The sequence below is a fragment of the Castor canadensis genome, chromosome 16 (assembly GCF_047511655.1).
Source record: "Castor canadensis chromosome 16, mCasCan1.hap1v2, whole genome shotgun sequence".
Taxonomy (NCBI): Eukaryota; Metazoa; Chordata; class Mammalia; order Rodentia; family Castoridae; genus Castor; species Castor canadensis.
The window spans coordinates 74,011,711-74,150,950 of record NC_133401.1 but is presented as its reverse complement, the minus strand read 5'-3'; the positions used below and the strand labels follow the sequence as shown (position 1 = coordinate 74,150,950).

Genomic DNA, 139,240 nt, shown 5'->3' with positions numbered 1-139,240 from the left:
CACCTTTGTGACTGAACTAGGTCATCACAGACCTCGCTCTTACAGGCTCATCGGTTGACAGAACCACTGTGCAAAGCAGCAGCTCGTGGTCATAGTTCAGTATTTTCTACCTGTCTGTAGGGTAGCCTTACACCTCTCTTTTCTTAATGACTAAGGCTGGATAACTCTCTTATTTTTTGTTTAAAAAAATTGGGGGTGGGGGAACAGGGTCTTGCTTTGTAGTCCAGGCTGGCTTCCAATTCATGTCCTCCTCCCTCAGCCTTCCAGGTGCTGGGATTATAGCTGTGCACCACCATGCCCTGCCTGGCTAATTATTTTAATCTCCCTCTTCTTCAGTGCTGGAATCAGAAACCAGATTGTTTACAGATCTATCCTATAATTGGGGTTAGGAAATTTGCTTAGCTCTTACTTAGGAAAGTGCCTAATCGCAGATAAGCATGCCTAACTATGAATTCCTATCTACATGCTCATTTGTAGCTCATCAAAACGCTGACTATAGAGATCTACAGACTAAACAGAGCCATGCTCGTTGGCATCTGCCTTTCATCAAAGTGAACATTCTGTAAACTCCAACCCACAAGTACTTTTTAATAGGTCTCATTGCCTTATTTGTTCTATTGTAAGTTGGAGTTCTTGATATGTGTTGTAAGAATCACCTCCAGACTGGACAGAAATGTCAAGTGTGCTTAGAAAGCCACTTGAAGGGTTCTATGTTTTAGACATAACTGCTCTGGCCATTTGCAAATAAAACTAGTTTTACTAAGCAAATAGATTGAAAATAGGTTTGATCCCTATTTTCAAAGAGCCGAGTTATCAAATTTAGAAAGGCAAGAACACTGCTTCTCCATGTGTGTTAATTAGAACCCAAACCTGTAGATATTCTGATGCAATTTGGTAAATTTGGAAAATTCACACCACTCTCCACTTAGGAGAATGTCCGTGTCAATTACAATAATGTCTCCAAAGAAACAGGTTGAACTCCATGTTGGTGTTTCCCAAACCTATTCTGCAGGAGGACCTTTTTGTTGTTGTTTTAGCAGTGCCTGCTGACACCTCATAGAACACACCTAGAAAATGATAACACAGTTACAGCTGGTGGCTTTAGTTTTAAAATCATTGACTTCACACATGACTTTCTGCTTTGGTTACCTTAAATCCTTTATTGAAGGAAGGCAGTGACTGAATAAACTACTTTTTGAATGACATATCTAACAGTCTTAACAGATTAAAGAACTGAACCTGATTGTTGTAAGTTGCCACTGGCCATTAAAGTGTCTTCTTTAGTGGAAAACAATAGGTACGTAAGAATTCAAGAGGGCAAGTGTGCTTGCCTCACTGCCAACCCGCTGTTGGTAGGGTTATTGGTGAGTTGATTTCTCAACTTGTAGCTTGAAACGGATTTTGAAGTAAATTTCTGCAGATTCTATGAATTATTTGCAGTATCTTCAAGTGGTATAATTGTGATGTGCACCAAGTAATTCTGAATTTTTTTGTTCTGTGAGTTGAACAGATTCTGCTGAAACATCCTTTTTGAGCTTTCTGAATCTTTTTTTTAGAATTTAAGAGGAATCCCAAAGGCACCACAATAAAACCGTCTAAAAATAATTATAGAAGGAATTATCTTTTATCTAATTCTACTTGATGAAAACAACTTGCATCCTTTGGACATGTCCATTCTTCTTTCTCTCCATTGTGCTGAGTTTAACATACACAAAGTTCAGGAAACTTTTCACTAAGGAATGCTTGTAAGGAAAGGGGGAAAGAATAGGTCGGCTTGCTAGACCCTACTCTCTCTGGTTCTTTCTCTGAAAGTACTTCAGGGAAATGTCTTATTTCTAAAAACAATAACATGCATCGTACACATCTTCCTTTTCAAAGGAAACTTTCAAAAGCTAAGTTTTGTCTGTGTTCCCTGGAACAGTCTGCAGGGCTGATGGACCCCTAGGATGGAATTTTCTTTCTTTAAAACTGTGTGTTAATAGGCAAGGGAAAGGTGTAAGATGGCCACTGATCCTGGCCCAGGTAGGGTATACCCACCAGGACTGCAGGGCAAGGGGGTTCCTGGGCAAGTATCTCTCAGTGCCAAACTTAGGAAATTCCTGGGCAAACTGAGGAGGGATGTCACCCTGATGAATAAACACTGAACCATCCAGGGGGCTGCCTTATGCAATGGTGTTATCTAGATGTAGAGTTTTAAATAGTCATGCCTTACACTACAAGGTAGATTATGGCTAAATTTGTGACAGCTTGTTAGGGAGGCATGGGAAAAGGTACAAGGAAGTGAGGGGACTAGAGAACTGGAGATATGTGACTGTTAATCCCGGGGTGTTTTTATTAGACAGCTTCAAGTCTTGGAACACTAAAAACATGATCGAAGACATACCTTAGTGACATTTCACTTTGCAGCTCAGGGAGAGAGTGCATTTTAACACAGAGTCTTTGTTTTAAATATTAGCCTAGAGTCCTTAGCATCACACAAAGGTGGACTGCTTTGGAACAGATAATGTCCCTTCTCTATTTGTAGGTGTCTCTGAGACATCCCCCACCACAGTGTTTTCAGTGCTGCACTTCCAGACAGGGTCTCACTATGTAGCCCAGGCTGGCCTCGAACTTGTGATCCTCCTGCCTCAATCTCCTGAGTGCTGGGATTACAGGTGTGACCCACCATGCCTGGCTTCATCTTCGTTTAACAGGTGAAAATACTGAAGACTTAAAGAAGTAAAGTAACTAATCCAAGCCACCCAGCAAATGATGGAAGCATTGAGGACTGAACTCAAGTCTGTCTGGCTGTAAACATGGCACTTTCTATCATACCATGTTGCTCTGGCTGATGAACAAGACTGGAGTAAGACTTGCCCCAGTTGGATGAAATTACGCCTTCTTTTGTATTAGACATGGACATCCTAACCAGAGTCGGAGCTAGCTTAGGATGGAAGGAAACACAAAAGGCAGCTGTGATTTCAGGGGCATCAACACATCCCTAATTTCACTGCCAGAGCATAATGGAGGGCCTCCCAACACGTTCCCTCTACTGTGACAACCCCCATTCCAACACCTGTTCTTTTGGGGAATCCTCGGTAACCACAAAGTTCAAGTATGCTGATCACAACAGCACCCCTGACCTACTGACCAGTCCAAAGTGGGTGCACTGGCCAGGAGGCCAGTCAGAGCCTTCACAAGGATGAACTGGTGCTCACTGTGTAGTCCAGGATGGCCTAGAACTCACCATGCCCCTACCTCCTCCTGAGTGCTGGAATTACAGGCGTGTGCCACCATGCCTGGTTCCCAAGGATTTTTCTAATGGATGTGCTGGAGCAAGTTTGCTTTTCTCCTGGAAAATGATTCTAAAAAGAAAGGAGAAGGAGGAAGAGGAGGAGGAGAGGAAGAGGAGGGGAAGAGGAGAAGAAAGAGATGAAAGAAAATGATCAGCTTAGAGTACGTTCGAAGCACGGCCACGTCCCCTTTGGTTTGGGTAAAACCCATTTTTGGTAGGAGCAAATGATACCAACACAGAAGTAGAGACAGGAAGAGACGGAGAGAATTCTGATGTTGATTCTGTGATTCCATTTGTTAAGGGACTCAACTTTATACCTACACTGGTCCTTGAGCTAGTTAACTGATCTAAGGATTTCTGTTGTGGTGGTGGGATTTTATTTTATGTAAATTAGTGTGGGGAAATAGGGATATATAAAGGAGCCCCTTCCAGTGGAACAAGGAGTCAACCCAGTGGATGCTTTTCCCACTGAGCATCTTTCACCGTTAGTGAGGCTGAAGAGCACAGTGTTTAAAGCATAGTGTTTAAGGACTCCTGGATCCATCACCTCTGGAGCTGTGTGACATTTAGTAAGTAAACTAACTTCTCTGAATTTTAGTCTTTTCTGCACACTAAGAACAATTGTACTTACCCCACAGGATTGCTGTAGAGGGATAGTGGTTATCCAGTGTTGGGCACTTCATAGATACAAACATGTTCGCCAGTGTTACTGGCAAAGGTGTGACATGGTGCTTCACTCTTGTGATATCAGCAATCACGGGATCCCCTCCTGTTTGTTTTATGAAGCTTGGGGACACCCAGGTGGAATCCTCCAAGCTGCCTGAAGAAATGATTGTGAGGGAAATAAGCTTGTCTCACTTAGTCTGCATTTAGCTTCTCTCTGTCCTTGTGTGTTAAGGGACTAGCCACCACCACTCCCCTCACGTTTGTATAAAGCCCTTCAGAACATTTTGCTCTTTCTTTTGAGTTTCATGAAAAACACATGTGAAAGATGGAGAAACTGAGACCTAGGATAGAACAATGACCTTGCCCAGTATCTAACAACTCCTCCTGGGTGGAAGAGCAGACCCAGGTCTTCTGGAAAAACTTTATCTTTGTACAGCGACAAGGTGTGCGGACATCTTAAAATGCCTTAACACAAAGTCGAGATTTCTTTTTTCTTTTTTTACAAGTCCTGACACTTGAACTCAGGGCCTTACCTTTGCTAGGCAGGTGCTCTACCACTTAAGCCATGCCCAAGCCCTTTTTGTTTTGGTTATTTTTGACATAGGGTCTCCCGGTTATGCCCAGGTTAGCCTAGACCAGAATTGTACCAACCCACCAGCTTTTCAATGCAGTCTTGTGAACTTTCTGCCTGGGCTGGCCTCAAATTGCAATCCTCCCAATATCCACCTCCTGAGTAGCTAGTATTACAGGCATGAGCCACTGTGCCCAGTCCAAGATTTCTTTGATCTAAATTTCTCTTTATAATAAATTTTACTCTTTCCAATAAATTAGGACACACAGAAAAGCTCCAAATTCTGTTACTCAGAACCACTATACTTCCTTAACTTATTCAGAGAAAGTAGAATTGCACATTTATTTTTTTTCTGTTTGTAAATTGATTCATTGTTCTTTTCTACTCACAGGAGAAATAACCATTGTAAAAAAAATTTTAGACATATACACACAGCTACAAAATGGGATCATAATGGTACTTAAGATACAAGCTTCTGATAGATTCTCTTTATATGTTGCTAGATCACAGCATATTTTCCTCTATGACATGAGCCCAGTGTGCACCATGTCGGAATCCTCCAATCTCCTGGTTCTCAACAGTGACACTGTCCATGTCACTTTACATCTCATGTGTAAGGATTTCTTCAGAATCTGTTGCTAGAGAGTTATTGGACTCTTTCCTGGGCATTATATTACCTTGTTTTTTCATATTTCTTGTGCTCCTTCATTGGGATGTGTGCATCAGGTTGATCAGCAATCTCTACCACTTTTGTGGGGTGCCATACTTAGTAAGTGGCTTTCTCCTGAAGCTGTGTCTTGAGGTATCAGTTTGCTAAGCAATATTGGCCTTATTTCCAGCTGGTCATCATTGTCTAGTCTCCTTATGTCTTCTTTGGCTGTGATGAGTGACCTTGAGCACAGTGTGTACCATGTCAGAATCCTCTAATCTCCTGTTTCTCTAGGGTGGCACCCTGTATTCCTCTCCATGTCACACCACCCGTCACCTACAGTGTAGGCCATCCTGTGGGCTTAGGTCACAAGCACCCCATTCCAGTGCAGTGAAATGTCTGTGGAGCCCCAGAGATGGGACTGTACAGAGCTTTCTGACTAAAGAGCGGTCCAAACTCAGATGATAGCTCACTTCTCAGGATGACTCCTGGCTATAGCACTAAATGTTCACTAGGAAATGATGTGAGATCCTTTTCCAAAACAAGGTTACTGTGCAGATTTCAGATTACTTATTTAAGTGGGCTGAAAATCAGTAAGGATTGTGAAACTCCAATAACTACGGTTGCCAGCAATTGCACCAGTGAAGTTTGCTACGGCCCTTTCTTTCACCCTTACACTTGCAAAAGGGAAGGTTCCCCTCCTCCAGCTTTAGAACCATGGTGGCAGATGCTGGCTGCCAGGCCAACCACTATGCTGTTTTCCCAGGTCTCTGAATCTTACGAGGTTACAGTATCTCTTACTGATTTCCAGTGTTTTCTCACAGTCACTCAGATATACACTTGTTACTTTAGTTCTTCCTTTTGAAGGATGAGGTAGGGGCTTGACACCTGTATTCAGACATCTTAGATTCAGACATCTTAGATTACCAGGTGGATATTTGAAAAGCATGTGTATCCATAAATGATTGGTACTCTTAAAAAATATCCCATGAATTGCAATCATTCATTGACATAATAAAATATCCAATATTTATCTTTCCTGATTTTCTCATCAATGACTTTTTTAAAAAGCGTAACAGTTTGTTTGAATCATATGCAAGCAAGACCTACACATTTTATTTGTTTCGTTTGTCTCCTAAGTGGCCTTTTCTTTCATTCTTTTTTTTCTCACATTTTTTAATTGACGAAGAAAAAATTGTTTTGTAAAATATTTATATTCTGATTATTGCTGATTGCATCCTCTTAGTATCATTTAACATTCTGTTACCTTCTGTTACCTGAATTTGCTATAAATTGATAGTTAGGTGTAAAGGTTTTATCAGAATGTTTTCTAGGAAGACAGTTATACTTCCACTATGAATTGCTAATCTAGAATACAACTTTTAATTATATATTATTATGTTATATATCATAATTATATAATACAATATATTATTTCATCATATATGATATCATAATATCAATATCATATGCTATATATTATAAATATATGTCCTATAATATCTTTTAGCAATCCCTTACTACAGGTTGAACATTCCTAATACAGAAATATGAAATTCAAAATGCTCTAAAATCTGAAATGTCTGAGTGTCAACATGAGACCACAGGTAGAAAGTTTCACAACTGAACTCATAAGATGGGTTACAATCAAAAAAACAGGCACCCTAAAAATATATAAAGTTGCCTTTAGGTTATGTGTGTAAGGCACATATGAAACATAAATGAATTTCATATTTAGATTTGGGTCCTATCCCCAAGGCATTTCTTTATGTATATGGAAATATCCTAAAATCCAAAAACGTCTAAAATCTGAAACACTTCCGGTCCCCAAGCATTTTTGATGAAATGATACTCTATGTGTATTAGGATTTAAATTGTTCCTAACATTTATTCTGATCACAAACACTGAATAGTAAATTAAATTCAGAACTACAGCTAATGACAATGATAATGACCTTTCTCATGTTTATTTTTGTTCTTTTTTTTTTGAGGCAGCCCAGGCTGATCTTGAACTCATGATGCTCCTGCATCAGTGCTGAGATTACCAGCGTGTATCACCTTGCCTGGTATAACCTCTTAACAGAGTTAAACTTTAAGCAAGCCTGACTACCCAGGTTTGGGTGAGTGTGAGGAGAAATGAGACGATATCTTGCTCTGGTGAAGCTGCGCTTGCCTTGATTTCCTGTTGCCTAAGCCCGCCAGCAGTTCAAAGGCTGAACACAGAATCAGTCTTTGATGGCAGGTCCAGTCTCTGCCCATCCTGCTGCAGGCCCCCTTGCTTCTTGAAAAGGCTGCCAACAGCGTTGTAGTCCTCAAGGGTCTGCCAGGCCAGAGGAGCCCACCTGAGCTCACTCCATTGGACCATTTGTTGCGTTTATAAGACCTGGAGTCTGGGTTTGTAACTTCTTATGACATCACAGGTATTTCCCTTAGCTCCTTCTACAATGCATTTCTCTTGCCATTAAGCAGTCAAGCTGGCCTGAGTCTCCTATACAAGCTTTTGTCAGGATCTAAGACTCCTGAACCATTCTGGGACTCCTAAAAATCTCTTTAACAGAAGGCAAAGGTGCCCCTTATCCACTCTAGTTTGAAGGGGAAGGAAGGGAGTGTCTCCCACTCCTGGCTCTATCTTGGGAGTGAATGTTAAAGGTGCTAGGTAGTGATAGGCAGTGGTACGTCAAGTCAACTGCTGACTCTCTGTAGCCTGAGAATACAGTCCAGAGCCTTGCTGAATCCAGATTTCACTTCTAATTTGCAGACCATCTTTCAGAGAAGGACACAGGACCAAGCAGACAACTTAAGGAGCTGAGTAAAGGCAGTTTGAGCACCAGCACAGTGTTTTTGGTGCCCCAGTCTTGGGGCAGGACCAGTCCTTACAACAAATGGGCAGAGGGATGAGTAGACCCTGAAGTAAGTAAAGAGGCTAAATATAAACAAAGATGCTAGTAGAGGCTACTGATTCAGGACACTGTCCCCCTGAGAGGGATCCTGGACTCAGCCTTTGCCACAGTCCAGCCTTGTTTAACTTATGAAGCCTGGACAGAGCAAAAGCCCTCCATTAGTAACAAGTCTCAACAAGCCGGGCACTGTCCATCAGTCACCCAGGCATTTGGATGGTTCAGTTCTGGCCACCAGCCAAATGTAAATCAAGAACTCCAGGTCATCCATCATGTTTTAGCCACGCGTGAGGTTAATGCCCCATCTTTTTAAAGCACAAAGGGACTTTTGAGTGGAAAAGTCCCACCAAATTCTGCTGAAACACACAGGCCATATTTGGATTCTCTTTTTGAACAGTGTCTTGGTTTGGAAGGCACAGCTGTTGCTCAGATCCCTGAATACAGCCTGCTGTTCTCTGTGGAAGCTGTGGTAGATTAGCATAGTGAACCTGAGATGCAGACTGCCCCTTCCTCCAAATAGCCAAGCCGCTGAGAGCCAAATGCTGGGTTTTGAGAAAGAATCTGTTCTATTGCCGTGGGGCAAAGCTGAGTGTTGGTTGAACTTAACATACGACTTTAGAAATGACATCAGCTTTCTGTGGGCTTTGGTTCTATTGAGTCAAAGCAGAAGCGTCAAGTCCACTAGGGAGTGTGCACATAGCACTTCTGCTGTCTGGGAAGTGCAACCTTCTCTGAATCAACCCACAGAAGTGTGGCTTTTAGAGAATTCCATGAAACCTGAGACATGAACCAAGGACAAAGCCAAGATCAGGTTCATGCCTCCAACAGCTGTGGCTTTCAAATTGTTTCAGGTTGAAGAAGCTGAAACGACAGCTGCAGATTTATTTCTTGTTCTTGGGAAGGGAGGTGATGGCACTAATACAATTGAGACAGAACACCATGGCCATTTTCTTCCCTCAGTAAATCTGATGCTATGCCTTGGGTTCTGTGATCCAAGATAGAAATTTAGTGATCTAAGATAGAAATTTAGTGATCCAGTGCAACCTAGCCAAAAATGACTACAGGAGTCAGGTACCCCAAACCTCCATGACTTTCCAAACTTAGATTAATGCTTTTGCTTAAAGAATATCCCAGACCTATAGAAGTGTACATGAACTTACAGTTATCCAGTCTGCATAGAGGAACTGCATGGCTCTCCTGTATTATTTCTCATTCTTAGGTTCATGGCAGACATGACTAGTCTGTCACAGCATTCCCATCTTCTATCACACTTTTCTTCTCATCAAAGAGGTGACTCAGGTAGTCCCTAGAATGGTTTGGAATGGTCTCAAGGTAAATGTCACTGTCCCTGGCCAGGCCCAATGCACCTGCTTCACAGATGGAAAACTGAGGGCCTGAGATGGGAAGAAGTTGCCCAATGTCATATAGTAAATTCATGTATTTTTTTGGAAGCTAAATAGAGCCAGAATCCTTAGAACCAAGTTACTGCTTACTTACCACGTTGTGCTGTGTTTGTTTTATCTTTCTGTTCTCTCACTTGATTACACTGGTTTTCTTTTTTTCTTTCCTCCCCCTCCCTCCCTCCTTCTCTCCTTTCTTTCTTTCTCTTTCTTTCCTTCCTTCTTCCTTTCTTTTTCTCTCCTTCCTTCCTTCCTCCCTCCCTCCCTCTTTCCTTCCTTCCTTTCTCTCTTTTTCTTCTTTTCTTCTTTCTTTTAAGGAGAGGTCTCACTATGTAATTCAGACTGGCCTCAAACTCAAGATTCTCTCACTTCAGCTTCCCTGTTAACTGAGGTTAAAGTTGTATGCCACCATGCCCAGCTACTTTTTCCTTTTTGTTTTTTCTTATATAAAAGCAATAGTTTCTATAGAAATAAAAATAAATGAAACAAAGGCCCACTCCAAAACTCCACCCATACATAAAGCCATTGTTAAGCCATGGTCTGTAGATCTTTTCTGTGTGCGGGTATAGATATCTCTTTATCTGCATTTTCATATGGAAACAATTCAAGCTTCCTTCTTGGAGTTTCTGGTTACAATAAATTCTTAATAAAAACAATACTTCATGTCATATCCTCAAAATGAACCCAGACTGTACCTATTGTTTTTCAACCTGCTTTGTGTAAGTGTTCATCAGTTGTAATGTCCAAATATACATTGACTTCTCTGCAGACTGTTACTGAACTTTTGCTGCTCGAGTTAATAATATCCAGGCTAACTCTCGGATCACAAGCTTAATTGTTTTCTTAAGAAAATTTCTAGAGGGAATCTAGGTCAAAAGACATTTTAAAGACTCTTAATGGGTGGAGGAGGGGTGTAGCTCAGTGGTATGGCACATGCTTAGTATATGCAAGGCCGTGAGCTCAGTGCCCAGCACACACACACACACACACACACACACACACACACACAAATAGGCTTTTGACACAAATTGGCAAATTGCTTCCCAACTAAGCTGAAAGCAGGTGACTATCTGTGTATGAAAAATGAAAGTGCGTGCTTTTAGTTACTAAAAGAACTAGTTACTTCTCCAACACAGGGTATCATCATTTCTATTGTTCTCTTATTGCCTGTATGTGTGCTTTGTGTAGCAAATCATGTAAGACTCTCAAAGGCAAAAGTATATTTTTGCAGGCCCCAGAGCGGGAGGCATGATTGAACATAATTCATAATAATAATTCATAATCCATAATAGTGAGTTAACAGCAGAAAATGAAAAAGGACCAGTCACCAGACATGAGCTCAGGGGGTTTACGACAATCTATTTTGAAAAGGAAGCTCACAGGAGTTGAGCAACTTGCCTAAAGCCATACATGAGCCTGCTCAGTAACCCCTTTGGTATGCTGCCTGCCTATAGTTAGTGCAAATAAATATCTGTACATAGGTTCGCTCATTGATTACCTCCCTCTGGTAGAACAGACACAAGCAACTGAGAAAGAAGCAGCCTTAAAAATGGGCTAAAAATGCAGTTTTCAGTTCTCCCATCAGTCCTGACATGAGTAGTCCCAAAGAATTCCAGCAATGTTAAGCTGGTTTATGACCTGAGGTAGTATTTTTATTAAGGATTTCTTATGACTGGGAACTCTAAGAAGGAAGCTTGACTTATTCCATATAAAAACATAGCCATCTAAGATTATCAGTGGCATTTCCTTTTTATAGTGTTTGGCACTAATAATAGCCCTAAAGTCCTATCCCCAACTTTCCAGCTTTTTAAAAGAACAGGACAAAGGAGACTGAAGACTCTAGCCTCCTGTGACTGGCCTGGAAGAGAGGGTGAAGGACCTCAGGAGTCAATGGCCCTAGACAGTCTCTGTGCTAGAGGGCGAATTCCTAGGGGAATGAGGCAGGGGCTGGGAGGCAGAAGGAGAGCGGCCATGAGTGTTTCATGGAACCAAGCCACATGATCTGTCCTAGTCCCAAGCCCCCTCTGCACGTTGTCACCCTACACGTTGTCACCCTGCTCCGGCCTGTTCAGACCAATGCTCCATTTCCAGCAGAGAAGGGATTGCCAGCCTTTAAAGGCATGGGAGGTCTTAGCAATGCTAAGAGTGATTTTGTAAACTCATTGTCCTTCTGACGTCCATGTTTCTCCCACAGCATGTCTGCCCAGGCAGGCTTTCTCCCTGTCATGGCACCTGTGGAACAGTTCACCATTTTTCAAGGATCTTTTTCTAAAGTCACTGTTGAGGTATAATTTACATGTCTAAGATGCACCCATTTTTAAATGCACATACAATTTGATAAATTTTGATAAATGTGTGCACCCATGTAATTACAGCCACAATCAAGATTTAGAACATTTCTGTATCTCTTCAGCTGGTCCCCTCCCCCACCACAGCCCTAGAAACCACCAATTCATTCTTTGTGGCTACAGCTTTGTTTTGCCTTTTCTAGAAGCTCATATAACCAGGCAATACATCATATTTTGTGTCTGGCCTCCTCACCTCAACATGAAGGAGGGTGTCACCAATGTTACAAATATTAATAGATCTGAGTAACTGTACTCAGTGTGATTGTACTTCAGTCTGTCTAGCCATTTGAGTTACTGCTAGGTTTTGATTACTGTGAACTGCTGTGCACATTCATGCACTAATATTTTTTGTGGGGGGCACATATGTTCATTTCTTTTGGACAAATACTTTGGAGTTGAATTACTGGATCATAGGTAAGTGATGATAAACTGCAAAACTTTTTTTTGCAGTACTGGGATTTGAACTCAGAACCTTGTGCTTGCTAGGCAGGTGCTTTACCACTTGAGCCATGTCCCCATCCCTTTTTGCTTTTAAGTATTTTTGAATAGGGTCTTGCATTGATGCCTGGGCTAACTTGGATCATGATATTTCTGTTTATGCTTTCCTTATAGATGGAGTGACAGGCACACACCACCATGCCTACCATTTTATTGGTTGAGATGGGGGAGGTCTCACAAGCTTTTTGCCCAGGTTGGTCTTGAACCTTGATCCTCCCTTGAATTGTGATCCTCCTGAGCTCCACCTCCTGAGTAGTTAGGATTACAGGTGTGAGACGCCATGCCTGGCTCCAAAGTGAAATATTACCCTAAGAGATATAAAGTGGTATCTCACAGTGGTTTAACTTTACATTTTCCTGCTAATTAATCAGGTGGAACATCTTTGTGTATACTAGCTTGCCATTCATATATAATCTGTGTTGAGGGTTTGTTTGTGTTTTGACCATTGTTTTATTGAGTTGCCTTCTTTTCATTAAATTGTTGTTTTGGTTTGGTTTTGTGATACTGAAGATTGAATCCAGGACCTCTCCTTCGCTAGATTTGAGCTATGAATCCCAGCCCTTTTGTTTTCTGTTTTTGTAATAGGGTTTTCTTAACTTGCACTCATATCCTCCTGCTCCTGACTCCTGAGTAGCTGGGATTACAGGCATGGGCCACCATGTCCGGTTATAAATTCTAAGAGTTCTTTATATATTTGTGGTACAAATTCTTGAGATAAGACATTTTTTTTTCTGACTATGGCTTGCCTCTTCAGTTTCTTAATACAGCCAAAATACAGAACTTATCTTTATGTTGATGATGTCTAACATCAATTTTTCTCTTATGGTTTATGATTTTGTATCCTGTCCATGAAATCTTTACCTCCCTTAAGGTCGTGAATATTTTCTCCTATATGATTTCTCAGAATTATTTTTGCAGTGCTGGGGATCAAACCCAAGGTCTCACACATTCTTGCCTACTAGGCAAGCACTCAACCACTGTGCTACACTCCCAGCCCTCTCCTGTGTTTTCTTCTAGAAGTTTTGTACCTTTAGCTTTTACTATATCATTATTTATTTCAAGTTAATGTTTGTGTATGAGGTGAGATAAAAGTCAAGATCCCCTTTTCCATATGAATATCCAGTTGTTTCAGGGCCATTTATTGAAAGGTCATTCTTTTACCATTTACTTACCTTCTCATTTCTGTCAAATGCCAGCTCACCACTGTGTGCAGATTCATTTCTGGTCTGTTCCTTATAAGTTTCATCACCTTGGACAAGAACTTTTCATCTCTGATAAAATCTGTAAAATGGGCTAACAGCACCAAATTCTAGGGTACTTTTTTTTTCCTTCAAGCAAGAAATATTTATCAAAGTTTTGTCTCTGTGCTTGGCATGCTTGGTCCTCCATAGCTAGACTGTTACTATTCTCGCCTGAATACTAACGTCAATTATATTTACAGGGTGATTTTCCATTTATTTATTTATTTATATTGGGAGGCAGTACTGGGGTTTGTATTTACATATAATGCTTGCCAGGCAGGTGCTCTACCACTTAAGCTATGTCCCCAACCCTTTTTGCTTTCAGGTATTTTTTTCAAATAGGGTCTCACATTTACGCTCAGGTCAGCCTGGACTGTGATTCTCCTATTTATGCTTCCTGCGTAGCTGGGATGACAGGCGTGAGCCACCATCCAGCCATTGGTTGAGCTTGAGTCTCAAGAAACTTTTTTTGCCTGGAACTGCAGTGATTTTCCACCTATAAGGCACTTACAAAGGTGGGTTGAACTAGACTTTCTCTGATGGGTGGAGATAGTATTTTTATTCTTCTTTGCATTCTCTCCCAGTACCCAGATGGTATTGGGCTATACACTCTAAGTGCTTAGTGACAATGTGACTTCATCTAGTGGGTTGTGAATTTAATCTTAATTCCTGTTAACATTAGTTATGTCTCTGGTCTTTTCTCTCTTCTGTTTTTCCATCCTTAGAGGTCTCATTTGTCCTGAATGAGTCGCAGTGAGTGGCCGTCACTGACACTCTCTGCCCAGCTTGCTTCCATCTTCCCAAATTTCCAGCATGGCTAAAACCACATTCACCAGCAGGTCTACATCAAAGCCCTTTTGGCTACAGAAAGCAGAAACCTATTCAAACTAACTCAGATGAAAATCAGTGTTTATTAGGAAGCCTTGTGGAGACTTTCACAAATGAAGGGAAGGGCACAGCCGGGGTTGGTAGGAGAGCTTGCTTAGGACAAGTGACCAAGGAGAAGTTAATAGCACTTAAAATGAAGTTCAGCTGTATTCAAAAAGGTGAATATGGTACAAGAGGTGTTTTCCAGTAGATAGAACAGCTTGCTGAAAGATAAGAACATAGCAGTGTGCAAATCATTCTCAAATACCATTTGACAGTGGGGCTATTTGAGATTCCAGCTCATCTTCCCAACTGCATTCTGAATATGAAGCTGATCTTAGATTTCTTAAAATACATTAGAACAAAACAGTCATGAAATTCATCTATCATCATCATCACCACCACCACCATCACCACCATCACCGCCACCACCACCACCACCACCATCATAACTACAGTTCATGGAACACTTGTGATATGCCAACCACGCTGGTAAATTCTTCTCCATATCCTTTTCTAATCCTCAGAGTGCCTTTGAAATTTTACAGCTGAGGAAATTTGAGGCCCAGAGAGGTGTGTTCTGAAATTTGACCACAGCGATTACTCAAAAGGCACAGGAGGAAAAGATGAATCCATGTCTGCTTGGTCCCAATATTCCTTAATCTTGAACTGCAGGGCCTAATTAGAGCACAGTGTTATCTTTGTTGAATGGAAAAGGCTCCATGTGACTGGTATTAGAAATTTCCCCACAGTCACCTATAACTACTGAACAGTTAATAGCATCCTAAAGATCTTTAATGATGACTTCATCCATCACAGAGGTGACTGGCTCTTTGAAAAGGACAGAAAATCATTATTTCTTCTAACCCACTGTTCTTCAAATGGGATCTTAATCCTTTAACCTTCCAAGAATATTGACATTGGGAGGAAGTCATTGCTTAGCCTCAGCTAATTCTGCTAATCTTCAGGCAATATGTTCCTTTCTCCATTGTTTCCTTGGCTTAGTTTTTTACTTAGAGAACTTTGGTTACAGAGAACACATAGGAAGGACTTGGCAATTGATACTGATCAATAAGTTTTAAGAAGTGGGAAGGAAATGATGGAATTAAGTGGACATTGGAGACTCAGCCTGAGCCAAAAACACTTTCAAGATATCTAGCAGTGGCTATTATCGCTCTGTGTACCTGTGTGCCTTTTACAACTGCTAGTTTTAAACTCATGCCTCTATTCATACATTTGGTACACTCTTTGAGATGGAATTCCTTGGGTCCTCAAAGAAAATCATCTGATTTCTTGTCTCTGAGTCGTGGTCCATGTATGACACTGACATTACTCTCAGTCAGTGACAGAGGATGTAGGTTACAGAAGAAAGCCCTGGCTCCCAGGAAGTACCATGAATTGTTCAAATGTTCTATCTACATGGGGCACCACCCACTGTCACATTATTTTTTTTTTAATTTTTTCCTCTCTTTTTTATTACCATGTGCTAAAACATTATGCATATGTATTAATTGTACAAAAAGATTTCATTGTGATATTTCCATACATGCATACAATATACTTTGATCAAATTCACCCCTTTTTACTGTTTCTTATCTCATCTCTCCCCTTTTTAAAAGAAATTTAATGGGCTTCATTATTCTATTTGCATACATGCATATGAAATACTTCAATCACATTCACCCCTTTCACCCTCCCCACACCCCAGCTGGATTCTACCCCAAAATAGTCTGCCCATTTTACACTTGTGTAATTCTTTTCTTTTTTATTTTTAGTTCTAGATCCTGCATATGAGAAAGAACATACAATATTTGTCTTTTTCAGTCTGCCTTATTTCACTTAACATGATGATTTTCAGTTCCATCCATTTTCCTACAAAAAAAAAAAACCACATAACTTTACTCTTCCTGATGGCAGAATACCACTCCATTGTATATGTACACTACATATCTTTATTCATTCAACAGTTGATGGACACCTAGGCTGATTCCATAGTTTGGCTGTGATGGTTAATCTCAACTGTCGTTTTTCCTGGATTGAGAGGTGCAGGGATCAGACAGCACACCTCTAGATCTGTCTGTGAGGGTTTCCAGAGAAGATTAACTAAGGGGGGAGACCCACCCTGAATGGGGCAGTACCATCACATAAGCTGGGGCCCAGATGGAGGAAAGGAGAAAATCAAATAGCAGAGACATTCTCTCTCTCTCTCTCTCTCTCTCTCTCTCTCTCTCTCTCTCTCTGCACCACCCCCACAACTCAACTCTCCCCTCTCCTCTCTTCTCTTATCTCTCCTTGCTCTTCTCTGTGTCTCTTTCTTCTGTCTTCCCTGTCTCTCTCTATCTCTTCTAACTTCTCTCTTCTCTCTCCTCTCTTCTATCTCTCCTCCCACTGTCACATTAAATCCAGACTCTATCTCTCCTCTGGCCCCTCATCACTTCCCACTGCCTGTTCAACATACAGCCTCATAAATATGGGTGGGAGTTCATTGCTAATGGAAGTTGTTGGCATCTCTTTAACTGTTTGGAGTTTATAAGAATTGTTGAGTCATTTATTGATATCTACATCCATTCATCCAGGAAACATGCACTTATTATTAATACTACCATGGGCTCACTGTGAGACAAGCACTGTTCCAAACATCGGGGTCACCGTGATAGCAACTCATATGGTCATGGCCGCTGCCATGATAAAGTTGGTAGTCCATGGCAGTGGTCTGTGTTTTAATACAATTCAGTAAAATTCAGATGGATTGTAAAATCAAATGTATCTTTTATCTTTCATTCTTGTGCGTGTGTGTTGCTGGGAATGGAACCCAGGTCCTTCCACACTCTAGGTAAGTATCTACTGAGCTATGCCCCCAGCTAAAATGTATTTCTTACATTGGTTAAGTGGAGGCTACTGTGAAAGATCCTCAAATTCAGCCTCCTCATAGTCCCTGGAGAGTCATGGAGTCCAGTGCAGGAGACAAGAAATATTATTGTACATAATGGTACTAGTCAGAAACTGTAGCTTGCTGGGAAAACGTAGGTAATCACACACCAATCCTTGCCTTGATTCCTTTTGGGAGTCCCTGTTACCCTCTGAATGAAAGGTCAACTCCTTTGTCTGGCCCAGAAGCCACTTCTGGGTCTGATTTTGGGCTCTCTCTGGCTCCTCCTCCACAGCTCACACCACTCTCTCCTGCTTCCTCATATGCTCAAATGTCCCCTGCTGCCTGGAAACACCTGCTCACCTTTGAACACTCAACTTGATTACTACTTCCTCTGTGCCTCTGTACTACTCCTCCAGGCAAAATTGCTTATTGCTTGCTTTCTCACTGTCCCCTTCTCATCTCCCTTCTACTTCCGGTTGAGGCATCTTCCTTCTGTTGGGAAGATTGCCCTTGCCTCATCAGTCCCTCAGCACATGGTGCTCGTGACAGACAGGGCTCATGCACCTCAGAACCTTATATTCATGGCTTAGAACCTGATATTCTATTACATTTAATCCAAGGATGGCAAATTACTCATGGAAGGCCAATCATAAGCCAGTGATCACAAGCCTCTTCTCCCAGATGGTTTGAACTGGGTCTCCAACTTTATAGTCCCCTTATTTATATATGTGTCTCCTGTCACTCTGTAAATTCCTTCAAAGCAGAGATTGTTCTTTGATTTTACAAAAAAACATGTGTGTGAATCTCTGTGTATATAAAAGTAGTGTGTTTTCTTTTATTGGTAATTTCTCTGTTAAAAAGTAACTTTAAAACACACCAAAAAAAGTTCTTAAACACATACTCCTCCCTCTCCCCAAAGCATTTTAAACAATCTTTATACAATGCAGACATACACAATTCTCATATTTTACACAATTAGATTAGAACATAATGAGCATATAATTTTTTAACTAACTTTTTCTACTTAATAATAGTGTGACATTTTTCCTATATTGTTAGATAATTTCCACATGATTTGTATTGGCCATCTACTATTCTATCATGTGGATAAAATGTATCATGTTCTATTCATCAAAACTCTACTAGCAATTTAGGTAGCTTGTACTTTTCACTATTGTAAAAAATGCTATGATGCTGCAAAGATTGGTCTTTTCACTAAGTGATACTGCTCAATGAGAGTTCTATCTGGCAAGTGCATTAGTGATCCACTGTCATAAAAATATCACCACAAACTTGTCCCTTAACACAACACACACTGTCTTTTGACTTCTGTAGACAAGAGTTTAGGCATGCCTTAACTAAGCCTTTTGTTTTAGGGTCACACAAAGCTGTAATCCAGGTGGTGACAGGGTGGCGGTCTCATCTGAGGCTAACGAAGGATCTGCTTTCAAATTTCTTGCTGGCTGCCAAACGGAAGCCCTCAGGTTTTTGCTGGCTCTTGGCTGGGGGCTGCCCTGATGTGGCCGATCTTCATGGAGGAGCTCAAAACATGGCAGCTGGCTTCTTCAGAACCAACAAGAAAGACTCACTTCCCAATTGAGATGTTACAGTCTTTTGTAACATAATCATGTACACACAATCACCCACATTTTGACCCCTTTGCTGTTTCCTATTGGTTAGGACAAAGTCAGACGTCCCATCTGTACTCAAGAGGAGGGGAATCACAGAACAGAAACCCCAGGGTGGGAATCACAGATATGGCTCTAGAGTCTGTCTGCTTTAGCAAGTTTCCCAAACTTTCTCCACCTTTAATCTCTCAGGTTTTTTGGGGTTTTTTTTGTTTTGGCACCCCTAGGTCAAAAGGAATACCTAAACAATTCCATTTATTAAGTAATTAGATTTCAATCTTTATATACTAAAAACTTAGCAATTGCTTTTAAAAATGCACACAAATGGAAGTAAAAAGTATTTTGTCTTATTTTTAAACAACCAGCATTTCCCTGATAGATTTGTGCTCCTGTTGCAAACATCTCATTACCTGGAATCAGACTGAACGCCATCATCCTAACTCCTTATTTCACGTGGTATTTACTTTTTTATCATAGCAACTGCAAAAAACTCCACTGTGCAAAAATATGATGTTATTGAAGGAGGCAATGTAGTAGGATTTAATATCGAAACTGTGAGCTATTTCAAGCTATCCGTTTTTGTGGTGTCCAATAGATGTACTGCATTTCCCTTAAATGGTAAAATATCCCATGGCACCCTTGTAAGTTCACTGTGGCACCCAAGGGTAACCTGGTGTACAGAGTGGGAATCGCGGCCATATGGAACAAATGAGCTTACTCTGTCCCTCACACCATAAACAAAAATAAATTTCAGATTGATTTGAAATGCAAAATGAAAGCAGTAATTTTTTTGAAGAAAATATAGGAGGACATTTTTCTGATCCTGGAGTAAGAAGCAAATTCTTAAATGTGACTCAAAATGTACTAACCATAAAAAATGATAAATCCTTCTATCTTAAGAATGTTCTCATCAAAAGAAAGCAAAAATATACTCCAAAAGTAAGTTAGATATTTGCATACATGTCTGACCAAAGGCTCATATTAAAAGAACTCTCATAAACCAGTAAGAAATAGTCAGACTACACAATACAAAAATGAGAACCAGACTTGAACAGAGTCTTCAGAAAAGAATGGCCACATTTGAGATTTCCAACCTCATTAATCATCAGGAAAGTGAAAATTGAAACCACAATTAACACCAACACATACCCACCAAATGGGTACAATTTTTAAAAATGGAAAATGTCAAGTGTTAAGAACCACATGAAGAAGCCAGAACTGTTATAAACTCAGGGCGGGGGTGCTGTAAATTGTTAAGCAACATCTCCTAAAACTAATCCTATACCACACCAGCATACCAGGTCCCAGCAATGTCACTCCTAGGTGTGCGACACCACCCCATAGAGCTATGTATGTTAGCCAGAAGAATGCGCTCAACAGTACTGCTTATACTTCTCTGGAAACTGCTCAAATGTCTGTAAATAGTGGAAGAGATAAATAATTGTAGCATACTCTAATAATGGACCACTATACAGAATAAATAGTCTAGAACTACATACCAATCTAATCTCCCAAATTAAGCAAAAGAAACCAAGACCTCCCATAAACCCTCACAAATGCCCAGAGTAACACACTGTGTGATTCCATGTATAAAAAGTAAAAGGGATAAAGTTAGTCTATACTGTTAGAAGGCCAATAATTACCCTTGATTGGAGAAGGTGTGTAGTTAGAAGGGAAGGGGGGCTTCCGGCATGCAGGTGATGTTTTCTTTCCTGACCTTGGTACCAACAATATGGGTGTGTTCAGGTTGTGAAAATGATCTGTGTAGTGTGATAAGTGGAATTGTCAATACTTCAAAGTGGAAAACATAAGTAAGGATGTAAGGAGCATCCTTGGAGCTGTATCTTTGCAGACTCCATCTTTGTTATTTCTTCTGACTAAATTCCTACAAGTGGAATTGCTGAACCAAATTCTTCAAATGTTTTTATACTTGTAATACATTTTATCATCTTTTTAGGGACTGCTTTTTAAAATCTTGATCTCCTGTGCCTAGCACTGTGCTGCTTTAATAGGTGTTTGCTGGATGGATGAATAAATGAATAAATGAAGGCTTTTCCCAGTTCCTTGAGTGAATGAAGTCCTTTCAAGACTAAGAGCAGTTGCTGTTTTCTTTGCCTGAAACTCTCTCTCTCTCTCTCTCTCTCTCTCTTTTTTTCTTCCCCAATACTGGGGTTTGAACAGAGGGCCTCCTGCTTGCTAAGCAGGTGCTCTACCACTTGAGCCACAACCCTAACCCTTTTTGCTTCAGATAGGATATTTCACTTTTTGCAAGGACCTCTCTGGACCGCAATCCTATTTTCATCTCCTGCAAAGGTAGAATGATAGGCACACACCACCACACTCAGTTTATTGGTTGTGATGGGGTCTCACTAACATATTGCCCAGTTTGCCACAAACCACAATCTTCTAGTCCTCGGGTTCTCAAGTAGTCAAGATTACAGGTGCAAGCTTCCACACCCAGCCCCTTCTTTTCATCATACTACTGACCCTCAACTTAAAGAGAAGTAAAGAAAGAGTCTTCCCCACCGTGCTTCTAAGGTAGCCCTCTTATTCTCTTTTGGGCTCTTCTTGTTCACAGATTTCAATGTGTAATTATTACATTTTGCTCACTTATGTATTTACTTGCTTGCTTGTCTTTTGCCATCTTTCCCACTGGGTTCTAAGTGCCACACAGATCGGAATGACATGTGTCCTGTCAACTTTTGTAATCCCAGCACCTAACCCAGTATCTAGGGTGAAGGAAGTCTTTTTGTTAGTGATACACTTTCAGACACCAGTGACAGATCCTTGGCTCAAGCTAACTTAAGCTTGAGTTTACTTAAGCTTAACTTAAGCTTGGTTTACACAGCTGAGAAAGTTAAGGGATAAGCTGACTTCAGGCCTGATTATATACACAGGTTCAAATAATACTTTTGGGACCCCGTGTCTCTCTTTATCTGTTGCTACTATTTGACTTCAATTTCAGACAGGTTCTCTCCTGACAGAGTGACAGAAAGACTACTTCTTGCTGCAGAATTACCACCTTACATTGCTTATCAGAGAAGAAGGAAACACTCTTTGGTAGGGTTGTTAGGAACCATGGAGAGGATGTTCATCACTCAACTTAGGGTCACACACTCATCATTGAGCCAAGCACAGTCAGTAGAGGATGCAGCTGGGCACCCACCCCTTGCTTTCTGAACTATCTCTGAGCGGGTAGATGGGAGGGAGAGGAAGATCCACCCTGCCCAAACCACAGATGCAGATATAAACAGGTGCAGGGTCACCTGGGACTGACTCATTTCCTAACTCGCACCCTAACCTCCCACTCAACCCGCTGCAGGGACTCAGATCTGTCACTGGGTGTGTGCAGCCATTAACGTACAACCAGGCAGCAGACACCCTCAGGCAACTGAGCTATTTTTTAACTAAGTGGGGCCAGCTGAGATCAAGTGCGTCCTTGAATCTTGACGGCCATTTTTCATGCGCAGTAGTAAATCGGTGGGGCTTCCCTGAGTGCCTTTGCCCTTTGCAGTTTATTTGGAACCTAGGTGGATTTCTGCCCTGCCTAACAAACAGTGGTAGAGTTCATATATAACATTTCCTTCTTGCCAATTCTTATCCTAAAATAGGTCTGTTTATGTGGTTCTGTTGATCTGTTGAAGATCAACACCACCACACTTTTCCCATTTTATCCACATCCTTCTGCTTCAGCCAGATCAACCAAAGTTAATGGAACTAAGAGACAAATGAGAGTTCCCACATTGGTATGCAGAGGGGGTTCAGACACATGCTCACTGGCAGTGTCCACTGCCTAGTAGACTCATCACTTTAGACTTCTAACTTGGCTTCCTTTCAGGGTCTGTCCATGACCTTGAGGAAGTCAATTTCCTCTTTCTGGACCTTCATAGCCCTTGCTATAAAATGAAATAATTTTCTTGCTTGCAGAACAAGATAGTTGCTGTAATTCTCCTTAGATCCCTGTTCCTGGAATTACCTATTCCCTTCCTCAGCAAATCCAGGGATGATGAAAAAGTCACCTTCAAATGGAGATTGCAAACTTTGGTGTTCCTGCAAGACCAGGTACATGATATGTGGGTCTTAATACAAAATGAAAATACAGGACCCCTTGTCCAAAAAATTAATAAGAATTTCAAGATAGAAACAGCAGAACAATAAACAAAATGCAGGGCTCTTCTGAGAATGAGGCCCTGCCCAACTGATTCTGGGAGGCCACCCAGTTACCCTTCTGGGAGGCCAACCTGGGTAACTGAATTCATAGTACAGGATTCAGGAACATGAATTAACAAACTTTGCTCATGACCCTCCTCCAAATTTTACATTTTGTATCCATCATCTCATACAGGGATCGCAAAATAAGATGCCTACAAAAGAAACAAGGAATATGGACTGGGGTTAATAGTGACCCTCCTCCAAATTTTACATTTTGTATCCATCATCTCATACAGGGATCGCAAAATAAGATGCCTACAAAAGAAACAAGGAATATGGACTGGGGTTAATAGTGTCCATGTAAAATATTCCACCTAAAAGAAGCAGCCCGACACTGACTTCCAGCTAACTTCTATGGGAGAAGTCAGACTTAATGTTGCTGTGAAGTTAGAAGGAAGACTTAAAAAAAAATCTCATTTTTTTTAATGCTAGTAATTGTTAAGAAAAATTATGCAAAACTTGGCAATGAGGCGAAAGGATGACTACATCCAAGAGTTATGGTTCTCAAAGTGTGCTCCTCTTACCTGAGACTTTACAGCAGCATCTGCCCCATTTCCTACAGAATCGGAAATTCCAGGCTTGAAGACCAGCTCTGTGTTGCAAACAGCTCTCCACTTGATTCTAATTTAAGCTTCAGTTTGAGAATCACTGCTCTCAACCACTACCCTTTCTGTTCACAGCGCGTTTGACTCCTGTATATCTATGTTTACCATTTATTTTTGTTATGGTTTGGATATGAAAGACCCTCCAAGAGGCTCTGGTATCGAAGGCTTGGTTCCCAGATGGTGGATCCAGTCATTGAGGCAATTGGATCGTGAGGGTTCTGACTTAATCTTTGGATTAATCCACTGATGGATTCATAATCTGATGGCATTATTGGGCCCAGTTAGAGGATGTAGACCACTGCGGGGCATGCTTTAAAGGTGCACCTTGTCCCCAGCTCTTTCTTTTCCTCCACCTCCTCCTTTTCCTCTTCTTCTTCTTCCTCCCCTTCCTCCTTCCTCCTCCTCCTTCTGGGCCTTGTGGAATATGATACAAGTGCTGTACTGCAGAGCTGCATTCCCAGCTCTTGGTTTTTTGTAGCTCAGCCTGGCCTTGAATTCTTAATCCTCCTGCCTCAGCCTCCTGAGTGCTGGGATTACAGGCATGTACCAGCATGCCCAACTCCCAGCCCCTTTGATCTCTCCCCTTCCAGGCCGCCTTGAGGTGAGAGTTTTCCTTTGCCACACTCTTTCACCAGGATGCTTCAGCCTTGCTGTGGGCCCATAGCGATGGAGCCAGCTGACCATGGGCTGAAACTTCTGAAACCATGAGCCAAAATAAATCCTTCCTCTTTTTATGTGGTTTATTTTGTTACAGCAATGAAAGTTAATTAACACAATTACTAATTGGGAGCCAGCATGGCATTTTATAGCTTGTACAGTTTGATGTTAACTTGTAGAAAACCAAAAAAAAATTCCAGTGATTTCCTTTTTTTTTTTTTTTTTTTGATTAATAAAGCTACAGATCATTTCTGTCTGGTAGAGAAGATAATCATTAAGAAAATGATTAACTGGTTTTGTATCTAACATAATCTTAGAGTTTCTTTTTTCCTGCAGATTTTTTATATCTTCTTTTGAACCATCTTCGTCATCTTGCTAGTTCTCTTATTAATTGAATACCTAGAATTGCTCATTTGGTAAATGTCTCCTGGCAGTGTTTTCTGAGTGTTAACCTCCACACAATCCACAATCACCCTGTTTTGGGGGATCTTGTTAAAATGCAGCTCTGATTCAGGAGGTCTGGAGTAGGGACCGGGGATTCTGTGGGGTTTTTTGTCTGTTTTGTTCTTTTTCTTTTTGACGGCCCTGGGGTTTGAACTCAGGGCCTCACACTTGCTAAGTAGGTGCTCTCCCACCTGATCAACTCCACTTTGTGAGCTCTTTTTCTGTGACTTTTTTTTTTTTTTTTGAGATAGGGTGTTATGAATGATTTGCCTGGAGCTGGCTTCAAATCACAATCCTTCTGATCTCTGTCTCCTGAGTAGCTAGGATTATAGGTGTGAGCCACTGGTGCTTGGCTAGATTTTCATTTTTAATAGGCTCCTAAGTCCTCATTTATTTATTTATTTTGGTGATATTGGGATTTGAACTCATAGCCTCATGCTTACTAGGCAGGTGCTCTCCCACTGAAGCCACACCCCCTAGCCCAGTGGACCACATTTTTACTACAAAGTTCTGGGAGGCAATGGTTCTTCCCTAGACACCTTTATTCCAGTGCTTTGCATATAGATGAATAAAAAATAATCATAAACTTTGCTGAGCACTGGTGGCTCATGCCGGTTATCCTAGCTACTCTGGAGGACCATGGTTCCAGGCCAGCCTAGGCAAAAAAAGTTCTCAAGTCCCTAACTCAAAGGAAAAAACTTGAGCATGGTGGTGTGCACCTGCCATCCCAGCTACAGCAGGAGATATAAAATAGAAGAATCATGGTCCAGATCAGTCTGGGCAAAAGAAGACCCTATCGCCAAAATAACCAGAACAAAAAGGGCTAAAAGTATGGCTCAAGCAGCAGAGCACCTGTCTAGCAAGTGTGAAGCCCTGGTGTAAATCCCAGATTGCCCCAGTAAAATTTTTAAAACTTAATAGAGTTAGTATTCTCTTAGGTATGGCCATAAATGCAAAACTTTTGATGCTCTGAGAGCTGTCCTTCCACCTCACTCCTGTGGGATAAAACCCTTAGACTAGGGGTCTACCTTTTTTCTCTTTTTTTCCTCTTGAGATTATGTCTTGGCTGTGTGATCTTGGGGAAGTTGCTTACCTCCCTAAAGTGCCAATTTGTCCTTCTCTGAAATGGGACCACTAATACCCAGAGCACTTAGCTTTTCAAACAGATCAAATAAGATAATGCAATGCCCTGTCTCTGGAAAAGGTTGGTGTAATCTTTGAATCCCTTCGAGGTTTTATCAGGACAGGAAATAATGCCTGGGGAGGTGGACTGGTATCAGCAGAAGGAAACAGCTGCAGGAAGCTGGCTTCAATGATACATTTTGCATCATCATCTCTGTTAAAAATATTTGACTTCTGGCCTCCAGTCTGGTGTCTAAGGAGCTTAGGAGTCACCACTCCATCCTGATGACAAGTAAAAAGGTTAACAAGCTGAAAAATCAACTCTTCTTAGGTCAGTCGAAGATGTGAATTGTAAAATGCCCACAAGCAGAATCCCCCTAGGAACAAGTGCTGGGGTTGGAAAGCCTGAACTGTAATTGATGAATTGCTGGAGGCTCACTGTGACAGGTCTGAGAGTTGAAAACTCCATGGAGGCCTGGTTCATGGGGTGGGATCGCCACAATTTTGTACCTCTAGTAGCTTTGCTAGGTCCTCACAGTAAATGTCAGAGAGAAATCCCCTTCTACCTTGGGAGGAGGAGGGCAAAAGGAACCATTTTGAAATAGGCCAAAGCATTCTGTTATTGGTAAAACCTGCCCTCAAGAGAAACTAGTTTACTAGAGACTACCCTGCTGGGATGTTATCAGAGCCCAAAGGAAGGGAAATACCAACTATAGCTCACTCAAGCCTTCTGCACAGGGAAAGGAAATACACACTTCCAGCCCCCTCCACCCAAGTAGGGGGAGGAGAAAGGAGGCAGGGCAGGTGAAGTTCACAGTCTCTCCAAAAGACTGAGACCTACTCATAGGACTCTAGGATGCCTCTTCCCCACTTACATCTCTAAGGGTCTATATTCACTGCAGTTCCCTTTACCTAGTAAATCATGACCACCTTTCAATAAAAATTATAAGGCATGCTAAAAGACAAAACACACAGTCTGAGAGAAAAAAAAAAAAAAGTGCCAGAACCAGAATCAAATGTAGTAGGGATTTGGATTTTTCCTATGAGTAATTTAAAAAAAAATCTATTATTACTATGTTAACAGGTTTAAGAGAAAAAGTAAACAACATGAAGAACAGTGATTAATGTAAACAGAGAGAAAATCTGATAGAAATCTGAAGAAAAAATAAAAATGCTAGAGATTAAAAAAGCACAGATAATGAAGATGTCTTTGAGGAGTTCGTCAATAGAGTGGACAAACCTGGGGAAGGAATCTTTGAGCTTGAGAATGTGCCAATAGAAACTTCTACAACTGAAAAGCAAAGAGAAAAAAATGACTGGGCAAAAAAAATACAATGGAATACTCAAGAATCATGGGGCAGCTACAATAGGTATTCCAGAAGAAGAGAGAAACAGAAGAAATATTTCAAACAATAATGACTGAGAAATTCCCCCAAATTAAGGTAAGATATCAAACAACAGATCTAGGGAGTTGAGAGAACACCAGGCAGGACACAAGCAGAAAACACCAACAAAAATGACTACAAAACCACACCTATACTTTTAATATTCAAATTTCAGAAAAATCAAACAAAAAAATTCTTGAAAGACGCCAGAGAGGGGAAAACACCTTTCCTGGGGAAAAGCAAAGGATCGCTTTGCTTTTCATCAACTTCTCTTCAGAAACCAGGCAAAGGCAAAGTGAGAGAGTGAGTATAATGCTATGTATTATATGAAAAACTCATCAACTCAGACTTCTGTGCCCTGTGAGATTATCCTTTGAAAGCACAGGTGAAATAAACAGTTTCTCAGACAAACCAAAATTGAGAGAATTTGTTACCAGTAGACCTACCTTGCAAGACATGTTAAAAAAAAAAAAGAATTTTCAGAGAGAAGGAAAAGTATATAGATCAGAAATTCAGATTTATACAAAGAAAAAAAGGGGCATCAGGAGATGAGTAAGTGAAGGAAAATGAATAATTTTTCTTATTCTTAATTGATTTAAGTGATAACAGTTTGTTCAAAATAATAATAACAATAATGTATCCGATTATGTATGCTTGTATTTATATGCACATGTTTACAGTGATAAGAAAAATGAATGACAATGATCATACAGGAATGGGAGAAATTATGAATATTTTATTATATAAAGCATTTGTATTACTCACAAAGCAGTACACTGTTATCTAAAAGTGGATTTGCACTAATTGTAAATGTATTTTCCTAAGTCTAGAGCAGCAATACAAAGAGTTAAGAAAGAATTGTACATGCTTAGAAAGAAACAAAAATAGAATCACATAAATTGCACAAAACCACAAAAGGCAAAGAAAATGTCAATGATAAAATCAGGAGCAAAGAATAAAATTCTTTGATAAAATTAATCAATCATATCAATAATCTCTTTAAATGTTAAGGCTCTAGATATACCAATTAAAAGAAAGATTGTCAGAGAAGATCAAAAAAGAAGACCCAATCACGTGCTGTTTACAAGAAACCCAATTTAAATATAAAGATGAAGTAGATTAAAAGTAAAGAGATGGAGAAAAATATTCTGAGCTAACACACATTGAAAGTGGGAGTAGTCTGGTGGAGCAGACTTTAGAGCAAGAAAAGTTATCATGAATAGAAGGGGTACAATAATAAATGGATCAATCCAACTAGAAAAAACAACAATCTTTAATGTTTACACCTGACCCAGAGTATCAAAATACATGAGGCAAAAATGGATAGAATTGCAAGGAGAAATATACGAACCCACTATTATATTTGGAGACTATAATACCCTTCTCTCAAGAATGGACAGATTTGACAGGCAGAAAAATCATTAAGGGTGTAGTTGAACCCAACAGTAAGTACTCCATCCAACAACAGCGCATTCTTCTCAAGCTAACATGGAACATTCACCAAGATCGACCACACTCTGAGCAGTAAAACACGTTGTAACTTACTCACCTGACTAATAAGGGAAGCCCTGCCTTTGCCTGACCCAAGGAAATGTACAGATACCTCACACCATCACTTAGGCACACCATGCCCAGAGCTGTCAGCAAGTGCACCCCATCTAAGGGATTTCCATCTCAGCTAGAAGTGCAAATCCAACTGTTACAGCCTAAGCCACTGAGATGCTTACAGACATTGCCAGCACTGATTAGAGCTGATGAAACTACACAGACACTAAACTAAAGTGCCCATTTGCTACCAAAAGTAACTTAGCATATCCAACTGACACCTTGGATGCATCACCAGGAGAAGTCATCCTTTAAAACTGATAGAGACAACTGACCTACTTGATGTGCAAAAACCACTGAAACACAATAAGAAGCATGAAAAACAAGACAACGTGATGCTTCCAAAGGAACCCAGTAACTCTAGCAAAAGACCCAAAGAAAAGGACATCAATAAGTTGCCTGACAAATAATTCAAAAGAATGAATTGAAGGAAATAATGAGATACAAGAGAATGCAGACTGATAATTCAATGAAATTAGGGCAATAACTCATTACATGAATGAGAAATTCAGTAGAGATCTAATAAAGAGTCAATAAGAAATCATGGGCTTAAACTCGAAAAATAGCTGAAAACTTCACAGCAGAATTAACAGGCAAAAAACTGAATTTCTGAGCTTAAAGACAGGTCTTTTGAAATAACCCAGTAAAATGAAAAAGGAAAGAAAAAAATTTAAAGGACCAAAAAAAGCCGTTGAAGACCAATACAACACCAGTATGAGCTCAAGCTTTCATATTATGGGGGTTCCAGAAGACAAAGAAAAGGGAAAAGGTTTAGAAAAATTTATTCAATGAAATACTTACTGAAAACTTCACAAATCTTGAAGAGAGATGGACATCCAGGTTAGGGCATTTCAAAGACCTCCTAATCATTTTGACCAAAAAAGATTCTCTCTGAGAGTATTATAGTCAGTTTGTGAAAAATACAAGACAAACATAGTATTCTAAAACCAGCAAGAGAACAGTGTCAGGTCTTTTATAAGGAAACCCTTATTAGACTAACAACAGACTTGTCAGCAGAAATGTTATAGGCCAAGAGAAAAATGATACATCCAGAGTCCTTAAAGGAAAAAAAATTGCCAACCAAGCATGCTATTCAAAGTGAAACTATCCTTCAGAAACAAAGAAGAGTTCCGCGCTGGTGACTGATGCCTATAATCCTAAATATTTGGGATGTTGACATTGAGAAGATTTGGGTTGAAGGCCAGCCCAGGTGAGTAGTTCATGAGACCCCCCCATCTCTAAAGTAACCAGAGCAAAATGGGATAGAGGTATAGCTCAAGTGGTAGAGAACCTGCTTTGCAAGTATGAAGCTCTGAGTTCAAACTCCAGTCCCATCAGAAAAAGAAAGAAGGAAGGAAGGAAGGAGAAAAGAAAGAAAGAAAAGAAAAGAGAAAGACTTGCCAAGACAAACAAAAGTGAGCAAGTTCATCACCACCAGACTGGTGCTTCAAGAAATGTTTAAGGGATTCCTATGCTAAAAACAAACATGATAACTGTCATCATGGACACCCATAGGAGTACAAAATTCAACAGTGGAGCTGACACACAAAAGAAAAAGATAACACAACTATTGGTACATGAATTGTAATGTCACAGTGTACTGCATTGCTATAGTTTGGATCTGAACTATCCTACAAAGGCCCATGTGTTAAAAGGCTAAGTTCCCAGTCAGTAGTGCTATTGAGAAGTGGTGGAAACTTTAAGAAGTGGGGCCTGGTGGGAGAAAGTTAGGTCACTGGGGATGAACTCTTCAAGGGGATGGTGGGAACCTGATATCTTCCTTTCTCTCCTTTGTATCCTTGTCTGGAGGGGAACAGCTTTGCTCCACTTTGTGCTCCTGCCATGATGTGCCACCACAGGCTCAAAATGATGGGACTGTATTATGTAGCTTTCTGTGACTGGGACAAAATCCTTGAGAAAAACAGTTTAAGGAGGAAAGGTTTATTTTGGCTCACATTTTCAGAGGTTTCAGTTCATGGCCAGGTAGCTCTATTGCTTTGCACCTGAGGCAAGGCAGAACATCTTGATGGCAGAAGTGTGTGGTGGCCGGGAAGCAAAGAAAAAGAAACAGCCTGGGAACAGGCATACCCTTCAAAGGCACATCTCCAGTGACCCACTTCTTCAACAGGGCCCCATCTCCTAATATCCATTCAACTATGAACTCATCAATGGATTAATCCATCAATGGAAGTTAGCATACTCATGGTCATCACCTCTCAACAGTGCCACCAGGTGGGGACCAAGACTTCAACATATGAGCCTTTAGGACATCTCACACCTAAACCATAACAGGAGCCAATCAGTTAATGACCGAAACTGTGAACCCAAATAATCCTGATCTCTTTATAAGTTGATTATCTCAGATATTTGTTACAGTAATGGAAGGCCATCTAACATGCCCATAATTATGCTTTAATTGAAAATAAAACATATCTTTAAAAAGTAAATATTTGAACCAGGCACCAGTGGCTCATGCCTGGAATCCTAGCTACTCAGGAGCCAGAGATAAGGAGGATCTCGGTTTGAAGCCAGCCTGGGCAAATAGTTCAGGAAATCTATCTTGAAAAAGCCCTTCACAAAAAAGAGCTGGTGGAGTGGCTCAAGGTGAAGGCCCTGAGTTCAAGCCCCAGTACTGCAAAAAAAAAAAAAAAAAGTAAACGACATGGTTATGGGTAAAATTATCTAAACTAAAATCTCATCAAAGTAGACAGATACATGGAAAATGAGCATATGGAAAGATCTTCAATATCATATGTCATTAGAGAATCACAAATTAAAACAGCAATAAAACCGCTTTAAAATAAAGTTGATTAGTTTAAATTTTTTTCTTTTAGGGTCCTGTGGGAGCAGATAGGTTTTGATGTCTCTTTTCTGACTTTTTGGCCATCTGAGAGGACACTAACCAGGTCTAAGCTCTTCTGAGGACTGGCTGAATTCAGACTAACTTCTAGTTCAAGGAGGCAATGAAAGAAAAAGTGATTTGACTGGGTTTGAACCTGGAATGCCCTTGAACTTGGGGTGTGCAGGGCTCATGGCCACATATAGGAAACCAAAACTGTACTTCTTCACGTCCCAGTTTGCTCATCTGCGATAATGTCAGACTAGCATTGTGGTTGCGCACAGTGGCTTTTGATGTTCCTCAGATCTTGGCTTGAAACTGGGCTTTGACGCTGGTAAGAGCATTGTCTAGTTATCCTTTTCCTGCTGCCTGCAGCCTCAGTTGCCTCATTCCTAAAATGGGAATATCAGTAGTACCTACTACAGAGAGTTTCCCGAGGGAAAAATGAGATCATGTGCTGGTCTTACCCTAAGCCTTGCCTGAGCACTAGTAGCTAGTATTATTAGGTAGACCCTTATGACATTGTCAATGTTTGTTTGTAACTGTATAAGCTGTTTTTTGTAAATTACTACAATGAGATACTAGAAGCTATGTAACTGTAAACAAAAGAGAGCTATTCAAAGTTCCTAGTTCTGGAGGTTCCAGGCTTGTTTCCACCAGCATCACCATTAAAAATTGAGGAATGTGATGTGCTGTGATAGATAGTACAATGACTGTGACATCACTAAGTGACAGGAATTTTTCAGCTTTGTGATAATCTTACGGAACCACCATCATACATGTGACTTAGCACTGCCGTAAATGTTGCTATGAAGTGCACGAGTGCATTATCAGACTCCAGTACACAGCAACAAAAGGCAGGAGCCAAGCCTCATGAACACCTTCCCCCATGGTACTGCCTAGCAGGAAGTGTTTCCCGACTGCTCAGAGCAACTGTGTCAGTCGAGGGCTGTCATTACCATCCTCCTTGGTAGATGAGACAATAGAGTCACAGAAAAGCTGGCTTCTTTGCTCAAGATTGCACTGCTCATAAAGAACAGAGAAGGGATTTAACTCTTGGCAGGACTGCCATCTCCTAGTCATAATAATTATGTTATAACTAGCGAGAAACAGTGATAGAATCACATCCTTCCCAAATTTTGGAACTGATTGCTGTAAGTCTGGCTCAGTTTCCCCAACATCAGAGTGAGAAAATCAAACAAACATAGAGAGGTCAAGTATACAAAATTCTTTGCTTAAGGCAGATAAAACTTTTGTGTTTATATGTTTATCATTGCTAAAGTAGTAAGTATGGTAGAAGATAAGAGAGAGAGAGAGAGAGAGAAAGAGAAAACCAAACAAATTCATCCATTTTCTCACCATGCAGAGGTAACCAAGGCTACTGTTTCCTTCTAATCTTTTTTTTTAAATGTCTTTCATTTACATAGCTGAGATCATACTAAAATGTGATTTGGGATCCTGCTGTTTTTTTTTTTCACTTAACATCAGAATATAAACTCTCATCATTTTAAGTACTTTCAAAACAATCCATCCTTTAGATATAAATAATTTATGAACTGTTCTTTTACAGGTGGATATTTAGGTTGTTTCTAGTATTTTCACTTTTGTAAATAACTCACAATGAACATTCTAGTCCGTAAATCTATGTGTGCATTGCAGGTTGTTTTTTTAGGATCATTTCCCAGATATTTAATTACTAGACTAAATGTCAAGAATATTTTAAAAATTATGTAGAGATGTGGTATTCTTTATAAATAGCACATACATTCCTCACAACTAAATGGAAAGGCTTCCACGGCATCAGAGTTGTATACATGCTTGTTCCTGTGTATGATGGGGGTGGCTATGAAGAACTGAACCGGGAACTTCTGGATGCCTTGGCTATGGGTTAACCACTGGACTTTTTTCTCCTGTGAGCTACTTCCCAATTTTTAAGAGTATATGCTGATTAAATATGGGCCAGTCAAGTGTCAGCAAATAGCAGTAAATTTCATGCGTGAAATTTGTAGGTCTTTTTGTAAGATTTTATTACAAAATCAGCTAGGCATACCACTTCAGCCTGTTTTCTTTGGCACAGTGCTGTCACTGTCTTTATCGCAACAGCCCCTGGAAGCCTCTGAGTGAGAGGGATAAGAAGTGGCCATTCCTGTTCCCAGGTCACTCATCAGAAACTCAGGCCCTTGATGTGATTTACCCAAAGTCACAGAGCTGTTTAGAGAGAGCATTGAGACTAGAATTCTAGTCTCAGGGCTCTAGGACTGTAGCCTCTATTATGAACCAAATTTGTCCCCACCCCAAATTCCTAACACCAGAACTGTGAAATCCTAACACCAGATGTGATTTTATTTGGAGACAGAGCCTTTACAAGAGAGATGCAAGTTAAATGACATTGTTGAGCTGTATTCTGATAGAACAGGTGTTCTTATAAGAAGAGAGAGACACCAAAGCTTCTCTCTCTTTCTCTCTCTCTCCCGCCCTCCTTCCCTTCCTCTCTCTCTCTCCCTCCCTTCCTCCTTCCCTCCCCCACCCCAACCCCGCTCCTTGTGGGCCAGAGTTCTCATCAAAACCAGCCCTAATAGCACCTGAGAAAATAAATTTCTGTTGTTTAAATCAGCCAGTCTGTGCTATTTTGTTATGATCTTAGCACTGATAAGTGGAGTACTCTGGTAACAATGTGAAGTGACTTAGGAACCAGGTAATTGGTAGAGATTAGGTGTTCTTTGAGGTGCATGGTTACCTTGAAGGGGCTGTTGGTAGAAATGCAGACACTAAAATAATTGTGGCCAGGACTCAAAAAGAAAAGTGGAACCTGGTGGAGAAAGCTTCTAGAGTCTTAGAGATTACACATGTCATCACAAACATAACGGTGGTAGAAATATATGGGATGATGGGCATGTTATGCAAGCCCAGGAAAGGCAAGCCTCATTATAAAATGGAAAAGGGCTTGGCTGAATTGCGTTCTAGCATTTTGTGGAAAGTCAAAATTGCAAGCGGCAAACTTCAATCGTTTGTTAGTTGGTCTTTTGTTGCTGCAACAAAATACCTGAGATAAACAAGGAAGCAAGGAATTATTTTGGCTCACCTTTCAGGGGTTTCAGCCCATGATCTCTTGGCTGCATCTCATGGAGGCCTGCAGCAGGACAGAAACATCACCATCATGGCGTTGGTTGTACGCGGCAGCTGAAGGTGGTAACTCATGGCAGCCCAGAAGAAAGAGAGGGTGAGGGAAGGACCAGGGACCATATATTCCCATCAAAAGCACCTCCCCAGTGAGTAACATCTTCCAAGCAGGCCCCACCTCCTAATAACCCATTGATCGAGGAATTCATCAATGGATTAAACCATTGATCAAGTTAGCACTTGATCAGGATCCACTCACTTCTCAATAGCGCCACCAGCTGGGGACCAAGCTTTCAACACAGGAGCCTTTTGGAGCGATACACTATAGTCAAATCGTGTCAGATAAATGGTTAGCCTCATAGATTCCTAAGCAAGAACATTGAAGGCATGGCCTCATTTCTCCTTGCTGCTTACATAAAATGTGAGACGAAGGAGACAAACTGAAGAAATTCTTAAACAAAAAGGAATCAGAACTTGAAGATTTGGCAAATTTTCAGCCTATTCCTTACAAAAAAATGAGAAAGCACAGTGGAGAGAACACAAAGACCATGGCTGGACAATCGCTGTTAGAGATCGCCCCAGGGTCAATCAGCTATTTTAGAAGAAGTGAGGTATAGAAATGGGAGAAGAGAGTCAGGATGAAATAAAGGAAGACTTTCAGAGTTCTGAGATTCTACAGGACAGGGTAATAGAGCTTTTTGACTATGAGCCTGCTTTATCCTTCCAGAAAACGAAGAATGACCCTGAAGGCTGCCACCCTGACCACAGGTCCAAGGGGCAAGGTGGGCTCCCCTCCTCTTTCTTCGCAGCCTTGGGGGTTGGACTGTGGCTGAGAGCTCTGGGAGTGAAGCCACTGCTTAGGGTGTGTGTGGCACTACTGTCATCAGTGGGCCTGGAGAGTAGATCATCCAGCTAAGAAGTATCATTCTAAAGGTTTAGGACATAATGGCCTTTGCCTTGCTAGGTGTCGGACATTTTGGGACCTGTCATTCCGTTCTTCCAGATTTCTCCCTTTTGGAATAGTGGAATGTCCCACTATTAGCATTTGCAAGTATATAACATGTCATTTTCCACAGGTTGACAGCTGGAGAGGAAATATGTCTCAGAATGAATCATACCTCAATTGTCAACCATACCTGATTTGGGTGATATTTAGATGAGATTTTAGGTTGGAATGGATGCTGGAGTGAGTCAACTTTGGTGGCTGTTGTGATGGGGTGAATAATTGCATGTGAGAAGGACTTGAACTTTGGGGGTCAGAGGGTGGAACGTGTGGACTAAATTGTGCCACTCAAAACTCATGGTTGGAGCTCTAACCCCAGTGTATCTGTATTTGAGAGCGAGTCTGTGAGGAGGTAATGAAGGTTAAATGAGTTTATAAGGATGGGTTCCAACTCTCGTCCCACTAATGACCTTGTAAGAGGAGGAAGAGACACCAAAGAGTGCTTTCTGCACACACAGAGAGACCATGTGAGGACACAGTGAGAAGGCTGCCATCTTTGAGCTAGGAAGAAAGACTTCGCAGAACCTAACCTTGATGGCATCTGCATCTTGGACTTCCAGTCTCCAGAACTGTGAATGAATTTCTGCATTGTGCTAATCAGCTTGGATGACAAAGGCAACTTGGTACCCATACCGCTGTCTGTGGCATTTTGTTACAGCAGCCGGAGGAGACTAATACAGTCTCTTATCTACATCAGTGGCAGGAACCACAATTTTTATTTCCTCTGTGGGTGCCCAGAGGCAGATTCTCCCAGATTTACCACCCATCAATTGAAAATGAATTCCTTGCTCTGTCTGACATACAGCATTTTGTTGAGTTGTGCAAATCCAGGTTTGACCAAAGAGGCACAGTAAGTTCAGTTTCTAGCACCAAGCTTTCCCAAAACTTCCTAAGGGATCCAAAGCTGTGTGGCCTTGTGCAAGTGAATCAGCCTCTCAGGTTTGACTTTCCCATCTGTAAAACAAGGATGTTATTAATACCTACTCCAAAGGCTTAGTGGGCCAATTAAAAGAGAATGTAAGCAGAGTTGCCGGCACCTATAAAAGGCCAACAAAAGGTGGTCCTTGTCATTTTATCAAGTTAATAAGTGTAAAGAGCTAAGGACAGTGTCTGACACTAAGTCTTAGAATAAATTTCTTATTTTAGAGGTAATAAGTCCCCGGTAAATGATAGCCATTGTTATTTTGGGGTCTCATCTTCTATTTCCATCCCAAATCCTAAACCCTAACTATTCCCCATCCAGTCCCATCCAGCCCCATCCACCCCACAGGCACTCCTGCCTGGGTGCCTTGGTTGCTTCTGCCTAGTGTTCCATTTCTACTCCTCCGAGCTCAGCTGTCTTCTTCTCTGGGACCCCGATCTTTGCTCTTCCCCCAACCCCCTCTTCCCCACCGCCCAGCCAGAGGAATGGGGCAATGACTCCTGGATTGTGTCCTGATAAGAAATCAACTCTACATAGCGCTTAGTTCTTTGCTGGTGATTAACTCTTCCAGAGCCTACTTGCAAGCATGGCCTCCTGGGGAACGTGGGGGACTTGGGGGGTGGGATGAGGGGAGCGCTGGGTGAGTTGCCTCGGTCACCCAAGGCGACTAACACAGTGCAGGACCTAGTGAACTGGCCCCAGCGCAGCGAGGGACTGGGTTTAACCCTTGCAAGGCCGAGCCCCAAGTCTCGCCAAGGGCGCATGCACCGTGAACCCCTTCTTCTAGAGCTCGGACGATCGCCTCCCCACGGCGCCCTCCACCTGGGTCAGTCCGAATGGCTGGGGCTCGGCGGGCTCCTCCCCAGCGGGTCGCCGCGGGCCAGCACCGCCCCTCCTCCAGCCTCTGGCCCTGGGGCTGGGGCGGAGCGTCTCGGCGGTGGGCAGGGAGCGGGGCCGGGAGGCTATTAGGGCAGCGGCGGCTTCCACGCCAGCAGCCACCACCGCTGGGTCGGGGGCTGGCATGGCAGAGGACTTGTGATCGCCGAGAGCGAGGAGCCGCCGCCACCATGACCGGGGGCGCGGGCGCCGCCGGGCTCTGCTTGATGGCTCTCGCTCTGCAGCTACTCTCGCCGCTGGCGGCGCAGGAGCCGGGATGGAAAAGTAAGTGGCAGGACGCGGGGTGGGGAGGATGGAGGCGGGGGAGCTGGGTGTCTTGGGGACCTGGGAGTCGCCCTGCGGGCTTGGAGCGCCAGGACAGCGATCACTGCACCTCCTGCGACTCTCCGGGGCGTGCGCCCCCACCGCCCCAAGCCCTGGAGCCTGGGCTTTGTTTCCACGTTGTGCGCCCCGGGAGGTGGCGGAGATCGCGGAGATCGCGCAGACTTGGAGCGAGCAGAAAACAGCCGCTCCTCTCCCTGGCTTGCCTTCCCCTCGCCCTTTCTCCTTCCTCTGCTTTCCTGCTTGGGGCTTCTCTTTCCGCTGCTCTCCCGCTCTCGCCTCTGTTTTCTCACGGTCCCTCATCTCCGCTCCGCCTCTCGCTCATCCCCATCTGTCGCGCCCGCCGCTCGAGCCAGCTCCGAGCATCCCGAGCGCCCTGCCCACGCGGCCTTGAGGGGAGACGCTCCCTGGGGACCACGCCGCGTGCGGGGCGCACCCGGGTGGGGTCCGGGAGATGGTGGTTAGGGGGTGGCCCTCTGGGTATCTCCGGCTGTACACTTGGGACTTCTGAGCTGGGAGGGACCTTACTGGTTGAAATTCAAGTCCGACGCACCCATTGTACAGACGGTAAACTGAGGCTCACAAAGGGAAAGCATTTGTCCGCAGCCACGCCGCAGATTGAGGTCTGTGCTGACCCTGGTAACCAAAGCTCTCTTTCCTCCCCATCTGGCCTCTCCCAGCCTCAGTTTCCCCTTGTATGAAGCAAAGAGGTTGGACTCCATGTTTCCAGCTTGGATATTGTGTGATGTTTGTGTTTCTCACAACTAGTTTCCCAGACACCATTCCCGCTCCGATCCTATCCCTCAGGGGCTCCGCTAGGATTTCGCGGAAGGGACAGTCCCCAGGGTGGGGGTGGGGCGGCGCCCGGGTTCTGTCTTTATGACCCGGGAAAGCTGAGCTTTCTCTCTCCTCCGAGGCAGACCGGCTGGGTTGGCTCCAGACGCTGCTTGTGGGACCAACAGTCAGGCGCTTTCAAATCAAGCGAGCGGCCGGGTGGGGGCTGGGCAGGCTGCACCCCGGCGGCCGAGAGCCGGGAGGCTGTTGCTGGTGGGGCGGGGTGGAGCAATCAGGGGCGATCTCCCCAGACCCTCGGGAAACCAAGGTCCAGGGGCTTCACACCGGGAACCCGGGACTCCTGGAGGAAGAGGAAGTCAATTCATGTCTGATTTTCCAGAGTCTAGCTCGAGGCCCCGGTCCGTGCTCCTTGCAGCAGAAAAGCATGAAGGCAGGGTCCAAGCCCGGGTTCAGAGACCCGGAGACCACTCAGTGAGCCAGAGGAGAATACCTGGGAAGCCATGAAAGTACACAAGACACGAACTAGCCTGCAATCCTCCGAACCACAGTTGCTATCAAAAATTTAGGATCTTCCCTTCCAGTCTTCCAGCGTCGCTATAAATACATATTGATAAAATTGGAAACATGCCATCCATACAGCTTTGTGCCTTGCATTTTTGCATTATACGCATTTTTCAAATCATTACAGTCCCCCAAACCATGATTTTAATGAGTATAAAATTCCATCAAGAGATTACAGAAATACAATTTTTTAAAAAGCTAAACACCTGAATCTCATACAAACGCCACAAGGATTTACTCCACTCATGAGATCGTGAACAGTTTGGAAAAGCTGCTTAAAAGGAGTAGTAGCAAAACAGGGTGATGTGGGTGTTGGAGAAAAAGTTGAAATCTTATGGCTCCCACAAATACAGAAGTGGTGGGTGGCTCAAAACAATGGAGCCGATGATTATTTTTCTACTAGACCGAAATTGTCTTTGTCTATGGGAAATCTATAGCTCATATATAACTTTGGAGAGCATAGGCTTTTAATCAATAGTTAATACAGCCAATGTAACATTCCCCTGGATAAGTCAATTACAGGATGAGCCTGTTAAACAGTGCTCACATACCACAGCCTGCTTGCTTTTTTGCTTTATTTCCAACTTTTGAGCAATTTTTCTTAAGCTGTACTGTTTCTCTATTTTAAACCTTAGAATACATTCAGTATGTTTTTGTGATCATAAATATTGTTTAATTCTTTTAAATATTCCATTGAATATCATCTAACTCCTTTTTTGTTTGAAAGAGCCTGGATTTATTAGAGCCACTAGGTCAGGGACTGTGCCTGTCTTGTTCTCCCAGGAGTATTAAAGCCAAGTACTTGGCCCATGGTGAAAAACTTGGAAAATATTTGGTAAATCAGTGAGTGTATGGCATCTGAGTTTTGCCAGTGTGATGAAACTCATGTTATTGTTTAGCGTATGTTCTGACTGTAATACATCATGTCAGTAATCTGAAAGGAAAGTCAGTCAGTCATAGTCCTGTCATCTTCGTATCACTTGTGTGATTGATGTGGTTGGTATAGGAAGACCAGACTTCGGACTCCTCACCTTCATCCTTCAGTCCCTTTTGGACTTGGCCTATTCTTGTGGAAGCTGTTTGCTGAGTTCTTAAGAAATTCTCCTTTTATTGAGATGGGCTGCAATCCATGTTTGCGGTCTACACTGCCTTGGATAATTTTCAATTCCCTTTCTTGCAAACTAGAAATCCTAGCTTGCACGCTTGTTGTGAGGAAAAAGGAGAACAGGGTGGTGAGAATGATTTGGAAATTGGGAAGTGAGATACCAGTGCAGACTCAAAGTCAAGTCCATGGTATGATGCTTTGCGGGGTGGGAAGGAATTTCACACGGACTCTTTCCCACTGGGAGGCCAGCAGGTGAGTGTCATTGTGTTCAATGAGAAAGGCAAGGCTCAGTGGGAACAGCACCCATGGGCTTAACCTCAAGAATCCACCAGCAATCCCACCACTTCATTCCTTTCCACTGATGTCATGCTAGGCAGAGCCACTGTCATCCCTCACTAGGGCTTCTGGGAGTCTCCAGCCTGCCTTCCTGCTACTTTTCTCACTCTCTCCCCTCCGCCCTCCCCCATCCTCACCCTCACCCCCACCCCCACTCAGCAGGCAGAGTGAGTTTTTAAAAATCTAATACAGATCATATTACTCTGTGTTTGAAATACCATTGCCTTTGAAGTCTTTTTTTTTTTTTTTTGTGGTACTGGGGTTTGAACTCAGGGCTTACTCCTTGAGCCATTTGCCATTGAGGGCAACACAAAAAACAAACCAACCTTTTTTTTCTGTTGGGTTTTTTCGAGATAGGGTCTCGAGAACTATTTTCCTGTGCTGGCTTTGAACCACGATCCCCCTGATCTCTGCCTCCTGAGTAGCTAGGATTACAGGTGTGAGCCACTGGTGCCTGGCTCTTCCAAGCCTATTTCTAATAAAATCCAGACACTTTCCAGGGCCCCTGATGATCAGACCACAGCTGTCTTGCTGTCTACCTCACTTACAACTTCCTGTCTTACTTCTGGGGACTTTAGCTACCTCCACTTTCTGTTGTTTGGTAGCCAGACCAGGCCCACCTCTGCTCAGGCATACCACTTGCAGCTCCCTCTACCTGGGGCCCTTTCCTCTTAGATCTTTGCATGGCTTCCTTTTTCTGGTCCCTTGCCTCAATTAAATGCCATCTCTGCTGATCATTCTGTCTAAAATAGGCACCCCTGCCAGGCCCCATCTTATTTTCTTCAGGGCACTTAGCACCACCCAAGATCGTCGATTCATTTACTGTCTCCTGCCTCTAGAAGGTAAACTTGGTGAGTAAGGAGACTTTGTTTGTCATGTTACCACTCTATCTCCAACACCTGGAAGAGTTCATGGTCCACAGTGGAGCCCAGCAGGTCTTCTGCAGAGCTGTTGCCAGGGGCAGTGGTTGGCTGGGTATGGAGGACTGGGATTCCCATGGTGATGGGTCTTGTTGTACTGGCAGGAGGACGTGAGGAAGGCAGCTCCCACCTACAGCATGAACTCACAATACCTCAGTGGACGACTTCAGAAAACCCCGTGAGAGAAAAGGTAAGTCTTCCAAACTCTCCTTTTGGGGGACAGGAGCTGACAGCTTGCTCTGTGAGGCTCGGGACTGCCTACCCAGCTTCCCAGCTTTGACCAGAGTCCTAGTCCTCACCCCTGGTTCTGTTTCAGGCTCTGTCCTCTCTGGGTGTTGGTTTTGAACATCTTAGACGGGACTTTCCTTCAATGTATGACCAACTTATAGAACAATTTCCCAATGCTATTAATTGAGGAAGTGAAAATTCACAGTAATACTGACACAGACCAAGTGTAATTGAGATGGTGTCAAAAAAACCACTGTCAGCTGGAATTCATTAAATATTGTCATTGCTATTTTTGCTGTTTATACAATGCACATTGCATTTTATTGCTAGATAATGAACTGGGAGAAAAAGGGGATAATCTAAACTTTCTTTTCTTTCTTTTTTTTTTTGGTTGTTTTGGGGTTTGAACTCAGGGCCTTGCACTTGCTAGCCAGGTGCTCTCACATTTGATCCATACCACTAGTCCTTTCTTGCTTCAGGTAGGGACTTGAAGTTTTGCATGGGACTAGCTTCAGACTGTGATCCTCCATCCTAGCTGGGACCACAGAAGTATACCACCACTTGGTTGAGATGGGGTCTTGCTCACTGTTTATACAGGCTGGTCTTGAACTGCAATCCCCTCATTCTCTGCCACCCGAGTAGCTGAGGTTATAGGCTTAGAGTTAAAGGTCCAGCTAAACTTTTTGGGGGAGGAAGTTTTGGGGATTGAACTCAGGGCCTCATGCTTGCTAGGCAAGCATTCTACCATTTGAGCTGTACCCTAGCCATTTTTGCTTTCATTTATTGTTTTAGATAGGGTCTCGAGTCTTTACCCAGGGCCAACCTCAGACCAAGATCCTATTACCTACATCCTCCCAAGTAGCTAGGAGCACAGGAGCACACCACCATGCATGGCTTATTGATTGAGATAGGGTCTCACTAACTTTTTTGCCCGAGCTGGCCTTTGAACTATGACCCTCCCATTTCTGCCTCTCAAGTAGCTGGGATCATGTACCACCATGCCTGGCAACAAAAGTTGTTTTTTTTCCCCTCATGCTGGGGCTTGAACTCAAGGCCCCCATGCTTGCTAGGCAAGTGCTCTACCACAAATTGTTTTTAATAAGAAACATGGTAGGGACCTAGGATGGGGGGAAATGTATCTTAAAATCCTATAGTCTCCTTGGGTCAGAACATCAGCAAAGTGCACAGGCTTTGTTGAGGGGGTTGGGAGAAAGCAAAGACATGATTGTGCTTTTGAACAGAGGCCTGTATGTCAGGGTATTTTCTGTTTCTGATTGTGGTTTTTACTGATCAAAGGAGATGCAATTATTGTGTAGCAGAAATGTCTTCGGGACCTTCCACTTTCTATAGAACTTGAGTTTCCTCATTTATAAGATAGGTCTAAAGGGGGAATAAGGAGGAAGAGGTGGGGAGGATTGATTTCTTTCTCTTTTCTGTTCTTTTTTTGAGAGAGTCTTGCTATATAGTCCATGCTGGCCTAGAACTCAAGCTCTTCCTCATGCCTTTGCCTCCCAAGTTCAGGGATTATAGGCGTGGACCGATATACCCAATCTGCAGGGTTGGCTTTTAAGATTTTTTGTGTCCAAAGAGCCTGTGATTTATTGGGCGCTATATGAAGAGCAAGGTTCTAGCAGGAGAGAGATGTATCAGGAAAGACTTAAGGTACTGCTTTGGAGTAGAAAGATGAATGCAGAGGAGAAATGGTAATGGTGATATCAACATGTCACAAATGTTCCGACTTGGCTTTACAAGGGAATGTACAGGGAAAATTTCAAGACAAAGAAAAAGCGGAGAACATGTTTCCATAAAGGCAAGCAATGCATGAAATTTATTTCCTCAAAAAGTAGAAAAGGCTGAAAATAGTTTCAAGAAGAGTGTAGACAAATTAATGGATGGCCATCCTAGAGCAGCTTCTTTTTAAAAATTGAGTTTGTGGGTATTTCTGCTCACCATGAGTGCCTGAGGAATGGACCCGATACTTTTTATAGATGCAGGGATGCCTGGCATCCTCAGGAAGGGCCGGAGAAACAAAGTGGACAGTCAGATCCTGTCTTTGTTCCCAGCTATTGTCTGCCCAGAACATGGGCCGCTGTATTCTGTCTGTAGGGAAAGTCAGCACTGTGCCTGGCACCATATATATTTGTTGAATGAACAAGTGAATGAATGACAGAGAAATAGCTGGATGTCACTGGCATTTTTCATTTATATAATCCATTTCTTTATTAAACATTAATTGAACACTAACTGCATATTAAATGTTATGCTAGGTTTTAGGGAGGCGCAAACATATAGGATAGGTTTGCATTACCTTGTAACTGAATCTCTGTTTAATCTAGCCCTAAGGAGAAAGAACTTTGACCCTTTCTAGGGGACCTACGTACAGTAGGTCAGCTCCCTGTGCTTCTTAGGAGAGGTGATGTCTCTTCCTAGTTCAGTGTTACAGTTATAAGAGAAGAGCTGGTCAGTAGAGCTGGACTGGGAAACTTCATAGATATTTAAAATGCACTTTCACTGTTTTGCTTCCGTGTGCCCTGGAAACAAGGAACATGTGGTTTTAAATATCCATGTCTGAGCACTTTCCAGAACAGAAAGAATTATTTTTGGATTATCCACATAAAAATAAATATCAGCACTCACGCTGCTGCTGTGTCTTTTTGGAAGAAACGTGGTGGTTCCTGGATGGTGTCAGGATTCCTTTTTTTGTGTGGACTGTCACATGGTTGCTCACCTCTTGGATCAGGGGATTGTTACAGCTCTGTGGCTGTGTGTTCTGTCAGATGCCCACTTGGGGTCGTCACCTTGCGTGCTCAGTGGGACTGGGTAGGGTTCTGGCTTCAGAATTCTCCAGAGTAATGTGGCATGGCACCTGCATCAGAAACTGAGAAGTAAATCACTTAGTGAAAGTGACCAGGCAAACGTGTCTCTGCTTGCTGTTGCCATGGTTTGGAAACCACTTCTTAGTTAGGTTAGGTAATAGGGTTATTAGGCATTGGGCAGGGTTGCCCAAGAGTCCTTGAATGGAACGTTCAGATCTCTTCAGAGCCCTTGGTGGCCCAAATGTCTCGGGGATGCTCAGATCCTGATGGAGAAGGTGGTTTGCAATAAGCAAGAAAGGGAGTGTGCCTAGAAGAGGTGGCAGAGCAGGTGACCCAGACACCTCAGAACTAAGCTTTGATGTCCCCACTAAAAGCGGTAGTGGCAGCTGTACTCTAGCAAGGCTCTTTGTGGATTGAAGGGACTTTTAAGAATTTGTCAGTTCCAAAGAACATCATCTTAAATGAAGTTAACAAGGCTCAGAAAGACAAAGGCCGCATGTTTTCTCTCATATGTGGAAGACAGGCCTGGGAAAAATACAAACGATATTATGGAAAAAAGGGGAGGTCACTAATGGGAGAGGAAAGGTAAAAGAAGGAAGTTAAAAAGGTGAATATGGTGAATGTACTCTCTATGCAAGAATGAATGTAGAGTTTTTAAACCTGTTGAAATCAGCACAAGAAGGGGACTAAAGTAGAAAGAAGAAAAATAGAGAGCATGAACCAATTCGAGTTAAAATACTTGTATACATGGAAATGTCACAATGAAACTCCTTGTATAGCTATCTTATGCAAACAAAAATGCCTTTTTGCAAAAACAGAGAACAGAAAGGTAAAACAGGTCCTGTCTGGGGGTTGGTACCAGTGGGAGGGGAGATATAAGGAAAGGATGTAGGAGGGTGAATGTGGTACAGATATTATGTACTCAGGTATGAAAACGGAAAAATGAGACTTGTTGAAACTGTTCCAGGAATGGGGAGAGGAGAGATAAAGGGGAATGGTGGAAGGGGTCAATTCAACTATGATATATTATAAGAACTTTGGTTAGTGTCACAACGTACCCCCAGTACGTCAACAACAAGAAGATTTAAAAAAGAATTAATCAGTTCCTTAGCCAGTCACTGATGGCTCTTATCTGTTAATCCTAGCAAGTTGGGAAGCTGAGCCCAAGAGGATTGTGGTTTTGGGGCCAGTCTGGGCAAATAGTTTTCAAGACTCCATCTCTCATATAACCAGAAAAAAATGGACTGAGGTGTGGGCCAAGTGAGAGAGAGCCTGCTTTGCAAGTGCAAAGCCCTGAGTTCAACCACAGTCCCACCAAAAAAATGATCAGTTCCTTTATTGCAAGTTAGAGAGCTCATATTTAAAATATCCCAAAGAATCTAGCCGTACTATTGTAAATAAGTTTTTAATCATTGATTCCCTCAAAAAAAGCTCATCCTCCCTAACTTGAGCTGTTGAAGCGTGGAGGTTCCTTATGGTTTGCTTTTAAAATTTATTTGAAATTGTCCACAATAATAAGGAAAAAAGAGATTAAAAGTCCTTTTCTTGCCGGGCGCTGGTCGCTCAGTCCTGTAATCCTAGCTTCTCAGGAGGCAGAGATCAGGAGGATCGTGGGTTTGAAGCCAGTGTGGACAAATAGTTTGCGAGACCCTACCTTGAAAAAAACCCTTTACAAAAAAAAAGGGCTGACGGAGTGGCTCAAGGTGAAGGCCCTGAGTTCAAACCCCAGTACTGTCAAAGAAAGTGTTTTTCTTAAATTATAAAAACAAGTCGAAAAGCATAGAAAGAGGCATGAAAGAAAAGAAATTAAACCAGGATCTTATTGCCAAGAGCAACTATGGTGGCTTTTAGGTTTATTCCTCCTTTTTCCCTTTACAAAAGCGAATTTAAATAAGAGTACAGTGGCTATTTTGGGCCTTTGCACTGTTTTCAGTGACTGTCTAGAGTTCCATCATAAAATGAATCAGTGTTTATTTAATCATTCCTCCATCTTTGGACATTTCGGATATATTTCATTATTTATTAATGTGTCTTTGTATCAAACCCTTTGCCCCTGTGTCTGCTAGTTCTCTGCAGAAGACTTACATTCCTGAGGAAACTGGTGTAAACAATTGGGAACACTTGCTCCATATTGTCAAGTTATTTTTTGGAAACTTGTATCAATTTAAATTGTGTGTGACAGGATCTGAGGGTGCCCATTTTATAGTATGCCCCATTGCATCGTGATTTATGGTTTTACATAATCTCTGTCACTTTGATTTTGTTTAAGATATTTTCTTTTCTTTTGGTGGGACTGGGGTTTGAACCCAAGACTTTGTGCTTGCAAAGTGGGTGCTCTACTGCTTGAGCCAATGTATCATTTTTTTTTTTAAATGAGTTTCTTTTTGGAGGAGTTGGGGGGATAGTTTGCCTGTGATGGGCTTATTTTTTCATGATTTATGGTCATTTGTATTTTTTTTTGAGACAGGGTCTTGCTATATAGCCCATGGCTGGCCTAAACACATGGTCCTCCTCTTGCTTCAACCTTCTGAGGACTGGGATTATAGGAATACATCACCTCTCCTAGCTCCATTTGTGTATCATAAATGATCTATTCTGGGTAGATAGCATCTGTGGCCATTAGCAAACTGTTTATGTGTAAAATATATGAATTTTTGGATTTAGGGAACCTTAATTTGAGGTGCTCATAGTTGCTTCCTCTGAGATGACTGGAGTTTCCACATGGGGAACAAAAGTAAATAAGAACCCAGTCTGAACAGGTGTTTTATAAAATGATAACCAACATTTCTTCAGAACTTCCTGTACACCCTTATACATTGTAATACATTTTTTTTTACTTTTTGGTGATAGTGGGGTTTGAACTCAGGGCCTCGTGCTTGCTAGGCATACCTAGCCCTTTTTAGAGCCATACTTCTCGCCCTTTTTTGCTTTAGCTATTGTTTAGATAGAATCTTGTGCTTTTTGCCCAGGCCAGCCTCGCAGGAAATCCTCCCGCTCTTACTCTTCCTTCATAGCTGTCATGACAGACAAGTGCCACCACACTCAGTTCTTTTTTTGTTGAGATGGGGTCTCACTAGCTTTTGCCTGGGCTAGCCTTGAACTTTGATCCTCCCTGTCTCTGCCTCCCAAGTAGCTGGGATTACAGGCATGAGCCACTGCATCTGGCCCGTGACATATTATTTATACTCATCATTTCACTTAATCCTTACAAGATCCCCATAAGGTTGATTGTGTTTATCTGTATATCGTAAAAGAGGGAGCGGAGATGTTGCAAGTCAGATACGTGTCCAAGTTCACACAGCCACAGGTGTCTGAGCCAGCACTTGGATCCAGGTCTGACTTCCTGGGACATGTGTTACTGATGACCATGTTTTCCTGCCCGTCTGTTCCCAGATCGCGTGCATGCACTCACACCAAATCTCAGTTGAATTCAGAGAGAATTCAGAGGGGCTAGGGTTTGGGTTGGGCTAGAAATGCAACTGACCTTTTCTCACTGGCTTCCTGTGGATGCACTGTGCCAACTCCTGTGCCTGACCCCGGGAGCCTGGTCCTGCCTTCAGGAACTGACATCCTTTTGTTATTGCTTTTAGCATCCACTCACAGCTGAGCTCAGGGTAATCGCAGAGGGGCGTGAGCTGATCCTGGACCTGGAGAAGAATGAGTAAGTTCTTGCCTCCTTTGTCTGAAATGAAACAGTTAACTTATTCGTCAATGCCTGTCGCAGGTGTTGCTGTCTGGGAAGTGACCCCAGGCTCTCAACTTTTGGTCCCTTTGGGGGAGCGATCGCTGGACTGCTTAACGTCTTGCCTGGATTTCCTCAGGCTGCATTTCCGTTGCCTCTTGGAGGTCATTTGGGCCCTTGCTGTGTGTATGTGTGAGTTTAAGGGAGGGAAGACACTGGACACAGCTGCCTTTCTAGCTCCAGCCCAGTGCACGGCAGGAAGTGCAGGCAATTTGAGGAAGACAGCAGAGTTACCAGGCAGGGAACTCTGGGACTTGACACCTCCGGTCCTGGTTGCTCCATCTACCCTGGGTCAGAGAAATCTGAGATTCTGCCAATAAGGGTATCAGCTCCTCCATCTTCCTAACCTCATTCATCTCGGGTGGCGGTCTGGCTCAGAAATACTTCCTCATTGATTTGCCATTGGGCACAGTTGTATCTTGATTGATGTCACCAAGGGATGAATAGACATAACACATGGCCGTGTCTGTTGCCCGTTCCTTGGCCGTTCCCAGTCTGCCTGGACCATGAAGAGCTCTCCTTACTTGGCCAAGGACTCTGAAGGCCTTTGTAATTTTCCCCACCAACAGTTCCACTTTCATCCACCACATAGCTGTCACAGATAAGGATGCATGGCTTGGAGAGGTGCCCGTGTCCTCTTGGCAGCCTCCAGCACCTCTTCTGCCCCTGGAACCTGATGAGCAATCAAATGTACCCCTGCCAAGACAGGGTGTAGCCTTCCCATATCCAGAGGGGTGGGAATGGCTACTTGGCTTGAGTACAAAGGGAGAATATAATTTATTCCAAATTTGGGCTCTTTGGACCCTTGCAAAGCAGGATAAGTGTGGCTTATCCCAAGTGTGGCTGAAGTGCAGCTCAGCTGCTGGTGCAGTCATGGCCTTTATCCTTGTCTTGCCTCTGCCTCTGGGGTATGGTGGCCTTTAGGAAGCTGGAAAGATGGGCATCATGGTTAGTTTTGATCCTTTTCTCCAGGGCAAAGCCAGCTTTCTACTGGTTCACTGGACTGTTTTCTCCCATTGCCTGGACCAGGCCTGGCTGGCTGCATCCCCAGATGGAGCAAGCCCTCCTTGTTCAGGGTTTCTCCTTGGTTGTCTTCCTGTGGTCCTACAAGATACTTTCTTTTTGACAACCTCTCTCAGGAATCTGCTTTGGTTTCTTACCGCCCCTATCCGTCAGCAAAGGTTTCCCACTGCCCCTATCCTGTTGTCACCTGAGTCTGTCTGTCTTACTCAGCCCCGAGCGGAGCATGTAAACCTTAAGCTTCTTCCAGTCATCCCAAGTGATGAGATACTGTCATGGGCAAATCCTCACGAGCTGGGTCAATTAGGCAGAGATCCCAGGGCTCTGGCTCGTATCTTCCTTCCTTTTTGAGCTTTTTTTTTTTTTTTTTTGGCAGTACTGGGGTTTGAACTTAGGGCTTCAAGCTTGCTAGGGAGGCGCTCTGCATCTTAAGCTGTTCCGCCAGCCTGTTTTGAACTTTCGCAGGTCATCAGAGGTTGGAGCAAGAAGATACCTTGGAAAACTCTGATCATTGAGATTATATGTGCAGAGACAAAAGCTTCAACTCAGAGAGGGAGAGGCACTTGTCTAAGCTCACACAGCAGTAAATAAGAGAGGCAAGTGTAAATGATCGAGTAAATAGCCGCTGTATTCTTGGCTTGGGTCTAGAGTCACAGAATGTCACCCAGGACAAACTATGGAATCTTTTGGAACTTCTTCATGCTCATTTGTGAAACAAGGATCGAATGCCAGCCTCATGGGGATGGTTGTGAGGACTGAATGAAGGGAACATGTATGTGAAGGAAATACAGTGATTTTTTTATCGCTCCTCACTGAGGCTCCAGGGAATGCCCAGATGTGATTCCATTGTCTGCTGCTCTGATTGAGCAGCATGGGGCTGGACTTGGTTCCTGGCCTCCTTGAGTTGACAGAAGGCAGGAGGATTGAAAACATGGAAGGAGCAGAGCCAAGCAGTATGACATCAGCAGGTGTCCCTGGGGGAGGGCTTCCTGCTATTTGCATCCAAATTGGGCTTTTTGTTTTTGAACATGTGTTAGTGAGCAGAACTCCAACTGCACACGACTTCCTCCTGTGTTTATTTCCTTCTCCCTCTCATTCATGGTGCGTGCAAATCCGGATTCAAAACAGCTTTGCATGGGAGAGATGCTTTTCTGATTTTTCAAGTGGCTGTGTTAAAGTTTCTATACTTCTGTGAAACCTAGGAGGAAATTAGGCCCTGTGCTGTGATTTCTAAGCACTTTCTTAGGTCCTCAGTCGATCCCTTCGTTCTTCTCCAGTGCACATCTGGAACATTCCAGGTACCCGTGTGGGTATTATAGTCCAGGGTGTGATCAAACAGCTCTGCCTTTATGGGAGTTCTTATGCTCACAGGGGAGACATTAAGCAAACGAGTGAGTGTCTGCTAAGTCAGACAACAAATACTGTGCAAGAAGCAAAGACTCAGTCGGAAGTGCTCAGGACAGCAGGGGTGGGAAGCAGCTGCTGCTGTGAATAATGATCAGGGATGGACTTGCTGAGCTGATATTTCAGTTGAGACCTGAAGGACTGAGCCATGGAGACAGCTGAGAGAGAATTCCAGGGAAAGGGAACAGCCAAGTTCAAAGGCTTTATAGATTATGAAGATTTCCACTCCCCAGGAATCATGGCAGGAGCTTCTGAGACCCTGGGGGATGGGGAGTGGACATATTCAATCTTTTTCATCATCCTGAGGTGTCTGGCCATCTCCCATCAAATCAAAGCCCACGTGCTAATGCATGGCCCAAAATAGCAGTGAGCGAGCCTTTAATGGAATTCACACATGGGGAGAGCATTGCCAAGAATGGTGAGGATGGAGGAGCAGGGGGGATGGGCCAGGAGAGGGGACGTGGCTTTAACACAGCACAGGCAGCAGACGTTCAATAGCGCGACAGCCTTTTTTTTTTTCCGCTTTGAAGCAACTCAGGATACACGGATGACATCCTTGTGAGAGACGCACCCCTTTAGGGTAACTAAGTCCACGGACCTTCATTTTGGACGGGATCTGCATTCAGATCCTGGCTCTGTCACTTAACAGGCAGTATAAGCATAATCCCATGTCACAGTCGTGCAGTAACACAGTGTCTGGCTTGTATTCTGTGCTCCATAAATGGCAACTCATTTGCTCATTGTTTTGAAGTTATGAAAGCAAACGCCCATGCTCGTTGTAAAACATGTAGCAGTGCCAAATAAATGAAGGGACGAAGGTTTCCCACCACAAGAAGAATCCACTATTAACTATTTGGTGGGAATATTCTAGATCTTTCCTAGGCATGTGAGAACATGTACACGGATACTCATAGACAGAGTCTCACAGGAGCAGATACAGACCCGTTGGGAAAGAGGAAGCAGAAATGAGATTACACCAGACATATTGTTTTTCCGACTTAACTGGATGTCACAAAGATAGTTCTCTGCCCTAATAAAGTATGTGTGACATTGTCTATTACATTTTTAACATTTACACGCACACACACATGTAGTTCATCAGCGTTGGTATGCAGCTGTTGTTAGGAGATACTTGTGAGTGAGGCATCTGTTTAGTGGAATAGCACTGAGATCAGAGATAGAGGGTGTGGAATTTGTTAATGTGCCATTTGGCTCTCCCGAAGCCTTAACTTTCTCATCTGTAAGATGGGATGTTAGTCCCGGTTGGACTCCAAAAGCTCTTCCTACACTACCTATTCAAAGAACACTGCATAATTGGACAAATGGAAAAGAAGTCCTCATCTCAGAGTTTGTTCTAATTGTGGAGACCTCCCCTGGCAAGAGTGGGCAGTGAGATGACAGGAAATGATGTCCAAAACCATGGGTCCTTGAAATTAGGGATTTCACAAAATTGGGGATTTCACAAAACTGTGAACTCAACCCACCAGTTCAGGCAACAGAAAGCACAAGGAAGAAAATTACAGGGCAGAAATTATAGGCTGCCCTTTCACAGCCTATGATCTTGAGGCATAATTCATGATATTTTTTTTTCTCCATGGAATTCATGTGTTTTCAGGATTGCTTCACCAATCAGATGGACTTTTCCTTGGCTATAGGCTTCCCATCCCAGAAGACAAATATCTCTAGGAAGTTGTGAGTCCTCGCAATGTCCCCTCTTCTTTCTTCACCTTTTTCCCAAGGGGAAGATGGGCTGACCTGTTGAGCCCCTTCGAGGGTGCTCACTGGGCTACACTACCAGGGGACAGCATCACTGTATTACAATGTCAACTTCAAAAGCAAATGAGCGGCTCAAAGATTGGGCGCTTTGCCCAGAGGATCTTTGACCATGTCCTTCTGCCTGCTTGTCCCCTAAGCATTCTGCAACCCTCATCTCTTTAGCACACTTTCCTTCCTTGAGTCCAAATGATGATAAGATTTAGATTTTGTCTTAAGAATGAGAGAGGCCTCCTTTGGTCTTGCTGCATTCAGTGTGTTCTAACCCAGTGAGCTAAAGAGAGGTCCTGCTTGTACAAGTCCAGCTAATAAGAATGGATATTTGTTTTGTTTTGTATTTTTTTTAACCATGATTCATCATGGCGAACAGTCATTGTCAAGGCAGAATTTGGGTGTTTAGAGTTTACAGATTTTAATAGCCACCATGACTTCTGACCTTAATTTCTTTGCATCTCAGAGGCATTACAGGAAAGGAGATTGCTTTTGTTGTCCTGGAATTTATATTACAGCCTGGAAAATTAATATTCATCTGCCGTTATTGGAGTGATCAAGCATTCTAGTTTTTCTCCTTTTGTGTTCGGCTCTATTTGGATTGCATGATGCTAGAGGAACAGAGAAGGGGAGAATGAGCAGGGGGAACAGTTTCCAGCCAACAGGCAGATGGATTATTACTACCTCTTATTCTTGTACTTCCCTTCCAAGGAGGTCTGATAGAAATATGTGTCTGATACACCAAAAATCCCTGAGTCCCACCTCCCCCATGCCCAACCCCTCTTGGATCAGGCGTAGACTTTACCATGCTATCTCTCTGACCCTCTCTTGTCAGGAGCTTCTTCATTTGTTGTTGGCAAAATCAATTTCCTGGATCAAGGAGAAGCTCTGAAAGGCTCAGACGGAGTCCCAGTGCTCCTAGCAAACCATATTTCACTGAGTTGCATTTCAGTGAATCACAAACATATGGATTACATTTCACTTAAAACACACATGGCTTAAGAAATTAGAGGATATCATTCTTAAACCAAGTATTTGGCAGCTCAAAAGTATTCAAAATGTTTTTTCAAACTCCACACACAGCTGGGCTTCCCGGTCCCTGCAGCTGCAGTGGGATGGCTGGTGCCGAGGAAGCAGTTGGATGGATGGGTGGGGACACCAGTTTGATGAGAGCTGCTGGTGGGTGTCTGAAATTTTCTTGTGACATTATTTTGGGAAGTATTAGGAATGAAATTAGCCCTGCCATGTGGAAGGCAGTGAATGCATGAATGAATTGAAATTCCAAGTGCTCAGCTAGACACCTTGCCCTGGAGGTTCAGTGGAAATGTAATTTGCACTTGGGGCTTTGTAGACTAAAATTTATTTCACTCACAGTTCCTGTGTTGTGCGGAACAAACAGGTTGTCTGATGTGATCTTTGTATAAGCCAAGCTCTCAACCACACCCTGCATAAGCAGGGTCTCTAACTGTAATGGACTGAATGTTTATGTCTCTTTCAAATCTGTATGTTGAAATCCTAACCCCCAGGGTGGTGGTATTAGGAGGAGAGGCCTTTGGGAGGTATGGGCTCTGCCCTGATAAATAGGGCTAAATGTCCTTACACGAGACCCCAGAGTTAGCTCACCCCAGCTACCATTTGAGACATAGCAAGAAGTATGAGCCAAAAAGTCGGTCTCTCCAGACACTGAATGTATGGATCTTGATCTTGGATTTCTCAGCCTTTGGGACTGTGAGAAATGTGTTTCTGTTGTTTATAAGTCACCCAGTATATGATATAGTGTTACAGAGTCCTGAATGGACTAAGCTTTAGTTCTAAATCATCAGACACATGGTATCACTTCCTTAGCATCCCTTATTTAAGGGTCAGTCTCAGTAATCAGGAATGGAGGGAGGAGGTTGGGGAGATGTGGGAGGGCTCCCACCTATAATCCTAGCTACTCAGGAGGCAGAGATTAAGAGGATCACGGTTCAAAGCCAGCCTGGGCAAATAGTTGGTTTTTTTATCTCAAAAAAAAAAGCATCACAAAAAAAGGGCTGATGGAGTGGCTCAAGTGGTAAGAGCACCTGTCTATCAAGTGTGAGGCCCTGAGTTCAAACCCCAGTGCCACAAATTACAAAAAATGGAAATCAGAGAGGATGCAGCTATACAGCTGCGCTGAGTATCAGGGAGCACGCACAAGGGGGAAAATATCCTATATGTGTGGATTCTGAAGGCCATGAGCTCCTGAGACTCAAACAGCCTGACCCGTGGAGTGGAACAGGCCTAGAACTGGGCGCCAGAGATACTCTGGTTCAATGCCGGGCCATGAGACCTCCTGGTTAGATGACTTTAGGAGGTTGCTTGCCTTCTGGGTTTTATTTATAGTATCACTATAAATAAATAGTGATTTATTTATAATAATAGTAGTATCAAATATTAAAATAATAGTATTCAGAGAGCTGGCCCCCATGAAGGCACTTCACACATGTCTTACTTAATCCTCATGGTACCCTTTGAAAGAGATATTCTTACTCACTTTTTATAAATAAAGAAACTTAAGCATGAGGAGTTTAAGTAGTTTACCCAATATCAAGCAGAGCCAGGAGTCAATCTCAGGCCAGCCTGTACATTTTACCCCTGCATGGAAAGTAGAGACATCAATACTTTCGTCCCGGAGTGCTGTTGGCTGGAAAATGTACCCTCTCCTCCCAGAAGATACCTACCTTCTAATCTCTGGCACACTTGACAGTGTTGCCTTATCTGGCACAAACAAAAACAAAACAAAAAACCCCAAAGATTTGTAGACATGATTTAGTTAAAATATGGAAAGATTATTTAGGCAGGCCCTAAATGAAATCAGAAATATATTCATAGGAGACAGGGGGAGATTTGACCACAGATGGAAAAGAAGGTGGTATGACCACAGTGGTAGAGAATGGAGTGATGCAGCCATGAGCCAAGGAATGCTGACACCCACCAGAACAGGAAGAGGCAGGAGAAGATTCTCCCAGAGGGAGAGCCTCGCTGCTGACACCAGTAATACTGTTTTCATTCTTCTGGTCTCCAGAGCATGGACTAACAACTGTCTGCAGCTCTAATCCACTCGAATTTGTGTTAACTTATTACATAACAAACCCAGGAAACAACACACAGGGTTTGTGGTTAGGGATCCCATATCATAGTGTGGTTGGTACAGTGTCTGGCACAAAGCAAGCAGGTTTTCAATGCATGCTAACTTTTCTTATACAGAGGCAAGAAGAAATGTTTTCTGAAGTGTCTTAGTGGTGCAAGGCATTACCTATGGGAAAGTGACAAGAGAAAAATATATTGAGAAATCTGTGCGGTTATTTCCTAAGTTCCGGAACATGGTCTCTGATGTCCTCTCTGCCTTCAGGGAACCTCTGGTTGAGAGTAACTAGGAATGTGGGTCAGGTATTAGCAAAGATGACAGCTAAGATGGAACAGAGACTATAGAACAGGCCCTGTACTTTTATCTCTATGTCATTCATCTAATTTCACCATCACAACCACCCTATGAGTTGTAGATATCTGTATTAACCCTATTTGGCAAAGGGGAACCCTGAAGAAGAGAACAATGTGACTTGCTCAAGGTTCCCTGGCTGGGAAAGGGAGAGCCAGGATGTGAAGACAGGTGTGTTTGACTCCAAAGTCCAAGACTCTTAAGTAAGGAATTTATGTTGCCTCTTGTTGCCCCATCCTGGCTGAGTCTGCATTGAGCTGTTCTTTGGTTAATATCAGTACTGCTCCTCCATTATTCTACCATCCATCTTCTCTTTCCCTCTTCCCTAGCCTTGGTGAGAATTTGAGTGTCAGTGTAGTGGATGGGCATGATCAGGCAGGTGTGTAATTCTCTTGTAAACCTTGTCTGTATGAGTCTCAGTTTTCTTGTGCACACAAACATCATAAGATGTTCTGTGAATTTCATAACATAATGTATTTACAGAACCTACGATGCCTGGTGCCCTGGGAGAGTAGCGATAAATAGTCACTGTTGTTTGCATTTTGCAAGGTCAGAAAAACATTAAAGAATGATGTAAGAGGGAATTTCCCTGAGTCTGTTTCCAAATGTAATTAAGAAAAGTTGACCTGAGAACCCATCACCCCTGGGAGGAAGCTTGCTGTACCCTCCAGTGATGTCCAGTTTGACCTAATCATCTCTCAAGATTGCAGTTCAGCAGTGTTTGCCACATGGCCACACTGGGCCTCTTTTTGGTGCTTGCAGACTCAATACCTGGGCCCCTCCTTGGCCAGGTCTGAGCTGTTTGGAAAGGGGGTCGGGACTGGCTCGCCACTTCTGGCTCTATCTCTTTGCAGGGACCCACACTAGGGCTGCTTGCACGGCCAGGAAGGATGTCCACGTCTTCTTTTGTCTCAAGCTTATTTCTTCTGGCTGCCTTTCAGTGGGAGCACCAGGAAAAATGAATGGGAGGAAGCTGTAAACAGCCCTGGGTGGCCTCAGATGGACCCTTGTCAGAGCTAAGGGAAGCTGGGGACCCGGGAGAAGTCAGGGCTGACTGTAGTGTCCGATGGATCCCTCCCTCATTGTCAGGCAACTGACCTTGAGATAACCACAGCTTGCCTCCAGGAGTGAGCATTGAACATGAACTCCATGTGTTACGTAGATTTTTTTAAAAAAATCCTGTGTACGTTTACCCAAATGGAGTCCTACCAGTCCCTTTGTTCTCTAACCTACTTTTTTTCACTTGGAAATACAGTGTGGACATTATCAAAACACTTAAAAAGATCTACCCAAGAATTTGTTTTTTCAGGATAAAACTTTACGAACAATTAGCCATAGAGTTTAAAAGGATGAGATCATACTTTATATACTACTTTATACTTTGCCTTTTAATTCTTTGTCTTCAATATTTTCCACATTAGGCCATTTTTCATTCTATTTTATTCTTCTTAATGGAGACATGTTTTCCACTGAGTGGATAGACTGAAATTTATCAACGCCCCCTCCTAATGGACAACCAGGTTTCTGAGTTGTTATTACAAAAATGCTGCCATGGTAGATCTGGGCAAAATCTTTAAGCAAGAATTTCTGCGGGGTTGTTAGCGGAAGTTGAGTCGTAAGATCTTTTTGGGGTTATATGCATGTTTACTTAAAATGTTTTTACATTTTGTCAAATTGTATCTTTCCAAACACTGTAGCATTTTGCATTTATACGACTGAGTATGAGAGTATATTATGACTATATTTCAATGCATGCTTATCATTTTTAGTGGCTATGTATTACACTGTATGTGTATGCCATGTAACTTTTTTTGGCAGTGGTACTGGGGTTTGAACTCAGGGACTTGTGGTTGCTAGGCAGGTGCTCTACTGCTTTAGCTACAATCCTAGCCCATTTTTATCTTTTTTTTTTTCTTTAGGTATTTTTTGAGGAGGCCTAACTCAGGCTGGCGTGGATCTTGATCCTCCTATTTTCACTTCCGGCATAGCTGGATGACAAGTGCGTGTCACCACACCCAGCTTTTATTTGTTGAAACAGGGACTTGCAAACTTTTTGCCTGGGGCTGGTTTCATGCTCCTGATCTCTGCCTCCCAAGTAGCTAAGATGACAAGAGTGAGCCACTGTGGCACACTCATGATTAACCCTTAACCTTTCTTACGATGACAAATTATCAAATGAACAAAGAGAAGAATATAATGAATCTCTGTGTTCTAATATTCCAGAGTCAGCAATAATTAAAATGCCATGTTTAATTGCATTGCCTCTTATCAACGGACATTCAGCTTGGTTCTATTTTCTCTTTTTAAAAATTTTTATACGCAATACTGGACAAAATCCACTTGTCCTCATTGGACTTCTTCTAGAGGGTTGCCAAATAGCTAGAACTTACAATGTCAAAGGGAATTTACAAGCAGCATGCATGCATTGATTAAGGCAAATCGCCTTTGGCTTTTCTGCAAGTTTACACCCCACCACCCTTGCTGAGAGATCCTGTGTCATGAATTCTCACCAAAATGGGTTGATGACTGAGTTTGGGCAGACTCTTGAACCCAAACTCTCCCGCCTTCTTTCTCGAACAGGTTCATTGAGATATAGCTTGCCTGTCTCCTAGCTCACCCATTTGAAGTATACAAGACAATGTTTTTTTTAGTGTATTTACATAATTTTGCATCCATCACCATAATCTAACTTTAGAACACTTTCATCACTTCAGAAAGAAACCGTTGGCAGTATTATGGGTTGGATTGTCCCCCAAACTTCCTCAGAGTTACCTTATTTGGTGATTGCGTTGTGCATGTGTTTAGTTAAGATGAAGTGTGGTAAGCCCCTAACCCAAAAATGACTGGAGTCCCTGTAGAAAGGGAGGACTTGGGCACAGGTATGCACATGGGAGAATGCCCTATAAAGTTAGAGTTCTGCCACAAACGACACAACTTAGAAGCTAGGAGAGGAGCCTTCCCTTCCCTTCCTTTCCCTTTTCTTTTTTTTTGGCTGTGCTGAGGTTTGAACTCAGGGCTTTTTGCATCTTGAGTCATGCTCCCAGCCCGTTTTGCTTTAGTTATTTTTCAGGTAGGGTCTCACACTTCTGCCTGAGACAGGCCCCAGACTGCTATTTTCCTACTCTACCTACCTTATAGCTAGGACTACAGGCATGTACTACCATGGCCAGCTAATATGTGATCTTTTCTAACTGGCTTCTTTGCTTAGGGTAATGTTCTTGTGGCTTATGCATGCTGCAGTATGTTTCAGTATTTCTTCTGTTTTAGTAATTTATCATATGGGTTGACCAAATTTGTTAACCTATTCATTCAACAGGTGATATACCTCCTGCCTTTGACCTTGACCTAACTTTCCCCTATTCTACCAGCTTGATATCAGGAATATTGATGGAGCACCTCTGTGTACAGTCAGTTCTACACTAGGTGCTATAGTAAGCAGGGATAAAAACATATTTTTGCTCTCTGCAGGAGAGAAAGCAAAAAGTGTTATCCACTGTGGGTTAGAAATTGAACAAGCGGTGTTGTAAACCCTGTACTGAGGAGGCAAGAGGAGTGGGGAAGTTGGGATGGGTATAGAGGAAGCTTCTCTGGGGAGGGCACTTGGAGTTCTGTCTTTTGGGACAAAGAGCGCTTTTGAAGAGACAGGGAGAAGGGATGAGTGAGAAACTGAGAAAGGATAGGACTGAGAAAACTACATACAAACACTTGGTATACACTTGGTCTTCATCCTGGGGGACTCACAGCTGTGGTCCTAATAATCTCTGAAGAACCCAGTTGTCTTGCTTAGACAAATCACATGAGTTCAGACAAGTGATGCGTTAGGTTTGAGGACTGGGTTGCCCCACTCTGCTCACCAGAGTGTCTAAAAGATTCCAGTGATAGAGGGCTCTATTTTTTTTTCATTCTCCTATTTTTGCCTTTGAATTGAGTTACTTCTTGCCTTATGTAAAATATGTGGTCAAGGGAGTATGTGGGCCACTTCTAATAAAGATGCTTGAAGGAACCAACGCTGTATTTTCTGCATCTTGGAGGAGGACTAGCTTTCCCATCGCTGTCAACAGAAGAGAAATTTGGGCTGAGCTGGGCGGGTGGAGGTGGACCTGGCGGACAGAGCCCATGGATTGCAGGAGGCTGAGCATGAGGCCAAGGTGGCCTCTTTACACCTGGGCAGGTGGGGGAGTCTCCTGAGAATCAGGCATGGCAGGTGGGCTGCGGATGGATGGATGGTGGACGGATGTAGGGACATTCAGTGTGGATTTGAGTGATGAGCTGCAAGTCCCAGCTACCAGTCCTTTCTTTTCTCCTGGCTCCAAGGGTTTGACCACACTCTCCATCTAGGCTCTCTGGAAATTTGAGCACGTTTCTTATGGTTCAGCCTTTCAGCTTGGGCAACGGAGCATGACTATCCTGGGGAGGCTCTAGGAGAGGCAAGGCCAGTGCTGGGGCCCCTGGACAGAGTCTGTCCTGAGAAAGAAATGGATTTTACATTTTCCCCCAGTAGCTATTTTGATTTTTAAGAAAGTAAGCTTTGCTCTGTCTCCATTTGAAGCTCCATGACATACACAGACCTTTGGCTGACCCCAAATACTCAGTGAATAGGTCCTTGGCAAGTGGAGAGCAAGTTGTTGCTTCATGGGTGGTGGGTCAGAGGATCTCTGCTTTTCATTTCTTTTTTTCTAGAAGTACTAGGGTTTGAACTCAGGGCTTCATACTCGGTAGGCAGGCACTGTATCACTTGAGCCACACCTCCAGCTCTTTTTTACTTTAGTTATTTTTCAAGTAGAGTCCTGCTCTTTTTGCCTAGGGCTGATCTAGAATCAATATCTTCCTCCCTATGTCTCCTGTGAAGCAGTTATTACAGACTTGTGCTACCATGCCTGGCTTGAGATGGGCTTTCATTAATTTTTTGCTTGGGCTAGCCTTAAACCTTGATCTCCCCATCTCTAGTCTCTACCTCCTAAGTAACTAGATTACAGACATGTGCCACCACACCTGGCTCTCTGGCTCTTCCAATGAGTCTCCAATGCCTTGTACTTGAGCTCTTGACTATGCATTGAGAATTCTTCACTTTGTCTTTCCTTCCTTCTCTCCGTCATTCAACAAATATTGTGAGTACCAACTATGTGGCTGGCAGTGGGGTAGTGCTTGGTGTCTCTAAGAGAAGCAATGGCAAGCACAATACAGTCCCTGCCACCATGGGCTTAGAGCCTGGTAGAGGAGACAGTGAAATACAGAACAATGTGGGGTAAGCTGAGAGAGGAAATATGGGTGCTATAAGAGCATGGGGTAGGAGGGAACAGTCCCTGGATTGGGATCCTGGAGGCTTCTGAGAGGAAGTGAAGAAATAAGGAAGTGAGGGGGTGGTGGAGTTGGTCCTACAACCGGAAGTGTATTGCTGAGCAGTCCTAGCACCAGGAACAAAGGCCCGAGGCAGAGGGTGATGGGGGCTTTCTATGGTTAGAAGGAGTGGGAGGAAGGAAATGATGAAAGTTAGGAAAGGCCGGAGGGTGATGCTCACGGGCTCCTTAAAGAGGTGGGGCTTTTATTCGGAGGCTGATGAGAAGGGACGAAGGATTCTTTAAGAGGCAGATAGTGACAGTGTCACTATCTGACAAGGTTGCAGATATGAAGAGAAGCAGGTTGATTCCTGAAATTCCTATAGAATGACCTCATGAAGACTGGGGTGTGGGCTGAGGGAGGCAGTGGGTCCGAGGGCCATTGTGAGGTATCCACTTCAACTAAGGAGCAGGACAGTGGTGCCAAGTTCCATCTGTCCTCAGTTTGTGGTGGGACCTCAGACCACCCCTTCTTTCCTCAGATTTTTGTTTTCTCATTAGATGGACGTATGGTCCTGAGTCGCCATCTTTATAGGGTCCTGGCCAGGATCCACGGAGGAAATCTATGTGAAAGACCCTGTCCTATCCTCCTTGTAACCCTAGAAGGCCTGGCTGAGGCACAGATCTGTCCTCTCAGCGCTCTGTCTTTCCCTCTTATCTTTAACTCTAAGTACTTCATCTTCCAGAAACTGGGGAGACCCCTGCCTACCCAGGGTTCATTGGGGGTGTCTCTGGGGAACTTTGGTGGAAAACAATGACATCATTGAGTGAGTGGAGTTGGGCTGGGCTGTCCTCAGCCAATTGAGGGAGAAATGGGGTCTTTATGACTTCTGGACTTACAGCTTTTTTCCAATCTCTTCCATAGCTCCCACATGCTCCCACAGCCCCCCTTCCTCCTCCTTCCCCCCTGAGGTTAGGGTTTGCAGAAAACTTGGCACCTTCCAAACATCCATTTGCATCAGCCTCCCTGGAGAGAGGTCCAGATGGGCCAGGAGGTTATAATGGCTCATTATGTCAGGCACAGTTCTCTCTCCAGAGACCCCCTCCAAGGAAGGGAAGAGAAGTGGGGAAAGGGATTCCTTTGGAAGAGACGGAAGAGTGTGGAGAAGGGCGATCTAAGCCTGGGGAGGCTGCAGGGCTCCTTGTGTTCTGGAAGCTCTGTGTCTGTTCACGCACAGATTTTAGATTTAGGGTTCACTCAGGAATGCAGGAGGAATACAGAGGCCTCGGATATGCCATAGAACTGTGGTGGAGGAAGAAAGGATGGCAATGTTGAGTGAATATTCTTAGTTCCTGCTCCCCAGACTGCCCTCAACACACACACACACACACACACACACACACACACACACACACACACACACACAGATGCACATTCACATGTACATATTCCTTCTCCATAGCTGTGTAAACAGCTTTTAGAGGACACTGGAATTGGTCACCACATTGGTGTGCAGCTGTTGAAGGAAGGAAGGAAGGAAGGAAGAAAGAAAGATGGGTTGTGAAACTGTGACTTGCCTTCTGGGGACAGGACAACTGCACGTGCCCTCTGCTTGGCTTGTCAGTATTTGCTCTCACAGATGACCTCCTCTAGCCATCATGGTGGAAGAGGCAGGTGCCCAGGGGCACTGCAGGAAATCTGTGCCTGCCCCTTGGTTTCTGTATCCCGTTTCCTAACACAGTGCCTGGCACATGACCATCCTCAGGCAGTGTTTGTAGAGTGTGTGAGTTGCAGACATAGGACTCGAGGCTCAGAAGAGGCACTGCAGCTTGGCCAGACCCCCAGAGCAAGTGTGTGCTGAAATCAAAACATGAGGCTCCCTGATGCCGTGTGTCACAGTCTGTGACATTTTATGCTGCCTCTAACATGCAATTATTGGTGAGACTACACGACTATCCTTTCTCCATGCTTTCTTGGGGTGCTTGGGTGACCTGACTTTTCGATTATATGCCCCCAGATATTTAAATTTAATTTATTGAGTAGGAACAAAATGTGACTTGTGATGTTGGGTGTGCTGCTTTTACTCTTTTTCAAATTCTTTGTAAAGGAAGAGTGTGGACAGAGAGAACAGCATATGAAGATTGTTTTGTTGGCTGGGCATGGTGACACACACCTGTCATCCCAGCTACTCAGGAGGTGGAGACAGGAGAATCATGGTCTGAAGCTGGCACCATGCAAATTATCCCAAACACCTACCTGAGAAGTAAACTAAAAGCAAAAGGACTGGGGGAGCCTCAAGTAGTAGAGAGCTTGCTAAGCATGCATGAGGCCTTAGTTTAATCCCCACTACCACGAACAACAGCAAAAAGGTTGCTTTGTAGCAGTAAATTGCAACTGAAGTACTAATCTCCCCCCCTCCTCAAAAAAAAAAAGGTTTTTGGAAAGGATATGGGGAGACAACAATGAATAGAATGAAGGAAACCCTGAAGAACTGGGTTTGGACAGGTTGGAATCAGGAATTAGTAGACAGTCCCTTGAGAACCACTGAGTAGGTCACCTGATTTCCATGGGGGGTATCACTCCCCTCCAGATTCAGAGAGATGAGATCTGACTCCGCAGACTTGTCATGTACCAGTCATTTGGCCAGGTAGGGACAGGACCTTGATCAATTCCTGGTGTCTCAGTCAGCAATGCACTGAGGGGAGTCTTTCTCTAGATGTAAATTAGGCTATATCACCCCTAGAAGATGGACCGGATACTGTCAGGGGGACAGTAGATGTCTCCTGTAGTCTGTGAAGGCTTTTCAAGTTCTGGTGTTCCTGACTTGGAGTCTGACTGTTATCTATGCTTTAAGATGCTCAGAGACATCGGGCAACTTTACACAAGTTCCTGGATGTTTATCAGAGGCTGAGGGCTAAGCACCAAGATTTAGGGCAGGTTAGGTTGCGGTCTTCACGCACCTGTTTTATGTTTGTTCCTTTGCCCACTATGCCCCTCTTTCTAAGCACATTCTCAAAGGTTTAAAAATCTTAGAGAGTCCTTTTCTTCACTTCCGGTGTTTTATACTCTAAGTTTATCTTTACATTTTGGGAGTTTCCTCACCTCCCTCCCCCTCCACTGGCACTTCCATCCAGGTTATCTGTGGTGTCAGCTAATCTGATGCGCACACACTGGAGTTATTTACCAGAAACTGGTTGCCAAGGAGGCTGCTGGGAGGTCATGTTTTTTGCTTTTAAACTTTTCTGTTTCTGAGAAAAACCTCATTTCCCTGAACTGTTCTTACCCAAGTACAATATATGCCCGTGATGGGTTGTTTAGGACACTGTCACACAAATCCACAAACTCTTCTTGGTGAGCCATTTTGAGGGCCCCTCAGGTCGCTAGGGGTTCAGCTGTCTGATTGCAAGAAGTCGGTCCCATTTGCACAGGTGGGTTCTGCCTCTTCATAGAGGCAGCCAAGAGGGAGACATGGAGAGGATTAAATAGAAACCCTGCTGGTCAAAGGAGTCAATGGTGCTCCTGCAAACATCCTTTGCAAAACACAGGACCAGGAGCTACTGGGAAGGGTGCCAGGTCCTGTGGGGAGGGGACTGGGAGAAAATATAATGGGATGCTGTCGGTGGAGAGCAGTGTTGATTTAATGCATTGTTTGGAACCTTCCTTAGCAAGAGGCTAAAGACAGCATCCCCACTAGCTTGGCTTTGACCGAGCTTGTGGGTGGGGCCACCTTGCCTCTGCAGTGCTGATTCTGAAGCTGGTCTTCTGGGCAGCCATGATGCTTGTTCAAGGGGGTCCTTGGATGGGAGGAGGTCTCTTTACTTTAAGGGCAGTTTTGAAGATTCCCTCTTCCTTTGCCTTTCTGCTCTCTTGCAGAGGAATGCCTGTGCTTGTGGGTCCCTGGACTCCCACTGCCTTATTTGGCTTTGCGGCCATGCCTCTGACATATCTGTTTCATTCCTTTGGAGTCAGAGGTAGAATTTGCACTGATTTGGAAAACTTGGTTCTGAAACAGCTCTGGCTGCCGGCCCTCTCCTTTCTTTCACCCTCTTTGAAAACTGAAATAAAACAATACTCACTCATTTTGTTGTTTTGCCCCAAATATGTACTGACATAGGCCATTCCACTAGAATAACACTGTCTGCTTTTTAACAATACTTCCTGCTGCCCGCCTGGCCTGAGCACCACCATTTCCCTTGGATGAAAGGGAAAGCTGAGGGGTTGGAGGTGTAGGTCGGAGTGGAGCACTTACCTCGAATATCCCTGGGTTTCCTCACCAGTACCATAACACACACACACAAACACACCTGAGGTGTTTGATGGCTGTTGATGTAGCTCAGTGGTAGAGCACTTACTTGCCTACCATGCGTGAGGCCCTGAGTTTTAAATTGACACATAAAAATGGTACATATTTGCCAGGCGCTGGCAGCTCACACCTGTAATCTTAGGCAGAGATCAGGAGGATTGCGGTTTGAAGCCAGCCCGGGCAAGTAGTTAGCAAGACCCTATCTCAAAAAAACCCATCACAAGAAAAGGGCTGGTGGAGTGGCTCAAGGTGTAGGCCCTGAGTTCAAACCCCAGTACTGCAAACAAACAAACAAAAAAAAAGAGGTACATGTTTGTAGGTCATCTTTACCCTTTTGAAGGGGAGGTTAGGGATAGAGGAACTATTCAGAAGGTTAAAAGTACCAAATTGAATAGGATATTCCTCAGAGCCCAAAAAACACCACCTGGAAAAAACTAGTGTTCCGTAGAGAATATAATTCTCAGTAGGCCTGAGATGGGGCCTCGGGTTTTATATTTTTCACAGCCCTTCCTGGTGGGGTGCGTTTCCTGTGCTGAGTCCCAGGGCACTAGCAATAAGAGGGTGAGCAGGAACTGAAAGAGGGGGTCCACATCAGTAGGGTGGACTTAGAGGGCCTGCAAGTCTGCACCTTCCAGATATCACGGGGTACAGACAGACACCTGCGCTCCCTTGGAAGGACCAGACAGAGCAAGACCTGGGGAGGAAGGAGACAGAGGGAGGGTAGCCTCTGTCCTGAGCAGGACAAGGGTTGCTAGGTTGTTTTTCAAAGTAGTTGGGAAATTGGTATCACTTTGTCTTCATCACTTTGCTTATCTGATGGTGGGGGAAGGAGAGCTGAGCTCCCCAAAGATGTTTTGCAAATTTATCTCAGTCTCCCTGCCCCTCCCTTCTGAGCAGGGGTTCTTGAGACATTTGAAATTTGATTTAAAGACATTGCTCGGGTTTGGAGGTTTCCAACCTCAGGAAAGACTAGAGCTAGGTCAGAGCTATTTGTGTACTGCGAGTGATTTGTGGGCCTGGCTGCTTGAACAAAAAGGTTTCATGTTGTCACGAGCAGTTCTGTTCTCCCCTGGAGAGCGACCTTATATTTACTGTCTGGTGTTCCTGGGGTGGGGGTGGGGGGCAATTTATTTTCTTGGTGGAACTTAGAGCATGCAGGTTTTGCTTAAGGACTTTGGGGTTCAAGCAACCTTGGTTTCCCCTAAAGTTAGCACTCCAGTGTCATTCACTGTTACCACAAGGATGTAAGGCATGGTGGCTCTGACCAAAGCAATAGGGTACAACAGAAATTGCTTTTCTATCAAAGCCAAACAAGGGAGGGGGAGGGGTGGGAAATCTCGGACAACCGCCCTCTCTTCGTGGATACACATCACTCACTGCTCGTTTCCTGAAAATCCCAATGCTGTCCAGTGGTGAGACAGCTTCCTGCCCATATGCTAAGCCAGCCCCTTGGCAGGCAGGAGATGACAACAAGATGTGGTCCGAGAAGGGACAGCTGGGCTGAGTGGACCACTCAGTTTCCATGTGGTCTCCTCTCTGTGGGGATGGCGTCGTTTTTTTTTAAATTTTTATTTTATTCATATGTGCATACAATGCTTGGGTCATTTCTCCCCCCTTCCCCCACCCTGTCCCTTACTCCCTCCACCCCCTCCCTCTCCCCCCTGCCCCCTTGATACCCGCCAGAAACTATTTTGCCCTTATCTCTAGTTTTGTTGAAGAGAGAGTATAAGCAATAATAGGAAGGAACAAGGGTTTTTGCTAGTTAAGATAAGGATAGCCAAACAGGGAGTTGACTCACATTAATTTCCTGTACGTGTGTGTTACCTTCTAGGTTAATTCTTCTTATCTAACCTTTTCTCTAGTTCCTGGTCCCCTTCTCCTATTGGCCTCAGTTGCTTTAAAGTGGCATCATTTTTGTCTTGAGAGCAACACCAGGGTTGCACGTGAGGTCCTTGGACCCATACAGCCCTAACTTGGGGGGAGTGGGGAACATTTGAAAACAGTGTTTTGTCCCCTATTGGTAAAATTAAACAGATGGTGGTGAAGTGTGACTCTCCCTTTTGCTTCTGGAAGGAACTTCCTGGCCAATGTTCATGGCCCATTTGGGAAAGGGCTATTTCAAGAGACCTAGCCCTAAAATCCTGGAGCATCCACTTTCCTTTTCCTGTCCTGTGCTTCGCTCACCCATGTGGCTCTTCTCTGCAGACATCCCCATCCCAAAGCTAACGGTCTCTTTTGTTGTGGCTTGACATAGAGCCTCAGAACCACTCATGTCACCGTCAAATTGCAGTTTGGTCTACAGATTCCTGGCAGTGACTTAGTTTTATGATTCAACCTCTGAGAACCAGAATCACTGAACTACTTACATAGCATGGTTCACAGACCTGGGGCTGAAATCCCACTGGACTGCTGTGCTGTGAGCACTTAGATCCTCCTGAGGTAGGAGTACCTAGCGCTTGACCTCCAGTGGGGGATGTGGGGTGGGGTCATGACTGTAAACACTCTGGGTTTCCCCAGCTCAGTAGAATCCAGGATGTGGTAGAGGCAGGAAGATGAGGTGAGCTTGGATAGTGAGGTGTGTTTTGGCATCTTTGAAATTTGTTCAAAAACTTGTGGTCTAGGGCGGTGGCTTGAAGCTTCAGCCTGCATCAGAATCAGGAGGAAAGCTACTAAAATGAAAGACTGGGCCCCCACCCTAGAGCTTCTGCCTGATTAAGTGGGTCTGGGTGGGACTGGTGTATGCTGACTTGAAAGGGTGGTTAGGTGATGGGGATGCAGGTTGTTCCCTATATATTCAGAAGACAGACTGAAGGCAGTGATGGCTGGTTGCAGAGAAGCAGTTTTTAATTCCGTGTAAGAACTTCACTACATGTAGTCAGAATTGGTGAGGTGCAGGCGCCTGTGACTCACGCCTGTAATCCTAGCTATTCAGGAGGCACAGATCAGGAGGATTGAGGTTCAAAAGCCAGCCCCAGGCAAATAGTTTATCTCACAAAGCACATAACAAAAAAGGGCTGGTGGAGTGGCTCAAGTGGTAAGAGAGCCTGCCCAGCAAGTTAACAAACAAAAAAGCCAAAACTGGTGAAGGTAGTCTCAGTAGCTGAAGTCTCCAATATTGACTGGCCACCTGGCAGAACCCTGTGCTCAGTAGAAGTTTCACTTATTCGTTCATGCATGCATCCATCCATCCTCTTACTCAGAATAAACAGGACCTGTCTGCTTGCTAGGAGCTTGGAGCTGAGAAGTCTGGAAAGCCAACCATGGTTCCTGTCCTGCGGGAGCCCTCAGTCCAGTGAGCTTGACGATGGGATATCTAGGGTCCCTTTCTTTTTATTTATTTATTTATTTATTTATTTATTTTCATTTTTCTTTTATTATTCATATGTGCATACAAGGATTGGTTCATTTCTCCCCCCTGCCCCCACCCCCTCCCTTACCACCCACTCCGCCCCCTCCCTCTCACCCCCCTCAATACCCAGCAGAAACTATTTTGCCCTTATTTCTAATTTTGTTTTAGAGAGAGTATAAGCAATAATAGGAAGGGACAAGGGTTTTTGCTGGTTGAGATAAGGATAGCTATACAGGGCATTGACTCACATTGAATTCCTGTGCGTGTGTGTTGCCTTCTAGGTTAATTCTTTTTGATCTAACCTTTTCTCTAGTTCCTGGTCCCCTTTTCCTATTGGCCTCAGTTGCTTTTAAGGTATCTGCTTTAGTTTCTCTGCGTTAAGGGCAACAAATGCTAGCTAGTTTTTTAGGTGTCTTACCTATCCTCACCCCTTCCCTGTGTGCTCTCGCTTTTGTCATGTGCTCAGAGTCCAATCTCTAGGGTCCCTTTCAATGCAGAGGCAGAATGCTAAGGATGGCAGCAGAGCCTCAGAACTACAACACACAGGAGGACTCTTAACTTCTGAGGGTGTGTGGCTGAGAACCAACAGTGTGTGAATACTGCCAGGCTCAGTTTGGATTGCTGTCTGTGTGTGGTATCAGCCTGCTACACACATTATTATGCTATTTGATTCTTTTGGGTGTGTGAGGGATGTAATAGGGTTTGAACTCAGAGCCTCATGCTTACTAGGCCTGCACTTTATCCCTTGAGCCATGCCTCCAGCCCTTTCTACTTTATTTATTTATTTTTCTGGCGGTACTGGGGTTTGAACTCAGGACCCCATGCACTCTATCACTTGAGCCACTCTGTCATCCCCTTTAGTTATTTTTTGGATAAGGTCTCCCACTTTTTGTCTAAGCTGGCCTTGGACCGTGATCCTCCCACTTTCCCTCATAGCTGGGATTATAGATGTGTACACCACACCACACCTTCTTTGTTCTTTGAGATAAGATCTTGCTCAGTTTGATTTTAGCCTGAACTGGCTTTAAACCATAACCCTGCTATCTTTGCCTCCCAAGTAGCTGGAATTACAGGCACGAGCCCTAGCTTAAGACAGCTCTTTCAAGTAGGTATATTGTCCTCATTTTTGTGAAAGAGAAGGCTGAGGTCTGGGTAAATGATTTTTTTTCCCCCTTCTGCCAAGACTCAGGAGCCTGAGGATGTATTTATCTCCAGTGCATTTCCTGCAGGAAAATTCACACCTTTCTTCTGTCATTATACTTTGAACCTCTTGCCAGCATGCCCTCTGTGGAAACGACCCAGGAAATGGGCTGCAGGAATGAGCTAATTGTTTTTCTTTCCCTTCTGAAGGCATATGCTGGCCAATGAATGACTGATAGAGACAAAGGCAAATTCCATCAGCTTTTCTGAATTCTTCCATCCTACGCCCTGGTAAAGCCAATAATGATAATCCCTAACTCCACACTGTGCCTGTGGGTGTTCAGCCCACATGCTGTTTGATTCTATTTGATGTATTTATTTATTTTTTGGTGATACTGGGCTTCGAACTCAGGGTCTTATTTTTAAAATATGATCTTATGTTTTGATGCCCAGGCTGGCCTGGACTGTGATCTTCCTGTTTATACTTCTTGCGTAGCTGGGATGATAGATGTGTGCCACCACATCTAGTGCATATTTGTGCAGGCTGGCCTTGAGCTGCGACCCTCCTGATCTCTGCCTCCCCAGTAGCTAGGAACAGGCAGGAGCCACCATGTCTGGCTTATGTTGTTTGATTCTGAAGTAGGTGTTTTATCCTCCCTCCCTCATTCCATTTAACCAATGATAAGCACTGACACCCCCTGGTGAGCAAAGTTGGGGGGGAGGGGTTATGGGGGTGGTGACCTCTGCCCGCCTGGGGCTTGCAGACAAATTCCTTCAGATCAGCAAGAGCCTCCTCCTCTGAGTTCTGGGCTGGTGAGATGTGGAGGAGAAAGCAAAAGGGCTGGAGGCTGACTGTGGCAAGTTAGACCCAAGTGTTCCCTGGAACAAGTGTTTCTCAGCCAGCTGGATTTCATGTTCTGCTACATTTAATTATATCCCCTTGGGGCATTTGCCTTCTGCTGGGGCTGGGGGAACCTGAGTCAGGAGTCCCAGAACTTGGAGCTTGAAGTGACACTAGGGTCTCTGTACTGTGAGCCTGTCTTGCTGGGACATGTCACTTCTTCAAAACCTCAGTTATCCCTTCGACTCCTTTGGCTCTCTGTGGGGCCCCCAGCTCCCATTTTCTTCTTTTAAAATCTGCTTTTAAAAGCAGATTTGAATTAGGTTTTCAGTTTTGGTTATTACTCTTAAAATGAATTTCAGAAATCTGTAACTTCCGTGGGAACATCTGTGGTCCCCTGAGATAATCACCGTTAACAGTACACATTTGCTTTTCTTTTTGTATTGTGTATGGACATTTGTTAGTTTTTCATTAAATGGATCTTTATAATTTAGTGTTTCTTTGTAACTCCAGTTTTTCATTAAATGGATCTTTATAATTTAGTGTTTCTTTGTAACTCCTTTTTAGACATTTTCTGTACTAGTTCACACAGATCTATGGCATTCTTTCTCTCTCTCTCTCTGTTTCTCCCTCCCCCTCTCTCTTCATCACACTCCAACAATTTCTAATGGTATCCTCCATTAGAAAACTTTTCACCCCTGACCTTGACTTTCTGTGGATCCATTCTGCTGGTTGAAGCATCCATTTTGCTCTTTAATTTTTCTTTTGCCTTTTAGAGAAATTCTGGGAACCCTGTTTGGTGTCACCTGGCTTTTGGTGAGGGATTCTTAGCCTCAGCTTCAAAGGGTCTATGACAAAAGAGAAAGCAACATCCAAGTTTACAAAAGAGAAAAGGGATTTCTTGGAAGGGTAAGGTGTAGAACTGCTAGGTCTCAGGAAATCTGAACCACAGTTCTTAGAAAGAACAGGCAAAGACAACTACAGGAACCCACGTAGCAGTAACACATCTATTCCTTCATCTGTTCAGGCCTTGCACTCCATTGGCTCCCCTTGGGGGGCCAGGTGGGACCCCTGGGTTGATATCCCACCAAATCATGCAATGGAGGGGGGGTTATTCCCTTGAAGAAAAATTGATGTGCTGATACTAAAAATTGGTGTGTGCCATGTTGGAAAGAAATGAATCGAGCTTCACAATAGGGTCTTCAGACCCTGGGAGATTTTGTGCATGTGTTTGCCTGTGTATTTTCTCTGGACTCAAAATAAAATTTAAAGTCATTGCTTCAGTTATGTCAGCTCCATCTGGTTGGAGTGATGATACAATGAGTATATAATTAAAGACAAGCTTTCTCTTTTGCCTTTTTGTTCCTTACTCCCTTCTGGCCACCCCATTTCTTCTGCTGTGGCATCCTGTCTTAGTTCAATTAAAGTCACTGGTGACTGTTACCAGGAGGATGAAGTCCACCAATAAAGACATAAATATCTGCTTTTCTTCTTTGCAGGCAGCTTTTTGCTCCAACCTATACAGAAACCTTTTATACTTCAAGTGGCAGCCCTCAGACGACCCCACTGAAATCTGAGGTGAGTTCAGCTCAACGTATATATCTACCAGCACTGCCCTAGCTGGATACCACTCCTAGGGACCAGGGAGGTGCTGATGGAGATGCCCACTTCTGGAAGGACTGTTCCCCATGACGGAAGACCAAGGGAACAAACAGGGAAGCCAAGTGTGTGCTGTGGTATCGATGCCCCCTGTCCTTTGCTGTCTAAAGTGAATAAATAAAAGGATGCAGTGGGTTAGGGCCATTGCACTGATTAAAACCGGTATGAATCATACCTTTTCTTGGTGTTATGTTAATTATACACATACAAAACTGTCATCTCACCCAATTAGATGTTTGCTCAGTCCCTTTCCTAATAGATATGTAAGGTTTGCAGAGTTGAGTGTAAAATTTTGGTCTGCCTTTTTAATGTATTTTTAATTTATGAAGGTTTTCTTGTTTTGCTGCTGCCTTCATACAGAACATTTACCCCTCAAGGCTGCTTTTCAATAGGGATGTTTACACAGAGTCAAAGGTTTGTCACTTAGAAATCACAGTCTTGCGGTGAGTACTCCCTGGATGGACATCCAAGGGAGTGAATCCTGCACATTTAATGGTTTGCCAGCCCTGTTTGCTTTGCCTGTGCAAAGTTTAGAGCAGTGGTTCTCAAGCAAGGTCCTTTTACCTCTCCTGGAGACCCCTAGCAATATTTGGAGACAACTTTGATTGTCGTTGGGGGTGGGGTGGAGGGATCCTGATGGTGTCTATCTAGTGGGCAGAGGCCAGAGATCCTGGTAACCATCTGATCCTGTGCACAGGACAGAACCTTGAGTGTCAGCAGCACACCATTTGAGAAGCCCTGGATTAGAGTGGCCTTTCTGAGCCTGCTGATGAGATGGGGTGAAGCAGAAAGAAAGAGCCAAAGTAATGGTGTCCTTTGCCTTTGAGACAGGATGAGTGGGCTTTTGAGGGCAGAGAGCTGAGGTGTGGTGTGGAGAACAGCAGGGCAGGTCCCTCTGCTCAGGACCCCTCTAGGAGCTTCTGTGGAAACTGATTCTCACACAAGGCTTTTTTTTTTCCCCCTTCTTATTTAGAACCGTTCTTTAAAATATCCCTGCTGGACTAACAAGACTGTGACAACCTTCTCTGGGTCACTAATAGCTTAGCTCGGCTTGTCAGATTCCTCTGAATGGGGAGGGGGACACAGGGTCTGAAAGACCTAGTGTGGTGTCACTAGGAAGCTGAGGGGCTCTGTTAGGTTGCTAGACATGAAGGTCAACATATCTTCTTCACCAAGACCTTCCTGGATGGGGAAGGAGTTCCTGCAGGCTGTGTCAAGGACATGGGCCAGCTGTGCCCTACACCTTCTTAAATCCTTGGTCCAAGCTTCTCCTTGCTGACAGGGACGGGAGCAGGGCTTCGTGACAGCCATGCATAGAAAGACCCAGCGGATACAACCTCACAAAAACACCCTCTTTTGAGTTTGGCTCCTCCTGCTCCCATACCAACAGCTCAAGAATGGGGCTCAGTCCCCAAGTTTGCCATGAGCTCATGCTTCCTGTTATGAAGTGTCCTCTTCCCCCTTCACCCCCCCCCCGCCCCAGCCTGGCCCCCTCAGACTGGAATGCAATGACTTCATGGCTGATTCTTGATTTCTTCTTTGTGCTCTCTGCTGGTGCATTAGGCAGAGATGTTTTAAGGACCTCTCAGAATCAGAGCAGTGAATTTTCCCCTTGTTCCCAGAATCCTCTCCTTCCTGAAAGTCTTGTTGGCTGAAGTGCATCCCTGCTGAACCATGGGACAGCTCATTGTTTCCTTACATCCTCTGCTACTGGACTCTTGCAAAGTCCACACCCAGACCCAGGAGCCTTCTCATCTGGAAGCTGAGAAATCAATGAGAAACAGGACTGGAACAATGCATTTGGCCGTTCTTGACCCAAGTGTGGAAGACTGCACTCTGCCTCCAAACTTGACCCAGCATAGCAGGAGTTCTGGGAACTTTTTCAGGACTCATGAGCCAGGCCTTTAGGCTACAGCCCTAATCTAGGTCAGGTCACTGGGGGAATGGATCTATAAATGCATTCCAACTGAGAGAGCTTGCAGAGTTTGGGGTCTGAAGCCAGCACTGCAGCCTTGGCTTTCGCTAGCTATGTGGTCTTAATCAACCACCACACTATCGAAATATTTTTCATCTCAGAAATTGGATATGCTGATATCTGAAAGAGCTATGGAAAGGAAAGATGATTCACTGACTTTGATGGGAATTTATAAACTTCTTTTCTAACCCCATATTTTACTGTTGAGGGCATTGGGAGGAGAAGAGGAAAGGTCACTTGGCCCAAGTTCAAAAGTGGCAAGGCTTGGACTAGAACTTGTGTCCTTTGTTGCTCAAGGTGCTAGTGGGTACTAGAGCTTTGGTGAGTTAAATCCAAGGCTGTAGTGGATGCTGCTATGTCTGGGAAAGGCAGAGGATGGCGTTCAGTACTGGGCTGTTGGGGTTCCAATACCACTTCCAACAGCTTAGTGAATGACTTAAAACCTCCCTAGCCTTTGGTTTCCCCCTTTACAAACATATGAAAAATAGTAGCTGACTCATGTGGCTGTGGCTGGAATTAAAGGAAAAAAGATCTACCTGCCAGCTAGGTGTTAGCACTTACTTTTGCTAAGAGTAATTGGTAAGTATCCTCCTCGTGTGTGACAGTGTGTGTAAAAGTCCTCTGCACATCGTTGAGCAGGTGACAAGAGTCTGTTGTTAGGCTGTTTCAGAGTGCACCTGTGCTGTGCACACCGAGAGCATCCGTGCCTGACCTACATTTATGTATGAGTTCCATGACTCTCCATCATTCCAACTTCTGTGAGCCCCACTTATCCCATTCAGGCCTGGCCCCCCTTCTCTCCAAGAGAACTGGCCTCTCTTCTCCCTGTCAGTGACCCTGTGCTGCTGAGTTTGTGCCCCACAGTTGAGTTCTAAGAACCCAGAGCCCAGGGGCAGGTGGAGAAGCCATGTGACAGGCTGGCCTTTGGAAGCAGATGGACCCCAGGCCAGAAGGAAGGCTTTGCCTACCCAATCTTCTTTCAGAGGTGCTGGGTAATGTTCCCTCAGCACAGTAGCTTTCCTTTGCACTCGTCTGAAGGTCGGGATATGACTTATTTAAGGTCCAGGAGATTTTGACGCAGAGAGAGGGCTGACACCCATCCTTCCCCTTGGCCGCATGGTCATGGATGGGTAGAAGAGGCATCTCACTGGCTGATGGATTCCCAGCAGATGAAAGGCCACCCATGGTCCAAAGCCCAAGTTAAGTGTCGATTTGGCTTATATCCTCTGATCTGGCTGCAGGGCTCAGCTGATAGGATGTAGAATCAGACTCAGCCAAGGCCCTGGATTCAGCCCTTTGCTGGGCTTCCTAGTTCCTTGGGGCCACATTCTGTTCTCAAGGAAGGAAAATTTAGCAATAATATGGCCATTAGTGTTTACTGCCTTCAGTTCAAGGTCAAGTACTGGGAACTCCTCCGTAAATGACAAAACCAGCCTCTTGTATACAGTGCTCCCACGACCACTCTGATGGCAACTGAAGATACAAAAGGCCAGAGAGAGGTTGTTTATGTGGCTGGTAGGTGTGGGACGCTGGATTTAAATCTATCCAAAATGTTTCAATTGAATTTTAAGGCTGTGCTCAGGCCTAGAGCTGGGAGGAAGGTGTATCCAGGGGGAACAGACAAAAAGGTCAGCTGTCCCCTGGGCCGCTTCCCTGCCTGCTGTGGACAAGGACACCACCACAAGTGGCATGGAACTTGAAATGGGTCCCTTAGACTGTTCCAACAGTAAAGTCTGAGCATTTATGATTGGCCCTGCTCAGGCTCAGAGGTTGGGAGAAAAGAGACAGCCCTCGTGTCTGCCACTGTGTGATTTCTCTTCTTTAGGCCTTTTCCAAAGCTGGCTCTACCCTGGGGTTTAACCTTCTCTGTCTGGCCAGTTCATCTCTCCTGACTTCTCTAGGAAGAGGTTATAGGAATTGGTTCCTTGTTATCCCCTTCCATTTGTTGGGATCATCTTGTTTGTGCTCGTTTTTCTCACTGAGCATGTTAACACTGTCACCTTTAAGCGCTATTCCCCTACTTGCGACACTCTGCTAGCACATAAGTGCTTATTTGAAGTTATCTTTCTTTGGCTCTCACAAGACCATAAGCCTCCGAGGGCCACAGCTACGTCTCTGTTTGCTCCTAACGGTACCTCTGGGGCCCTGCCCAGGGCCTGGCACGTGGAGATCACAGCTCTGTGTAGGGATGTGGGAATCGAGCTGGGTTTGGGGACCAGATGGCCGTGAGGCTTGGCGACTAGCAGATGGCATCAGGGCTCAAGGACTCAGGTGCAGAGGCAGATAGGATCCAGGTGTGAAGGGGCTCGGGGGTGCAAGTGGAGGACATCATGAACTGTAGAAGGAATGGAGTGGATTCATTCATTTCCTGGGGCTGCTTTAACAAAGCACCATGAACTTGGCGATGAAAAGCAGCCGAAATCTATTTTCTCACAGTTCTGGAAGTTCAAAACCCATGGTGTTGGCCACGCTCCCTCCAAAGCCTCTATCCCCTCATAGCTCTCGGTGGCTCCTTGAGTTGCCAGTCTTTACTTCCACCTTCGAGTGACCTCTTCTCTTTCTGTGTGTCCTTTCTTCTTCTCGTGTCCTTTCCTCTTCTTTTAAGGAGACAAGTCTTTGGATTTAGGACTCAGTCTAATCCATTATGACCTCACGTTTATTTAATCACAAAGCAAAGACCCCGTTTCCAAATAAAGTCATATTCTGAGTCTCTAAGTGGACGTGAATTTTAGGGGGACTTCTTATAGGGGGTTACAAAGGTGACATTGGAAGGAGACAGGTTCTTTTCAGAAGCCAGTGCTTCCTGGGGCTGACATCACATCATGGGAAGGGCTCTGAACCTGATGAGAAAGTTCTGGATTCTCCAACCTCGCAGGGAGAGCTTTGGAGAATCCCTGTGCTCCCATGAGCCTCGGCTTCTTCCACTGCTCCATGGGCACCATGGCACCTTTCAGGATTTTTGTGAGACTCAAAGTGGTGGCTTCGAAGCTTTTTTGTGTTCTAAGGTGCTGTGAGACCAGGGTAGATATAGAGTTGTCATCTGTCGTACTCAGCACTATTTGACTGACCACCTCTTTTCTCCTTGCTAGGACCACTGCTTTTACCATGGTAGGGTGAGGAAGGCAGAAGAATCCAGTGTCACACTCAGCACCTGCCGGGGAATTCGGTAAGAGACCCTGGCGCTGCAGGAGAGCCTCTGCCGGTCCCCTGAGGAATGGGCTGACCCAAGGACCTTGGGAAAGGGGCCACTGGGACTGGGGGTGGGGGCAGCTCTGAGAAGGGCCACGCTTGGGGGATGCATGAGAAATCTGAGATAATCCACACTGACCTTTCCTGAGGAACTTGGTGTTTTAAAGTGAAGGTTTTATTATTGTTTGGGAATGGTGAGGGCCAACCAATGAGATGACTTACCACGAAGAAGAGGCTAATTCTCACAGAGAAAGGAAGGACCTACTCTGTCATGAGGAGCCTCATGGAAAAGTGCTGGGGTTGAGGGAGTGAGAAGTGAGGCCACGTGGCTTCTGTGGAGGGGTGAGTGAGCTGCATGCAGGTGAGGATCCCTGGTTTGAATAATTTCAGAAGCCTCTGGGCCCTGGGGACTCTGTCCTTTGTCTGGTACCTGGCCCCGGGGAGATAGGGCAGGTGATGAGGTGGAGAGGGTGAGGAAGGGCCCAGTACAGGAGGTGGCTGGAGTGTGCACTCTGATTGGTTGGCTTGCATTTGAAAGGCACAGGAGCTGGCGAGTTGTTTGCTATCTCTAGGGGTTGGCTAACTGTGGGAAGGTGGTCTGCCAGGGTGGGTGAGACCCCAGAAGTCAAAGCAACAGAAGACAGAAGAGACAAGACATGGTCAATATCAAAATTGAGTTTGAATATTTATTCCCACTTAGCCCTTCTGTGCTAGAAGGACTTAGAGCTACTGAAACAGGAAATGGGAAGTCAGTGAAAAGAGATGAGGAGAGAAAAGAGAGGCAAGGACAATTTTCTTTCTGTTTTTTGGTGGTTTTGGGCTTTGAACTCAGGGCCTTGTGCTTTCCAGGTAGACACTGTACCACTTGAGCCATGTCCTCAGCCCTTTTTACTTCTTAAATTATTTTTTGGGGGGGTAGAGTCTCGCTTTTTGTTCAGGGTCAGCCTTGGACTGAATTCCTCCTACTTACTTACACTTCCCAAATAGATGGGATTATAGCTATGGACCACCATGCCTGGCTTATTGGTTGAGATGAGTTCTTACTAACTTTTTGCTCAAGCTGACTTCAAACCTGATCTTCCTGATCTTCACCTCCCAAGTAGCTGGGATTATAGACATGAGTTGAAGTGCCCAGCCCCCATGGATAATTTTAGAGGCAGCAAATCAACTGAAAGTTCCAACCACATGGCACTTGGAAAGGAGAATGTCCTTTCCTTTTACAGGCCAGGCTACCTGGGATTGAGGCACTGGCAGTTTACCAGCTGGGTGACCACATTTGTAAAATGTGAATGGAAAGAGTACAGAATTGATAGGAGGATTAAGTGTGTTAGCTGCTATCTGACTGCTAGAACTGCAGTGGCACACGGTTAGCACTCAGTAGCCCCGAAAGCCTGGCTCTCCAGGTCTGGTCCTCAGAGGAATAGCATCAGTGCCACCTGGGAGCTTGGTTATAGTGCAGTATCTCAGATTCCACCCAGACCTGCAGAGTTACAATCTGCAGTTTATCACCATCCTCGGGTGACTTGTGTGCACATGTGCCTTGTACCTGACAATGTGTGTTCCTTCAGGATACGAATTAGACATCAAATACCAGTTTCCCTCCACCAGCCTGCCCTGGCACCTTGCGTCTAGTAGGATCTATACATGTGTGTTGAAATGATAAGTACCTCTTGTTTAGGCCCCTCCTGACCTCCCCTCTCTTACTTACTTCTTAATTTTTTTGAAAAGAGATGATGAGCCAGGCGAGGTAGCTCACACCTGCAATCTTAGGTACTCAGGAGGCAGATATCAGGAGGACCACTACTCGAGGCCCATCCATACAAAAAATTCCAGAGATCCCCATCACAACCAATAAAAAATTGGGGGTGGTAAAGCATGCCTGTTATCCCAGCTGCACAGGAAGCCTAATTAGATAATCCTGTTTCAAATATAATCAAAGCAAAAAGGCTATGCAGGTATGGCTCAGAAAGCCTGCCCAGTAAGCACAAGGTCCTGAGTTCAAATCCCAGTACCATCAAAAGAAAAATAGAAAGAAAAAGCAGGATTGATGATCCAAAAAACGTGGGTTTGATTGCCTGTGCTTTTTATACCCAGTGTGCTGGTGAACTAGGAAAGAGGAAAAAGTTGTGATTGGTCACTTCCGTCCACGTATTGATAATAAGTCTCCTACCACAGCCAGCTGGAAGCTACCAGCATGAGGTCATTGAAGGCAGAACTGGGAATCCATGCCCACCATTGGCTCTCGTGAGCTGGTGGATATGGTTCTTCTATGAGCCCTTTTTAAATCAATCGAGTCCTTCAATGATTGGTTTTTTCATTCAGTGAATTAATGTTGGGTGTCTAGTGTATGCCTGTGCCCTACACAGGTGAAGAACAAACAAGCATTGTCATTTTTCTGAGCCCGTTTCCTTGTGTGTACCGTAAGCATCAGTGACAGGCATGGTAGACTGCTTTAATGCTTTGTTAATTCCACAGCACTTGTGTCATTTGTAACAACAAGGCCACGCCAAGACCCAGCCAGATTCCATAAAAATCGAAGGCCCCTCTCACTGCAGGCCCCAGGTGTCTTAATGAATTGGGCCGAATCTCCTCTGTAAGGCTGTGTGCTCAGTCTCCAGAGGCAAAGAAGCAGGAAATGAGTTTTGGCCAGGAGGTGATAACAGAAAGGCCTCAAATCCCCTACTCAAGTGACCCAGTAGAGCCAAGCCAAACTGACTGGCCTCCAGTGGTGTTTACAGGCCTGGCCACCACCACCTGCAGTTTTCAAGTAAACAAAGTCCTTCCCAAGAAGGGGAAAAGGGAACATGCAGGTGTGACCCGCTTCTCTCTGCCTCCGCCTCTGTCCCGTCTGTCTGGAGCAGTGGGAACTTGGCTTGGTCTCCCATAAATCATTTCAGTAGCTGGGCTGGTGAGGGAAATGCACTCAGCTGCCCATGTGTTTCTGTTTTGCGTGCTTCCTTCTGGGGGTCTCCCTGCCCTGCTTTCCCTGCCCTCTCCCTCCCCATCAGGAAAACTATGCTGTGGGTAGACTGATTTAGGAGCTGAAGACTCATGTCCCATGGCTCCATTCAGGCCCTAGAGGAGGAGCAGCTGCCACAGCAGTGGCGTTGAGACCCAAGTTATGTCCCAAGGCTCCAAAAGCCACACTGCAGGGGGAAGTCTCCAGAGCCATTGTTCGTTCCTCCTGGGAACATGCTCCCTGTGACCGGGTAGGATTTCCAGTGGGGTCTGGAGGCTGATGATACAGAGACAGAGGGACCCAGTGGAACTTCAGGGTGGTTCCCTTCTCTCCAAAGCAGTTCTGCAGGTTCTTTGATAATTCAAGAAGTAATACCCCTCATAGAAAATAAATCCAAATAGTACACAAGAGTGTACAATGACAGATGGGTCTGTTTCTCACTCCAGGCTTCTAGATTTACCCCCTTTCCCAAGGCAACCACGTTTACCAGTTTTCTTGTGTATCCATTTGGAAAAACAACCTGCAAAAGAGAACCGGGATATGTAGTACGCTTACTCGGACGCCTAGCCCCTTTGAGAATGGGGTCAGTTAGTGACTATGGGTTCTTATAGACTCAAAGGGCTAGCATACTATTTCACTGGGAATGCCAAGTGGCCACGCCCCCAAATGTATCAGATTAAGGACCCATCATCTAAATGTCACCCCAACTTCTGGCATGCGCAAATCCTTTGTAGCTAGCACACGGTATAAATGGAAAGAGTGATTAGCACTTGTGAAGAAATCTAGGCAGTACACTGGGCTGTGGTGTCTGACTGAGCCTGTGTATTCTGGGAAACTCTGCGTGTGCGTGTGTATGTGTGCGTGTGCATGTGTGCGTGTGCGCGTGCGCATGCGCGTGTGCGTGTATCTGTCGTTCACTGTCAGCAGGAGGAGTACTTGATTGCAGTTGTTGGTTTTTAAAGACAAGGCTATTGAAAACTTCCACGATGCAACGAACACAGTTTTAGTGTTAAATATTCAAATATACACACACGTGTATATATGCATTATATAAAATGAGACCATTTTTTCCAACAAGGCATATGTCTTAGGTACACACGGATCTATCAAATTATTTTAATGGCCTGGTTTAATATCTTATGTACTAATTCTGGCAAATTTAAGTACATAGTCTTTCAAAGGTAAGGTGTATGATAACACTCTTCTCAGTGATGTATTTGATGGGCCAGCCTTCCACGACAGCAGCTCTGTCCTCCAAAAATCTCCCACTCACATAAGTTTTGCCTTAACCCTGGCCCCTGAACACAGAGTCTGTGTGAGAGGGAGATTGAGAACCTGAGACTAGGGATGCATGCAGGAGAGCGTGTACACATGTGCATGGTGGCTTGGAATGAGCTCAAAATTTGGAGACCTGGCTGTGTGATCTGTGTGCTTTCCTCTCCCCATTTTCTTTTTATCTTGTCTTTATCTTGGCCAGGCTGGTACCTGCCCTGGGCCTTGCTAAGTCCTGGGAGTGGGGTGTGACAGTGGTGTTGGTGTGAGGCTCCACCCCTGAAAAATTATAGCCTGGACTTTAGCAGACCTGCCATCTGTCTACCCGTCATTAACTCACTGGGTAACCCTGGGCAAGTTCTTTTTTTTCTGGTCTTTCTCTCATCTACAAAACCAGAGTAGACTGGATCAACAAAGCACCCTGTAGCATGGGATGCTGTGGCTGCAGGGAGAATGAGCAGAGCTGCGGGAGGAAGTGGGGGCCTAGGGCAGGAGGGGGTGGCTGTCTGCTGGCAGCCACCCCTTGGGAAGAGTTATGGTCCTTCCTCCTTTGGAAATCTTGCCTTCCTTTTGCAGAGAAGATAATAAATGCTACCTTCCTGTCCGGCACTGTGTGGATTAAGCCCTCAGAAGGCGGTACCATTAAGATGTGGAAAGTTTAGGTTCTACAGTCAGACAATTCCTGGTTTAAAACCTAACAAGTTACTGCAGTTCCCTACTTTTCTCACCTGCAAGATGGGAACAGTAGAATTGATGTCATTGGTGGACTCACATTAGGTGTCAAGCTCCTTGACAGCGGGGACTTGTTTTTGTTTTTAAGTACTGAGGTTTGAACTCAAGGCCTATGCCTTAAGCCGCTCCACTAGTCCTTTCTCTATGGTATATTTTTTTCAAGAGAACATCTCGCAAACTATTTGCCCTGGCTTCAAACTGCGATCCTCCTGATCTCTGCCTCCTGAGTAGCTGGGATTACAGGCGTGAGCCACTGGTGCCCAGCTAGCAAATTTGTTTTGGTCACATTGTGTCCCCAGGGGCTAGAACAGCTACTGTCACACAGTGTCCAGTGCAGATGTTGAACATCTGCTGAAGAAAACATTTTGCACCTTGCTTGATAGACATGTTTAATGACTATTAGCTGTTCTTTTTAAAATGTCGCGTGGGTCACCAGCAAACATTGCCTGTTGCCTTGGTCCATTATCATTGCAGACCTGTGAGATGGGCAGAATCATTACCAACGGTAAGTGAACAACAGCTAGGAGACAGCGGAGCCCAAATTTGAAACCAGGAGGGTCTCACCTGGGAGCCTCAGCTCTCTTCCTGTGCTCTGCCACCCCATCCAAGAGGGAGCATAGGACCTGTGTGCCTTCTCTTCTGCCTCTGAAACTTCTTGTCACCCCTTCCACATGTATGCAGATTGGGGAGATTGGGGAATGTGGGGGCGGGGGGAGGAAGGAATGAGAGTAGTCATGTCTTAGGGCAGCTCTAGCTATAGGGATGACGGTTGTGTCCCCATGCGTCTAGCTGTGAAGGGACCAGTTTTCAGGAGGCAGCTCTTGCTTAGTTCTTTGAAGGATGGATCTAGATGAGTCCTTCAGTCCTTCACGGGTTAGGTGCACACCACCTGGTGCATGCCTGGCCTGGCCTGGCCTGCCCAGGTTCCTCAGTGCAATTTCATTTTTATCACGATCTTAATTATGAGAAATGGGATGGTGAGCAGAGTGGGGAGTAGCGTGTAAGCTACTGACCCAGCCTCTTAGGCTGCCCATCTCTGCCTCCTGGCTGACCTCTGCCAGTGCTAACATTTAGCAAATTAGATCAACCGAGGCTCTTAGGAGGATAAATGACTGCTGGTGTACAGGACAGGGCACTTAGAGGACTTGGAGGTGAGGACAAGGGAGGATCCCCAGAACCACATTCTCAGAAATTCCCTATCAAAAAGCTAGGGTTCACTGTAAAGTGCTGGACTTGCACTTGCCTTCCTCCATCCTCAGGCAGTCCAGAAGGATTGCAGCTGGGGCACAGGGTGAGTTACCAGGGCCACAGTGCAGAGGAGGAGGAGAGTGGTCCACAGGATCCTCCTGCCACAGAAGTCACAGTGGTCTCTTTAGAGACCTGTGTTTCTCAAACTGGAACCCACCCACTCCCTGGACAGAATCTCTTGGGGCCTCTGAAAGGCCACAGGGCCAAAGTTCCTGAGTATGGCTGGGCAAGGAATGGCCTGCAGGACTCCTGCAGATAGATGCTCAGAGCCGAAGAATCCAAGTCTTCCAGGTTGACCAGGACATCTGTGATCTCCTCACATTCTCTCAGACTATCCCACTCAATAGCTCTGGGAGCTCCTGCCCTCAGGATCTCTGAGCACAGTTTTGGAATTCACCGGTGGAGGGAAAGAGGACAAGGGCCAAAGTCTGTGGCCCATACATCCATGGCCCCAGATGACCTGTGATGGCTTCTTACTTAATCTTTCTGAGCCTGTTTCCCCATCTGTAAAGTGAGACCCTTGCCAGGCGCTGGTGGCTCATCCCTATAATCCTAGCTACTCAGGAGGATCCTAGCAGAGATCAGGAGGATCAAGGTTTGATGCCAGCCCGGGAAAATAGTTTGCGAGACCCTATCTTGAAAACATCCATCCCAAAAAGGGCTGGTGGAGTGGCTCGAGGTGTAGGCCCTGAATTCAAACCCCAGTACCACAAAAAAATAAATAAAAAGTGAGATCCATGTATTGTGGGGATGAGACGAGAATAACATTAGTAAACTCAGCTGATGGCGTGTGGCAGCTCTCCATAAATGTTATCTCAGGGTGGAGAGTAGACTGAATTCTCCCTTTGTCATCTCATCTCCCAGAGCAGCGGTATCCTACTGGTACCCAGGCCAGTTGGGTCAAGGTTGATTACCCCTCAGGAGAGAGCTGATGGCACTGTCACCACATGTAAAGTAGGAATGCCTTTCTGACTCACTCTACTGGGTAGTAGTGTAAGGTCAGGGTCAAGGTTGTAGGACTTGGACCACAACTGAGGTTCCATCCACTGGTCTTATTCACTCTTACTACCTGTGTGACTTTGGTTTAGTTAATGAACCTTGCTGAGCCTTAGTTTTCCCATTTGTACTGTGGGCATAATAATACTTACAAGATCAGAAGTTGGTGGGAATAGTGAGATGCATACAAGCAAGGTGCCTAGTCCATACATAGCAAGTAATAATTTATGACCACTATGGTGGTTATTACCCACTAGATTTTGGCTTGATCTCTGTCTTGTTTGGTCCAGCAGCTCATTCATGTGATAAACCTTGTGGCCCTCCACTGGCACTTCCACCACTTTCCATATGGAACTTTCCGCTCATTGGGCATTATCTCAGCAGGCACACCCTGAGCACATGGGACTACCAGTTGGTTTGTGGTCCAGCTCTTTGCATTACCAACATTGTAGGAGTTAGGGGAAACTGAGGTAGTCATCTGGGATGAGGAGATAGCTTGGGAACAGGATGCCCATAGCAGCTCTGGCCTCTGCCCTTCCTGTTTGGATCAGGGAGTGGATGTGACCCTTGCTCGTTGCCCACCCCACCCCAGCTATTGAGGGAGTACCTTAGGCGTGCCACCCAGGGCCAGACAGATGTGGCTGTGTCAACCTGGGGGAGATAGCTGGGAAGCTGCCAGGCTCTCTGACACAGGATGAAGTCGGCCACGGATAGGATCTGGGCAGGGCTACAGTCCACCAGCACCTAGTGATGTCTTTCCTGAAAGTGTCACAGGCTCTCTGACAAAACCTGGGCCAGCATCCCAAGAGGTCAGTGATAGGGCTGAGACAGCCTAAGAGAGCAGCCCTGCTAGCTCACAGTGGCAGGGACTCTGAGCTGGAGGTACTTTAGGTTTGGAAATCTCTAAAGGACCAGAGCCTGAGTGAGGTTTTGGAGTTATAGGACCCTGGGGACTTTGTCCTCTCTGGGGCCTTGAGCTCATTCCCATGCTGGGTCGTCCACTTCACTGTATGGAGGAGGGCAAGTAGCTGTTGTGTGGGCTCTCCCCACCTTCCACTCCTCACCTTCCACTGACAGCGTGCAAGAGCAGCAGATAGTAGGCGTGAGCTCACTCTCAGCTCCTGGCTGATGTGCGTTCTAAACATCTGTGTGTAACCCATCAGTGTGAGGGTGGGAGATCTCTGTTCCATGTGACAGTGACTTATTCCATCATTCAGACTATGCTTCATGAGGGCAGGCACTTTGTCCTGTTCACTACACCATCCTTGCAGCTAGTACAGTGCCTGGCACATAGCAGGAGCCTAGCAAATGCTGGTGGAGTGGATGGCTGTCCTCTCCGTGGACTGAGAGTTACAGTTGGTTTTCTATACCAGGGCTTCCACTAGTGCAGATTCAACCAAACGTGGATCAAAAAGTTCCTTTTAAAAATAATTTGCATCTCCATTATACATATCAGACCTTTTCTTGTCATTCCCTAAAGACTACAGTATTAACTATTTACATTGTAGTAGAATAAGTAATGTAGAGCTGATTTATGAGATGGCGTGAGTAGGTTACATGCAAATTCTGTACCATTTTCTACAGGAGACTTGAGTGTCTATGATTTTGGTATCCTCCATGGTCTGGAACCAATCCCCTGTGGGTATCAAGGGATGACTGTACTTAAGGACAAAGTTTAGATTACATCTAGACTTTGTGAGTTTAGATTATATCTAGCACAGAGTAGAATCTCAAAAGACTAAAATGAATGAACACACATCTTTATTTTGAGTTCAATGCTAGAATCTCTAGTCAAGGGGAAAAGCTGTCACACATGCTTCATTGTGGATGTCACTTCATGACCCAGTTGCCTTGTCAACATGGGACAGTTAGAGCAAGTAGGAATGTCATCAGTAGTGCACCTGAAGCTTTGGTCTTCAGGCTAAGGACACTTGTCTTTCATTTAATTATCCAAGAGTCCTGGTAGTTAGAAAATCATCATTTCCATTTTAGAGACGACGAGACTAAGGGTTGAAGTGATTTGACCAAATCTTGAGCCTGGGTCTGCTCCTCTCAGGCCAGCATGCTTTCTCTGGCCACTGTGCTGCCTGTTCTGAGTCTGTAAAGTTCTGACCTGTGACTGGTCATATGCCATGGTTGGTTCAGAAGACATTTTGGAGTTTGGGTCAAAAGAGTCATCTGAGCTTTGGTAGTTCAGAAACTCTTAACATGGAGTCCTAGGATGAGCTTATGGGGTCCAAGTGTCCTGAGATTGAACGCCCCATCTCTATACCTGAGAAGATGTCTGAGTTTGCGTCAGACACTCACAAAGGGGTGCAGGGCCCCATAATGAGGTGAAGAACTAATGACCAAACCAAATGTGCCATTACGCCAGGGACTTTTCTAAGACTGTGATCTTTGACCAGAGATTCTGTTTCTCCTATCAACAGAGGACTGATTACAATGAGCAGTAACCTTAGCTATGTCATCGAGCCCCTCCCTGACAGCAAGAGCCAGCACCTTATTTACAGATCTGAACATCTCAAGCTGGCCCCTGGGAACTGTGGGTTCAAGCACTCCGAGCTCACCACCAGGAACTGGGCCCTTCAGTTTACACAACAGACCAAGAAACAACCTCGCAGGGTGAGTTTCAGGCTCTGTACAGCAGTCAGCCTGGGCTAGGCTTATCCCTTCTGGGCACCCATACTTTGAACCCAGGATGGCTAAGAAGGAGGAAAAAATTTTCTTCTTTTATCTAAATCATTTTGAATGTGAGCTATCCTCATACACGACTAACTGTTTGGAGGGAAAACACTACTATGTTTAAAGTACTCTGAGATATTAAAGATATTAATTTCTGAAACTGTAAAAGGTGAAAACGATGCATGTCTCCCCTTCTGAAATAGCCACTACACCCTCTGCACAAAATGTTATGACTGCAAATGGAGGTGTGTGGTCTAATGGTTATCTGGGGACGTGGTTGTCTCCCTGGGGTTGGCCTCAGTTCTGCCTGTACTAGCCAGCCCAGTTCATTGTTTTCTGAGGATAAAGGACTGGATCCCATGTTCCAGAGCAGCTTTGGGGCTGGGGGGGAGGTGGGAGGCACAGTAAGAATGAAGGCCACAGCCAGGGCTCTCTAGCACCCAAGTACAAAATAAGAATGATGGTGTACTGCCTATCACTTACGCCTGTTCCTGAGCAGTTTTTTGGTTTTGTTTCTTTAATGAGGTCGAGTGCACCTTTCCTACAGCTCTGATCTGCTTCTGTCTCTTTCTTAGATGAAAAGGGACGATTTATACTCCATGAAGTATGTGGAGCTCTACCTCGTGGCTGATTACGCAGAGGTAAGGGGGGGTGGTGTTTTAGCAGGCTCTCTCTTTTTTTTATTTTGTTTTTAGGACTGCCGCTCTCTTGACAGTTTCCATCTGCTTTGGGGAAATGCTGACACATTCATCTTTCCCTGGTTTATCATCTAAATTTGACCTTCAGTCTGACTGAGGGACTTTTGTCATTTTAAACAGTTAGGAAAAAACAAAACAAAACAAACAAACAACAACAAAAATCCACAAGGAAAGCCTGTCTTAGCTCACTATACCAATCAGATAGAAAACTAGGACAGTTACCTAAATTGACATTTCTCAGACAGAGGCTGAAGACCCTTAGGTTCTGGTATTTATTCTCAGGGGGTCTGTGAATTCTGTAAAGAAAAAAAAATTAAATTCTATTTAACAAAGATAGTAAGTGCATTTTCCATCATCTGAATGATTGCATATGATTTTCTTGCTCATCTGTGGATCCATTTTAACAACCCTGGTAGTGCCAATGGCAGTCCAAAGCCATGCTACCCAAAATATGGTCCCCCTACCACCAGCATCTTGGAATCTGTGAAAAATGCACATTTCCAAGTGCTACCCCAGATCAACCAACTAAATCCTAAACTGTCAGGGTGAGGTCCAGCAATCCACATTTTAACAAGGCCTCCTGGTGATTACGATGCACAAGTGAGCTTGGGAAGCACTGACCTAAAGGAATAGTAAGGTGGCCCTTAATTCCGAGTCCTTAAATAGGACAGGCTGGAGGACTTGATGAGCACTCACCTGACTTGATTTCCTGAGTCTCTGGGATGTGCAAGCCCAGTGCTTGACACCAGAATACAGCTCTCGAGAAGCAAGACCTGCTCCTGGCTTCACAAACTTTGCAGTGACAGCACAAAACCCATATTCCCAAAGGGTAATAAGCACTAAGATAGACCCATAGGGTGCACAGAACAAGGGATACAACACAGTTTGGGGAATGTTAAAGTCAGCCCCTGAATAGTGGGTTTGGACCCCAGAACCAGTGTTTGCCTGCATCAGCCAGATGTTACCTCTGGTTCTTGCTTTATACAGTGCTTCAGCCACAACCAAGCACCTCAGCCACAACAAAGTATAGCTTCTGCACACTGGACCACCTCTGTGAACTGAGCACTCACTGTTCTGAAGTGCTGTACACTTGCCTGGGCTCCCCAAGGGCAGAGCTTATCACTAGGCCCCTCCATCTCATAGGCTACTAGCTCCCCAAAAGGCTACATTCTATGGTGGTTCTACCTAGTCCACAGTCCCACAGTGTGGATCCTGGGGCCAGTACAGGCGGTAGAGAGACGTGAGGCTTCAGGCCTGAGAGCTGCCTTCCAGAAGTGTTGGTGGTCCTTGAGTTGTCTTAAAGGACAAGGAGGAGTGAACTGGGCAGAGTGGAGGTGAAGGACATTCCAGGGAAGGAACACTGTGTTCCTTTTGAGAAGTGTAGCTTTGAAATTGACATTGGTATTAGTTTTTCCAGCAGCTTGTGTGTGTGTTCTTGACTTTTATGTCTACTCCAAAAACTAGCATGTGTATAGGATGGGAGAACAATGTGGTGAGCAAGGTCCAAGGCTGATTTCAAAGCCAGCTGAGCCCCCCCCATCCCCACTTAGCCCTGCCTTTTGGGGGCTGCCCTTACCTTATAGTACCAGGAAGATCGCTGAGAAAAAGCCAAGCCCTCCTAACCCCTGACTCCGTGACAGTTTTCTATTTAAGCCCTGATTCTAAGATCATCTGTTATAGAGGTCTCTAGCCATTTTTCTCAGCCACAGAATCCTTTGATCAGCTAAAAGCTCCTGGGTCCCCAACGGTCAAGCATACAGAAGCCCCACTGCTCTAGTTGAAAGGAGGGGCGTTTTCTTCCAGAGGAACTTTGGTGCAGGGTTTTAAAACCCACTGTATGTGAATCTCAGCGGAAATTGGGCCTCTTGAGTTTCCTGACATCCAGGGTCACAGCAAGTCCAGGGAGGAAAAGACTCCCGGTGTCTCCAGGGCTGTGGTGTCACCTGGTGCATCTTCCTGTTTGGAGGTAAGTGCCTCCAGCACCAGTGGCACAGACATTCCCGACCCGGGCCCCCACAGGACTGTGATTCCTGCAGCTGAGGTGGAGAAGGAAATACGCTCATTTCACAGGCTTCAGTGATTTATGTGAAGAGCGAGGCGGGGGTGGAATAGACCAGGCTGGATTCGCAGGCTCTGGAATCAGCTCCCTCCTCCCTTCTCTCCCTCCCTCTCCCATGGGCCTCTCACTCTCTGCAGGCAGAAATGTATTCTTGACAATTAATCTGAGAGGAGAGGACAAGAAGACAGGAAACAGGAGGGCTGCTTTACCCGTGATTTACAACCCTGGTGCCGAGACAGGATGGCCTCCTCTGGGCTCTGAACTCAGAGCAGGGAGTGGAGACCCTGATGGGGAAAGCAGAACACAATTGAAGAGAGCTCCTGGGGTTGCTCTCATTCCTTAGTGAAACAGAATCCAAGAGGAACAAAGAGTAAGGTTCATGTTGGAGGAGGGGACAGCACAGTGTAAACACAGGCCTGTGAAGAACTTCCATGATTCCCACAGGATGTGAGGTGGTGGGGAAAGGATAGTGATGCACACCATGTTGTACTTCCGGTATCACCTGAGAAAATGTAAGGTTGAGATTTGTTTTATTTTCTTTTTAGTTCAGGGATTCTATAAACTATAGCCCCTGGCCAAATCCAGCCCACCAGGTGGTTTTGTAAATAGTTTACTAGAACACGGCCACTCCCATTGGTTTATCCATGGCTGTTTCTAAGCCAGCAAGGCAGAGCTGAGAGGCTATGGCAGAGACTGTGTGGTCCACAGAGCCCAAAATATTTACTATCTGGTGCTTTCCAGAGACGGTTACTGACTACTGCTTCATACTATTTTAGACAACATGATACATGCCTTCAACTATGGTGGCCTTACTAGGCCTTACTGTTTGAGGATAGGATTAATATATTTGAAAGACAATAATAAATATTTACTAAATGAATGGAAATGGTGCAATACTTTCTGTGCCATAAGACCGGTTTTGAAATTGGGAGGTCTTCATGATGGAACTTCTGGATGAATTCTTCGGAAAGGTCTGCATCACAGAGTCTTAGATTTAACTTTGTAGGAAGCAAGGGTGACAGTGAGATTCTCTTCTGGTGAGTGATGGTCCTGGAGAAGCCCAGTAAATAACGTCCAATATAGTGAGAGAGGGAAATGGGGAGTCTCTTCCCTGCACCAAGGCTGGGCCACGCTCCTGGCCAACAAATACCCCAGTGTGTTGGGGTTCATTGGCTGTTCATTTTGTTCCTTGATTGGCTATTCCTGTGGAGTGGGTGGAGGAAGACTGTGAAGGCTTAGAAGTGAAGTAACAATATAATGTACGTCTGTGGTAAACCCAGATTCTGTGTACCAATGGCAGCATACAGACGCGCCCACCATTTGCAAATTTAAGTTGCAATTACAGAACACTTTATCTTTACACCGTGAAGCTTTACTTCGTTATTGTAGTTGAAAGAGACCATTGCTTTTGAGGCAGGAGCAGTAAACATGAGGTACTCATCCTCCTTCCAGTACCCACGGCAGACATTTCTAACCAAGCACAACACTCTTTTCTCTGCTCGATTAGCAACATCTGATATCAGTCTTATGAAGTCTCAGAATTCTCACAGCAGAAGGCACTGCCAGGTGATCTGAGTGGCATGCATGATGAATCCTGTTTGCTAACGTCCTGTTGGAGCACCCACCGTGTGCCATTCGTCTGGCCTCCCTCCACAGTTATTTCTGTGCGTGTTTTCTCAGCAGTTTTAGTAGGGCATTTTAATTGGGTGCTCCTTAAACACAGATCTGTCATTACAATTATTTCTAGTCCTCTCACCATTCTATTGGAGGTCCTCTAGCCTGGAACCAAGACCTCACACTCACTTTGTCCCAACTAGTGCTCAGCATGGTACCTTGTCATAGCAGTGGTCCAGCAGTGACTTGACAAGCATGCAGGAAAGCCTCATGAGAACTGGGGTGATGACCCAGGCAGGGATCCGATCACTCCCTCTTCTAAGCCCCAGGGCCCTTGTACCCTGAAGGACAGGAAAATAAGATTGACTTCAAAGACTAGAAGAAGAAAATTCAGTTCATTAACTGTCATTCCTCCCCATCTGTGCCCAGCATTGAGCTGGAAGAGGGAGGTATCTGTGACCAGGTCCTGCACTCCCTGAGCTGTCACTGTGGTAGGGAAGACAGTTGCATAAAAATGACTCACAGAAGTCAGAGGAAAATGAGAACCAATTCAAAGACAAGTAATGAGGCCCAGGAGGCGCCCTGGAAGAGGCTCTGGAGTCTCACCTGGTTCTGTTTTTCCATTTAGTTTGAGAAGAATGGACGAGACCTGGACGCCACCAAACGCAAGCTCATAGAGGTTGCCAACTATGTTGATAAGGTGAGACCAGGTGTGTACGTGGTGGGAAAGGCAGCAGCAGCTCTGAGGAGGGGCAGGAGGCCTACTCACCTGAGCTGCTCCTGCTGGATTGGCCACCCCAGCAGCTTCTAAAGGGGATGAGCTGAGCCACAGAGACCCAGTGAGCCTGAACTACGTAACCTAAGGCAAATCTTTATTTTCTGTTTTAATTTATAAATCAATGAATTTCACTTGTTTTTGGTTTTTTCCAATGGAATCCTTTTTGCATTCTTTAAAATTTATTTTTTATTTAATTTTTTTTCCTTTGGCAGAACAGGGGTTTTTTTTTGGGGGGTGGGGTGGAACTGGGGGTTTGAATTCAGGACTTCACACTTGTAAAGCAGGCACTCTATACTTGAGCCACACCTTCAGCCCCCGATCTTGGATTTTGAACTCAGGGCCTTGCATTTGCAAGGCTGGAAAAGGGCCAGCCCTTTTTGCTTTAGCTTAATTTTCAGACAGGGTCTCATATGTTTACCCAAGACCAGCCTCAGACACAGTCCTCCTACCCATGCCTCCCTTTCAGTGGGAATTATAGATGTGCTCAACTATCTCCTGCTCGTTGGGTGAGATGAGGGTCTTGATAATTTTTTGTTCAAGCCAGACTCAAACCATAATCCTCTCAATTTCTACCTCCCAAGTAGATGGGATTACAGGCATTTTCACTGCACCTGCACCTAGCCCACAGAATCCTTTTACAACATGAAATCTTATGCCAGTGCCTATAAGTCAGATGGAAACAGATAGAAACAGATGGCTCTAAGCAGAAGCTGGGGTGAGCATCCAGAGCTCTGCCCTTCTGACCCATTCCTGTCATTCTGCAATGGCTCCTGAGGAACCTAGATCATGGAAGAGCCCAGTTTAAGGATGCTTTATGGTCTCTAAAGTTTCCTTCCAGGTATAAAGCCCAGTGGTTCTCTGACTTAGGAGAGAACTGAGGTCCCTCAGGACAGAAAAATACACAGCCTTAATAGGGTTGTTTGGGACTAGCGTGCAGTCTTGTCTGTAAAACTGTCTTCTTATTTATTTATTTATTGCGGTACTGGGGCTTGAACTCAGGGCCTCACGCTTGCTAGGCAGGTGCTCTACCACTTACGCCACTCCGGCCTGTCTTCTTATCATGTCTGTCTCTCAGGAAGACTGCAAGTGGTTAACTTTCTAGGTCAGGACCATTTACAACCTGCTCTTAGGAAATGCCCAGATTTTTGAATTTTACTAGAACAGATTGGCTTTGGACTTAGAAATACTCTTCTCCTGAAAGAAGGTTCTAGAACAAGAAGGTAACCTAGAATGAGAGCACCTCCTGACAGGCTAGTGGTGGATAGTTTCACAAGTAAGTTTTCCCATGTTTGGGATTCCACGTGTCTCTGAGGATCTGATGATGTGAATTGTATAATTTCTGACCACTCCTAAAACTTTGAAAGCATAACTCTGGGCCTGCTTGCTCCTTGATAGAAAGGGGAATTTTTTTTTTTTTTAATCATTGGGGGATAAAGATGAAAAAGTGGAAATTTTTAGGGACTAACAAGTAAATTGGGTAGTGTTCTGAGGTCATCAGCTGAAAAGTTCTCAGCCTCATATTTTTGCATTTTTTGTTCTGGTTCAGTGGCTCTGCAAACACAGGCCAGTTGATGAGTGACAGGTGGAAGTCAAACTCTAGCATTTCCAGGAAGGAAGAACTCTGGGAACACAGTTGAGCCCTCTCTCCAACTCCCAGCTCCCTCAACAATATTTAAACGATCCTACAACCCAAGTACTCTACATCTGTGAAAACAAGGATAGCTCGTTTTCCTGGGGGGCGGGCGGGTAGACAGAGGCAGACCCTGCTGTCACCAAGGGCCATCCATTGTTCCTGAGACCAGGCAGGTGGGGACTTGGCTGAGTCTCCTTTTCATGAACTCCAGCTGGTCTGGGTAATAGAAGCAGGGGTGCTGGTGAGAAATGGAAGGAGTGTGTTAATGACAAAAATCAAAAAAGAAAAGAAAAAAAAAATGGAGGGAGAAAAGCAGCTGCAAACCCAGACCTCTGTTGGTGCCCCAGGCCTGGCAGCCCCTTCGAAGCCACTTGTCTTTCCCTGAGCTGCTGAGGTCAGTCCCTCCCAGAGCGAGTGAGCCGAGGCACACCCACTTCTGTGAAGCTGGCTGACCACCTACTTGAACTGAATGTTGTTGAGCTCCAGCTGGGATGAACCACATTCAGTTGCTGAGTCAGGAACCCAGTCCACCAAGTTCATGTCCTTACAAAACTCCCCAGAGAAACAAATTCAACTGGAGTTGGAGTCTTATATTTTCCATAACAGTCGCTGTGGCACAAAACAGAAATGTTTCTGTAGAAATAAACTGATGTGTCAGAAGATCAGGCCCCAGCATAGACCACAATTTCTTGGGGGCAAAGCATAAATTCCCCATCCCTGTAGCAGTACAGGGTCACGCGTGCTCTCCGAGGCTCTAACCTGGCCTTCATCCTGACTCCAGCATCTTCCTGCTGAGACTTCTAACAAGATCCTTACCCTCTCTGGGCCTCAGTGCTTACTTAATATGTAGAAAGTGCTTGACACACATTGGTGCCCTGATTATTTTTAGTTGGGGCAGTTCTTGCCAATTCTGGATTGGGGTGGTGTCTCTTGCTCGTGTGACCTTTGCATACCTGGGTCTTTTTTTTTTTTTTTTTTGCCTTTAAGTCATTGGCTTAGTAGCCTCAAGGGAAGACCCATCAAAGAGCCTCTTGATAGACATGCCGCCTCCCCTCTCCCTCCAGTTCTTTTTCTTTTCCTCTAGTTCAGTCTTCTCTAAGTAAAGATACATCAATTCTGCCACCAGAGTGTCGTCCATCTCCCTCAGGGTCTCAGTTTCCCTTCTGGAAATCATGAAAAGGACCTGTTCCCTCCTCCCTTTGGCACCGGGGTAGAAGAGAAATATGGTGTCTGTGCTCTGGGCTGGGAGGGGCCTTATGATCCCACATGGGGTTGACAGAGGTGGTGGCTTTTTGTGTCTTTTCAGTTCTACCGGTCTCTTCACATTCGGATTGCTCTCGTGGGCTTGGAAGTCTGGACTCACCGGAATATGTGTGAGGTTTCATCAAACCCGTACTCCACCCTCTGGTCATTTCTCAGGTGGAGACGTAAGCTGCTGACTCAGAAGCACCATGACAATGCTCAGCTAGTCACGTAAGTGACCTTTCTGAGTGTGCGTTGCCTTGACCTTGACCTCTGCCCACAGAGCAAGGACTCACACTTTGCCCTGTCTTTCCCCAGGGGTGAGTGTTGCTTGTATAAGGTCCTCCTGGCTCCCTGGTCCTGATACTGGGGCATTTCTCAGACATGTGTTCTGTGCCTAGCACACCTTGCAAAATATTAAAAAGCCTAAGAGCCAGAACAGTCTTCTAGCCACAATCACGCGAGCAACTGAAAGCCCTTTGAGTGTGTATTTGAGGAGTGTGTGTTTGGTCATGAATAATCTGAAACAGACTTTGTTCTAGTTCATTAGTTCATTTCCTACCACAGGCATGGGAAAGGGGTTTCCTTGGGTCATCCTGCACTTGCTTCCCAAGGGGCACAGGGCCGGGTGCCTGAGGAAGTCCAAGTGACAGTGAGGGAACTGTGTGATTGATGGGAGGGAGACACTGGGGAGGGACTGTGTTGGGTTTCTATCAGCTTCAGAGAGAAAAGAATACACACCGATGGGCTAGTATACGACAGTCCCCAAAGGATGATTGTTTAGTACTTATCAATGTGGACGCCAAAGGTATTTTGAGGCAAGTTACAACGAAATGCACATAGATAATAAAACTCTTTTTCTTCTGTTCCCTAAATATTATTTTTAGTCAGCAATCATTTAAATCGTAGTTTACCCTTTAAAAGTAACAGTAAAAATAACTGTCCCAAACACCTGGACTATGTCACTCCATGACAGTCCATTCACTCAGGAAGAGTTTTCAGTTATCAAAACTTTTGACCTGAATTTTGGAAGCATGATGTCCTGCTTTGGGCAAGAACTTGAATCTAGATTTCCAGTAGGTCTTCCTCAGAGTCAAGTGCAAGTTTATAAAATAACAGGTAGGGCATGGATTTTGTACATGCCTTTGCAGATTGCCCCCTCTGAAGATGTCTGCCTTGCATGTGGCAAACATTTATTAAGAGCCCACCCTGCACCCGATGTTTTGCTAGGTTCTAGCCATCCCCAAATAAAACAGGTAGTCTCACTCTGAAAGAGATGGTGGTCTACAGAAGACCCACTGCAGATTAAGGACTATGTACTGAATTTCCACAGAGATCCTTTAAATGGATTGCATGTTTGCAACATGCACTGGAATTTCACTTATTCCTTCTCTCCTACCCTGGCTGTATACAGCTGAAAGAGGGATGTCACTAAAGTGTAGCTGGCTGTCGACAGATTAGAATCATAATTGCAAAACAAAGACAGAAACAGCTCAGCCTTGAACCCAGCTGCACTTTCGAGGCTCCTGATGGGATGCAGCTGTTTCCTTGGCCCCCAAGTGATGTGAGGATGAGGCATCAGCCCTACAGCTGCTGCTCAACCTTCTCACATGCCTCCCCCCTTTCCTCCCTCCTCCCCCACCCAGATACCACAGAGCCAGGACTGAGGCATGGGACCCTGGCAGCTGGTGGAAGTGGGCATGATTCACTTCAGCGTTAAAGCCTGTACCACCCTTCCATCCGTCCTTCCCTCTGACCTTTTCCTGTGCAGCAGGAATAGGACAGAACTTTGCGAGTTCTGCCTGTTTCCTCCCATGGAATTGGCTATGGGCACAATGGAGGGAAAGAGTGACCTTTCACTCCCTGTGTTTCTCGGAGCTGTGAGGGAGGAAGTGAGAGGTGTGGTGACCTGAAAGTTGTCTAGTTGGCAGGATTCCAGAGTCCTCCCCTTGGGAATGATATGGGATTGTCAGTGGGACCAGAGAATAACATGATAGCCACCTACTCTTGTCACATTGGGAACAGCCCTCTTACCTGAGCCATCTTATCTCCTTCCCTCCTGCAGGGGTGGGGCCTTTCAGGGCACCACCATTGGCCTGGCCCCGCTCATGGCTATGTGCTCTGTGTACCAGTCTGGAGGAGTCAACATGGTGAGTTTCAGCCAATATGCGAATTCTGAAGAAATTGATAAAACTGCCTCCCTACCCAGGAGGCCATTTTTTTGGTACTAGGATTCGAACCTCATATTTGCTAGGCAAGTACTCCTACCTCTTGAGCCATGTCCCTGTCCTTTTAGTTTGTATCTCAAGTAGAGTCTCATGCTAACTTTACCTGGACTGGCCTCAGACCACAATCCTCCTACCTCTAACTTTTTGTTTATTTTATGTTTATTTCTATAGAAGATTAATTTTATGTTTATTTCTATAGAAGGTTAAAAACTCTGACACCAAGAAGGATGATTGTTTAAAACGAAGTCATTTGAGTTCTAAGACCTGGAATTATCCATGGGTGAATTTTCATTTTTTGTAGTTTCTTTTCAGTTTTTCGAGTTAAGGAGAGCTCAGAAGTAATCACACGAATGCAGTTCTAGATTTCTCATACATGCCAAACCAGGGGCTGGGGAATAGTAAGAAAATAGAGATGAAAGTGTTTTTATTCCAAGTCTTTCTTTGTGAGGTGTGTCATTATGAAACGAGAGGCTGTCTCAGAGTCACAGCTAGGAAATTGCTATCTTTTGAAATTCTCTTTGACTTTGTGTTTTCATTATTCATTTCCAACCTGGGAGTGGAAGTCAGGGAAGCCTGCTATCCATCTGCTGGTCTGTCCCTCCACCCATCCCACATTCATTTATTTATTGACAAAATAGCATAAAGGTTAAAGCCCTACGCTCTAGAGTCAGAACTGATTGGTTTCAAAGAGCAGCTATGTGACTTTGGGCAAGCTAGTGAATTTCCTCTGCTGCAAAATAATTTTGCAGTTTATAATCTTAGGGTAAGAATAGGAATTAAATGGAATAATGCAGGAAACACACAAGCATGTTGAGTAAATCTGTTTTTGCTGTTTCTGTTCTGCTTTTTTTTTTATTATTTTTAATTTTGAGATGTTGTCCAGGCTGTCAGGCTGATCTCAAACTCTTGGGCTCAGGCAATCTTCCTGGCTCAGTCTCCCAGGTAGCTGACATTATAGGTGCATGCTACCATACTGGCTCTGCTTGTTTGGGCTTTTGTTACTTTTTTTTAGGTATTACCTTTGATGATTAAGCATTGCACACTATGCCAGGTCCTGTGTCTGGGATGTATCTGTCTCATAGTCTGCTTTCAGAAAACACTGAGCCAAGTGCACCCTATATTTGATTCAAAATGGTGTTCCCTACATCTAAAGTGATGCTTATGTTGAGAGGAAGAATGGGGGGAGGATCTTCATCTTTCATTTATTCAGAAAGCATTTATTGCTTTGGGAATTCATCAGTGAGTCAAATGTGGTGTGCAACATCCAAGAACTCAAGATTTAAATGTTTGATTTCCTAATAATGACAGTGGCTTTAGGTTCACAGGTAAAAGCAGGTGTGGAAAGCCTGCAGACTCTGTGGTAGAAGAATCAGTGGAGAGCATCAAGACTTGGCTAAGGAAAAGGTGAGGGAGTAGGGGAGAGAAGGCACTGTCCCCTTGAACTTGACCTGACCTCTTCCCCCTGAGCAGGACCACTCCGAGAATGCCATCGGTGTAGCTGCCACCATGGCCCACGAGATGGGTCACAATTTTGGCATGACCCATGATTCTCCTCATTGCTGCCCGGCCAGTGCAGAGGATGGTGGGTGCATCATGGCTGCTGCCACAGGGTGAGTCAACGGAAGGGTAAGGTTGGGAAGATGGGGGTCAGTCATGCCAGGCTGGTGCCACCCAAGTGTTCCTCCCAGCTGGCCCCAGGGAGCCTCTGTTAAACTGTGTGTTTTTTTTACTTTGTGGTAAAAATACATTAGTAACTTCCAAGGAGTGACTTTTACCACAGAGAAGTTGGGAGAGGACCAGGAACTTGAGTGTGCAGGTGTCCTGGGTTCCTGGCAGGTTTAGTGCTGGTTGAACCCTAGATAGACTTAATTTCTGTGTCAGGGTATTCAGCTGTAAAATTGTCTTGGCCACGTGATACTTCCCCTATGTGATTTTTTTTTTGAGATGGAATCTTGTTATGTTGCCCAGGGTAGCCTTGAACTGGAGGACTCAAGCCATCCTTTCACCTTAAGCCTCCTGAATAGCTGGCACTACAAGTGTGTACCACCATGCCCTTCACAAATTTTTAATGAGGACCCATGTTGGTCATAGCCCCAACCCTTGGTCCTTCCACCATCAAGGAATTTGATCAGTGCTGTTACATCCCAGGCTTGCTTGCAAGCTCTGACATAGCTTCTAGAGCAAGTAGAAGCAAGGGGATCCCCCAACCCCCGCAGTAACTCCTCAGGAAATTGGCAGATTGCACTACCTGTGAGGGCAAGGATAGACATCTTGATGTCCTGTAGTTGTGAGAGATTTTCTAAACGAGGGCCTTTGAAAGAGAATTCTGGAGTCTTTCTTTGGAGGACTTCTGTTCTAGTTTCTGGACTCAGCATAAACCATTGGGTTTTTTCAGGTCACTCCTTGGAGGGTGTTGTGGTAGAACCTTACGTCACCTTACTCCAAACTATGTGGCCCACTTGTACTTGGTGGTTCAGTGTCTCCACCAGGAAATCAGTACAACTTCATGATCATGCGCAAATCCCGCGAGCTCACCATAAAGTCCATCCCTTCCTCCCCCTATCTCAAAAGAGTATCTGTAGACAAATGTGAGTTGTATTCACTACTGCAATTCACTACTGTAATTATCCACAAGTTGTATTAATTATTATAGCAAACTCCTTGTGACATACCTCACTACTGAAGGAAATCCTCCAGCGTTTAACCTTAAATTGGCTCACAGAATTTGAAGCAGGGTGACTCTACCTTTTAGATCCAAATCATGGTACAGTACTTCCCCTCGTCTGGAGAGGATGTGTTCCAAGACATTCCAGATGCCTGAGACCACAAATCGTTCTGGGCTCTATGTATACTGTGTTTTCCTACACATATATACCTATGGTAAAGTTTAATTTATTAAGTAGGCACAGTAAAAAGCCAGGTGCCAATGTAATCCTAGCTACTTGAGAGGCTTAGATCAGGAGGCTCTCAGTTCCAGGCCAGCCCAGGAAGGGAGTTCAGGAGACCCCATCTCAGCCAAGAGGTGGGCTCGTTGGTGCATGCCTGTCATCATAGCCACAGTTGGAAGTATAAAATAGGAGGATTGTGGTCCAGGCCAGCATGGGCAAAAAGTGGAAGCCCTATCTCTAAAATAACCAGAACAAAAAGGCATGGCTCAAGAGGTTGAGTGCTATCTTGCAAACGTGAATCCCTGTGTTCAAATCCCAGTACTACCAAAAAACACCCAAGTAGACACAGTAAGAGATTAAGAACAATAACTAATAATAAAGCAGACCAATTATATTAATATACTGTAATAAAAGTTATCTAAAATTTATGGATTGTTTATTTCTGGAATTTTCTACTTAATATTTTCAGACCACTGTTGACTACCAATATCTGAAATCATGGAAAGCAGAACTACAGATAAGGGGAACTACTGTGCCTTGATTTTCTTTTTTTTCCCCAAGAGCAGGGGACCCAGGAGCTTTGACATGCACTCTCTCCCATAGAACAAAGATCAGACCATTGGCCAGTAAAAAAATTAAACCTATGACCTCGACCTTTGTTGGCCTGGTCCATCTGATATCAGCTTCAGAAAAAGAGTGGGTTAGTTGTTATTTTTGTTCAGCTAAGACCCAAGATCTACTGTATACACTCATAATATTTTACATACTATAGCTCCCTTGTGCAGAGGGCAGAAATAGCTGTTCTGAATCTCAAATACCTTTTCCATGCACAGTAAGACAAACAAAACACTATGATTACTACAATCACTAAGTTAATGTATTGATGATTGCACTAATGGGAGAAGGTAGGTACATAGGACTGTGGGGTCTGTGTCCAGGGGGAATCACAGGTAGCAGGACTGCAGGCTGCTCTGGTGAACACTCCTGGCTAATTCCAACCTTGTCCTTTTCCAGGGACCCCTTTCCCAGAGTGTTCAATGGGTGCAACAAGAGAGAGCTGGACCGGTATCTGCAGTCAGGCGGTGGGATGTGTCTCTCCAACATGCCAGACACCAGAATGATGTATGGAGGCCGCAGGTGTGGGAATGGGTACTTGGAAGATGGCGAAGAGTGCGACTGTGGGGAGGAAGAAGTAAGTGTTGTGACAGTGCTAACAGGAGGAAAGGATCTGCAGTGGTTTCAAAGCTCATGGTGAAATGAGAAAGCAGTAAACAGTTGCTTGGTCATTGATAGTTCCTACACATGACTGTCAAACACCCCACTCCATATAAGCTGTGGACAGCCACTTCCCAGGTAGGTGGCTTCTGCAGCCTCGTGAAGTTTGTGATTGGCACTGTTGTGTCCAAGATCAGGGTGAAATTCTTCTTGTGTGTGTCTGGTCCAACCAGAGACCGTGACCCTGAACAAAAATCAGACCACTGGCCAGTAAAAAATTAAGCCTATGACCTCAACCTTTATTGGCCTGGTCCATCTGATATCAGCTTCAGAAAAAGCTGAAAACAGTTTTCACTGTTTTCCCCCAGAGGAGCTGCAGATGGCCTCCTTGGCTCTCCAGCTGCGCTGAATTTATTATAGAGGCTACACAGCCGGATATATGAACTTGAACATGAACCTTTTTTAAGGAACCTTATAGGTTCCTTAAAATAACAGGTTTGTGCTGGGTAGCCTGGGGAAGAGAAGACTGAAAGGGGAAGAAGAAGCAGAACTCTGTGGAAGCTTTTTCCTTCCTGATGAACTTCAAAGTCATTATGGAGGGTACATGACCTACCTCTGTCATTTTTAACAGAAGTGTGTTTTTCTGCAAAAAAGCAGAACTGGATTGTTTCAGCTCTATTTTTTGAAGGATAAAAAAATATGTATGTTAACTCATGGGCTTACATATTTTAACAACTGGGGCAGAACTCATGAGTGACAGTCAGTGATGAGATAAGGATGAGACTGTGGAAAAACTCATTCAATAACCTTTTCTATGGTGTGTTAGTCATTTTTTAGATAAAGAAGCTACCACCCCACCATCATGAGCTCAGGTGCATCAGGAAGCAAGGAGTTGTATCAGGAGCAATGGGGGGGACTATGATTTTGTAAACTAAGTATAATCACATAATGTAAGCGTAAGAAAATGTCTGGGGAAAGATTCACACTCGAAACGTAGCTGCATCTAAGTTGTCTCACAGGGTACCATGTGTACGCATATGTTCTATGATGATTACCGTAATGATGAAGCTGGGAAGTGATGTTTTGGGAAAGAGTTTAGGGGGTACGGACTCTGGGGCGTGTGAAGCAGGCTGGGGGTGCGGGAGGCCCTGCCTGGCTGGGCTCTGACTCCCACCCTCTGCCTCCCCAGGAATGCAACAATCCCTGCTGCAACGCCTCCAACTGCACTCTGAAGGGAGGGGCAGAGTGCGCCCATGGTGCCTGCTGCCACCGCTGCAAGGTAAGCAATCCTTTCTCCTGCCTGAGGCTCTGACCTGCCTCCATCCTGGGGAGCAATGGCTGGGGGTGTAGGCCAGTGGTAAAGCACATGCAAGGTCCTGGATTCAATCCCTAGCACTGAAAAACGATAACAAAAAAGTCAGTTTCATGCACTTGGAGCTAGGAGTGCCCTTGAAGGAAATTTACTGTTTCCTGCTGTGGGCCTCACTGAGTTCAAATCATCCCCTGGGTTGGGCCTCCTGCAAGATGGCAAAAAAGATGATAAATTAAAAAAATGTCCAGAGAATAGGCTTTGCTTTTGTTTGAGTTCATATAATAGTTACTGTAACTCTGATTATCCTTAGTGGGCGTTTCAGTAGGTGCCGGGCACTAGGCTGAGAATTTTGTACAGGTTATCTCCTTCGATCCTCACATATTCCCTTGAGATGTGTGTCTCTGTCCTCATTTGCAGATGAGGAAGCTAGGGCCTGGAGGGACGGGTAACTTGTCTTGATTCCTCAGGGCCTCGGGACTCTGGAGCCCACACCCCTAAAATGTTGACGTGGGAGATAATTTTTTACTATTAGTGTTCATGTAGTGCCACAGTCTCTTATCTACAATTGTGAAAGTCAGAAAATTCTAAAAGCGGGAAAAAAATTAGAACATTTGGTGACTAACACAGACCTGAGTTGATCGGAGGCTAATTAGCCTTTTTTAAAAAGCACACCTAGCTGGGTATGGTGGCATAGCCTGTAATCCTTCAGGAGGCTCAGGCAGGAAGGTCATGAGTTTGAGGCCAGCCTGGGCTAGGTGGTAAGACCTTGTTTTTAAAAAAAATTATATATAAAAAAAAAAAGCACAACAAAACCAAGTGCTTATGTGTCATTATAGAAATATTCTGTATCCTGGAATGTTATGTAATGTACATGTGGAATTATACATATATATTGCATGTATACTTGTACACATATGTATACATAATAATATGTACACATACACATACAATATTTGAAAATCTGAATGATCTTATTATACCTAAAATCAGAATCTCATGTGACCACGTTACTGTGGACTGGAATTGTGGATCTAAGCTTCTCCCTGCCACTTTCTGGGGCTTACTCATTTCGTGCTTTACTGAAACTCATTCTTCTCAAGCCCTGGAGAAGGCTGTTATCTCGAACCATGGGTGAACAAACAAAAGGGGTTGAGTAGCTGGCTGTGGTCCCATAGCTAGCTAAGGAGCTGGGATTTGAACCAAGTGAGTTAGATGGGTCCTCTTGGCCTCGTCCTGCTCCTGCAAGATGCCTTTGAGTGTGACTGTGGCCTGCTTTGCATACCACCCCTGCCTGCCTTTGCAATACAGCCTCCACTCTTCAGCAAGCAGCTCAACCTAAGAATGACCAGTAAAGGGACCTGTCTGCCACTCGTTCCTGAGAGGATCTGGGGGTGGTGAGCAGTCACCCAGGAGCAAGGGAAGGCTATTCTCAGTCATGTGTTCTTGCCTGGCCTTGGGATACCTGGATGGCATCTGTTTTGGCCTGGCATCCTGCAGGGAGGCTGTGCTAGGTAGAGTCCTTCCAGCCTTGGACAAAGGCTGAAGAGTAAGCATTGAGTGTGACCTTCCGCTGAGTTCTAGGATTTCAGTTTGAGTTTCATAAAGGTTTCCCTGGGGTCTGAGACCTTGACTTCAAGCCCTGGCTGTGTGTTCTGTATCTGTAAACTAGAAAGAGTATTAGGAGCACTGACCACCCAGGGAGGCTGTAAGACTGAGGGGAGACTCAGTTTGCCCATGGTATGCTTTTAATTGACAGAGTAGAGCAAGTAGCAATACTTATCCCATGGATTTTGTGAGGGTCCTAAGAGATAGGTGTAAGTAATATTCTCAGCCCAGGGCCTGGCTCAGTAATGAGAATGTCTTATTGTTGAAGAGCTTTGTAAATTCAAAGATGTTACAGGTGCTTGTGTGTGTGTGTGTGTGTGTGTGTGTGTGTGTGCGCACCATGTGTGTATGTCAGTTGGCCTTTCTCCTTTGCAGCCTTAAGGTGAGACTCTGGAAACATTGTTTAATCTCTTTAAGTCTCAAACTGCATCATCATAAAAATAGTGATAATTCTGTTATGTAGGACTATCATGAAAACTACATGAAGTCATACTGGTATTGAACTCTTAAGTGCATAAAGGTAGCTGTAACTGCTACAGCACATAGGAAACAGTAAATTCTCAAGACGGCTGTGAAGAGGAAGTGCGTTAGCATTTGTGAAAATACACTGAAAACTGTCACTCTTCTCACATTAGCAGCTGTTGCTGGCTTCATCTAATGGGGTCACATGATGGCATAATGGCAGTGAAAAATTCTTTTCCACAAGAGTGATGCTGATGAGCCCTTGGCTGGGAGGGCAGGGAGGAAATTGACTCTCTTTTTCCTCTCATTCCTCAACTCAGCTGCTGGCTCCTGGCACCCTGTGCCGCCCACAGGCACGACAGTGTGACCTCCCAGAGTTCTGCACGGGCAAGTCTCCCTTCTGCCCCACCAACTTCTACCAGATGGATGGCACCCCCTGCGAGGGTGGCCAGGCCTACTGCTATAATGGCATGTGTCTCACCTACCAGGAGCAGTGCCAGCAGCTGTGGGGACCTGGTAAGGACTCGCCTGGGGGACATGGTCCTCCTCTGCGCCCCCACTTCTGAGCCAGCCTTCCCTGCCACCCTCTTGGGGTTCCTTAACCTTTTGGCTCCAGACCACCTACAGAAACCACCTGTCATCCCCTCAACTCAGGGCAGACATCAGGGAGAGACAGTGGTGGCATTCTCCCCAGACCCTTGGTACTTGTAGCTCTCAGAGAGAGCAAGTGGACAGCAACGCAAAGGGAAAAAACAAGCAGGTGATGGAACCGGAAAGGCAAATGAAAATGGTCCTCAAGCACTGAAAGATGGTTAACCTCAGTCATTTTAGGGAAAAGCAAATTATTACTCTTAGGAGGTGAGATTTTTCATGTGTTCGATTGCAAAGACTGAAATTACTATTATAATAATACTATAATAATAACCACCACCATAATACGACTTAGCAGAGGTCTGAGGAAGCAGACAGGCCCATCCCTCTGGAAAGCAGTTTGGAGATATCAGATATTTAAATGCACCTGTTGTACTCAACAATTCCGCTTCTTAGAAATGTAGCCTACCCTGTACTTGCGTATGTATGTGAAAGTGTATCTTCAAAGATGCTTACTGCACTATTGTTTTTTGTGTTGTTTTGGTTTTTGGAGGTACTGGTGTTTGAATGGCTAGCTTCACACTTGCTAGCCGGATGATCTACCACTTAACTCATGCCTCCAACCCTTTGTGCTCTGGTTAAAGATGCATTCTCACTTTTTGCCCAGGCCAGCCTGAACCGCAATTCTCCTATCTTATACTTCCTGCCTTAGTTGGTAGCTGGGATGACAGGCGCACTGTACCAAGCCTAGCTTTTCTATGTTGAGATGGGTTCTCACAAACTTCTTTGCCCAGGCTGGTCTGGAACTGTGATCCTCATGCTCTCAGGCTCCTTAGTAGCTTGGGATGGCAGGCATGCACCCCTGCACCCAGCTATTGCTTGAGATGGAGGCTCAAGAACTATTTACCCAGGCTAGCCTTGAACCACCATCCTCCCCATCTCAGCCTTCCAAGTAGCTAGGATAACAGGCGTAAACTATTGGTGCCCAGTAGTACTGTTGTCAGTCATAGCAGCAGTGGCCTCTATGTCCTTAGTAGGGACATAAATTAATTCTGGTAAATCCATAGAGTGGAATACTGTATGGTTAGGTTAAAGGAGGCAGCTCTTTATGGTGAATAAAGCCATCTCCTACAATAACCCATCTCCTAAATAAATAAAATAAAAATGCAAGGTGCAGAACAATGTCTAGAATGTGCTTCCACTCTTCATTGGATACATATTTCTAGAACATGCACTGGGAAGTGTATCTAAGAGATACATAAGATAGTGATACAGTTGCTTCTAGAAAAACACACTGTTCATAGTTGTTGCTTTTCTAGGTGATAGGGGAGTAGGAACTGGATGGATATGAGGAAAAATTTCCAAAGGCAATGTTTATATCTTTAAAGTTTTGTGCATGTATTATTTTTTAAAGTCCTGAAATAAGATAGCACTTCATTACCAAGCAAGCTTAGCATGGAAATCCTTGCAGATATAAATCCTCAATAAGGTATAAAAATGAAGGACTGGAGGTGTGGCTGTAGTGGTAGAGCACCTGCTTAGCATACATGAGGTCCTGAGTTCAAAACCTAGTACTGCAAAAAAAAAAAAAAAGAAAGAAAGGAATTTAAAACATTTTCTCTCAATTAGTCTTGATGAGAATATGGGGTACAATAACCTTACAGGGGTACAAGAAGAAGACCTGAGTATCCCTCCCCTAAAACATTCTTCATGATTTTGTCGAAGGCCAGCTTTGCTCTGGGGGTGTCTGACAGGCTAGTGTACCAACAACTGTTGTTTCTCGCACCTAGGAGCCCGGCCTGCCCCTGACCTCTGCTTCGAGAAGGTGAATGTGGCAGGAGATATCTTTGGAAACTGTGGGAAGGACATGAATGGTAAACACAGGAAGTGCGACACAAGGTGAAGACCAAGGGCCAACCCTGTTGCCTTCCCTTTGTCTGAGTTTTTATAGGGTCTCTCCTAGTGGGTCCCCAGAGCACACTCATTGCCCCTGACATTTGTCCCACCCCACCCACACCTGCTGTCTTGGCCAAGAAAGACGAAGCTTTGCAGTACCCAAGTTCTTCCCCAGGCTCTGATTTCATCTTCTGTCCCAGAGATGCCAAATGTGGGAAGATACAGTGTCAGAGCTCCCAGGCCCGGCCCCTGGAGTCCAACGCGGTACCCATTGATACCACCATCATCATGAATGGGAGGCAGATCCAGTGCCGGGGCACCCATGTCTACCGACGTGCTGATGATGACGAGGAGGAGGAGGGTGACATGCTGGACCCAGGCCTGGTATTGACTGGAACCAAGTGCGGTGACAACCATGTGAGTTCTTACCCTAGCCTCACTCAGCAGCTGGGCTGCAGGGAGGAGAGATTGAGAAGTGTGAGCTGTAGAGGGGGACGCTGGACTCAAATCCCAGCCCCACTGGCTTCTTTTATAAAAGCAGTAGAAAGATAACAATGGATTGCCACCTACAAACTAAGGATTAAGCAAGGTCATCGCTTTGAAGCACCCACTGTTACCATTTTCATCCTTAGCATTAGTTATCATAGGAAGTAAAAGTGGACCAAGAGTCAGAGAAGTCCAAGGAAAATAATATTAACTATCTCAGAGTTAATTATGATAATAAGAGTATAAAGAACATGGGCCAGGCACTAGTGGCTCACACCTGTAATCCTACCTACTCAGGAGGCAGAGATCAGGAGGATCACGGTTCGAAGCCAGCCTGGGCAAATAGTTTACGAGACCCTATCTTGAAAAAACCCCATTACAAAAGAAGGGCTGGTGAAGTGGCTTAAGGTGTAGGTCCTGAGTTCAAGCCCTAGTACCTCAAAAAAGAATAATAGTAATGTATAATATGACACATGTCCTTCAAATTGTTGAACGCAGTATTTTGATGGTATATTTATCAGGTCCTCCATAATCATGAAGGTACCAGCAGAATATAGTTAGCTACTGTCCTACCCTTGTGTCTTAGACTTTTGTTTCCCACTGTAAGAAGTAACATAAAGGGCTGCTTTTGGGGCTCCCCGATGTTCTCAGTGCTCCCGTCTAATTCCCGATGGTGTCCCTGCTGGGGACTGACAACTGTGCTTGTTCCTCCCTGCAGATTTGCTTCGAGGGCCAGTGCAGGAACACTTCCTTCTTTGAAACTGAAGGCTGTGGAAACAAGTGCAATGGCCACGGGGTAGGTGGTCTGGTTTCTGGGCTCCATGAGGCAGGGTGGGAGGCCAGAGCTCTCCAGGGTGCTGACGCTTCTGCCTGCCCCGCCCTCTAGGTGTGTAACAACAACAAGAACTGCCACTGCTTCCCGGGCTGGGCGCCACCCTTCTGTAACACTCCAGGCCCAGGGGGCAGCATAGACAGTGGACCCACGCCCCCCAACAGTGAGTGCTGGACTGCTTGTGACCTCCTCCTGGCTTTGGGAGAGGGGTGGCACCACGGGGACAGGTGGCATGTTGCAGTGTGTCCACCTCAAGTCTATTTCATTCTCTGGATTTTGCAGAGGAGGGAAGAGACATAGAGAGGCCACATGGGAAGGGGTGAACAAAGGTTAAGATTGGGTGCCAGGCACAGAAAAGTTTGTTTTTTTTTTTTTTTTTTGTGGAAATCTGAGAAATTCTAGCCCTATGGTTTCTAACTTTTTTGTTTTAATAATAGCAAAGTACTTTTTAAAGATCTTTCAAGGAAGAAACCTCAAGATATAAAACAGATGAAAGTTGGGTTTCATTGCTGTGAATATACTCTGTACATTTAAATGTACAATTCTGAAGACTGAGGCTGTTTTGAATCAAATGTGAAATTGTGGATTGAGGGTCAGAGTTCTAGGCTTAACTCTGTCTGTCTCTCCTAGGGTTTAGTGTTTGTTGAATCCAGGAAAATGATGAGTTAAAATGATGAGCTGAAAACCAGTGGTAATAGAGCTTGCACTGATTGCCTGAAAAGAGAATCTTTTCAGATTAACAGAAATAGCTGTGGGAGTTTCATATTATAGCATCTGGGCAAAACAAATTGACCTGACTCTTTAAGCTGCATCAGTCATGTTCCATTAGGAGATAATGGGTGATTTTTATCATAATTTGTAAACAAAAATAAGTAATACAAATTAAATGCACATCGCGTGTCTGAAAAAAAATCGGGAATACATTGTTTTGTGTAGCCCAAACACCTTCTAAATCTCTCCTTTGGGTTCTGTTTCTTGAAGGTATTGGTCCTGTGGTGGCCGGGGTGTTTTCAGCCCTCTTCGTGCTGGCAGTCCTTTTTCTGGGGTTCTATTGCTGTAAGCAGAACAATAAACTGGGCCAGCTGAAGCCCTCAGCCCTCCCCTCCAAGCTGAGGCAACAGTTCAGGTAGGACAGGGTGCTATGAAGGACTTGGGGATCCACTTTAGGGGGTACTGGGATTTGAACTCAGAGCCTCAAGCTTGCTAGGCAGGTGCTCTACTGCTTTAGCCACTCCACCAGCCCTTTTGGGGGTTCAGTTTTGGATCATAAAGCTCTCCATCTGCAGTACCCAGTGAGAGGGAGTGGTGGTGGGTCTAATTCAGGGAAGGTGAATGCCGTCCTCCCCTCGTCATGCTGCGTGAACCATGGCAGACCCTAACTATAAGTAGTCTCTACTGAGCCTGGTCATTACTTCCAACTTCTTCTCAGCAGAGTACCCGCAACCAATTCAAGTTGAAATATGAAATGAAATCTATTTGTCATCCTTCATCGAATTGATTGGTCCTCATTTTAAAGAACCGAGGCGACAGAGAAGGAATGACTGTCCCAAGTTAGTTGTAGGGGGCTAGATGCCAGCCCATGAAGATGTCTTAACTTTTTTTCCCCAAGTAATTCATTCCCTTGGATGTTGAAGGTGGGAATATTCTCTGAGTCCCCTCTTGCATTATAATTGTTCTGGAAGGGATTTTAAATCCCAGGTGTCTCTGGACCCATGTCTGAGGGGGTTAGTTGATGGCTGGTGACATCCTTGTGTCTCCTTGCATCAGGGGCTGGGAAGAGTTCTTCAGGAGGTAAAGAGAAGGTGTTGAGAAAGCTCTGCTTTGTGAAAAACCACCTCTTTCCTGGGAAGTTCTTCACTGACCACACACAGGGTTTAAGAACCAACCTCACTTCCTCTAGACTAGATGTGTGAAGGTTTACCAGTTGGCCAGCTGTGCTTGGAGCAGAGGGACTCAGTCACTGTCCTTTGCTGAATATCTCCCACTATTTTTTTTTTCCAGTTGTCCCTTCAGGGTATCCCAGAACAGTGGAACTGGACATGCCAACCCAACTTTCAAGTTGCAGACGCCCCAGGGCAAGCGAAAGGTGAGGGCTTTGCATCCTTGAACTTAACCACTCTTCCTTTATTCCTCATGATACTGTTAGGTTTTCCTCAAAGCCTGTATGGACCCATGTGGGATTGGTAACAAAAGCCCTTTTGTTGGTTTGAAAAACATATCCTTTGGTTCTGATGTCTCCTAATGACTTGTAATTTCTAAAAAATCTTTTGGTAGTACTGGAATTTGAACTCAGGGCCTCATGCTTGCTAAGCAAGGGCTCTATCACTTGAGCCAAGCTCTCAGTTAATTTGTTTTTAGTTTGCTTTTTAGATAGGGTCTGGTAATTTGGCCCCGGCTAGTCTCAGACTGTGATCCTCCTACCTGTGACCTCCAGTATAGCTGAGATTATAGCTATGCACTACCACGCCTGGCTCCCTAATAACTGTAAAGGTTGCATCTGACCTCTGGGATCCTAGGGGTGTTAGCAGCTCTCTGTGTCAGTGCTGTCCTCTGGCTCTGGTCATCTCAATGAGATACTCAGGGTACCCTGAGTTTTTAAGTGGATTGAAGATTCCTGTCTTAGGTGTCCCTTGTCTTGTGCATACAGGTAACCAACACCCCTGAAATCCTACGGAAGCCCTCCCAGCCTCCTCCCAGGCCCCCTCCAGCCTATCTGCATGGCGGGTCACCACCTGCACCGGTACCACCACATCTGAACAGAGTAGCTAGGAACTCCCCAGGGCTTGGGGCACAAGTTGAAAGAAAGGAGTCGTCTAGAAGGCCTCCCCCAAGCCGGCCTGTGCCCCCTGCACCAAATTGCCTCCTCTCCCAGGTAAGTGAGTTCTCAGCAAGCCTGGGCTGGGGCTGTTGCCATAGAGGCCACCTGCAGTAGGTAATGCTGGAGGCTGGGAAGTTGGGCTTGTCTTGTTGAAGCTGACAGGTTTTTCTGCATTCGGGTGAATCGGGCTCACAGAGGGCTAGAGCAGTGAGTGTGGGGAACCATAGACCATTTCCTTCCTGTTGCCTTATTTATGACAAGCCTCTGCCCACCTTCCACCCCAAGGTGGAAATTAACTTCTTTCTGTTCCCCAAGCTATAATCACCTCCACACCCTTGCAGATGCTGTTTTCCTGACCCACAGCCTCTGCCCTTTGCCTGGTCAGTGCCTGTGACCCTCAGATGGGACATTAGATGAATGTCTACCAAGTGCCTTCTCTGACCCTCCAAAGTCTGAGGGTATAAGTGCCTTATACCTCTGTCATCATAGCACCTAGCCTTTCAACTTGCACTGTCCACATATCCACTAGTTGGAAGGTCTTACTGAGCGAGGCCTTGCTCATGCAAGGGCCACTGCAAAGGGTGTGACCTCTGGAGGTGAGAGTGGGGTCTGTGATCACCCTCACCACTAGTGCTCACGGATGCAGAGCCACTGCCCAGCAGCTTGTGCTCCTGGCATGTCTACGCTTTGTCTGAGAGGAGTTCCACAGTTCCCCAGTGTAGACATGGGTATTCTTGGTGGGGTGGCTAGGCATGATGGCTTCTGGAACTGGGCTATATGTCTTGGGTGCCACCCCTCAGATGACTATTTCTCTTGGGCATGGTCCCCAGGGCTGGCTGCCCTGATCCTAAAGACCATGGGGTTGGCTGCAGGCTTAGAGGGTCCCTGGGATATGGAGCAGAGTTGAGGGCATGAAGTCTGGTCTTCTACTACAAAATTGCTGCTTTTCTGTTCCTCTGTGTGAGGCAGAGATGTGTAGAAAAGATTGAGTAGGAGAGAGAAGGGGGGAGAAAGGGGAGAAAGCAGGGATGAGGGGTGGAGACGGATGCATGTTAGTTGCTAGGGCTGCCATAACAAAGCAACACACCTGGAAACTTCTCAGTCTGGAGGCTGGAAGTCCAAGATCAAGGTGCTGGCAGGGTTGATTTCTCCTGACGCCCCCTTTCTTGCTGGCAGATGCTGTCTTCTCCTGTGTCCTCACATGGCCCTTCCTTAGTCCTTGTGCATCCCTTGTGTCTCCGTGTGTCCAAATTTCCTCTTTTTTTTTGAGATTTCACTATGTAGCCCAGGCCGGCCTTGAACTCCCGGTGCTCCTGCCTCACCCTCCCTAGTGCTGGGATCACAAGTGTGCACCACCACACCTGACAAATTTCCTCTTCTTATAAGGACACCAGATTGGATTAGAGCCTCCTTTTCACTTAACCATCTCTTTAAAGACGTGATCTCTAAATATGGTCACATTCTGAGGTCACAGTCAGCATATGAATTGTTCTGAAGGGGATGTGCACAGTTCAGCCAATAACAGAGAGAAGAGAAAAGGCAAAAGAAGGAAGAAAGCAACCTGTGGAGACAGGGAGGGGAAGGCAAACAGGTACCAGAGGAGGGGGCCGTCCATCCAGACCATTGTTTCTAAAATCCTACACTGGAGACTTGTTCAAAGAACTTAGGACCAGGCTGGGCACGATGGTGCAAATTCATAATTCTAGCTACTAGGGAGGCAGAGATATCCGAAGGATTGCAGTTCAAGGCCAGCCTGGGCAAGGAGTTTGCAAGACCCCATCTCAACCAGTGGCTATGCTATATGGTTCAAGCCTGTCATCCTAGCTGTGCTATGGAAGTACAAATAGACAGATCCAGGTCTAGGCTAGCCTGGGTATAAAGCAAGCCCTTATCTCAGAAATAACCAATGCAAAAAGGTAAAGTGGCTCAAGTGATAAAATTCCTGCCTAGCAAGTGTCCCCCAGTACTGCAAAAAAAAAAAAAAAAAAAAAGAATGGGGTCAGCCTCACCTCGTGTCATCCTGAGGCACAGAGCCACTGAGCACTAGGTCAGGGGGTGTCAGGGACAGGAGGAATCAGCCGGGTGGGAGAAATGCTAGTGCTGTCACTCTCCCTGGCTGGGTGAGAGGTCGCCCGGCAGTGGTAGGTGTCACCACCACACAGACAGCAAGCACAGTTTCTCTTGGACCTGGGCACAGGTAGGGGTTTCTCCAATGGCTGGCAGGGGAGGCAGCTGCTCACAGGGAAGCTGTGGTGACAGCCACCTCCCTGCTCAGAGCCATGCTGAGCTTTTCACTGAGTTGCTGAGTTTCATAGGGTCAAAGGGACTTGCCCGAGACCACAGTCTGAGTGGAAGAGTTAGGACTTGAATCTGGCTCTCACCTAGCTGCATGAGGTGACCCATGGAGGTGGGGGTTGTACTGATTTCAAATCAGGGAAAAGCCTTGTTGAGAAGGAGACAAAATTGTAAGGGGGATATTAACGTGCAGTGACACCCACTGACAACCCATATGAAAAATGTCTAGTCTCTTCTTTTTTGAAATTTTCCTTTTTTTTTACCCAGGTAGTACACACATGCTCTTGCTAAAAAGAAACCGAACGTTCACCTGGCCCACCCTTGCACCGGCACCCCCATCCTGGTGTACTCTTTTATCAGTCTGGTCTATTTCCCTTCTGTTTTGTGTTTACTTACATGTTAGGTCAGGTAGGGGGCATGGCAGTGCATTTTTAAATTTATTTATTTGTTTTCTTGGTGATACTGGGATTTGAACTCAGGACCTTGCACTAGCTAGGCAAGTACTCTACCACTTGAGTTACACTCTCAGCTCCTTTTGCTTTTAGATTATTTTTTAGAAGAGTCTTGTGTTCTTCTCTGGGGCTGATCTCAAATCATCATCCTTCTATCTATGCATCCCTTGTAGCTGGGCTTACAGATGTGTGCCACCATGCCCTGGCTTGTTTTTTGTTGTGATGGGATCTCATTAATTTTTTTGCCCAGGCTGGCCTCCATCTACAATCCTCCTGATCACTGCCTCCTGAGTAACTGGGATGACAGGTGGGAGCCACAGGCTGGCCTTATGGTGACTTATTTTATATAAACACAGTCTGCAGCTTATACTTCAGCTCTTAAACATTTCTCCACACCAGCTGCGTCACCCTCTTTCTCTACCAATGGAGATTAGGGTCATTTGTGGGTTTTTGGCTTCCTAACCAATATAGCAGAGAATGTCTTTGCAACTTCATCTTTGTGCACCATGCCAACAGTCCTCTAACAGGGACTGTCAGACTTAAAATGTTCAGATCACAGAATGATCATTTCTCATTTGATTTATTTTTTAAGTTTTTTATTTTCTTTTCCAAAAAGGCATGTAAACATATTGTAGACACACAATTCCTTTTTGAATGGGATCACATACTATTATCCCACCTACTCAGGAGGCAAGGTTGGGGACAGGGGAGATCTCGGTTCAAGCCCAGTTCATGCAAAAAGTTAACGAAATCACATCTCAGTTAATAAGCCAGGCATGGCGGTTCATGCCTGTAATCCCAGCTCCTCAGGAAGCCATAGGTAGGAGGATCTGAGTCTAAGGCTGGCCTTGGGCAAAAACTTGAGACACTACCTGGAAAATGACTAGAGCAGAAAAGGGTTGGGGATGTGGCTTAAATGGTAGAGTGCCTATCTAGCAAGTGCTCAGCCCTGAGTTCAAAGCCCAGTACTGCCCTCCCCGCCAAAAGTAAATAAGTAAATAATACAAGGGACCAAATGATGTGTGCCTTTATTCATCTGGTTTTGAGCCATAAGATTTTAGCAGTATTTCTTTCCAGCGGGCCCCTCGAGTGAGACTTCTTCCCTTCTCAGGACTTCTCCAGGCCCCGGCCACCCCAGAAGGCACTCCCAGCAAACCCAGTGCCAGGCCGCAGGATACCCCCCAGACCAGGCGGTGTCTCTGTGCTGCAGCCCCCTGCTGCTGGTCCCCAGCAGCCCTGGCCTCTGCCATTACCTACTCCAAAGGTAAGTTCACAAGAGGTACTGGAGGGCACCAGGGGGTGGTTAAGAAAATGAACCAATTTATGCTTCTTGTCTGGGCTGCACTACAGAAAAAAAAACCTTAGCATTTCTTAGTGCCTACTTGAGGGTCCCTTGCCTTAGTGAGAGGGTGTTTGGGCTTCCTGTGAAGATGGCACTCAGAGGCCAGAGCTCTGGTGGCCTCCAGCCTGACCAGCTGAGTGACCTTGAGCTCCTTGTCTGTAAAACGGCATAAGAAACAGCAATGACTGGTCCCGTGTAGAGTTGGTGGGAAAGTCAAGGCAGTCACTTTACACACACAGCCTGGCCTACGGTAGGCTGTGTGCAACAGGCCCCTCTCCCTACTTCTACTCTGTGGCTGACATGTTCTCAGTGTAGTCCTGAGAGTTGCGATAAAGGGGCGAGGTGAGGAAGGAATCTGACTGACACCCCAAATTCCCATGAGGCCCTAAGAAGTGCGAGGATTCCCTGTGGCTTTGGGGTGAAGGGAGGAAGGAGGGAGACATACACGTCAGTTTTCAGTAAGGGCACTCCAGACACCTCTCACTACAAGGTTGGTGGCCCAGGGGAGCTACCACAGAGACAGACTTCTGCAGATGATGTATCTGTCCTGCCTGGCCATAGAAAACCGGAGGACAGCTCCACAGTGATCCCAGCAAGTGTGGAACTGACTGACGTCTTTCTCCCTCCCTTCTCTTTCTTTCCAGTTTCCTCAGTACAGACCACAGAGGGCTGGGGGGATGGCTAACTCCAAGATCTAGACCTGTCTAGAAGCTTCTCGATTTCTTGGAGGACTCTTGATGGCATGGAGGACCCATGGTCATGGGATCCAGAGGAAGCCTGTGCAGCCACCTCAGAGCTCCTTCTGCCCTCCAGGAACCACATCTCCAGAATCTCCCTTCTTGACTTGGTGTCTCCCTGGCTTCCTCAGAGGTCCAGAGGGACAGTTATCCAATGGCTTCTACATGTTGTTTTGTGCAATATACAGCCTGGGTAGGACGGGGAGCACAGAAGGGGACAGGTGGCAGCTTCTCTATCAGCCTCCAGCCCAGAGGTGCTGATGGACGTGGTCAAGACTGTCTTGGTGGTGAGCCTGCTGGGCTGTTCTAGCCAGGGCTGGGCTTGAAGAAGCCATCCATCCAGGTTCTGCCTTGGGGGTGCCCATGGAGCTTCCATCCTTGTCTCCCTCTGAGGTCCAGGCTGGGCAGAGACTGACCCTCCCCCATCCATTTTAGCTTTTAGGGATTAAAAAAAAAGGGTCAAACCAGCCTGTCCCTGTCCAGGACCTGGTCAAGGTGACACTCCTGGTTATATGACTGCATGTGACAAGCCCTGCCCCTCCCCCCTGCATCCCTTTATCACACGGGTCGCTCTGACTCAGACAGGTACTATTTGTAGGCAGTGTAGACAGCAGGGGGAGCCCCAGAATGTGCCTCCTCTGAGCCAATGCCAAAGTTTGGTAATTCTCGGGAATTCTCAGTTTTGTGTTCTCTCCTGTGCTCTCCCAGTGCTCTGTGCTGTATCTTCTCCATCCCTTCCCATCCTCTCTAGCCCATGGTGCTTTGGGGTGGACCCTCAGCAGTCCTGACTTTCTGGTCCTGCCTCATGGGGTGTGGTCATGGAGTCCTGGCTTTGTCTGTCTTTGTGTTTTGTGGCCTTGGCAGAGTGACGATGTTTCTCCTTACTCCATGACCTACATCTAGTGACATCCCCCAGAGATGGTGAAGCGAACGATGTCCAAGGAAGCCCAGCTATTGAAAAGTGGGTGCAGCCTGTCCTTCGCCATCTGCTGGCTGGCTTGAGGTAGGACTGTGGCCTTTTTCTTCTAAGCAAGGGAGCTGTCAGAGGCCCCTAGAGAAGATAGCCATCAAAGGCTAGTGAAACAGGCTGAGCTGGACCCCTAGTCAGCCTCCCATCTGTCCGCTTCCTTTTGTTCTCTCTGGCTGGTCACTGCCCTTACCTGACCCTCCCAAAAAGAGCTCTGAGCAGTTGGGGGACCAGATTCTGACAGATCCTGCCCTGCCTGCAGCCCAGAAGGAGGGCTGTGTGGTGCTTTGCTAGACAGGATGAATTTTACAAAGTAGCTGGAGATGGTCTCTGAAAGACTGTCTCTTACCCCCAGAAAGGTGCTGGGGGACTCTGTAACGTCCACTCCTCCTGGGGCCTCCCCACCTCCTGCAGGGAGCACATGGTTGCTCTTGGAAACCTCAAGGCATGGAGGAGGCTGAACTTTCGAGTCCCCGTCCTCCAACCCAAGGCCTCTTTCTAGTTCTCTGCACACAGTAGGTGCTGGGCTGATGCTCTTGGGTTTGTAGATAAGTAAGAAATGTGGCATGCACACCTGGCGACAAGCATGGAGTATAGGTGAGGTGAAAGACCTCAGGACACTGCATTTCTCTCCCACAGGGGGGCTGTCCTGTTCTGGTCAGGTCCCCCTGGCATGGGCCTTCCTTGCCCCCATGTCCGTCCCCGACCTCCTTGCTGCCTGATTCCAGCAGGGGTTAGCCCTCCATGAAAACAATGTACCAAATGCTCCGTGCTGGAAACTGGGTCTCAGAAAAGGTGGTGCCACCACCCCAAACAAACAAGCAAACTGTGTATAAGCCCAACCCCATACCTCCTAGATGTTCCTTGGCTTGGGCGGCCCTTCTCCTTCACATCAGGAATCAGGCAGCACTGAGTGTTAGTGCCACAGCCATGGTGACTAAGTGAGGCTCTTGAACCTGAAATACACTGTCCTTAGACCCATATGGGAAAGAGACCTGGTTACTGTTTCCTTGCTTTTTTTTTTTTCCCCTCATTATTTTAATACCACCTTCATCCCATAAAATTATAATGTGAACTGGAAGCTGGCAGAATTTTTCAAGTTTGACAGAGAATCTTGGCAGCCGGTTCTGTTTACCATCTCACTCCTAACTCTGTTTAGGGAGCTAAACAGGGTCCTTTTCTGTTGGCCAGGAGGTGGCTGGAGGGAGGCGTGCCCATTTGGCGTCCCCTCGTCCACCCAGTATGTGGTTGTGTGATATCACATACAAGTACATCTGGACTTAAGAGGAGAGACTTTATTCTAAAGGATTATTGAAAAATAGAGAATGAGTTTTGCCACAGGGAGAGGAAGGGTCTTTTGAGATAGACTAGGCCAGCCTAGCCCAAATGTGGTGCATCCCAAAGCCCAGGCCAAACTGGAAGTAACTGTATAGAAGATGGCTCTGACACTTTGGGGAGGGGCTGTGTGCTAGCTGAGGCTGGGGGTAGGTCAAAGCCCGGGTCTGGCGGAGAAGAGGGAAGCTAACCTGAGTTGGTTCTGTGCAGTCCACAAACACTCTGCTCAGTTAGGAAAGGATGGAAATCTTTTTAGAAGCTAAATTCGCCTCCTGCCAGTTTTAGAAGCCTGGAGCCAGCTCTGAAATGCAAACCTCAGGAAGGCTGCATGCCTCCCTCCATCTCTGCAAGAGGTTACGCCTGGCCCTCACCCCCAAGTTGCAACTACCTGCTTGCTGTCAGTTCCTTTCAGCCTGTTGACTTCCACCCATAAAACAAAAGCCCTCTTCAGCCCCTGCTCCAAGAAACTGCAGATTTTATGGTCCGAGTGTCCCTTGTATTACAATCCCCACTCCTCTACTGCAGTAGCCCTTGGCCAGCTTGCGATAATCCTTTTAAATAAAGTCAAACTAGGCCAGACCTACTTTGTTCTCATTGGACAGAGGGTATGCAAGACTTGTGTTTTACATATTGGGAACCAGTTCTAAAGGTAGTGATTTTGTTAAGTACCTGTGTAACTGCTCTGCTGGATCCCCAAGCCAGTCCAGGGAGCCGATGCCCCCTTCCCTAAGGAAGCCTGCTAGGGGGAGGTTCTGCAGAATCCAAGCCAAACACCCTCAAAGTCACCCTCTCATCATCCTCTCGTGCCACCCACTGTGTGTACGATGTGTCTGGCATTCAGGGCAATGTGAATTTTCTGTTTATTTGGAAGATTGCTCACGGAAAACACATCTTCCCTCTCATCCACCTATATTGTTTACAATATTTGTACATCTATGCAAAATACTTGAATGGCCATGGTGCCTTTTTTTTCCCCCTTGTTTGTATTTAATTAAAATGAATTGATTGTTATTTGAAATGTTATCAGGTTTGGCATCTCTTTTTTTTGTGTGTGTGTTTTTAATGTTCTACTACTTGTACCCCATGGGATTATTGAGATGTAGATTCCTAAGAAAGAGGCCCTACAGTGACCAGCCGTCCAGCCCTCAAGGGGTAGAAGTAGACCTTGAGCCACAGCAAAGCCCTGGGTTTGCCACGGCCACTAGAGGGGGCTGTTTGCATTGCACTGGGCAGAAACTGGTCTAGTTTAATTGGGTCTTGCATCATTAAAAATCTGAGTGATCTTGGACTAGAGGTAGCTCAAGTGGTAGAGTGCCTGCTTTGCAAGCCTGAAGCCCTGAGTTCAAACTCCAGTTCCATCAAAAAAAGAAAAAAATATATTTAAAAAAAATAGTGATCTTGAGATTCTAGTACCTTTCTTCTACAGAGATTCTGGTACCTTTCTTCTACACTATTGTCTGTATCTATCTATCTATCTGTCTGTCTATCTCTTTCTATCTATCTATCATCTATCTACCTACCTACTTATACTTTTGGTGGTACTGGGCACCTTGTGCTTGCTAGGCAGGTGCTCTACCACTTGAGCCACGCCCCAAGCCCTTTTTGCTTTAGTTATTTTTCAGATAAAGTCCTGTGCTTTTTATCTGGGCTGGCCTCAGACAATCCTCCTCCCTCTTGTGTAGTTGGGATTACAGTTGTGATCCCCTGTCCCTGGCTTGTTTTTTGAGATGAGATCTTGTTAATTTTTTTTTTTTGCCCAGGCTGTCCTCAAAACTGTGATCCTCCTGATCTCTACCTCCCAGGTAGCTGAGATCACAGGTGTGAGCCACCACTCCCAGCCCCCACTATTGCTTTTAGAAGAAAGTTGAAGTCTTCTGTTTACCTCCTCATCTTACTGCTAGGATTTATACCTTAAAGAAAGGGGGAGTCTTGCCCAAGGCAGGGCAGGAGGGCCGGGCCAAGTGTAATAACAGCTCATACCCAGTAGTGCTTCTCAGTTCACAAAAGGATTGGCCCTCATTCTCTCATTCAATCTCCAGCTCAATTTGCAGGTTCTCTAAGAGATGAAATAGGGGTAATATGAGAGGAGACAGTGTTTCCTGAGGCCTTAGCTCTGCCTGCAGCTTTTCTTTCTTTCCCTCCCTCCTTCCCTTTCTCTTTTGTGGTACTAGAAAGCGAACCCAGGGTCTTGCACTTGCTAGGCAAGCACACTACCACTAAGCTACATCCCCAGCCTTTTTTTTTTTTTTGAGCTAAGATCTTGCTAACTCTGTCTCGGCTGGCATCAAACTCATGATCCTCCTGCCTCCCAATTAGTTGTGCCACCACGCCCAGCTGCTTGCTCCTTTTTTTTTTTTTAAATATGGATTGCCTCATTTAATCTTCACAGAAGGCCTGGGAGAGGGTTCTTCTGAGAGAAGGTACTTGATATATGATTATATCCTTCTAGCCTCTCATGGTTATGAGGTTGCCTAAGGACATTAAAAACATCTAAACACAAATCCTTTCACTACTAACATGCCTGCTTATGAAATGAGTGTCCACCTCAACACCTCTGCTTGCTTAACTGGCTACCCTGTCCACTTTCTTGGCCAGTCTTGGGGTTGATAGTCACTTGTCAGTCAGTAGTATAATGCAGAAAGTCTGGCTAGACAGACCTTGGGTTCAAGTCCTAGTTCTGCCACTTACAAGCTGTGTGAACCTACATAAATTCCAGAACCCTAAGAGCCTCTCTTCATACACAAACAGGAATGATGCTGCTATAGTTTGGATCTTAAATGTCCTCCAATGACTTATATATTGGAGGCTTGGTCTCCAGGGAGGTTGCTACTGTTAGGTGGTGACAGTTTTTAGATGTGGGGCCTAGTGGGGCTGCCATTTAGGGTGCCCCCAAAGGGCCCATGGACCCCAGCCTCTTTCTCATTCTCTCTTTGCTTCCCAGCCATGAGGTGACAGGTTTTGTTTTGCCACATGCTCCTACCATGATGCACTGCATCAGGCCCAAAATAATGGACTGGAACCTCCCAAACTATGAGCCAAAAGAAGACTTTTCTCTATAGGAGTTGATTATCTCAGGTATTTGTTATAATGGTGGGGAGCTGAGTAGCATGAATACCTACCACAAAAGTGCTGTGATCGGACTGGCCAAGTGACTCAAGTGGTAAGAGTGCCTGCCTAGCAAGCATGAGGCCCTGAGTTCAAACCCCAGTACCACCAAAACAAAAGTGCTGTGATCATCAATGAAGCCCCTCTGAAAAGCACCCAGCAGTGCCCACAACCAGACAGATGTTCTGTCAGGATGTGCCCTGGGTTAGAAATTCTCTAAAAGAATTTGGATAGGAAGGACCGTTGAGGATGACGTGTTCCTTCAGTAAAAATCAATAAAGTTCTTTTTTTTTTTTTTGAAAGCCAACTATATGCAGAACACCAAGGATAAGCAATAAAAGAAGACCAGCTCTCAGAGAGCTTATATCCACACAGGGAGCAAATACAGATCACCAAGAACACAAGCAAAGTAATAAATTATGCGCTTGGGGAGATGAGTAGTTTGGGGGGAGACACTGTGGAACCAAGTATCAGCTTTGATTCTTGCCTACCAAGTGACCTTGGGCAACTGTTTCACTCTGAGTCCCTTTTCTTCATATAAATTAGGGGTAACAATATACCTTCCTTGGGGATTTGAGACATGTGAAAGGTGTTTACATGGAATGCCTACTGTGCTTGGTGCCTGCTAAGGGTTCAGGTGTTAACTAGGAATGATTTATCATCCACAGACTATTCTGCAAATAGTCTTTCCCACTGTGGTGAGGGTGTAACTGTGGAAGACCCTGGAGGGTTTGTCTTGCTTTTTCAGAGGTCTGGGACTGGCCTCCCAGAACTAGAAGAACCAACTGAATTGCTCCAACTTCAAGGACAGGCAAGATAGTGCACGAAGTAAACACACTCTGAAGACTTTATTCTTAACCCTGGAATTCAGGGCCCTCAGTTTACTGCCATTCTCAAGATCCAACGTGTTGCATTGATTTTAGTTCCAGACAGAAATCCACATTCATTAAAAACCAGACTTGATGCTGAGACAAATGGGACTAGAGCATTGGTCAGTTGAGTCCTTGGAGTTCCAAGGCCAGTGAGGCTTTGGCCTGGGTGTGGCTGCACTTAGTGCTGCAGCACACAGGTGGGGCACCCTGTGCCAACTTTAGGGCTGAGGTTCAAGTCTTCCCTCTGTCCTACAAACTGGCTCCTTCACGTCCCTTCCCAATGGTCCTTGTACCAACCCCACACTCTTGCAGCTAAAAAGGAGGGAAGGGAAACCATGTATCTTTGTAGCTGCTCTTATTCTGTGGCTGCCTCCAGCCAAATGTGCAGGGGACCCAAAGCAGTACGCATGGTAGGTAGCATTGGAGCTGTCACAGTGTGCCAACTCCAGTGTGGGCAGCTCATCAGTGGAGTTGGGGACTCAGTGACAATACGCTAACAGTCAGGATGCACACCATGCCAAGCCTCCACCCCAATTGGGCCACTGAAATTTAAAGTCGATCCCACTGGCCAAGCCCCTCAGACAGCAGCCCAGATATTATCCAGCACCATTTTGGCCTAGGAGTAAGCCCAAAAGTTAACCTGTAACTTCTGCCATGCCTTCATCCTACTCCCCACGCTTCTCCCGAATCTTATTTTGATGAATTCCTTGAAGCAAAGGAAGGTGCTTTCTAATAAATCCAGCTTGACAGCTGGACCGCTTTTGAGGGCAGTGCAATTGTTGTTCCCTTTCCAGAGGAAGTGCAATGACATGGGCTTTGGTCAGCAGAGCCAGGATGGGAGGCATCTCCTGTTGTCATTGAGTCCTAAGATATGACCCACACGTCTTAGTGACTAATGCCCTGAGATGGAAAGAGGGAGGAATGGCAGGATGGATATACACCAAGATGCTGACCATGAGGTTGGAGCACATGGAAAATGGGCTGAATGAACTTCCTGAAACATCAGGTGGCTTTCACAGTAAGGTCAGCTGAGGTCTTGCTTCTGTCTCCAAGACACTGACTGTGCATACTCATGTCTCTTGGGATGGGGAGGCTGACAGATTCCTCTCTGGGCCTCTGAGATCCAACTTTCTTCCATTCTTGGGCTTAGGAATGGAGATCCAGACTCAGTAGGGGAATTGGAGCGAAAGATTTCCTGATGACCAAAATTGTTAGACTTTGTTACATTCAACGGGTCAAATTCTATCTTCTTCCCAACAATATAGAGATGGCACCAAGAGGAACCAGTGGGAAGGTTGGTCCAGAGGACCTGCTGGCTCCAACAGAAACTAGGGTATTTGGTCATGGAGGCTGTGTTTCCAAGAAATCCTGCCACCACCACTCATCGGGTAGGGATTTTTCTAGAAACAGCAATGAGGTATAAGACAACATCTCAAGAAAGACAGCCCACTGGCAACAATTGTGCTGAAAACAACCAGGTGGTTTTAAAATAGAGAAATCAGGCAGGCCCATTGGGTTCCTCTTCTTACCTTGTGTCCCAAGCTTCAAGAACGGATTGTAAATACTTTGGGCTTCTGTTCTGGGGATGGCATGTTACTAGAAAGTTCTATATTGTCCACAAGGACATTCTTGTCTTCCAGTCTGATGACAGTGGGCTCTGGGGCGGGAGGTGGGGCTGGGTTTTTGTGCGTGTGGGGCAAGCAAGTCCGGCTGATATCCAAGTCTTTGAAAGCATGAAGCATGAACACACCCAAGAGGACAGTGACAAAACCAGAGAGGGTGCCCACAATGTCCACGGCAGACATGGAGTACCACTCCTTGAACAGGATGATGGAGGAGATGACAACCACTGTGGTGAAGATCACGTAGTAGATGGGGAACACTAGGGAGGTGTTAAAAATGTCCAGTGCTCTGTTGAGGAAGTTGACCTGAGTGCTGATGCAAAGTGCCAAAATGAGAGATAGGACATAGGGGAGGGGGTGCCGCACGACTGGCAACCCCTGGAAGAAGTTTCTAATGGTGATGCCCAGGCCCTTGACGGCAATCACAGAGAAGGACCCCATCACAGAGCAGATGATGATATAAACAAGGATATTCCTTTGTCCGTAACGTGGGGCAACGATGAAGATGAGAAGGAGACAGGACACCAGCAGAAACACAGTGAACACGATGAACCCTTCAGGAAGGGAGGGACATAGATGACCTCAGCTAAGAAACATATGGACAGCATCTAGGGCCCGCGACCCATACGGGGGAGGTAGCTCTAGACTCAGACAAGCCTGGGCTCTAGCTTCAGGGTCAAACCCGTTAATAACCTGGGTAAGTTATTAACCCCCCCCAAGACCTCACGGTCCTCATTTGAAAGAGGACCACCAATAGCATTTTCCTTGTAGGGAAAGTTCATGTATATAAAAATGTATCAAATGCTTTTATTTTTACTCTTAACTTTTTGGCACTACTGGGGTTTGAACCCAGGGACTCACACTTGCTAGGCAGGTGCTCTACCACTTGAGCCAAACCTCCAGCCCTTTTTACTTTGGTTATTTTTTTAAGATCTCGTGGTTTTTGCTCGGGCCCAGCCTCCAACTGCGATCTTTCTACCTATGTCTTTCTAGTAGCTGGGATCACACCGTACCCAAGTTGTCTGTTGAGGTGAAGTTCTTGCTAACTTTTTGCCCAGGCTGGCCTCAAACCACAATGCTCCCGATCTCAAACTCCTGAGTCGCTAGGATTACCTATGTGAGCCACAGCACCTGGCTATTAACGCTTGTATAATAAATATAAAATCATTTAGAACAATGCCTGGCATGTTATGAACGAAAACTGGTACCCATGTATGTCAGGCCAGGAATGCCATAAACGGGCCGTGCTAACAATCCCAGCCCCACCAACTTCCTTTCTGTAGCTTGCCTTCTCTTCCAGGGGGCAGCACTGAGATGGGCAGGACCCAATCAGACCTCCCACAGGGTTCAACCCCCAGTGTCTTGTGCACACCTGGTGCTTGAAGCCTACCTGTGTCCTTCATTTTGGAAGCCATCTCCATGATGGTGGTGACCTTCTCTTCCTTGGGGGCATGAATCACCATCACTGTGGTGCCGGCCATGCAGATCACACAACCCAGCTTCCCCAGCAGATTCAGACTTTCTCCCAGGAAATATGAGGAGAAGACCACACTGCACGTGAAGAGATGGAAGAGAGGGAGTTGGGTAGCTATGCTTGTCCCAAGACTTCCCCTCCTCAAACAAAAAGTCTAAAATAGAAACTCATTTTGGGGAGGGTTACAATGTATGCTGGAAGAATAGGAAATGCAAGTTGAATTCTTTTTTTGCAGTACTGGGGTTTGAACTCAGAGCCTTACCTTGGCTAGGCAGGTGCTCTACCACTTGAGCCACTCCACCAGCCCTTTTTTGTGAAGGGTTTTTTAGAGATAGGGTCTCTCGATCCTCCTGATCTCTGCCTCATGAGTAGCTAGGATTACAGGGATGAGCCACCAGACCTGGCTTGATTTCTTTCATTTTTGAGACTGAAAGCATTCCCAAACCAAAGGGCTGGGAGAGCCCTTCAATCCACTCTAACCTAACTTTCTAGCCCTTCCCAGTATTGCTATGAGATGTTTTCTAGCTTTGTTTTTTATACCACTGGTAGCAGGGAGTACCATCCCTTACAAGCCAAAAGAGCCCCCTGTAGGCTCACTCTAATTACTCAACAAAACATACTTTTTGCCAGTCACTCCATGTCCCTTTTCTATTCCTTGGCCATATAGAACAAATGGTCTTTCTTCTACTAGTATATGTCAATATAAGTAACCACAATGACAGTTATAGATCCTATGTCTTGGGCATGTATGCATACTAGCTACTGGGCCAGGATTGTTTCATTTATTATTTCACTAGCATCTCACAAGATATACTATCCCTATTCTATAAATGAGAAAACTGAGTCCACAAGTTGGCAGAGGCAGGCTTTGAACTCTAGTTCTATCTCATGATAAAGCCTGTGAGTTTTTCTCTACACCTCATTGGAAAGAATTGACTTCCCTGAGTCTTTCACATTTCTGGGCAAAATACCTCCAGTTTCCCAGTGACATGATTTCCATTCTCCTTATGTCCCCTAGGTGAGCCAGCAAGGGTGGGGGAAGAAAGGAAGGAAATTGGGCCAGCGGGGTGAGGTCACTGGCCACATTTTGCTTCTCCTGCTTATACAGGTTGGCATTAGTTTATGGTAAAAAAATCTGATGGTCATTCTGGTGCCCCGTTAGCCTCAAAAAGGGCTGGCCTAAGCTGTCAGGCAAGAAGGCACTGATGTTTAAGCTCCCCTCTTAGGCTCCTATCGCTCCTCTAAAAATGCCCACATGCTTTTACTTATGATGTCCTGTTCAAGAGAGGCTGGTGGCATTTGCACAAGCAGGGCAGGAGAACTGCATACCCCTTCCATCCTCCTGGGAGTGGGAATTTGTAACCTTATCAGAGTTGCAGAAGTTGTACCACAGCTACATCAGCAATGAACTCAGCTAGTCCAGCTATGTGGTGTGAGTCATGGTTCTGTTTGTTTTCTGACTGTGCAAATGTTGCAAAACTGTCATCAAGATGGCAAAAACAAACTGAGGAAATTATGGGTACTGAGTGTGGTTGGATGGGTAGCTAGAGTTCCAAGGTTACCCCAAAACTCATAGCATCCTTCAAATGAGAGCTTAGAACCCCTGAAGAGGAACAGGCTGTTTGCAGCATAGGCGATCTAGGAGCAGTGAGAGAGGCATACAGTTAGTATCAGTTATTTTTTGATTTATTAATTTTTTGACAGTACTGGAGATTGAAGTCGAGGCCCTGTGGTTGCTAGACAATCATTCTATCACTTGAGCTATGCTTCCAGTCCTTTTGCTTTTAGTTTTCAGGTAGGGTCTCCTATTAACTTTTGCCTCTACTGGCCTTGAATTGTGATCCTCCTACCTCCACCTCCCAAGCAGCTGGGATTTCAGGCATGGACCACCATGCCTGGCTTTATTTCATTATTTTTTATTTTTTCAGTGCTGGGAAATGAATTCAGGTCCTTGGCACTCGACCACTGAGCTACGTTCCCAGTTCTAGCACCAGTAATTTTAAAAACTATCATTCGTTGCGTGTTACTTGAGAGGCAAGTTGGCAAAGTGGAGAAGCACCTGGACTCCGGGATCAGACTGTACAGGTTGGAATCCTGGCCTGGCCACTTGGAGCCTGTTTACCTTGGCCAAGTTGCTTAACCTCTCTTGGCCTCAGGTAGGGATGCTGCAAGGATTGAGTTAAAACTCAGAATGCATTTGGAACGTTGGGCACACAGTCAGCCCTCTGTGTGTCATAGTGCCAGTTCTGCACTAAACACTCTGTGTTAGCTCCTTTGCTCCTCCAAGTGGGTATTATTAGCACCTCCATTTTTCAGGTGGGGAAAACGGGACTTAAAGAGGTTAAGTGACTTGTCTGTCATAACATAATCACTAAATGTTCGAGAGAGGATTTGAATTCAAGGCAGTGTTAATCTTGGACTTGGGCTCTTCACTCATTTGCTTCTTCTATTAGGGCGCCAATATATTCTCTTGAGAGATTGACCCCAGTGGACATGGAAGCCCTTCAAACTGGCGTGAGCTTGACTGCCCTCTATTTCCCATTGGTCTAGGATACACAGGGACCAGTGGTAGCAAACAACCAAGGGTCTACAGCCTCTTTCCAAGGTCTGGGACAGCCTGGGTCCCTGAAAACCAAAGATTAGCTGGCCCCACTTGGCAAATCCATGCCGCAATAAGTTGAAAGCAGAAAAGAGCCAGAAATAGCCAGAGAGGTGAGGAAAACCTTATGAGGACGCTCAACACTCCCAGAGGTGTGATGACTGTCGCAGGTGCAAATGCATAGGCACCGAAGTTGGCGACTTCTCCAGCAGCCACTACAAAATTAAGACAGGAAAGAGGTCAGTGTGACTGAGTCACCATGTCTGTTCCAAATGAGTCTGACTAGGGACTGCTTCAGTCAGTGTCTAATCATCCACGGAATCCCAGACTAGCACTGCGTAAACTCCTCATCCTATGCTGTCTCTGTAGAGTCTGATGAGAAGGTCAGACCTACACTATCCTGTCCAAATCCCTCCATCATAAAGATGGCGAGACTAAAACCCAGAGTCACCCAAGATGCTTACGGGTAGAAGCCTTCTAGAAGCCATCACATCTCTTGGCTTCTAGTCCAGGCATGGTTAAGTGTGTCTTGGGGACTGCCCATTTGTTGCTCTGTATCTTTAAGGTGAGTTCTAGAAAGTGCTAACTATCTAGTAAAGAAACAGTTGCATTCATTGATTCTCTGGATACCAATTGGTCCACGAACTCCTCGGCCCTAGGGGAGTTGTGGCCAGTCTAAATTGACAGGCTGGTTGTTAATAAATTCTGACATCCCCAAAGAGCCCAAGTTCTCCTCATCTGAGTGCCTGCAAGTGTCTTTTCATCTGTGTTGCAGATAACAAACTGGTCTCCCCTTTGAAGCGGATGGGCACTGTGATAGCTCCAGCCCGGGCAAGGATAAAAAAAACCTGACTTGGGGATCAAGAGCATGTGTCAATTTCCACCTAAAAGTAGGAGTCAGGGCTAGCTAGCCGGAGGAGGTAGGTGTGGAGTGGGGAAATGATTAAGTGTGTGAATCTGGACAAACATGCCATTGCAGAGCAGCTATGTTCTAAGTGGGCCAGCAAATAAATTAATTGCCTGTGCAATGGAGAACCCAGCTTCTGCCATGTAAGATTGTAAGGGACGGTGACATCATCTCCCTGGATTTCAAGGGAAGTAGAGAAATTACACCTGAATCGTTATCAGCTATGTATAAACCTCTCTGGGCTTAGATGCTTCATGGATGAAGACTGACTCTGGGTGGAGAAAGATGTGAAGACTGTCAAGGTCATCCTAGGAATCTGGCCTGCAGGCCACACTTTCTATAGTGGAAACAGAAATGCCCCACTCACCCCTTCCTTCACTTCCAGCCTTGCCATCTACCCAGACCACGGGATCAGTAGCAAAATAATCCACTTACTGGTGGCAAATCCAGCCCACCACATGGGGTCCTTCAAGTAGCCATATCCTCCATCCACTGTAAAAAGGAAAGGACACAAAGTCAAAGCTCAGCTACAGTTTTTCAGGCTCCTTTCCTAACTCTGCCTTCACTCCAGGACCTCTAAGTGTTGCCCAGGGCTAAATTCTAGGTATGTAGATACGGTGTCCATGTTTCATGCCCGTGGCTTGGATCCGTCTTCTGAGCACAGCTTCTTCCTTGTCACCTCTTGAAGTTTGAATCCCTCCCCAGCATCCCCATGTCTGTCCTAAATAGAACTCTTGCTATTTCCCATCCCCCTCCCCCAGCACTGGAGATTGACTGGCCCTTGCACTTGCTAGGCAGGTTCTCTACCCCTTGAGCTTTGCCCACAGCCTTTTTGCTTTTAGTTCATTTTCAGATAGTGTCCGGCAGCTATCTGAAAGCTATCCACTTTTCCTGGGCCAGTCTGGGACGGAGATCCTCCTACCTCTGCCTCCTGAGTACCAAGGATTACAGATGTGCAAATCATGCCCAACCAAACTCTTGATAGTAAATGGTCTCCACCCACCTGTAAGTGGCACTTGCATGTATTTAGTTGTTTAAGCCAGACACCCTTCTCGGCCCTGCTCTCTCTTTCTCTCTCCTTTATCCGCCCGCATCCAGTCCATCCTGCTGAGTCTGTCTCAAAAAGGTAGCTCACATGGGCCCAGTCTACTGCCACCACCTACTCAAAGCCACCATCATCCCTGGTCCATATTGAGGCACTGGCAGTCAATGGTCTTTTTTAAAATGAAAAGCAGACTATGGGAATTATGGCTAATTTTCATTAGCCGGCCAGTAGTTTCTGATGACTCTTGAAAGAAAGACCAGAATCCTTACCAAGCGTGTGCAGAGCCGTGGTCCTGCTTACCACTCCAAACACATCCCCTACCACTTTCCTTCTTTCCTGCCCCAAGACCTTTGCATATGCTTTCCCTGCATCCAGAATACCCTTCTACCAGTGTTTGCCTGAATCCACACTCACTCTACAGGTTTCTGTTTGAATGTTGTTCTCCCCTAAGAAGCCCTCCTGGACCTCCTCTTTATTTCCACTGGGAATTGTCTTTCAAAACACCCAGCCCGTCTCCTGCCAGCACTTATCATTTAGCATTGGAGTTAACCTACTTGTTTTCTGGCATTTCCACCACTAAAATGGAAGCTCCAGGAATTGTCTGCTTTGTTCGGGGCCGAGCACATCATTAAGATGATGGTGAAGATGAAGAGGAGGAGAAAGAGAAGAAGGAGGAGGAGAAGAATGAATGAGCTTGAGACAGTTCTGTCTGTGAAAGTTCAAAAACTAAATGTTGCTTTTTTTTTTTCCCTAAGGAGAAACTCTTTTGCTGTTATCAAATCCATAAAGGGATCAGAATCTCCTCTAAATGTGAAGAAATATGACAACATTTTACTTTAAGAGTTGAAATCTCAGACAGTCCTAAAACAGCAGTTGAGGGAAAAGTGGGTTCCAGGGAAGGTGTCTTTCTGAATGGTGAGAGACACCTCCCTCACTTCCCTGAGCACAGATTTTCCTGGTGCTAGGTAAGATCACTGGCCTTCTGAGCAACAGCAGTGAAAGCTAGATCAACAATGACCATGACCCCCAACTCCATCTCTGCATCTCACAGCTCTCCATTTTGAGCACAAGTGGGTTCTGCTAGGCTCCTCCTACTTAGTTAGCAGTGATGCCAACAACCAGTGCTTTCTCCGTGCCAAGAATCTGTCAGCAGGCTGTAGCCTTAGCTGAGCCTCCCTAACCCTGACCTCTGAAATCCAAAATGCTTCAAATTCCAAACTTTTTGAGTGTGGATATGACAGCAACAGTGGAAAATTCCACACTGAAACTTTGTTTCATTCACAAAATTATTAGCTATACTGTATAAAAGAACCCTCAGGCCAGGTATGTACGGTGTGTATGACACATAATAAGTGAATTTCATGTTCAGATTTGGCTCTTGTCCTTAAACTATCTCATTATCCATATGCAAATATTCCAAAAGAGTCCAAAAATCCCAAGCATTTCTCCAGCATTTCAGTGAGAGGCATTCCATGCGCACATGTCTTCTGAATACCTTTAGGCTGGTACTATTCTTGTGCCATTTGATAGATGAGGAAACCGAGGCGCAGAAAAATACTTTTCTTGCCTGGGATCCCACCACAGAGGAGATCATGAAGGAGCCAGAAGTGGATTCCTAATGGTCTGCTTTTCCAGTGTGACATCCCACAGAAACATTCATTGAACACGTCCAAACTTGAAACATCATCTTCCCCAAACCTGTTCCTCCTTTTCCATTCATCTCTGCAAATAACACAGCATCTCCTCAGTTTCTCAGGTCTACAACCTGAGTCATTGCTGGCAGCCAGTCCACATCAAAGCCACTGAGCTCTGTCTCCCAAAACGATCTCTGAATCCACCGCCAATGCCATTTACCAGTCAAGTTCTGTTCTCTGGCTCACCTCATTGGCTTCTTAACCTATAGTCTTGGGCCCAATCCATTCTCTGCAGCAACCAGGGACCTCTTCAAATCATAATCCAGACTGTATCTCTCAATCACTTAAGGGTTGCACTCCAACTCTGCAGCCTAGTTTACGAGGCCCTTCCTGAGTTGAGCTTACCTCCTCTACCCCTTCCTGCTCCTGCTATCCTGAACCCTGTTCTGTTTTCAGTGGTACTCATGTCCTTACCTCTGAGCCTTTGCATGTGCTGTTCTTTCTACCTGTTCCTTGCTATCTCCTCATCATTTGGATCTCAGCTTAAAGACTTTATAGGAAACCCTCTCTATATCCTCCCTCCCTAAATCTGAGCTTTTTATGCCTTTTCAAAATACTCCCTTGGCAGCCTGTGTTTACTCCATTATGGCCCTAATTCACTATAGGACAAACCTATTGCCTTATCTGTCTCTCAAAACGGACTATGTGATCCACAAAGACACCTTGTCCCCATGTACAGCAGACATGCAATAAATGATTCCATGAATGAATCTTTTACACATAATTCTTTTTCTCAAGAAAAGGAGAGGATACACATCCAATTCACGGATACACATCCTATTTTCCAAACAAGCAAATCTCTTAGGGGCAGAGGCTCAGTAATTATCTTGTAGCCCAAAGGGGCTTCACTGCAGAGTAGGGAGAGCATAGGAGAGTCTGACTGTGTTGTGGATAGAGACATTTGTATTCCTGTGGTTCAGGAGAAGTTGTGACTTGCCTGCAATGACAGACTGCTAAGCAGTGAAGCCAGGACTAAGCCTGGAGTATTTGATTCTGGGTCCTGAGGCTTTTCCCTGCCTTTACCACAAAGGACAAATCATGAAGTTCTTACGACATCCTGGATTGCAAAGGAAGCTCTCTCTTGGCAGCTGGAATCCTCAACAGGGTTGTCTATGAACATTTAGTGCCCTTCTGGGGCCCTACTCTTAGGCTGCAACCCCAGCCCCTGTGAAGAGAAATGGCTGGTTGAGGGCTCAGCTGCCCTGTGCCCCATCCTCCCCGCCCTAAGGAGCCTACCAGCTCGAGTGGCCCCGGTGGCAACAAGGCGTATGAGGCCTTTCTTCTTGAGGATGACACTGCTGCCAATGAGGAAACAGGACAGTAAGGCCAGGCCCACACCAATGTAGAAGCCATAGCTCTTCCTGATCCTCTCCTGCCAGCTGATAAGGGTGGCATTTTTGGGTGGCTCAGGGCTGAGGCCACCGATGATCTGACACAGGACTTCTTGTGAGGAGCAGTAGAAGCTGATCAGGGAACCTGTATGGGAAGACCATGACAAGAGAGTCATGCTGGGACATGGGCACACTTTAAGATATTGCCATTGGCCACTGCTTGAGACCTCAGGCTTTCACAGTTGCATGGCCCCTCCCACAAGCTGGGCCCCAATTACAATTGATTACTCTGGCTTAGGGCTTTATTTGCAAGAACTTATCAAAATTTCACAACCACTCGTCACGTAAGTGACATCTTTTATCTTCATTCAAGGGTGTGGAAACGACAGAAATGAGAGAGTATGGATTGTCTGACTTCAGAACTCCAACCTGTGAAGCTCCACACGCCAAATTCTCAGGCACCCTTGAGTGTGACCCTCTGTCCTTCACAGGAGTCCTCTCTCGGGATGTAAGGCAATCTGACTGTGATCTCGTCACCCCATTGATTGCCAGGGTTGATTCAGTTGATCTGGCTGGCTAGGCAGGTGTCCCCTTCCTTCCTTCCTTCTCTATTTGCGTCCCTTCTGGAGCTGCATGCTTGGTCGAAGAGGATAACCATCCCTGATAGAGGAGGACCGTTCTTTGGTCAAGGGTATATGAGTAGCTGAGTTCCCCTGCTAGAACCTCCAAACAAGCTCTCAAGGAATCCCTGCTCAGCTTCTGGGCCTCCCACAGTTCTCAATCCCACACGGGGTGTCTTCACTCTCATACTCATAAGCTCCAACTGCAGTGGGAGACAGGTTGCCTGTACTATCCATGGACCTCCTAGGCCTGTCGATGACTGAGTGAGAACTGGCCTTTCTCAGGCATTGCTTCTGAGACCTGTGGCACTTGTGGTCAGTGGCTGTAGACTCCTTCAGGTCACAAAAGGATTATGTTCCCACCACCCCATACAGACTATGTCTTTAGTTTGATCTCCTTGTCTCAGGGTCCCTGAGATTCTGAATCTGCCATTCCCACTGTCCTGCCCATCTGGCGTACAGGACACACAGGGTAGATAGATCCTCAGTGAAAAGCTAAGCTGTACAAATTCAGTGAACTGGAACACTTCCCCAGTACTTCCCCAGCGTGGCCTTCTGCTCTGGAGTGTTCCTAACCACTCCCCAGAACAGGCACAATGGTCATGTCTAGGTTTTTAGTCAAAGAAACTGAAAACTGAATTAGGTAATCTTCCTAAAGCGACACTGGTAGCAAGGGGTGAAGCCAGGATTAGTCCTCACCCCCATCTGATAGCAAAAGCCATGCTCAGAACCACCTCAGGCTGCAAGGGGACAGTGGCCTTCACCTTGATCCCTTAGAGTTGCTTGAGTATGTGTGACTAACTTTTACAAATTGAGAACTGTGACGACGCCGTGTGGTTTGAAGGGAAATGGATGCAGGTGGAGGACATCATGTTAAGTGAAGTAAGCCAGGCTCAGAAACACAAAGGCCGCATGTCTTCTCTCACACGTGGAAGATAAATCCAAGGGATAAACATGTACACAAAAACAAGCATGATCATATACCAACTCACTTGTAGAACATGTTTGTGACAGTGGCACTACTCTATGGAAAGGAAGAGAGAACGGTAGAGCATCAGTAATATCGCATACCATAAGATGTGAAGGTGGAGGACATAAGGATGTGTACTGAAAGCTGTTGAAAAATGGGGTGTGGGAGGTAAAGGGGTGAGGGAGAGTAATGGACGGAGTGGAATGGACCAAAGAAAAGCAAACGCACAGCAGGGATACATTGAGACACTCCTTCAAACATCAACTTAAATATTAATAATGAAAATCAGGACTGTAAAATAGGTACAGTGGGGGGGTACTGGTGGTATGGGGGAGGGTGAAGAAGGAGATTAAGGTAAGGGTACATGATTGATGGACTTCATATACTCTTATGAGATAGAACAACGAAGCCTCTTGCAATTGCTTTAAGTGGGGCAGGGATGGGTTGAGGGGAAGAGACGGTGGGGGTGATTTAATCAATGTATAATATAAGCCTCCCATTAATCCCTTCTGTACAGTGAATACATCCTAATAAGGAAATTTTTAAAGAACTGGGAACTGCCCCATGAGCATTCAGATTTGGGGCTGCACTTGGAAATCAAAAGGTCTGTTTGCCTCCCTGACCGGACCAGTCCATAAACCAGCAATTGCCTGAAGCTCAACCGTGTTTGCTCACTGAGGCAGGGGACATACTCTCTGCAGCTCCTCACACTCTACCTGGCTCCCTCAGTCGTGTTCGTTATGGGCTCGCACTCCGGGAGTATTAGAGTTGGTGACCTCTGTAGGTACAAGGTCCTATTTAAGCTGCAAGCGTTGTGTCACAAGTGCCTAGGCTTCAGTACTAAGGAATAAGCCTGAACCAGGCCCTTCTCGGGCCATGCTGGAACTCCTAGCAGTGCCTAAAGGGCCTTAAAAGCCATGGAGTTCTTGCTTTGGCACATCTGTAGTCGAGTGGAATCTTTGGGGAGCAGTTGAAGAGTAATGTTGACCTCTCTTTCTTTCGTGGCTCAGAACCACAGAAAAACCCTTGAAAAACAGCCAGTCTAGAATGTAACACGGTGGTAGAGAGCTTGCCTAACACATACAAGCTCTGAGCTCCACCCCAGCACTTCAAAAAAAAATGCATCCATTAAAGAGCAGCAGGTCTAAACCTCTTACTTTCAGCTGGTGAAACTGAGGCCATGTGAAGGGAAAAGACTTACTAGAGTCACACAGACATTTGGTGGTAGAAGTGGGTCTTGAACCCACCAGGGGACATCCATCCATATGTCTTTTGCAATGGGAGACCTATCTCTCCAACATGTCACAATTGAGGGAAGATGAGACAAGAAGCCTTCATCAGACTGGTTCTGTGTTGCTCACTCCTGTTCCACCAGCTCTGGCCTCCTTGCCCAAGAGTAGAATCTGGGGAGTTCCCTGAGCCCAGGAAATGAGCCAGAGCCTGGGGTGGGGTGGGAGGTGACCAAGAAAGGCAGGACCCATTCCCTCACCCTTCCCCTGCTTCCTAAACGTGCATCTCTAGTAGATGGAGCTAGAGGACTTGCTGTGGACATGGCTGTCCCTGAGGCCTCTGGCACCAACAAAGTTCACACCCTCCACTGAGTCAAGTTCTGCCATTACAAAAAAAAAAAAAAAAAAAAAGGGCTGATGACCCAGGAAACCCAATTTTGAGCAAGGTGCTCATCTGAAAAAGGGGTGCTGGGCAGATTGATTCCTGTCTCCACTAGAATATGCAAGGACTGGGAACGCTGTCTGCCCTAGGATAATGAGCGTGACTGAAAATGGCCCGCTTCACCTTGCTGCTCAGGACCCCAAAGTCAGTCAACACCCAACAGGCTGGCTTTGAAAACCTGGCTGGAGAAGCACAGAAGTTAGAGGGTGGGGGACACCCCACAGTGTGCACCTCCAAGACCAGGGAGGAAAATAGGGATAGATAGGAGCAGGAGTTCAGGATTTAGAATCCAAGAGCCCTGCCTTCTTGAGCATCAGCGCCGCAGTTTCTGTAAGTCTAGAATGGAGTAGTCCAAGTAACATTACCTACCTCCTACAGGTGTTTCAAAAATTAAATGAGACGCTGCAGGGAAGGTCCTTGTCCTCTACGTGGAGAAAGAACTCACCACAACGCCAAGGGTCGTGGGGCTCCTTCTCTCTGCTTTCTAAAAGGCCTGCTTGGATTAAGGGGTGGTGAGGCTCTGTGGCCCTCTCCCCTTTGTATTGGGCGACACAGAGAGAACCCAGATGGGAGAAGATACTAAAATATGCAGTAACTGTACCCTAATCCCGAGCCCCTCAGCTCCAGGAAGCCTGCTCTGGGGAATAATGCCCTCTTCCCAGTATGGTCCCTTTGTCCCTCTCACCTGGTGAAGTCTCAGCCAGACCCTGACCTTCAAGACTGGCTGAGAGCAGGGTGGTAGTCAAGTCGCGCTGACTTTCCCCCTCCCCAGTTTTGGATCCCCGCCCACCAGATCCCCGCCCGGCTGCACGCACCGTTCACGCAGCTGGCGTTGCTGAACCGCAGCTCCATGGGGCCCCGGGCGCACGGAGCAAGCCGAGAGCGCGGGCGGACCCGCAGCTCCGCAGCAGGTGGCTGCGACTTGTCACAGCCGCGTGGCTCCGGCACGAGAAGCCGCCGGGATCGGACTCAGGGGTGGGGAGAATGACGCGTCCCAGAGGGGAGGGTCCCGGGGAGGAGTCACTCTGTGCCTTGGCGACTCCGGGCCTCTGGGGTACCTGCGTTCCTGCCGCCCCATCGGGGCGCGTGCCCTTCTGGGGTGCAGCCAGCTGGTCACGGTCGGGTGCCAGGGGACCGGGAGAGGGGGCGGGTCCCGGGCCACGCCCCTCAGGGACGCGGGCGCTGGCGTCCAGCTCCAGCAGGGACAGAGTCGTGGCGCCCCAGGACGGCGCGGGAGGTGGCCACATGGGGGCTGGGAAGGCCGAAGGGGTCTGCGGATCTGGTTCCTTCCTTCCCTTGTTTCTTTCTTCCTCCCCCTTGCCCGGTTCATCACTCAACAGAGGTCTGATCTGTGGTGGGCACTCACAGGTTACCAGGTACACAGTAAGTGCCCAATAAGTATTCAGTCCAGGAGATCGGTAGGTTGAATGGAAGGAGGAAATTAAGTGATCAGAGGCCAAAATGAGTTAGAATTTTATGAATTAGTGGGAGAAATAAAATAAGATCAATTACTTAGAGTTCAGTGTTTTCCAAGTTGCTATTTAAAATTTTATACATTATATAATAACATTGTATCAATATATATAATGAAAGTTGGGATGGAATTATAAATATATGTGTGTGTATATATACATGCGTACATCCATATAGATACACATACATACCTATAGATAGATAAGCAGGTAGGTAGACAGATAGATGGATGAAGTTGTGATGGAAGGTGAATTTGTTCCCATGGCGAATAGTAAAAACGAGTTAGAGAAACACTGGCCTGGGCCAGAAAAACCCTTATGCTGTGCTTGCTATAGGCCAGGCAGAGTTCTAAGTAAGTGTTGACAAATCCCAGCTCCTTTAGTGCTTATGACAACCAAAGCACAGAGAGGAAACAGAGGCATGCTGTGATCAAGTAACCTGTCTTGGGCCCCAGCAGGGAAGGGGAAGCACCAGGATCAAACTCAAGCTGTCAGTGGCTCCACTCAGCCACCCAGCATCTTAGACTGTGGAGAGTGGGGCTGCTCAGAAAGCAGGG

The 139,240-nt window shown here is 45.3% G+C and overlaps 2 protein-coding genes across 3 annotated transcripts; one reads left to right on the top strand and one right to left on the bottom strand.

The window, feature by feature from the left end:
- Positions 1 to 37,725: 37,725 nt before the first annotated feature.
- On the top strand, positions 37,726 to 120,319 carry Adam19 (ADAM metallopeptidase domain 19). 2 transcript variants are annotated; one of them, XM_020179206.2, is made up of 23 exons: positions 37,726 to 37,986; positions 41,865 to 41,950; positions 48,395 to 48,465; positions 72,604 to 72,682; positions 77,828 to 77,904; positions 87,564 to 87,756; positions 88,392 to 88,457; positions 92,816 to 92,887; positions 95,905 to 96,071; positions 97,906 to 97,990; positions 99,539 to 99,678; positions 101,971 to 102,148; positions 103,361 to 103,450; positions 105,871 to 106,066; positions 107,932 to 108,040; positions 108,238 to 108,454; positions 109,242 to 109,319; positions 109,410 to 109,518; positions 110,337 to 110,481; positions 111,357 to 111,441; positions 112,003 to 112,227; positions 116,032 to 116,184; positions 116,907 to 120,319. In XM_020179206.2, the coding sequence occupies exons 1-23, from the start codon at positions 37,893 to 37,895 to the stop codon at positions 116,958 to 116,960; spliced, it is 2,769 nt and encodes a 922-aa protein (XP_020034795.2). In that variant the 5' UTR covers positions 37,726 to 37,892; the 3' UTR covers positions 116,961 to 120,319. The 2 variants fall into 2 exon arrangements, with proteins under 2 accessions (XP_020034795.2, XP_020034796.1); XM_020179207.2 differs by lacking the exon at positions 37,726 to 37,986 and adding an exon at positions 41,039 to 41,691.
- A 2,916-nt stretch (positions 120,320 to 123,235) lies between these two features.
- On the bottom strand, positions 123,236 to 138,302 carry Nipal4 (NIPA like domain containing 4). The gene is made up of 6 exons (XM_020179211.2): positions 138,027 to 138,302; positions 133,856 to 134,095; positions 130,316 to 130,372; positions 129,098 to 129,188; positions 126,291 to 126,451; positions 123,236 to 125,454 (listed from the first exon to the last, which is right to left on the bottom strand). Exons 1-6 carry the CDS (start codon positions 138,061 to 138,063, stop codon positions 124,823 to 124,825), a joined length of 1,218 nt encoding a protein of 405 aa, XP_020034800.1. The 5' UTR covers positions 138,064 to 138,302; the 3' UTR covers positions 123,236 to 124,822.
- Between the last annotated feature and the right edge of the window lie 938 nt (positions 138,303 to 139,240).

Bases quoted from the DNA above. Each gene is read 5' to 3' on its own strand.
- Adam19 (XM_020179207.2), top strand. From the start codon at position 41,559: ATGCCATCTCTGCTGATCATTCTGTCTAAAATAGGCACCCCTGCCAGG. The intron at 99,679-101,970 runs GTGAGTCAACGG...GTCCTTTTCCAG, and splicing joins ATCATGGCTGCTGCCACAGG to GGACCCCTTTCCCAGAGTGT. The intron at 116,185-116,906 runs GTAAGTTCACAA...CTTTCTTTCCAG, and splicing joins TGCCATTACCTACTCCAAAG to TTTCCTCAGTACAGACCACA.
- Nipal4 (XM_020179211.2), bottom strand. From the start codon at position 138,063: ATGGAGCTGCGGTTCAGCAACGCCAGCTGCGTGAACG. The intron at 130,373-133,855 runs GTAGGCTCCTTA...TCCTTTTTACAG, and splicing joins CACCGGGGCCACTCGAGCTG to TGGATGGAGGATATGGCTAC. The intron at 129,189-130,315 runs GTAAGTGGATTA...TTAATTTTGTAG, and splicing joins GTGGGCTGGATTTGCCACCA to TGGCTGCTGGAGAAGTCGCC.